Source organism: Amblyomma maculatum, chromosome 1 (genome assembly GCF_055883805.1).
Source record: "Amblyomma maculatum isolate TAMU_Amacu chromosome 1, ASM5588380v1, whole genome shotgun sequence".
NCBI lineage: Eukaryota > Metazoa > Arthropoda > Arachnida > Ixodida > Ixodidae > Amblyomma > Amblyomma maculatum.
The window spans coordinates 225,573,631-225,696,771 of NC_139344.1; the positions used below are offsets into that span (position 1 = coordinate 225,573,631).

General features: G+C 46.1%; 2 protein-coding genes across 2 annotated transcripts; one reads left to right on the forward strand and one right to left on the reverse strand.

Annotated features, from left to right (window-relative positions):
- The first annotated feature begins 49,902 nt into the window (after positions 1-49,902).
- Positions 49,903-104,877, forward strand: LOC146205760 (NPC intracellular cholesterol transporter 1-like). Its single transcript, XM_084586955.1, has 2 exons — positions 49,903-50,051; positions 103,951-104,877. Exon 2 carries the CDS (start codon positions 104,083-104,085, stop codon positions 104,776-104,778), a length of 696 nt encoding a protein of 231 aa, XP_084443081.1. The 5' UTR covers positions 49,903-50,051; positions 103,951-104,082; the 3' UTR covers positions 104,779-104,877.
- On the reverse strand, positions 88,061-88,843 carry LOC146205761 (NPC intracellular cholesterol transporter 1-like). The gene has a single exon (XM_084590431.1). It carries the CDS (start codon positions 88,794-88,796, stop codon positions 88,107-88,109), a length of 690 nt encoding a protein of 229 aa, XP_084446557.1. The 5' UTR covers positions 88,797-88,843; the 3' UTR covers positions 88,061-88,106.
- Positions 104,878-123,141: the final 18,264 nt, after the last annotated feature.

Below are 123,141 nucleotides of genomic sequence, written 5' to 3' on the forward strand. Positions count from 1 at the left end.
CTATCGTCGCACCACGAGTATTCGCCTTTGTGGGACGGGACCCCGAGCTATTTTTGAGCCTTCCTCCGCTCCCGCCTGCGTGGGGTTCGCTTGCTCCAGGCAAGGTGTAGCAGCGATCTCAGCCAACTTAAAAGAGTTCATGTAAACCCGGACGGGTCGGACTGACTCAGCCCGACGACCGGCTTCCCCCGACTCAAAGCTACAGATACACAATTCTACTGATCATCATGATCATCATCATCATCAGCCTGACTATACCCACTGCAGGGCGAAGGCCTCTCCCATATTTCTCCACTTAACCCGGTTATGTGCTAACTGCATCCACTTGACCCCTGCGAACTTCTTAATCTCATCCGCCCACCTAACTTTCTGCCGCCCCCTGCTACGCTTTCCTTCCCTTAGAGTCCAGTTTGTTACCCTAAGCGACCATCGGTTATCCTCTCTTCGCACTACATGTCCTGCCCATGTCCATTTCTTCTTCTTAATTTCCACTAGAATGTCGGTAACTTGAGTTATTTCTCTGACCCACTCTGCACCCTTCCTATCTCTTAATGTTACCCCTACCATATTTCTTTCCATAGCCCTCTGGGTTGTCCTCAACTTAAGTAGAACTCTCTTGGTTAGCCTCCACGTTCCAGCGCCATAGGTGAGTACTGGTAAGATGCAACTGTTATATACTTTCCTCTTTAGCGACACCGGTAAGCTACTAGTCATAATCTGCGAGTGCTTGCCAAATGCGCTCCATCCCAATCTTATTCTTCTTGTTATTACCCTTTTCATGGTCCGGATCTGCGGTTACTACCTGTCCTAAGTAGACATATTCGCCTACTACTTCCAGTACTTCGCTACGTAATGTAAACTGCTGTTCCTTCCCGAGGCTGTTGAACATTACCTTAGTCTTCTGCATATTCATTTTCAAGCCTACCTTTCTACTTTTCCTGTCTAGGTCATCAATCATTACTTGCAGTTCATCACCCGAGTTGCTTAACAAGGCAATGTCATCAGCAAATCGCAGATTACTGAGGTTTTCTCCATCTACCCTTATCCCTAACTGCTCCCATTCCAAGTCTCTGAATACTTCTTCTAAGCAAGCTGTGAATAGTACTGGGGAGATTGTGTCTCCTTGCCTAACACCTTTCTTTATGGTAATTTTGTTACTTTCTTTATGCCGAACTATGGTTGCTGTGCAGCCACTATATATATCTTCCAGCACATTCACGTACGGCTCGTCTACCCCCTGATTTCGCAATGCCTGCATCACCGCCGAGGTTTCAACTGAGTCAAATGCTTTTTCGTAATCAATGAATGCTATGTATAAGGGCTGGTTATATTCCGAGCATTTTTCTATCACCTGATTGATGGTATGGATATGGTCGATAGTAGAGTACCGTTTCCGAAACCCTGCTTGATCCTTTGCTTGATTGCAGTCTAAGGTTGTCCTGATTCTATTAGCGATTACCTTAGTTAATACCTTATACGTAACATAGAGTAAGCTGATTGGTCTGTAATTTCTAAGGTCCTTAGAGTCCCCTTTCTTATGAATGAGGATAATGTTTGCTTTCTTCCATGGTTCCGGTGCCGTCGATGACACCAGGCACTGCGTATACAGGGTGGTCAGTTTTTCTAGCACGATATCCCCCCCCCCCCCCCCCTCGTCCTTCAGCAAATCTGTAGTTATCTGATCCTCTCCAGCTGATTTCCCCCTTTTCATAGCTTCTAATGCTTTCTTGACCTCGTCCTTCGTCACTGGTGGAACGTCTGACTGTTTTTCCCTACCGCCAATCTCATTACGGTCGTGACTACTTTGGCTACTGTAGAGATTTGTATAGAACTCCTCGGCTACTTTGACTATCTTATCCATGTTCGTGATGACGTTGCCCGCCTTGTCCCTTATCGCATACATCTGGTTTTTGCATATGCCCAATTTCTTCTTTACCGCTTTAAGGCTTCCCCCGTTCTTTACAGCATGCTCAATTTTCTCCATGTTATACTTCCTTATATCGGCCACCTTGCGCTTATTGATTAGCTTTGATATCTCGGCCAATTCGATCCGGTCTGTTGGATTGGAAGCTTTCATGCTACTGATACTCACGCCTATTCTACGGCTCCTACCCCCCATAAATAGCAGTTTTGAGGAGCAAGTCACTAGCCGTGTTTACATGGCTTCGACAACTGGCAAATCGCATCTCATTTCGAAGCGAATCACTGTAATGCAATGCGTCAGCGCTTACAAGCAGCGCATTATCTCTGGCACGAAGGTGGCGACTGTGTTTACATGAATGCGACAACAAGCGCATCGCATCACACCCTGCTCCTGGCGCATCGTGTTTATGTAAACACGGGTAACGCGCTAGCAAATGGCATCGCATTAATGCGGCAAGCAAGGCTGGATTGAGATTAGTCATCTTTCTTCGCGTATGTAAACAGAGTTGCATCGCCTTAAAGGTCATTAGTTCGGATGGGGTGCCCTCGCCAAGTATCGAAAGATGGAACTGTCGGAGGGGGGAGGAGGGGGGTTACAGCTATATGGCGATAAAATTCTGCAAACCATCACAGCCACCCCTACCTACAACTGTACAACTGGGTGCTGCGACAGCGCTTCCCCACACTAGCGTTAGTGGCATAGACATCGCCTTGAAGTCATTCAAAGGTCCCTCTTCACAGAATGCTCAAACGGAATCTATTTTATAGATTTTTGCAACGATGTTTACAGAAGCATCAGACTGGGGCAAGTGATGCCTGGCCCGTATACTCTTCAACCCGAGGCCGCTGAGTGTGCACATGCGAGGTCTGTTCGATGGGGCTCTCCAGGAAATGACCAACACCGGAGCGGCAAGCCCTTCTTTGAGCCCTTGGGCTCTAAGTTGTTTTGCCGGAAAAAAAAAAAAATGCTGCACCGCTCGCTATCTGTCGGCTACTGAACGTTGAACGCCATAACCCTACGGCGCTCCTGTTGCCGCAAGGTAGGGGGTGCACCCGTGAGAGAACTCAGGGGATTCTCTGTGAGCCTATTACTGTCTACCTGTCTACTCACTGCCTCTTTGTTTCCGCCACTGCAGCTCAGGTCCATTTTACGTTTTTTAAAAAATAAAACCCCTTGTTGGCGTAACCACGAGTCTCGTATCCTTCCCCGTCCATTGATGCAGTAATGTACTCAGTAGGCTCGGCACATGTGTTCACGAACTGGACTGGGGTAGAGGCTTCCTACAGATGCCAATTGCCGGTCGGACATTGGGCAGATCAGTTTTCATGCTGTTTTTGGAGTTCGCGCGTATACATTTTTACCTTGTCGGATCCTCCAGTCACATTCTAAAGAGGGATGGGCATTGTCTTCGGAAAAGCTCACTTTAACTACACCTGACGTACATGGATGATGAAGTTGTATTTTTTCAGAATATGGAAGAGCACCTAACATATTTGCACGACATATTGCAGCGGATGCAGAACGCAAGGCTAGCCGTGAACCCAAGGAAAGTTCAGCTGGCATGCAGTAGGATCGAGCTTGCGGGCTTCATCGTCGAGCAATGAACCGTAAAGCCAAACGGGGAGAAGCTACTAGCCGTCCAGTAGTACACTCCGACGGCAAACGTGAGTTTTGCTGTGCGTTTTGGGTATGATGGCCTTCTACAGTCATTTAATCCGTAATTGTGCAGACCTCGTGCGTCCCCTGTAGCAGTTGATGCGACAGAGAGCTACCTGGACCTGGACTACAAAGGGGGAATTCTTATTTCGTACTGTGTCTAAAGTCATTGCTCACACAGCGATCTTCCAGATTCCAGATCTCAACAGGCCATTTAAGCACAGACAGCTCAAGTTGGTATTGCATCAGTGTTATGCTCTAGAAGCACGATGGTGACCTCTGCCCCTAGGCATTCGCGCAAGCCACACTCTTTCGGAAACCGAAATTACTTACTCATTAACAGGGAATTATTCGCGATTGTTACCTCAAGTGTTATCTCTACTTAGATGAAGCAGAGTTCATCATTCAAACCGACCACCTGGATTTATCATGGCTTTCATGGTTGCAGAATCCAGTAGTCCGTCTCGTTCGCTGGACGCTAGTACTTCAGTATTATCCCTACAGGGTCTAGCACTAATAAGCTACGAGCAACAAATTAGAAGGTGCCCTGTCGCGTACACCTCTGCCAGACCACGACCAACGAATGCCCCAAGTTCCGGTCGTGACTAAGCTTGACCAGCCCTATAGGGTGCACTTGTCAGCCGACAGCAGCTCCCGGACGTTCAACTGTCAGATGCACAATGCCGCCGGATCCTAGAGCACATCAGTACACAGGCTGAGAACGAAACGAGAATAGAGCCGATGTACGACTGCTATCTGCAGAATACAGACGGCTCCCTTGTGCGCTACATCGCTGCAGCAGACATAGCAAGCAGCGAGTAACGTCTCTCCGGGTTGTACCTGCGGGCCTGCAGACATCTTTTACTGACCATTTTCATGAGAGCACGCAGGTTGGCCATAGTGATAGCAAAAAGACTTACGAGAAGTTGCGCTGCATTTTTACGTGGTCTCATACGAGGAATGATGCAATGTATTATGTAAGCATCTGCCCACCATGCCAGCTTGTTAAGCCCCAACGTTAGAAACGCCCGTGACTGACGCACCCCGCAGAAAGTCGCTGCCCTTTCTAAATTGCTACGTGTGACATGATGAGCCTCTATCCCGGAACAATACAATGTAATTTGTTGCCTTCTGGTTATCGGTGACCAAGTGGGTGGACCTCGGGCTCCTGCTTAAAATAGATTCAAAGCTGTTTTCGGACAAATTTCTCGAAACCTTCGTGTGCTATGGTTTTGAGGTGCAGTTGGTAACCGATAATTCCCTGTATTTTAAGAGTCTCATCTTCTTTGATGCTGCTCGTAACTAAGCCTACGACATAAGACCGCCCTTACCAACCTTTACCACTCACAGGCGAAGATAACGAAGCATGTGAACAGTAACCTCAATACGATGGTAGTTACGTTCAGACTCCTACAAAGATTGGGACATCCTCTTGTATTAGTCTTTCGCCGCAACTTTCACAGTCAAGCTATCTACACGTTCCACTCCCGCACGCAATTTCGTTGGACGGGAACTCCGGTTTCCCGTTAAACACGCCCTCGCCTTGTCGTCAATACTGCTCCGTTATAAGAACCCAGCTACTGAGTATAGAACATGTACACGATGGATGGATGGATGGATGGATGGATGGATGGATGGATGGATGGATGGATGGATGGATGGATGGATGGATGGATGGATGGATGGATGGATGGATGGATGGATGGATGGATGGATGGATGGATGGATGGATGGATGGATGGATGGATGGATGGATGGATGGATGGATGGATGGATGGATGGATGGATGGATGGATGGATGGATGGATGGATGGATGGATGGATGGATGGATGGATGGATGGATGGATGGATGGATGGATGGATGGATGGATGGATGGAATATAGGAGCGTCCCCTTTGAAACGGGGTGGTAGCAGTTGCTATCATGCTCATTTTTCTCCCTATATCTTAATTATTGTTTTAGATTGGCTAACTATACCATCATTATATTTATTAAATTTTTGTTTCTACATTACTAACATTATGTCACTTATCTGCTTTTAAGCCACCAATCTTACCAATACACGCAGGAGTGTAGCAGCGCCCTCTCTGGACGATGAGAGTGGCGGAAAAAGAAGGAACAAGGGCCGCGTGCCGGGAACGCTCGGGATCCGGATCTGGCCCAACCACTGGATTGCTCTGGGTTGCTTTGCGACCGTGTCGCCAGGATCGAGCATCGCCGCCCTTACAACAAAATACGCCAGTAACTTCAGCTTGCTGCGGGCGACCTAGCTGGTACTACGCCAGACTCATTCTCTGGGAGATGCGGCAAAAGTGTTTGCGGCGCAATTGTCCAACCGATGTAAGGGTCTTGCAAGGTGACCAAACGTCTTTCCCCCTTGTCTTCTGGTCTTCGTCCACTGCAGGAAAGGCGCGAGATTGGGCCAATAAAGGTAAACGATCTCAAAGCGTGCCAATGAGCTCGGTTATAACTCCAGCGAACCTGTATCTCATCACGAAGTCTTTACCCGGGTCCCCCTACCGATAGCTACCTCCATGCAATAGCCGACGCCCGATCTTTTGAAGAGGAAAGGGGGGGGGGGGGGGAGTTGAAGAGGAAAGGGGGGGGGGGAGTTGTAGGCCTATCTCCTACTGACGTGCCAGCTCACAAGCCTGGCCAACACGCGCGCTTCTTCACGAGCGCGTCCTTTCTTCGACTAAGTGCAAGCGACGGCACGCAGGTAATAAGGGGACACTAAAGACACCCAAATATGCTATCAAAATCTATTAAACGGCATTTCGTGACATTGTCGCCGCATATCCGACAGCAAAAAATCGAAATATTGCTGAATATTGCAATAAGAGGTTGAGTTTTTTTTTTTTTTTTTTTTTTTTTTTTTTTTTTTTTTTTTTGTTCACGCCGGGCGAATTCAAACCAGTTTTCTCCTACTACGTAGTAGGGTAGAATGACGCACACTATGACGCAAGAGGCGACTCCGTGACTGCTGGTGCGCGGGGAGCGGAAAATACTTCGCAAGTGCGTGCCGAGCATTGAAGAAGAAAAAGCTAGGAGGGAGCGCGCCCAGCCTCCGCAAGCCAACCTGCTTTGACGCCGCTCCCTTGTTATACCCTTCTCTCCTGCGCGCAATGATTCGTAGGAATTTAGCCAACATAGTTGCCAGACTCAAAAGCAGCTGGATACATGGTATTCTGTAGTGACTTATACGCGTACTACTAATATTGGCTAGGGTGTTGATGCCTGATTAGATGTCTCAAGTGCAATCGTAGTGGCTCCTGCGGGAAATAAATGTGTCTAGACGCATACTACTAATATTGGCCAGGGGTTGGTGTTGATGCCTGGTTAGATGTCTCAAGTGCACTCACAGGGGCTTCTGCTGAAAATAAATGCCGACAGGGCAGGCACGGGCCTCACAAAATATGCCCCACGTCGAAGCTTTGCATGTATAAACCCAAGCACACCGTTAAAGCACGGGCCTTGGAGCTTTCAAGCGTTCGCAAGGCATTTGGTCTCATTCTCGAAAGAACTGGTGCACTGTATGTTAGAAAACCAACCACCAGCGCTTAGTACAAGCGAAGTAAAGATCGCTCAGACGGACCGCGCGATTTAACAGCTATATATTTTATTATGCTTGTAAAACTGACAAGTTTTTGTCTGAGCAAACAGACGTGCTTCGTTCAGGGCAAGTCTAAGTGATACCTAAGAACTTAAGGTGTGTCACGTATGGAATGGTTTGACCGTCAATTGCGATCGGGTGCCACACCATCAACTTGCGCGTAAAAGCTAAGACGACGCTTATAGTTGGTGATAGATCAAGCCCTTGATGACATAAATACGATGACACAATGGACACTGAACGTTGTTATCTCGCTTGCACTTAAGGACGCGTGACACGAGGCCCATATTCAGATGTCGTCGACGTATGCAGATATCGAAACTGGGCTTGGTAGTTATTTGAATGAGCCGAATAGCGCAAGATTAAGTAATGTTGTACTTAATACTCCTCCCTGGTGGACACCCCGTGTGACGAGACCGCCCGGTTCCCCAAATAGCTTGCAAGCCACCGATGTAGGCGTCCCCCAATTCCGCATTTTTGAAGGGCGGCTATTTTTCCATCATGGTGAACATTATCGAATGCACCCTTGGTGTCTAAAACGAGAGCAGCGGTCATCATGTAGCGGTGTTTTTCGTGCTCAACAGTCAATACTAGATCAACTATGCTGTTGATAGCAGAACGCCCTTTGCGAAATTCGGTCATTTCTTGAGGATACAGGCTACATTTTTCAAGGAACCACTCAAGGCGCGTTAATATCATGCACTCCATTTTTTTACCGATGCAACTTGCGAGAGTTACAGGTCTGTAGGATGTCTTGTCATGGGGTGATTTACCTGGTTTGAGCAAAGCCACAATGCGACTTCCTTTCAATTGAGGTGGGTCAACGGACGTGAACCAAGAACGGTTAAACCAGCTTAAAAGGGTTTCTTCTGCTTTTGGCTCCATGTAGCGAAGTGCACTGTAGGTGATGCTATCAGTATCAGGTCCTGGCTAGGAGTATTGTTTACAAGCAGAAAGTGCTTCTTTGAGCTCATGCAGTGTGAATGGAACATTTAGACGATCATCCATGGTTGGAGGAGCTCATCGACGCTGCGGGACCACAAGTATGTACCCAGAAATTCGCAAGCAGTAATTGTCCGCAATTTCAAGATCTTTTCGGCACTGAAAATGTGCCAATGAGTGGAACGGGTGTTTTGCTGGGGCGAAGATGGTAGTGCTCTGGTGACGTGCCAGATTCGTGAGGGTGGTCTCCAGGGATCGAGCCTGCTGTAAAATGACCTCCACCGCTGTCTCCAAAGTTATTCCATATAGCACTCAACTTGCTTTTGTGCACGCCGAGCAGGCCAAAGATCGGAGACATCTTTAGTCATGCGGTATTTCATTTCTGTACGTCACCGAATCGCACGAAAATGCTCATGAAGCACATCTACTGGAGCTGCGGAATTCAGAGCAGTGATGCTGAGCGATGTCTCTTGTAATGCCGTAATCATGTGCTCCTCCGCATCCACTGGTGTAAAAAGGCACTCACAGCTCGAGTCTAAAACATTACGAAAGCCTATTTCAGCTATTCCGGCGTATCTTGGCATGTGGAAGACGATCAAACCAGTGAAGCTGCACATACATTGGTACGTAGTCACTGCCATATGTTCGAACCCCAGAACACCAGGTTATGGATGATAAGAGACGCCTGGATGCAAATGCCAAATCCAGGCAACCGCTGTGGGCAGTGTCACGCAGAAAGGTCAGTGTCCCGTCATTGAGAATGGTAAGGACTGAATTATTCAAGAACGTTGAAATATCCCAGCAACGAGCGTTTGTTGCAGCGCTTCCCCAGCAGTGGTGGTGTGCACATTAAGATCCCCGACTGCAATGTGGGGTTGTAAAGTGGAATCCAGAAGCGATTGTATTCATGCTGCATCAAATCTTCCCCTAGGTTGAATGTAACCACCGATAATAGAGATTGTGTGTCTATTCAGGTTCACAGTAATAGTGGTAATAGCAATATGCTCATTGCAGTTGGACTTGGTGTTGAACGTAAGTCAAGCCACGGCGAATACATACTAAAAATGTTTGCATGTCCAACCGCTTCGCAGAGAAATAACTCGTATCCAGACAGGATAAAAAGAAAGGTGTTATTGGGCTCGCATAATACAAGTACTGGAAACCGGTATTTAAGTATCTTGAACCGGGTATGTTGCTGGGCGAGTTGGTTATTCATTGTCAGTAATACCTGTAATACCCCCTCTAATATCGCTGTAATACCCTACATTCACCAGGTTTCCCACAACCTGAAATGAATCGAAAAAAAGGCAGGGGTTGACGTATTTTTCTCCGCTCCTCACCGTCTTTCTAGCCTTTGCAGGTGTGTCAATGAATCGGGGGGAAAAGTCCCAGAATGCACAACCAGGCGTCGAGATCCTTTTCTCACTTGCTCATCAGGCGTCGTGTATTCGATCCCGTTACCCTGCGGTAAGAAGTATATCAGTCAGACGGCCCGTTGCTTAAATAAATGGCTATTAGAGCATCAAAATAATGCCGAAGGGAAAAAAGTCTGGCAAATTGGCGATCCACTGTCGAGACTGCAGTCCCTGCCGGCGTCTTTCCCCGATGTTCAAGGAAACAAATTTTGACTAAGAGCAACAATAAACTTACCCGCGAAATCATTGAAGCCGCCGCTATCAACGAGCAAAAACATGAGCGCGTTAGCACTCCTTCATTTGCGTTGTTAGAAAAAGAATTTTCCTTTCTTTCCGCCTAGATCTGTTTTGTGCATTCTCAGTTTAGTCTTCGCCTGTGTTGGTTAGTTCCGCGTTCGCCTGTCGTAATTGTTATTCGAGCAATTATCTCTTTGCCTCATCATTTTATTGTCATAAGGTTTCATGCATCTGTGGTTTGTTTCTTTAGCCCATCCTGTTTTTCAGTGTGCTAGGCGTATGGATTTTTTTCAGTGTCCTTTTACTTGCTTTTTTGGTTTTGTCTGATTAGTTTTCATTTAGCGAATTTTTAGTTGTTCATGTTTTCCATCTTTTTTCCTATTTTAGCGCCTTTAAGCTTAGCTGACTTTCACAGCCTTGCCTTTTAGACTGAGCTTATGCCCGCACTGTTTTGTTGTTTTTGTTATTGGTTTCATGCTTTCATTTTCGCTTTTAGCCTTGTTATTTGTTGGCTCCCTTCAATTATCGTTTTATCTGGGCTTCATGTGCGCCCCAGTTCTGTTCTTTGCATCTGCCCTGCCCCACACTTTCCATGTCACAGCGTTAATTTCTGTTCAATATCAGATGTCGTTCCTTGGATGCTTGAGCTCTGATAACCGTGCTAATGCGCACTTTTAGTCTTTGTGTGTATATAAGACGCGGATCGGCTGTTTTCCAAAATAAAGTTGTTAGTGAGCGCATATGTGTGTGTGTCCTCTTCCTGGTTCGTCGTGTGCTATAGCGTTCTTTCTCTGACGATTTAAGTATCATCTGCCTAAAGTACGACAGGCGGCTTCACAGACCTCGAGCATTGCATTGAAATACTGCGGATCGAAAAATTCTCTCTTGTAATGATGGTGTTGACGACAGTAAAGCCATATTTGCTGTCCTCTATTAATAATAGTTGCTAGGCCCGGCTCAACAGCGTCAAATTTGCTCAGCTGCCCTAGCAACAGGCGTATCCACACCAGCAATGATCAGTGGCAGAGTACCTGTCAATGGCTTAAGCCCGGCTCAACAGCGTCCAAAATTTGCTCAGCTGCCCTAGCAACAGGCGTATCCACACCAGGAATGATCAGTCGCAGAGTACCTGTCAATGGCCCAAGTATAACCTTAATTTGGTCGTCTGTGGTAGACCACAGCTTGTAGGCGAGGTAGTGGATGAGCGGTTGCAGTTCGCGTAGGTAGAGGTGGCCAAGCTGCAGAATCGTCCAGGGGTTGGAATATTTCGCTCTTGCGCTGGTAGAAGAGAGGTGATGACATCTATACAGAAGAATAATCTTCTTGCTGATGGGTTGTCGCGTCAGTTGCTGTATTCGAGATATTCTGTCGGTTGCGTGTGCGTATTTTCCAGCTGTGATCTGCATTAGAAGACTCTCAGTGAGAAAAGTAATCTTTCACTATTTTTCTCAAACTTTTCATCTCTGTCATTACTTTCGGACACTCTCATCAAGCCCTTTGAAGTTTGCACATTTCGGTACTTCAACTGCACATGTAGACCCGTCATGGTCTCCACCGCAACGCAGGAAGGTTTTCTTGCTCGTACATGCTGCGCTCACATTTCTTAGTTTCTGACATTTTCTCGAACTGTAGAAGGCGGGGTACATAAGGATGCGTTAAATACCTCACAAATCCCACCTTCACATGTGATGGTAAACTGGTGCCTTCAAATACTAGTTTCACATTTCGATCTGCCAAACCGGTGAATGTCAGTGATTCGAGTAGAGCAGCATAAGTTCACCAATTCCATATTATTTATCTCAATGTCTACGTCAGAAATCAATCCCGTTGCAGTATTGAGGCCATGAGCCAAAAACGAGCTAACTCGCACGTTGCCATGTCCTGACACAGCCTTCAGCTTATCAAGGTGGCCCAGTTGGAGGCGTCAGGTGACAGGATATTCCTTCTGGCACTTCTTTGACTTGACCCGGAACGAGCCCTTCAAATGCAAGAGTTAGAGTTTGTCTATTGATGGTTCAAGTTCAAAGTTTATTCAAAAATAAATAAATAATTTGACTATACAGATGGTTACAGAAAGACGTCCCAAAGTTTGACACTGTACTGGGACCTCTATGTACAAACGAAAAAAAGAACAAATAACAACATGAAGCAGCATTGCATGATTTAAAGCTTGTTAGCGAAATTTCAAAAATACAGCATTATAAAAAGCAAGCAACAAATACACTAAAACGGGATTCAAGGAAGCAAACCGGATAAATATGCGATGAAAAAAATTGCATCAAGAATAAACAATAAATGAGCGGAGCTCACGTTTAAATGAAGATACACATGAGATGGTTTTCATACAATGAGGTAAAGAATTCCATAACTTTATTGGCGAAAAACTGACGGGCTGAATGCCCTAGTTAGTTCAAACTTTTGGATGGTATTGATCTGATCTTTATCATTCATAGGCATGTACGAAATTGCGTGAGAGAGTGGTTGCGCACTTACAATGGCCTCGTTAACTGGCTTCGTGTGTGAACTGGGCTTGTTAGGCCGCTTCGTACTCACACTGTGCCCAACCTCTTTTGTTGTTTTAGAGAGCTTCCTTTTTAGGCACCAGCTCGCTTTCGCTGAGTAGCCGCCGTCGTACTCCATGTCATTTGAGACGGAAAAGCTAGATGGCCCCGGCAGCTCCAAAGAGACACTCATGCTGGAAGCGCGTTGATTTGATGTGTCCATACTGCTGCCAGCAATGGCCAGCAGAGACGGCGGACAATTCGCCAACGTCGTTGACAGCGAGGTCGCCACGAAAACGACGAAAACAGAAAATATATAGAAACTGGCAGCTCTGTAGAGAAGCTGCTGTTCACAGCGCCCTTCCTTTTCTCCCCAGCATGTTCGGCTTCAGTCCGTAAAAGATGACCTGCTGCAACCAAAAGATGTTTAAAATCCGGAAACAATTTCTGTATCTGAGACGCCCACTGGAGGAAAAAAAAATCTTGCAAGTATTGTAACGACAAGCATGGATTTCCAATTCGACGTGTTTCACAAAGCATCTGTTGTCGTGTGACAAATTTGGGCAGAGCATCAAGAACATTAACGTAAATGAAAGAAATGCCAAAAATTAGAGGTGGAGGGCGTGTTAAGCATGGCTTGGACCTATTGATATAGCGAAAGCTGTGAGCGTTGCAGTGATAGCCTCTGTAATATCTCATTTTCCACCCGCTTTTTTTTTTCACAAATTTTCTTTAAGTTACGTTTTGCGGAAAGGAAGGCGCCTTATACTTTTGGGTGGACACGACGGATTGATGGACACCGACTACTAACCAGGTCAAGGTCATGTTTTCATATTTTTGTAGCGAGAGCTACATTGGCCACAGTCTTGCCATTTCGCCGTGCCTGTCCGGTGCCTGTCCATGCCTGCAAGGAGAAGAAGAAGGAAAAGAAGAAAACGAAGAGAAAGAATAAGAAAAAAGAAGAAAAAGAAGACGACGACGTGGGAGGAGGTAGCTGGCAGCTGACATGGTTGAGCACTAACCGGACGTAGGGCTTCCTGACATTACGTTTGACAGGAGCTGTTAACTCGGGCTTCTCCTTTAATATGGGAGGGTGATACCACAATCACCCTGCCAAAACCCTTGCATTCACGTTATCCCTAAGCCACGCAGGCACGTTCATACGGCTCGATTAAAGCGTGTGGGGAATCGCCCACAAGCGAGGCTTCATATGTTGGCTGGTAGCTTACGCTATCGCGTCATCACGAAGGTGGGAGTCAAAACAGAAAGAAAGAGGCGCCGTAGTGGAGGGCGTCGTACCACCGCGCGGTAGAGGCTTTCGCCTCATCGCACTTTAGGGGTCAAAAGCGCCCTCATTTTCAAGCCAAACCTAAGCGTAGCCACGCAAATAGCTCTCGCGTAACTCCAGGTTTAACCACACGCTAAACCACAGCTAATTGTTTTTTGTAAATCGTAAACTGGTGTATCAGAAACGAAGAGCGCAGTATCTGTCACACTTGAGGGAAGGGAAAAATGTGGGAGTGAAAGCAGAAAGAGAGAAACCGGTCCTGGGGGGGGTGGTTGAGAGCTGCAGAGTAATTTCGGCTACCTGGGGGCCTTCAACGTGCGCTGTCATCGCACAACAAAGTACTACCTCTCCTTTGAATTAAGTTTCAAGGAAATGAAGGCGCAGTATACTTTTATGTGGACAACACGAAATCGTTGATACTCACACTTAATTAGGTCAAGGCCATTTAGTGCCATGCGAAGGGCTCTACCTAGGGTAGGGAAGAATTGCTGATTCGTTTATAAGAACGGAAAAGAGCAATATATCAAGGTCACTTTAATATCTAATTACCAGACACGCGAAGCGTGCCTCTACCTGACGTAGTGAAGTTTTCGCTTCTAAAGCCAGGGTTGTTTATCAGCGAAATTATGTCATATAAGCTAGTCGGTGATTTGCAAAGGCGATGAACAGCGCCTATTACTGAAAAAAGTCCAGGGGGCTGCGTCTTTTCTGCAGCATCCAGAGCTGCAAACCCGAACTAACGCCGCCCAAACTCTCCTCGATACCTTCTGAGTACAGCTTTGCTCGACAATTAAGGTGGCAATTTGGGCTTTTTGGTAACACATGTCAAACAAAAATAGCTCAGGGACTGTGCAGGGACGAGAGAGGACACACACGAACGCTTGTGTGTGTCCTTTCTCGTGCCTGTCGTGTCCCTGCACTATTTTTGTTTGACATTTGCTCGACTCGAAGTGCACGCGAGGCAGCATATGATGTAGAGGAGACCTCGAGAAATGAGTCGTGTTGTACACTTTTGACTTCCCAGATGGACTAATATTGGTGTCGAGGCAATTAAGATCTGGTCGTTTTCTTGCCGAAATCACTGGTCTACTGATAAATTGAAAGAGACAAGAATCATCACACTGCAGTGTAGGTTGCTGACGAGATGAGCAAAGTGACTGAAACGTTCTCAAGAGATAAGGCGTTAGATCGTACAAAACCCACAGCATGCAAGCAGCCTGTGGTTTAGTTGCTACTAATTTGCTTGCGTATGATCTGATACATTTAAAGTCATTATTGCTATTAATGCTTTTTAGTGAATTAATCCACCCTCGTCTAAACATGCCTTTCATTTTTTCTTGAAATTTTCAATTTACAAATAAAATTGAAGAAGACATCTCGAGCAAGTTGGTTCATCACAGAGCAAAAACAGCGCAAACTTCACAATGGACAGAGAAGGGCAGACGAGACACAGGCGCTGACTAACAACTGAAGGTTTATTGTTCTGACACCTCGGTATATATACAGCAAGCATCAGAAACAAGAACAACAAGGCCTGATAGACACTCATCTCAGCCAGACATCAAGCAGGAGCACCATGATCATCCAACACCCGATAGGAAAAGCAACTCCTTATCTAGAAGGGCTATGGAGGGAATGATTACACAGCTGTCTTTTAGGTTTGCAATTTTTTCGGCCTCGATTATTTCTCGCGTGGTCTTGTCACCGCACCTGCGCAGCACGCTCGTGTTACGCAAATCAGGTGTGCATTTACAATCTCGGCAGTGCACACCCAGATGGCCCGAGATCCGCTCTGTCACATTGTAGTTGTGCTCCAATAATCTTTTATTAAGACATCTGCCGGTTTGGCCTATGTACGCATGGCCACAATTCAAAGGGATCGAATAAACGACGCCTTCCGCACACAAGGCGAATCGGTCGCGATGGTTTGTGGTGCAGCCGATGTGTTTTCGACCCATCCCATTCACTCGCTTGCAAAGACTTGACAAGCGGTCCGGAGCCGAAAAAACAACATCTACTCCAACCCTTCTTCCTATCTTTCGCAAGTTGTGTGAAATCCCGTGCGCGTAGGGAATGACTGCGATCTTCTTATCCCTGTCTCTACTGACAGTTTCTTTAGTTTTTAACATAGCCTCCGCTACTGAGGATAATAGCGCCGGTGGATAACCAGCCTGAACTAGTCGGCGCGTCTGGTTTAAAAAGCTATCTTCCAGCTTGTGGTTGCACGATTTCATGACTGAATTGTAGAAGCAAGAATTGATGATGCTGGGCTTAACCAACTTCGAGTGCGCTGAAGTAAATGGCAGAAGGGGTTTGTTGGCGCGAGGCTCAAAGGCCCACCACACATGATTGGGGTTGAAATATAGTCCTAGTTGTAAAAACCGTATGAATCCATTAGTAGGCAGTTCGTGCGTGAGAATTAAAACCTGAAATGTTTTCTTAAAGCCACCTAATATTTCTGGAAATTGTACGTCTTTCCGCTACAGGTAACATTTTAGAACCACTTTTTAACCCATACGCTGTACACCTCGCATATCAAAATGTCACTTAAATATGCGAATGAAAAATGATTTATAAAAGCAATAAAAAGCTGAGATTCAAGTTTAGCATTTCGCAACAATCAATTTCTCTTTCCTTATATATTGAAGTTATGGTCGCTAACTGTAGAAAATGGTGACATTACATTAAAAAACAGCTGTGGAAAGCATCAATCGCAAACGTGCCCATTTCGCAGAACGTTTTATTTGCTGCTGGACATTGATTATGGTGGCATACTCCAAGGGCATAGTTTTAAAAGAAAGTATACGTTAAGAAAATTCCCACAGCCAGCGCTCCATTTTGAGTTTTGTAAATATCGTAAGGTTAAATATGTATAATATAGTTTTCATAGGAAGGGAAAGGCGCAGTATCTGTGACACTTTTTTTCTGTAGACACCTGGCCCGCGCCGTAAGGGAAGGGAGTAAGGTAGCAAGAAATAACCTGGCAAAAATTAACCAAGGCAAGAAATAACCTGCTTCAGTGTATTCAAACGGTGAACACAGCTGCACGCAGCCAGATGCTGGTTTCGCCGCTCGTTTCTGCCACTGACGAATTGAAAGTGACAAACGTTCAGTCACACTTCTGTTCTTTTCTTTTTTGCGGCTGGCTTGTGTTTGTAATGGCCTGTGTTGGAGAAAAGAAAACGGATGAGGAATAGTTTGTTGGGGACGGAATATTCCATATTCCGTGTTTTCCATATTTTCAATATTCCATATTTTGGAAAGGTACCCAAATATTTGTGCACTCATCAAGAGAGAAATCGGTGTTCCTTCCAGTCGTTTTCTTTGGCTCTTTATAGTATAAAAACTAAGAAGTAATCTAAGAGTATGTGCACTGGAAATAAATCTAACGAGATGTTATTATTTTTGCAACCAGTGGTTCTTAATGTTGTGTAACGCATTTACGCGATTTTTAAGGACGTAAATATTAATGACATATAATAATTTTAAATGTAATGCTTTATTCTGTACGTAGTCTTGTACAACGACGGCTACATCTGGCTAAACATGGTTTAATTATACCGCAATAAACTATTCTGCCATGTTCACAAATTTCGACATGGTGTGAGGAGGAGCGATGCAGGTGCCCAAGCGACTCCGCCCCTGCCTTAGCGTAAGCGAAAAAAAAAAAGAATACTTTAAACACTAAGCCTGCAATGAATGCTCTTATGCTATAATGCCTGGATAGCGCTTTATGTGTGGGTGCACCAAAAGTAAAACGTAGCACGCGAGCAGTGCCAAAACTGCTTTGCAGCGCCACAGGAAACACGCAGCCAGCGAGGCTGCGGGGTACCCATCTTGCAGTTTTGATGCTTGCAACCACGCTGCTTCCTCCAGTGTTCGCAAGGGGCGTCTTCAATGCTTCATGCAAGGATGTATCGCTGGCACGCCGTGGTTAAGTGGTTGAGAATAACCGCGAAGTTAAGCGCGAACCACGGCAGGCACGCGAACACGTTGCATCGGTGACGAAACAGTGCGCCCGGACCGCCAAAGACCAGCCCCTTCGGCACGATGTGTGCCAACTATAAATCTCGGTATGAACGATTAAGAGCACCTCTGAAGAAATCCACTGATGGAAGAGCGCGGCTTCGCACATGCTGGCGACAAGGCCAGCATCAAAACGATGAGGTGGGTTAGCCGGACCCTCGCTGTCTGCATGTTCTTCCACTGATAGAGTGCGCTGGGAAGCTGTGTGTTCACCGCTCGCGTGTTCCGTTTTACGTTTACGGCACCTGTGAAACGATGCATTCATGCTTAGTTTTTTCTTCACTAAATGAAAGGGCAATCAGGGTGTGAGTTGGTTCCGCGCTGTGTTGATAAGTCGAAATTCCAGACTGTTTTAAGTGGGAGTGAGAATTTGAAAATGGTTTTTGAAAATCGCGCGTAGCAAAGTCGTATCAAAAGCGATGGCTATGAAATTTGCTGCAAGTCTCTAACTCAAAACAGCTTCATTCAAGCGCATGCAGTTGGTAGAGGTTTCGCCTATTATTGTTTACTTCTTTTTTTCATTTATATGCCATTTTCTCACAATAAAAAGGATGCAGAGTCTTGAATTTTTGTATTCTTGCAGGAACAGTTACGTTAACAAGAATAGGACTTACGCATTAAGCAAAATAAAGAGATATTTTTCTCCTGAGCGCATTAGAATTGCCATCCACAAATGGTTCCTTCTTAGTATAAAAAAAAATTAAAAGAAGCTAGCTTAGGCTGTTTATTTTGGCCCTGCTTATGTAAAATGTATGGACTGACATCTGTGGAAAGCTTCGCTTGCCACCATTTTACAGTTTTTGAGAAAATGGTATACCATATTTTCCAAAAGTGACTAGGCAATGGAGTATATAAGTCCTTACGGCGCCCCTCAAAGCCAAAAGGTGTCTAAAATTTAAGACAAGGGTTCTCTTACACCACACACAGATGTACAGTACAAGAGGGCTTACTATAGTGCTTCGCTACATCGCATAGAAGCAAACTGCATTGGTGAAGGAGGGAAGCCAACAGTCGGCGAGGCCAAGGAAATCGTTGGATGAGAAAGATAATTTAATACGAAGTAGATGTAAAACCACGCGCCGATGGTGGAAACCGAACCCACGACTTCCGAATATCGCATCCGGTGCTCTTACCAACTGAGCTACATCGACGGCTGTCCAACCTTCTACTTTCTTGTGTAGTAATATTGCCTGTAACCTTCCTTCCTGTTTTTAATTTGTATTTATTTTCTTTTCATGTAAATATTATTCTCCCTAATTCATTTACATCACTAATTCAGGTCAATAGCAATAATAGATAAAAAAAAATCCCTACGCTTTCCTTGGCCTCGCTGACTGTTGGATTTTTTCTTTCGTGTATCATAACGAGCCCATTATTTCCCTTCCGATTTTCGGCTTAAACTTCATTGGTGATTACTTTTGGCACAGACAGCACATGAACCCCCCAAAATGTTGTCTTGAGAAAAATGCGGATACAGCCTCGGAATATTTCCACCTTTCCGCTCCGAGTGACCACAAAATATTAATATTAAAAATCATTTTTGAAACTAGTCAACTACAAAGTGTAATATTATTTCTGAAATGAAAGTTGAAGAAATGCTCTATCAGAAGATTGTCGAACTTACAATTGTATTATTTAAAAAACATGAAAAGTGCTGATGAAGCATTGGAATACTCTCATTTTTACGCGCAATGTCACGACGAAACACGATCACAAAGATTTAATATTCTAAGTTTTAAAACGTAAATGTAATATATATATATATATATATATATATATATATATATATATATATATATTTCTTCTTCTTCTTGTGTGTGTGTGTGTGTGTGTGTGCGTGTGCGTGTGCGTGTGCGTGTGCGTGTGCGTGCGTGTGTGTGTGTGTGTGTGTGTGTGTGTGTGTGTGTGTGTGTGTGTGTGTGTGTGTGTGTGTGTGTGTGTGTGTGTGTGTGTGTGTGTGTGTGTGTGTGTGTGTGTGTGTGTGTGTGTGTGTGCGTGCGTGCGTGTGTGTGTGTGTGTGTGTGTGTGTGTGTGTGTGTGTGTGTGTGTGTGTGTGTGTGTGTGTGTGTGTGTGTGTGTGTGTGTGTGTGTGTGTGTGTGTGTGTGTGTGTGTGTGTGTGTGTGTTTCTTTTAATTATAATGTCTTTCTTTGAAGCTGAAGAAATACTCTATCGGAAGGTTGCATCTCATCTTTAACGGGGGAACATTAATACCTCTATGTAGGAAAACAAAATTGTCCGTTGGCGTCGGTGTCGACTGTTACAAGCATCATAGCATTGAAAAATTGCGAGCATGCCTCTGTCAGGTGGCAGCTAGCAAGTGATGGCCGAGCATTCATTGGTCAGAGGTGCAATGGCACATGGGCACTAATTTCTTTTTCGTTTATGGAAATCGCCGGACGTGTGATTGATGGGCGGGATGTGAGATGTCGCGGGAGCATACGGAATTGTACAGAGTTGTAAGGAGCCGCCAGCTCTCTCGGACACCTTAGTTCATATGGAAGGGTGAGATAGGAATCGAATCCGTCGAGACCCTTGTGCTCCCCCCCCCCCTTTTTTTTTGTTTGAAACCTCGCAGCCTCGAAAAATAACGAGGATGTTTCCGGAAGGTGACATGACAGTATCTTTTTTTTTTTTTGACCGCAAAGCCATGACGATCCCATCGAGCTCGAAAACTTAACCTGAAAGATATGTCGACGGCTACATGACACCCCATGCGGCCTAGGTCAACTAAAATGAAATTGCCACCGCACAAGGAATGATTCAGAAGCGAGCATTATTGAGTGTGTTGTATCATTTCTTTACACAGGCGATAACACAATCCCTCTGAAGAACTAGCGCCCCCTGTGTCCGAGACCCTCAGCAAAGCGAAGAGGAAAATGAAGGGCGCGACGTTCCGGCTCGATTTCATAATATACATAAGTTCGGGTATTTGTAACTGCACAGAACTCTGGCCAATCCGAACTGTGCGTGTGCGTATATGTCATATATACAGAGAAGAAGAAGAAGAAGAAGAAGAAGAAGGAGAAGAAGAGGAACGAGAAGAAGAAGAAGTAGAAGAAGAAGAAGGCTGAAGAGACTGCGGCTTCCTTTTTCGAGATTAAGTCCCTCGAGGTGACAGCCCTCTTGGCGTTCCTGACTGCTGCACTATCTACAAGCGACTTGGTTCCGAGAATCAGCTTCAAACTATGCAGCAGCATTGGGCTCCTCGTGGGGTTGGCGTGCTTGACCTACGTGCTCACCACCTTCATGCACATAAGTGTCGTGGATACGCTTTTGGTTCCCGTTGTTGACAAGGTCCTCAGCTGCGTGCACGAGACCGAGCTGGACAAGACGTTCACCGAACACCTCGAAAAGCGCGTCATCCTGGAGTGGCTTTCGCTGCCGAATCCCCTCGTGGCGTATCGCAAGTCGTCCTTGGAGGCTGTTGATGCGGACAAGCTCTTTGATATGCTGTCCAAGGCCGTAGTCAACATCAACGACTCAGTCGCCGAGTCTGGGAGAGGGAGTTTGCGAGAAAGTATTCAGGAAGGGCGCACAGAGGAGTGGGAAATCGAGCCTACCGGCGTTCCTGGCGGCCGCAAGCGTATTACTAGGGCGAGGAACGTCACTCGACCGCCCAGCTGCCGCTCGCCCAGACCGATCAACAGGCCCAGGAACATCGCTGCTTCGACTCGTACCGTCTTTGGCCATCGTGGCGCGGCGCTCCTCGGCGAGTCCCAAGCTCAGCAGCGGCGAGAAAAACCCCATCATGGGTTTCGATCACCGCCCAATAAGCTTCAAGACAGAGGCGCACTAAACCCACTGTCCATCCCAAGTGGTCGCCTTTCACCACCTCCCAAGTCTGCGCTAGGTACGGACAAGCACAAGATCGGAAGTCCAGATGTCAGCCCAAAGGACATTCCAAAAGGTGAGCCCAAGAACCCGCGCGCCCCCCGCTGCTTCCAAAGCGGCCAAGGCTGCAACGTCAAAAGCCGATGTGCGTGTCCTCAAGTAGGGCTTAAAAAGTCCTGGAACGACAAGCCCAAAACAGAATGCGACAAACCAACGCGCCCGCAGCTCCGGCCACCGGGTGCCACCTCGGCCAAGATGGCTGCTTCAACGGCGCCACAGGCGCCGCCGGCCGACCCTGCCGCCATGGAGGAGAAGAAGCGAACGACGGCCAAGGTGGTGACCACACTGTTCCCGCGCATACCCAAGGTCACCACCGTGCTGCTCGAGTTCTTCATCCGCCGTGAGAGCAAAGTAGAGCTGACAAGAGAGCCCCTCTCTCACTTTTGCCAAGAAGCGGTGCTGGCCGCTCAGGACATACTGGAGAAGCTGAATCGGCAGGTCGTCACCTTACAGAATATGCGGGACACGGCCGAGAACGTCATTGGTCTACGCAACATGGCTTATAAGAAGGCGCAGGACGTTGCCAAGGATCTGGGTGTCCGTATCCGCAAGCTGACTGTCATCACCGGAGAGCTGGCCACCTGAAAGAAGAAGAAGAGGAAGAAGACCTGTTGTAGGGTAGCGGCTAAGAACTTGGTAGTGTTGTGCTCATTTGTGCCTGCTCCTGTTATACGCCCCGCACGTCGCAGAGGTTGCGCTGCCTGTCGGCGGCGTCACAAAACGCAGGCGGGGCTCCCGGCGGTCTTTCTTCTCGAGTTTCTCTGCAGTCTAAGGTTTTAGCGCGAAAAATATGATCGTTCGGTTCATGCAGTTCACCTGGGACCTAGGTCATGCCTAGATGTTCTGTTGCGTAATGAGGTGCTCTAACAGCTATAAAAGCTCCCTGGGAAAGCGTTTCCTTCAAGTTTCCTGCCGGCCTGACGAACAGGAGCGAAGACAACAGTGGATTGTCTCTGGTAGGAGAAAGAAGTTCTAGTCACGTCTCATTACTGTTGCAATTATACCTATACAACATCGTTTTTATGGTGCTGCTATGAATTATGTGTACCCCGTGAGGAACATCAGTTCGTTTTAACTCTTTTTTAGTGCCATGTCAGCTGCAGCTACCACCTCCCAGTGTCGTGCTCGGGATTTTTGTCTTACAACGCTTGCGGCCAACGCCGACAACGACGCCCACGTCGGATTTTCTGGTGAACGAGGCCTTAAACGGTATCGCGGTATGAAAACAGGCATTGGCTAAGCTAACTTCGGATAGATGTTAGCTGCCTTCACTAGCGAGATGCCGGACAACCCGAGTTCTCTTTCATTCCCAGGTATGTGTTGAGGATAAGGGACTGTAATATGAACCGTTCTAGTATTTCAGTAGCTCTCTGCGATCCGTCCTGAAGTGGTGGTATAGTAATACATATACGCCGTTTTTTTTTTTGTTCTTTTTTTTTCCACGAAGAATAGAAGGGTGTGGTTTGGGAACGAGCCGTTTTGGTTCGTTTTTTTTTTATTTATTTAATTTATATTTCCTTTTTAATAAGTATGTATTGTCTATATTGATTTATTTGTTTATTTATTCTACTGCTTTTTTTTTTTCTTATTTTCCCGCTCTGGCACACGATATTTTCTCTGTGTGGGCCGCATAGCAATATGAGCTCGAGACCCCCGGTTTATATAGAATATTTTATTCTGTTGGTAACTGTAGGTGCAGACAGTTAAGCGATCGATCGTGAAGCTGTGCATGCGGCGAAGAAGTGCGCACAGGTTCTTGTATTCATTAACAAAACCAGCAGTGATTAAACGTAGTTCACATGGACGCCATCGACGCGATGGGCAGCACGACTTTATAGAATGACGCTGCCCGCTCACACTCACCGGGCACTCTATAGATTTCAATGAAGTGGTGTTCAACCATTACATTAGGTGTTTCGTCCAAACTGCTGTCAGGGACAAAGAAGCCATACAACATTTAGGGCAGCGAACTAAGTTGATTGCAGCAGAATAAATATCAAATTGAATGCGACATGCATTACGCCCAAAAAATGTATTTCTTCCTTTGCGGAGGCGGCTCTAGAACGCAGCACTGTGTGTTGAACAGAGGGAAGAGGTGCTCTTGCTTGCGACCAACGACACGCGTGTGTTCACTGCGCTCGACAGAGCTGGCGCGGCGTCGACAGGGCTGAGGATTGTATGCTTCGTGGACCCGACAGAAATTATTCTGGGTCCCCATTCTGTACGACTGTTTTAAAGCTCGGTCTAAAAACCACTCAGTTATCGTATGCCGCATTCAATAAAACCAAGTCCATTTCTGCGTTATCTATGAATTTATGGCAATGCTAATTTTTAACAAACTTTCAATCTTTTATACGAACCCGTAGTTTCCGTTGAAAACCGAAAGTTTCGGTACAAAAGGATCAAGAATGCCGTTTAACGATTTCAATGTCCAGAAGACGGCCGCCCCATATTTATTTATTCTACCCTGCATGTCGCACATTGTAAGTGCCCGAAGCCAAGTCGGAGGAAATCCAAAGCTGAACTAATCCCATCCGGTCTCGTATTAATCCCAGGACCCTTTGATTGCTTGCGTGCCTTCCGCGAACGGTTGTCAAGAACAGACGCGCGCGGCAGGAGAAATTTTTCTTCTTGTTCGGACAATGCCCTGCTTGTTCTGTTCTTCCCGAGTATTCGTTACCGAGTCGCCGGGCTGCTACCCAGCGCCACATCGTCAATCACAGACTCCGGGGCGCATTCTTTCCGCCTGTTATGCTCGGTTCCCAGGCACCGCGTGCCCGTGCACGTTCCGCCGGCGACCTATCCTTCCCGCGCGTTGCCGTGAAGCGATGACGGCAGCGACTCCCTCCCCTCCATGCACGGCGCGCATCTGCGACCGGCCCAAGGCGTCGCTGAATACGGGTTCGGAGGGAGACTCATATTTACACGCGTTACGAGCACCTAATTGAAGCTGTCGGCCAAGGCTAGGGATGACGAGATTGGCCCCTAACCGAAAAACAACAACGCAAAGTGCGCGTTCATGGTAGGGTGTGTGTGTGTGTGATGGGGGGGGGGGGGGGGGGTCGACGTGCGAGCGAGTGTCAACGCTCGGAGTGGCTCTTTCTCCTCCTTCTCATCTTCACTGTCTCGCATATTCCGTGCTACTTCGACCTCACCACCAAACTTTGTATCTGCGCACCGCTTAATTCCGCATCTTTGTTGCACTGCACGCGAATTGCACAGAGGTTTGCTCTGTCCCTCGCCCTGCGAGCGGCGTTGCCGTGCCCCTCGTGACGGGCATATGCATCATTTCGCAACGAGCTTCTACTCCATTTTCGCGTGACTGCTTCTTTTTTACGCGGACAGCACAGCCGCATCTCCGCGATGGTGAAGAAGGGCCGAGATGCTGGATGGACGAACTTGGATGAGCTCGGCGACGCGTTGACTTTATCGTCTTTTCTTTTATAGGGTGCTCCGAACTCGAGCTAATTGATTGCAGCTGGTTGATCAACTTTAGAGTAATCGGAAACGAAACGCACGCTTCCCTACGAAGCGAATAAATTAAAGAGCACTGCAGAATCGGCATTGGAGTAATGTGAAAGCATGGATATGCTGCTGTTGGTTGCTTCTGGTTGCTTCTAGTTGCTTAATTCACTTCTGGTTTACCCATTTTAGTCTTTGGTACTTTCAAATTGCGCGCCACTCCTTTCCTATTCCCTTTTTCAGCTCTACTTCCGGTTGCATGACGTCACAGCCTTGACGTCACCCTAATTGACTGCCTTAATTAACTACTTTAGTATTTTGTACTTTAAAATTGCGCGCCAATCCCTTCCTATGCCCTTGTTTGGCTCGACTTCAGGTTACGTGACGTCACATCCTTGACGTCACCTTAATTGACTGGTTTAATGAACTATTTTAGTATTTGATACATTCAAATGTGGCGCCAAGCCATTGGCTAATGAGGCCATTTTCGCCTTTACTTTTACATTGTCTGCCTCTAATTAATTACTTAATTACCATATTGGCCTAATTATCTTGTTTGGACGCATTACGTCACCCTCTATCGATTGACGCCACTCATTAACCTCTACCACTTATCAATTACAACTGCTGAGGACACAATTTTGCGTGTTCTGCCTCTAATTAATTACCTAATTAACTTATTGGCCTAAAAATTTTTTCGGACACAACATTACGTCACCCCCTATCGATTGACACTACTCATTAACCTCTGCCACTTCCCAATTGCAACTGCTGCAGACACGATCTTGTTGACGCGGTCTGCGGAGAGAAATCTGTGAACATAGCGAAGTAATGCTTTCGCATTAATAACCCAGTGTTTATTCCTCGTCCGAATAACCTATATAGCTGCTTTTCAAGCAATGGATGACTTCGGTGCGGTAGGTTTTAGGCCACTACGGAACTAATTTCTGGAGTCCTCCACTACGGCGTCTCTCATAGCCTGAGTCGCTTTGGGACGTTAAACCACACAAACCAAAGACCATTCTGAAAAACAAAAATCTCTCGTTCGTAGTTTTAATTTGCTTTAATTTTGTGGCTGCTGAGCACGCTGATAGATCTGCACTGTTACTTCACGATAGATGCATCATAGCTACTGTCAGCAAGCGGACCACAGCCAGTTTTGAAGGGACAATCAGAATAACTCTACTCAGCTATGGTTCCCAGAAAACATTATTTGTTTTCAGGCTCTCAGTGTGGTTCCGCTCTTCCGTCGGCAGAAGACGCATTCACGAAATAGAAAATTTAGTTTAAAATCTTCCGAGCAACTCGAATCCTACCCGTGGCGCCCACGCTGTAAAGGAATGGTCGCCACCACGTTGAAGTGAATGGCGATGCAGCCTATATAGCCCTCGAAATCCACGGCCACAAATTGGTGTCTGTGCAGTCTACTCGTGTGGGAACTGCCCCTGTGTCTCATGTTTTTTGGCCTTTTTAGCTCATCAAATGCTCCGCTTCCGGTGAGCGCAATCCCTTCGATATATATAACGGGTGATTTTTTTTTAACCGTTTCCAAGCTTGTATTTTAAAAACTAAAATAATTTGCTCGGGCTGTACAGGTAGGTTTTGCTAAATGGGGGATATCATGTACGTGATAGAGCTTAGTCAGTGGAGGATTAATGAATTAAGATTAAGTAATCAACGTTTGTATTTTAAATTCTAAGGGTCGATATTATGCTGCGAAATTGAAGGCCGCCAACAACAAAGGTGAGCCAAGTTTTTAAATGTTGTGATTCGACAGTGTGCTTGGATATATCGAATGTCAAAAATGCGCACCGAACGCTCGTAAAGTTGGTTTTCACCCATTGTATTACATAATAATGTCGTTACGCTTGGTAATATTACGAAAACATTGTTCACTCCTTCAATATTATCTAACGCATAAATTGCGTCTGCATTTGTTGCGCATGAGTTGTAATAGACGCCAATTTATGAATATGCAATGCCGAAAAGCCAACTCAACAACATTTTAGACGCGTATTTATGACATACGTTCGTACATTACACTGTTTTCATAATGCTGCCCACCCCTTATGTAACATCCCTTCTTGGGAGCCTTTAAAGCAATAAAATGAAACGAAATGAAAAGTTCCGCTAGCCACAACGTCGTTGCGTAACTCACGAGCTCGGCTGTGTAATTTAATGCTGGTGGCAGGTTGCTTCTAAGCGTTTTAAAATATTGCAGATCGAAAAAGGTATTCAAATATCGACGAAGATCGAAACTCGAGCTGAATAATAATAATAATAATAATAATAATAATAATAATAATAATAATAATAATAATAATAATAATAATAATAATAATAATAATAATAATAATAATAATAATAATAATAATAATAATAATAATAATAATAATAATCAATCAATCAATCAATTAATCTTTATTTAATGTGCGCAGGAACAACCATGTGGTCTTTGTGCTGCAGCACAAATAAAAAAAAAAGAAACAAAAATGAAAAAGCACAAACATGTTTACACACACAAAGAGAACACAAAAAAAGAAATAAATAATACATGAAATGAAACAGACGAAAAGTATCACGGAAAGTAAGCAAACAATGAGTAGCATCACTTATATACACAGTGAGAGAATTTTTTAGCACACCAGGAAATAAAGAAAAAAAAAACGAACGGTAGATAGAAGACAAAAAAACAACAACAAATAACTGACATTGATTATAGTAATACAGAAATATACATAAAATAAACAACCCTTCCAGGCGCAACAAGTGCATGGTACTTAAAACACAGGCTAGAAATACAGAATAATACAATAAAGAAGTAAAATTGAACAAGGGGCAGTAAGATTCGAATATAAAGTTTAAAGTTGAAATATAAGTAAGAAACGGATAAAAAGTAGTTCACGATACAGACAGCATTGAACAGGAGAAAAAGCAAGAAGTGAAGTAAATACAATTTAAGGCTAGAAAGTGGGAGTTTTAAGTGATAAAGTACTATTTAGAATACAACGCTACGAACATCCAATGTAAATGAACAGAGCGAGTTTTGGAAGATGTCAAGGTGAGGACAAAAAGAGTTAAATAACCACTGCATCCTGTCCAGAGGGGAGTGGGAATGAAGAGGAGAAACCTGAAATGGTCTGAATTCCCTCATGCTCTTTCGCGGAACGCGCAGTAGGATGTACTCTAAGAGCTGAGGGCACATAATGTGGCCATGAAGGAGTTTGTACAGAAATATGATATCAAGTCTGATACGACGGCAGTGAAGGGTAGGAAGATTCAGTTGGGCGCTCCTGGTGGAGCGAGAGGGGGAAGTTGCGCAAGGAAAGCGATAATGAAATATCCGTAAAAATTTTTTTTGTACTCTGTCAACCTTGTCCAAGTTCGATTTGCAAGTGCCATTCCAAACAACCGACGCATACTCCAAGACCGGCAGGCATATGGACAGGTACAGTTTTAGGAACGGAAGTGGAGTATGGAACTCTCTCGAAAGTCTGCAAACGAATCCGAGTGTGCGCATAGCCCGCTGAGCAATGCGGTTAATGTGAGAGGAGAAGCTGAGGGTGCGGTCAAAAAGTACACCAAGGTCATTAATTTCATCAACCCTATCCAACAGCACGGAATTCACAGAATAATGGTAGAGAAAGCTATGTGTTTTACGAGTAAAGGACACAACCCTAGTTTTGGAAGAATTGAGGGTAAGTCGATTCATCGCACACCAATCAGAAAAAGCAGATATGTCCGATTGCAACAACACGCAATCTTGAAAAGAATGTATTACCTTGAATATTTTTATATCATCAGCATAAAGAAGAAACGAGGAGTTCTTTATCGCCGCGGAAACATCATTAATAAAAACGGAGAAGAGAAGCGGGCCTAGTACTGAACCTTGAGGAACTCCACTCGTTGCAGTGTAAACGAAAGAAGTCTGTCCATTGACACTGACAAAGCAGAAGCGATCAAGGAGATAGTTGCGTAGGAGGGCTACGAGTGAGACTTCAACGCCAGAGAGTAGAAGTTTTTCAAGAAGTAGTGAGTGAGTAACAACGTCGAAAGCTTTGCTCATATCACAGTACACAGTATCAACCTGACCCCTCTGAAGGACAGCTGCAGAGGCATACGTCATAAACGTGACAAGGTTGGTAGAAGTAGAGCGGCCCGACATGAAGCCATGTTGATTCGGTACTATGATATGTTTGAGATGGAAGGAAAGTACGCTGTGCAAAGCTAATTCGAACAGCTTAGAGGTTGCACATAGAAGAGAAATCGGACGATAATTGGAAACATCAGATTTGTTTCCAGACTTGAAGACAGGAAACACGCGTGCCATTTTCCACACGCGAGGAAAGGCAGCATTTTTTAAACAGTTATTAAATATGGCAGTCAGTACTGGTACGAAGATATAACTGAAGGCTTTTATTAATAATAATAATAATAATAATAATAATAATAATAATAATAATAATAATAATAATAATAATAATAATAATAATAATAATAATAATAATAATAATAATAATAATAATAATAATAATAATAACTGGCTCACAGGAAATTAAGGTGCAGTATCTGTTACACTTGTCCTGTGGACACCTGAACCGCACCGTAAGAGAAGGGAAGTAGGTGGAAGTGAAAGTGGAGAGAGAAAAGGCGGTGCCGTAGTGGAGGGCTCCAAAGTAATTTCGAACACCTGGGGACCTTTAAGGTGCACTGACACCGCACAGTGCACTGACGCCACCTCGTTTCGCCTCCATCGAAACGCAGCCGTCTGAGGTTGGGGTCGAGCCCGGGTACTCCAGCGCAGTAGTCGGGCGTCTTACCACTGCACCACCACGGTGTCATATCTACTCCCTCTTTTGAATAAATGTGTTGAACGAACGAACGAACGCGGGGAAACTCGAGCTTAATGTTAGGAAATTTTGTTCAATGTCGAACGCATCGCGGGGAGAACTAGTACGCCATTCGTATTTACCTGTCTTGTTCTAATTCTCAACGAGGAGAGTTGATGGGAAGCTTAAAGGAAAGTCGTCCCTGCGCAACACGAGTCGCATAATGAGGCACGAGCTTAAACATACCGCCCTTCGGAGCTCGCAGTATTCAGCGCAAGGAGTTTGACCGTAGGTTGCTTCGTAGCTCCATGTGTCAGCAGGAGGCAATAATAATTCCACTGCAGCTTGTCATTTCGATTACAAATCCCCACATCCCTCGCTTGCAACGCCTTGCTGCAATGTGCGGTCTCTGTAAGGGGCGCATTGGGAAATTGACTAAAAGGCGCGGTTTTATTCGACGACACCTTAAGGAATTCAGTTGAATACGAAACTGATTAAATGAACATTAATCACCCCGTCTTGCTCTTTCTTAAGCGTCCCCTGAGCTATACCTAGGAGGTACGCTGTCGAAGATCTGCCTTCAGTGGAGACAAAATGCCGACGTACCTTTTTCAAATTTGCAACCGTTGAAGCAGTTCCGGTTGCAAAAGCTGCGTCGCTGCAGGTGCTTTAGGCCACTGCACGCACAACAAGTTCTTTAGGAGACTGCACAAGTCGCTCGAAAATTGCTGGACCTGCGCCGCATTCAGTGTTTTGGTGCTCATCTCAGGACAACGCGTTACCTTGGGCTCACATCGGAGACATTGACCGAAGCCTTTATTTCGTTTTGTTGGCCACTGGTGCTGCGCGGGTTGCGCACTCTTACAGCCCGAGTGGCGTCTTATCGCGGCGACCTCCCGTGCACAGGAGCCGAGAAAGTTTGTCCCGGACAAAAGGAGCGGCCGGCGAGGGTGGCGCGCCTCCGGCCCGCGGGGAGAGGCGGCAGGGAGGCAGCGGCCTGGAAACCGCCGCGGGCGCCGATCGAAAACTCCGTCGGAGATTGTACCGCTTCTCCTCTGCTTTTTCTAACACGTGCGGCGTGCCTCTCTGCGAGTGGCTCGGGGCGAGTCGGCGGCGCGAAAAATCCCCTCCGGATCTTCTACCCGACGCGCGCGCTCGCACATCGCTTCGCCTCGAGCGCCGTCTTCGCTGCCGCCCCGGCGAATATTTATCCGTCTCTCTATACACACACACGCACAGCCTCTCTCGCGCCTCAGAACTTCATATAATCCGCTACGTCCAATAATTGTCCTGCCCCGAGGCCAATTTTACGTTGCCATAACAACCAGGGACGTTAGTAAAAGTGTGTCTGTTCGCGTTTACTTCTCTACCCCCGTTCTCCCCTAGCTCTCTTACCACGTTGCACCCCAGTCGTGAACTCTTCCCTCCATTTTTGCTTGCCCCCTCTCGAAACAGACCCCCCCCCCCCCCCCTTTTTTTATTTTTTTCCCCCTTCGCTTTCTTTATGTGTCTCTTTCCATCGTGCTTCCTCAGTGCCCGGGGCATTCGGTTCGTCGGACCGCTGCTTTGTCGGTTGGCGTTCTTGCTGGAATATGGGGAAGTGGGAAATCCGGCCCCGCAGGCGAGCAGCCAGTGCGCATGCGTGGCTCGGGGCGGTGGGCCAGCAGCCGGGCCGCGTTCCGGCACCTGGGGCCATGTTGCCCGCCAGAGAAAGTGTCTGCGCGAAGGGACGCGATGGAGAAAGGCTGCCGCGCCGGGACTGGCCGAGGTAAAATAACGCATCCAACTAAGCAGGAGTCGCCCGGAAACAAAAAAAAAAAGAAAAATGGAAGGTTGAGGAGGGTGGGGGCGGCTGGCAGGTCTCGTCGTGGGAAGCCTTTACATGTCGTGCAACTTATGCCTCGATGATTCTGCCCTCTAGCTGTCCGGCCTTAATATGCAAAAGCGACGTCAATGCGCCTTATCTTCGATTGGAGAACTTTATTGTTTTGCCTGTCAAGACTTTGCTGATTATTGGACTACATGCTACGCGCGCGTTTTACTTTAAAACGCATATAGACTCACTTCATGCCATAAAGGACAAGTGAGGGCTGTTCATTAACAGTGGGATGACAGGAGGAACGCGATAAAGTGGAGATAACAGGTAAAATAAGGCTTGAGTTTCCAGGAAACCATTCCTATGGTTTAAATTGTAGACTATTGTGTTGCTTGTCACACCCTGTAGCAGGATTTAGTCTACGGCGGAAAAGCTACAGTTGCCATACCCAGCCAAAGAAGGCTGACCAAAAGTTGAGGCGTAGTCTCAGCGCGCATGTCATCGTTTCAATGAGAAGACTTGCCTTCTTACCCAAAAAGTTCAGACAAAAGTATGCTAACGCTACAGCGTTAAGGGCTCCGCGTTGCAGAAAAGCCAGTGTCGGCGTTGTGGTTGTAACGCGAAAATCTGAAGTAAAGGAACAATAAATGTGTGGAAACCCGCGGAATCGATCACGTACGGTTCCTTCGCAGTGCGAGGCGAGCACGCAACCACTCCGCAACAAAACCGCGTGTGCTGAAGGAACGAATAAGCAAACGCATTGCTTCTCTGCGAATAAAGATGGACCTAATGTATTCATCGCCTTATGACTGTCGGCTAATGTTTAGATGCTTCATTGGTAAGAAACTAATTAGGGAAGTAATAGTTAAGCGAGTAGCAAAGAACATTTCCACTTTGCTTACCTGCGATGCGGCGCTCACTGGAGAATACCTTCGATCGTACGGCGCTGCCGCAACAGATGGTGCGAGCCGCCGGCAAAAAAGTCATACTGTAGACAAACAGACAAAAAAAAAAAAAAAAGGAGTGATGTGTCATGAGAAGTATGTGGTTCCCAGGCTGAAAAGCACGAGAAGGCGATGCGAACGGGGCCCGTTAACGCTATCGCATTGGACTCTTAAAGGCGAAGTTTAAGCGTCCTCCAATTTCTTTTAACAGGCAGTTGTTTAGGAATTGAATTTTTTTTTTTTATATCTTAAAGTGAGGTCAAGAAGCAGACCTCTCCTGCAATTCTAATGTATAACGAACGCAGCACAACAATCAATACATCAGTATATGTGACCTTTTGGCATGCACATTTTTTTTACGCTATGCATTGTCGGAAATATACCAGTTGATTTTCGATGGCAGTGTTATGAAGCCGGAAACGATATCTATGGCAGTCCTTTAAGGCAACATATTCATAGAAGCGGTCTTCGTGAGTATTCTAGTCGAATTTTAAAGCTCTGCTCGGCCCTATAACTTATAAATAAATTTTAGAAAGTGCTCCCGGCGTCCACACGCAACCTATTCGGACGGCACCTAACCGCGCGTTGTTAACCGCGCACAACTCATTCTCATTCACTTCGGCTGGGCGTTGTGGGTGCGCACTCTCATTGGTCGCTCACAAGTTGCGCGTTGCAATCTGCTTTCTTCATTATCCCTTGCGAACCAGCAAGCTCTCAGTCGAAAAAAGAGCAGAAGAATATTATTTTGGGCCCCTCATATCGATGTTTAGGAGGCTAGCTTCCAAATATGTACTTTCAGCGGTGAGGACTAATGGACCACGATTCTCCATGTACGCATGGCTTCTAGTTTTAGTAAACAGCTTTTCCCTGCCCCTTTCACTACTCTGTGAGGGCGTAAGACAAACTTTAATAAACAGCAAACTTTCGCCACGCATTGACACACTAGACATCTCTCATCATTCTATTCATAACATCTTGTGCCCTTCCGCACCAGCAGTGCTGAGCCGTTGACACCAACGCTGCAGAAACGAGAGACGTAAAAGAATCCTCAAACACCCTTGCACCCAATATAGCTGCAATACTGTTGCTATAAGTAGAGCACCATATGCACTTTTGTCCATGGGCCCTTCGGAGAGGCATGGGTGGATTGAGGGTGTTCATTTGCTGCTCCGATTTTTTTTTTTTTTTATCTGCGAATACGGGACAGAGGGGAGAGATCGGCCGAAGTAATGGAACCCTATTCTTGTTTGGATATTTAAAGGAATGACAGAAAACGGGAAAAGGTGAAGATGGAAGGTTACGATTAATTAATAAAATCAAGCACGTGATCTGTCAAAAACAGTTCGTACGTACCGATGCGAACAAAAGTAAACAGAGCCCGTAATTTCCTTCTAAAGTTTATACTCATTGCATAATTGAAATTGGCAGTCATGGTATGTGTGAACCGGTAGCAGATGCCAAATATTGTACAAATATTGGACAAATATTGTTTTCCTATCTCCAGTGCAGAAGGCGGAATTTTAATTTGAATGGAAAAGCGTGCTCCGCTTACTTATGTCCACACCTGTAAGTAAGCCAGCCCTTAACAAAACCCTAGAGACATCATGTCCACTTGCTTCGGAGGCGGGCGTGCTAGCCTTTCTCGAACAAAAATCTGGAGCAGAGGCATCCTTTTCGCTTAACGTCCGTTTTGACGCAGTCTCATCCGAGAGGGGGTGGGGGCTCATATGTAGTCACTTTTCCGCCTTCTCATCCCCGCATTACGAGCACTCGCAAAAGATGTCGAAAAATATACTCATGGCGCGTTATGAGATTATATCAGAAGTAATGGTTAGGACAGTTCTGCCGTCCACACTTGTGACCGAAGCGCTCCGTTTGTATTCGTCAACTCTTAATCAGTCGAATATGGTTCTCTAAAATATGATACCCTCGCATAGAAATTGAAAACGCAAACCTGCGTCGAGTATGGGAATGCGATTCTAGACTATCATAATCCCAGTAATATTGAGTGGTAGGGCAATCATCATCAAGCAAGCATTTTAATTTGTTCAAAAAGGAACCATAAAAACTTATCATTGACATTAAACAGTCTTGCTTCGGATCGAGCTTGTTCAGTGCCAGCCCTTTCGCACTGGGCGATATCCTGTGAAGTTCTACTTTGTGACCACGGTAATAGAGAATGTGTCAGGTTGTTGAAACGATGTTTCCACCGTTATTATGCAGTTTAAGGGTCATTTATTATTATTATTTTCTTTGATGTTAACGAAGGTGATCAAGATTCTGTACTGCTCCCGGTGAATACCGTTTCATTCGCGTGCGCTTAGTCGAAGGGCGTTAATTTATTGAATACCTAGAAGTTCCCCAGAATATAAAGCCATCATAAATCATAAACGCTGCCTAAAATACTCTGCCCCACAGGGTACCCATAGTTTCATTCTGCAGCCGTTCGCATGGATTTGCATGCAGTTCGGGAGTGCTGTTTCCGTCCCATTCTGACCTGTCTCATGCGCTACTACACTGTCTCTCTCTCGAGGCTCGAGTACGGGTGGGCATTGTGCAGCGTTATATTTCCAGTAGCACGGCGCATTCCCCCCCCCCCCCCCCCTTCCTCCTTTCCCCATTCGTGTGATGTCTGGCGAAGGTCCGTTATTTCCTGGCACTTCGCCCTCGCAGGAAGCGCGTGGCGACGCTCCTCGCGTTGACACGCGTTGTTGGAAGGGGGCCGGCGGCGGGCTGGCCTGTACTCGGACGTCCCACGCTCACTCGGTGCAGCGGGCCGCCAGTGCGTGCAGCGGCACAAGTGTTCGTAGCGGCGGGGCAGCACGTGCTCCGCATACGCGCGCTCACCCACGCCAGGTGGCCCGCTGGCCGGAGCGCACGTTGACGGCAGCCCGCGAACCCTGCTCACCCTGCTCACGTATTCGCGAGGGCCGCCTCTGGCGCCGCGCGAGACAGCGAGTGCCTGCTCACGTTGGCGGGCGGCGATTCTTGGGGAGGGGGGAGGCGCCCCTCCACGCCTCCGCTGTGCAGTCCCTGCGCGGATTGCAGCCGAGTCCCGCCGCTCTGATTTTGCACGGGTCCAATTAGAAGCAGCGCACTATTTGCACCGCTAATTAAACGCAGCTGGGAGCTGAGGCACGCACGTCTTGTGTCGCTGTTTCCCTCAGGAAAAGGGAACCGCCGAGCACGTCTTTAGCTTTACCTTTATTTTTGGTCCTGTGCACGCGGAGGCTCGGAATTCACACACGTTGACCCCAGTCCGCACCGCCTACGCGCGCTCTGCTTTTGCTTGTCAGCGGACGGCAGACGTGCATGGCGTCGCAACGACGACGGGTCGCTGCCGAGGGAACCATGCCGCTGCTGTGATGGCTAACTTCTGGCCCATGTAATGAACGGTAGCCTGTACGCAAGCAGTTAGCCCACTTCATATAGGAGCACTCGCCTCGAATGCACTAAGCATATCGGCTTCACCTTCGTAAGCCATAATAAAACTTTAAATAACCAAGCAGCGCTGGAGTCGACATAACGCGCATTTTCGCCTGCATAGCTCTGCTATTCTCCAGGTTATTTTTATCTTAAAAAGTGACTCTCCTAAGTACATTTATACACCAATATTTCTCAAAAGTATTAGAGATCATGCATCAAGGAGAAGGTTTTAATCACAGTCCTTGAAAAGATGGCAAAGACGATCATCAATTTCGAGGGGATTTCATGCGTACACTATAGTCAGTCGCAGCTCTCTTATGCTCCAGGCATTCACTACATCCAGAAACGGTGAACAACACGTCCTCTCAGCTATCGATTTGTGTATTTTAATTTCTTCGTGTAACTCACGATTTTTTTTTTTTTCGCACGTATTTCCTTCTCTATTCTTTCCTCACTTTGTCACAGCACACATGAATGCTCCATCTGACTTGAAATACATTTTGGGATCCCACATATATGTCAGTGATCACTGTTCTGTGACTTAATGTAAACCTGAGAGCGCAGTAAGAAATTTCCAAATATTCCCGCTGCTTATTTGTGCGTTAAACATCCGGACATATCTCTAAATATCTGCTATTTTCGACCGGCACCCCTCGCCTCCCCGCAGGGCCGGCCCCGTCTTTATTTATTCATACTGTTAACCCTCTATATTAGGGTCATTACAGGGAGGGAAACATAATACAAGCGCAATTCTCATTGCTTAGGATGCGCGCTACCCCAACGTAAAAAGTACGAAAGCAAAAGAGCGTGAGAAAAGCTTGAAAATTATGAGTTGTCGTTATGCATGCTTTGCTTGCTACTCTATCTTCAATCACGAAAGAAATGGCTGGTAGATGCGCCAATATATAGAAGTTCAAAGTAGCCAGAAGGTAGACAGGGAACGAACCTGAAATTTTCATCGCCAGAGAGGACCGTAAAGCTAGTAGCTAGTTTGGCGCAAAGTATAGTTACCATCGGCATTCATGAGCTGCACCCATGTATGTTTTAGTTCTGCTTTATTGGTCAGCGTGTCCCACCGGATTACTTCGATGACCGTATGCGCAGGACGTATAAGGCATAATGCGGCGTTTAAGAGGGTCAGTCTTGTTCAATTTTCAATGGATGGATGTTACTTCTCACTAAAAAGCTATATGGTTTTCCTTTAGAGCAAACCTCACGCAACTTCAAGGCTTTGTAGAGGCGCATATCTACTCTATCGTAATACGTTCGCGCATTTCATCATTCTTTATTCTTAGTTTCTGTATTGCCGTGGGTTACTAACGAGATTTGCAAAACCCTCATGAAGAGGGCGTGATAGCGCTTTCGAGACTTCTGGAAATCACTCGAGAAGTTTCTAGTTTCTACTGTGTGTGGTATTTCGATACACTTCTAGAGATTTCTTTCTTACAGACTTTTTTTCAATTTATGACTAACTCATGGAGAAAGGCAGAGTCCGTTCATTGCAAATAATTGCTTCAATAGTGTTCAATAGCGGTCGGCAGTATGGCATCAACTTATTTCACAAATTAAGCACGGTATACATGTCCGTAAGTATTGCTTTAATTCAAAATATAGCCCGAACAATAATAATAATAATAACAATAATTAGTTCACAGGAAGGGAAAGGTGCAGTATCTGTCACACTTGCTCTGTGAACACCTGAGCCGCGCCGTAAGGAAAGGGTGGAAGGTGGGAGTGAAAGTGGAAAGAGAGAAAGGGAAGCCGTAGTGGAGGGCTACAGAGTAATTTCGACCACCTGGGGATCTGTAACGTGCACTGACATCGCACAGCACACTGACGCCACTTCGTTTTCGCCTCCATCGAAATGCAGCCGCCGTGGTCGGGTTCGAACCCGCGAACTCCAGCACAGAAGTCGGACGTCTTACCACTGCACCACCCTGGCGGGGCCCCGAACAACGAAACTGGTTACCAAATGTATCCCATGCGGGTAAAACGTGAAAGATTTTTTAAAAGTTTCCCATACAATGAAACTTTCACGTTTTACCCGCATGGGATGCATTCGGTAACCTATTCGCGGATAGGGAGAACAGCACCAAACTTTCGAAATGTTCACTCAAGTTCCCGCGCAATGCTTTGAAGGATAAGTGAATACTCCAATCCACTTCGTTCTCATAGCGCTTTGCACTCTTTTTGAGACTAAACATCGCCTGCCTTCTTCGTTTGCTATGTGAACTGCTGGCGTCAGTGCTTCACGCGCAGCTCCGTTTTGTTATTCCTGCGGTTATGCTGCGATTACCCAGGGCCACTTTCCTTTCTTCACAGCAGACGGCGCCAAGTGGCGAGCAATTCAGGCTGAGAAAATCAAAATTAATTATTATTTTGCGGGAAGCAGCGCATACGACGAACGTGCCTGCCGAAAAGCTCCGTCCTAATCACTGCTTTTACATCTCTTCACACTATATATACGCCTGTTCGAAAAGAAAATTTCGCGCTCCAATAGAATGAGCAGGTGGTGGCGCGCGCTCGGCAACTTGGAGATGAAAGTGCCTAAAAGATCAAAAGAGTGCGCTTCGTGGTTTGCATAAACCATGCTTATCGAGGAACAAGGGAGTAAAATTTTCACCACTGGAATAAAGTTCTCATCGGCGCTCAGGGAGACACGGCTCAGCGGAAGACGGAGCCGCTGAGCCAACTCGTCGGGGGCGAATAACGAAAAAGAGCGGGGTGAGAGAAAAAAAAAATCTAGGATGTAAATCCGTTCTCGAGGTGCCGTAGAGCAGCCGGAAAGAAGAAATAGAAGCGCATGACTCCTGGCTGCGTTCATTATGCAGCTGCGGTTCGAAAATTTTCGTCTTTGAAAATTGAGTTGGGCCAGCAGTGTGTCGGTCGGCTTAGAAAGGCACGTGTTCGACGCCAGCGCGCATCGGAGGCTTTCTTCTTTCCTCGCCCAGCCGGCTCGATATACCTCAAAAACTTCATTAGGCGCCTCGCGGATGGAGCCCGAAAGAGCAGTGAGTCGGGCCACTGCGGCGGCCTAAGCAGGGAGTCGTCTCAGGCCGGCATACCAAAGCGAGCGGCTTGCGCGCCAGCGGATATAAAAGAGGAAAGAAGGAATAAATGTGAGACGGGCCAGAAAAAAAAATCTGCGGGGACTTGAAAGCCGCCGTCGGCTCGGCTACTCAAATTTTGAGCCTTTTCCTGCGCGCCTTTGTTTTTGTTCTCGCCCCCATTATACGGCACGGCCCGATACGTCACGCTACACACACCCTCCTATAGTCAGGGTCTCCTCGGAACGGAAAGTTCTCGCCGTAACGCAATAAGGGCGAAACTTCTCTCGACTCTCAAAAATTTCGCGCGGCGCTCTTCGTCAGCGCTTGTTCGCAGTGCCAGCACGGCTGCGTCGTGTGTGCGGCGAATACGTATTTTCGCCACGTTTCGGCGCGCATCGAAACGTCGCGCTCACTCAGCGGCGCCGGCGATGCGCGCGGCGCGCCCAAGAGGATTGTTTCGTATTCTGCGCGCCGGGAGCGGGTCGCGCGGCGTGGCGCGCGCATCAACTGCTGGCACGTCCCCGCGCGACCTGCGCCTTTGCGCTAAGCGAAACGGCACCATCGGCAAAAGAACTCGCAGTCGCAGACACGGCTCCTTCTAGAATGGGAATGAAACTCGGGCGGGCGTGTCCTTCGGCCCTCTGTGTTCCGGTGCAGTTGTTTCTCTCTTTTTTTACTCAATTGCAGTGAGCGCACGGACAACTGTTTTGCGTGTTTACGGAGGCGCTCCCGCGTTGTAACCTGCAGTCCTGATTACGACCTCTACGAGAACGAACGCAGTTTTATTCTTAACTCCAGCTTGTGTTCACCACGCGCACACGGAAAGGTTTTCCAGGTACCGAAAGGAGCAATCCGTTCCTTCTATGGTTCAGTGCGCAAGGTTCAGTTTCAATTATGATGTGTAATTGCGTAATGCAAGCACGGAAGATAGATACAGGCGAAAATAACAGAGCTGGTAGATACCGGCTGAAATTAGTTGGGGCAAAAGCAAACAAAATAGCAGTAAATGAATAGACTCAAGTGCATATAGGGAAGGAAAACGTTAGGGAAAGGGAGGTTACAACGCTTCGAAGATGAAAGATGGAAAGGTACATAAATATAATATGAAGAAATAAGGATACCTTATAATAAAGAGTACCCATTGTGGACTGCAAATGAAATAACCATAACACAGAGCCATTAAAAGGTAAATGTGACCTTCATAACAAACAAAAAACAATGATAGGCCAATATTACTCAACCACCTTGGCGGGTTAGGCTGTTGTTAATTCAATCTCTGAAGCCTTGCACTTCGGTAAGTAAAACTTATTTTGAATGTTTCGCAGACTCACTACCTCGTGAGCAGCATACTGCCGCAGGTGCAGGGGTTAAGAACCTGCAAAGAGCAGAGCCTGAAATGAGCAGAGCGCGAATCGCGGTGCACGAAACCTGAGGCGACCCACCCTGTAGTCCTTGCGTGTACTAATCTGCCGGACCGAATGCTCGCGTACTTCTCGAAATGGGGTATGGAATTATCGATCCGTCTGCAATGTTTAAGCATCATCATTACCAGCCAGACTACACTAGCTTCAGGGCAAAGGCACTTCCCTTATCCTTTCAAATTAGCCCGGTTCTCTGCAATCGTATACATATACTCCTTTGATCCCCGCAAACTGCCTAATCTCATTCGTTCATCTACCTTTCTACCATCTTCTGCCTCGAAATCAGGTCTGTCACCCTTAAGGTAGAGTTTGCGTAATTGATTACTGGCAATTAATTTAATTTTTGTGTAATTTTGTAATAAGCTGACTACTTTTTTTTTTTTTTTTTTCAAACAATAACGTTTTTATCGGTCTGTAATTTTTCAAGTGTTTGACGTCTTTATTCTTATGTATTAAGATAATTTTCGCTTACTTCCAAGATTCCGGTACAGACGAGGTCGTGAGATATTGCATGTACAGGTGGTCGTTCTTCTAGCGCGATATCAGCGCTGTTCTTCGACAAATCTTTTCTTACCTGGGCCTCCCCGGCAGCTTTCCTCCTTTTCATAGCTTCTAAAGCTTTCTTTGGTTCGTTTTTCTTTGCTAATTACTTATTCTAATTCACTTATGCGATTCTAATTATCATTCTGATTAGTTCGGCTTTTGTTTAGATCAGTACAGAACTCCTCGGCCACTTGGACTAATATCGGTGTTGGCATTGCTCGCCTTGTCTCTTACAGCTGTGTCCTCAAACGGGAGCCCGTGAAGCGATTTTCGGTGCCCGCAAAACCCATGCCTACATACAAAAAAAATTTCACGCGCTAGCTCTGGCCTGGCTAGACACAGGTTTGCAGGATTAAAAGCGCGGAGATTCAAAGCCAAATTTATTTTCTCAAAGCGAAAGAAATTCAGGAGGAGTGCGGAAACAGCACGCGCGCTCTATAAAGAGAACGATTGTCTACGGCGTTTGTTGATGCCGGCATAGACAAATCTTGAGTACTGGCAACACTGCTGGATGGAGCTTCACTGCAAGGCGGTTCGGGTGTCCGACGAGCGAGCATCGTGGTGTTCGGAAGAGTCGAATCCCTACTGGCGCCGACGCGTCGCCTCTTACCACTGCATGCAAGCCGCGACGCGTTCTTTTTGTTTTTTTTTTTTCTTCTTTTTTTTTTTTGGGGGGGGGGGGGGGGGGAGGGGGTACTAAAGGCCAGTTTAGCAAAGCAGCAATAGGGGCGAGTTGGTTTACCATTTCAAGCCAGTTTAGCCTTGGCTAGATTCCATAAATTTCCGCGACCTGTGCCCGGAACTGCGGCAGTAGTGGTCCACAAGGTGTCCCCGACACATCCATAGCTGAAAACCACTGTCTTAGCACATACATCTGATTTTTGCCTATATGCTTAGTTTCTTCCTGCATAGACCGTTTTTAGGCTACCGCCATTCTTTACAGTACGCTCAATTCTCCCCATATTATGCTTCCTTATGTCGTTTACCTTACACTTATCCACTAACTTTGATAGCTGTGTCTGTTTCGACCTGTCTGTTAGATTGTAGGCTTTCTTGCTTTGGCGTTTCTTAATCAGATCGTTCGACTGCATGCTCATAGTTTGCCAACACCGCTGATCAGTGTAAACGCACTAGGTGAGACCTGCATGGTTCCTAGTTCCCGTCAACACCGCAGCGGCGTCACTGCTTCGGGACGGTTACGGACGGAAAGCTGCACTTTTGATTCAGGCGTCGGTACGGTCGGCGCTGGTTAACTTCAAGATTATCATCATCATCATCATCATCATCATCATCATCATCATCATCATCAGCCTGACTATACCCACTGCAGGGCGAAGGCCTCTCCCATATTTCTCCACTTAACCCGGTTCTGTGCTAGCTGCATCCACTTGACCCCTGCGAACTTGCTAACCTCATCAAGATTATAGACCTGCGTTTCACAAAATATGAATAATGATAAATCGTGCAGGTTTGAAATGGACAGCGGCACGCCACCATCGCTGCGCCTCTCCTATGCACTTGCGTTTCGCCTAAAAGAATCATGCGCTGCAGTGCGCGTCACTTCCAAGCGCGCTTCGCCGAGTGACCGCCCATTCCATTACCAGCGTTTTAAACACATAAAACTTATCACATATATTGACATACCGCTGTCCATCTTCTGGCGCCACCAAGTGGCCGAATGTCTTGGCGCGTGGCTGAGCGTCGTCCTCATCTCTCTCTCCAGCTTCACTCACAATACTGCGTTCTAAATTTACCCATTGCCGTTTCTACGTATGCATAAAATTTTTCTACTACCTGGTTATTATGATTACATGTGAGGGCGTAGACCTTTACAACCTTTAATTTATACCACCTAATAAAATTATTACAGCACTAGCCACCCTCTCATCTAGGCTATACGGGTGTTTTTTTTTTTTTTTCTTTAGAAGGTACAAAATTTTAAGTCACAGGTAACTTACTTTACATTTTAGCCCAAGAGAGAACACCGGGTCGCTTCCGTTTTTATTTTTTTTTTAATTTAAGACCCTCTAAAAGGAAACACACAGTATAACTCCTTTATGTTACCAGCTATATGCTTATTGATAAGTAAATCTGCACCTGATTCTCGTCTGTCCACTAAATATACAATACATGACCTCACTTTAACAAAATATGCTTCATGTCATCTCCCCCCCCCCCCCCCCCCCCCCCCCCCGCTAACATGGTCTCCCAAGTACACATAATAAATACGTTTTCAATATGCATGCGCTATTCTGTTTTCAGCCACAGAATGTACTGATTTTCTTCTGTCCTTCCCGGACTCGCCTTTTTTTTTTTTTTTTTTTTTCACTGTGTGAGCATTTCGTGGTGTTGACTGAGAACAAAGAGATGTTTACAACTAGACACATTGCACCCTTGCAAGACTATATCACTGGGGCTACATGAGGAATGGGAACTTCTTAAAAGGAGTGTGGACGGCTGCTTGTGCTGTGACTTTTGTTCGTGCATGTCTTAACACCTCGACAACAAAGGCTTGACTATCAAGCTTGAGTGAAAAACAACTTCTTCAGGCCATAGATATCATATAACTCTTGCACCGGACGTAAGTAACGTTAAGGACGAGCCAGGAAACCCCTAGGTGCAATGTGAGCAGGAGAAATCATAAACCTTTTTACCCGTAAATCTAGAAAGGTTATAGAAGCGACAACGGAAGCCACTCGTAGCTGAAATATTTTATAATACGTGTAATGCATTTCCTCTGTTGTTCGTTAGTGCGCGGCTCGCTCAGCCGAACACGTGGGTACGTGGTGGTAATTGTGACAGATTTTGGTATTTTCCAGGAAAAAAAAAGAAGACTGCTTGGTCGCTTCCTGCCAGTATGAGCAGTCGTTCAAGAGCATGGCCTTAACGCACGAAAGCGTTGAGTTTTCAGTTCGTCGTAAACTGCGCCCGAAACACATTCATCCAGTCCGGTTGTGTAGGTATGTATAGCCGTCGAGATAAAAACTGCTATAAATTTTTAGTTTGACGGAAACGCCATAGGTACGTCTGACTTTTTCGGCAGAAATAGTACTACTGACGCCATACTCATGCTTAATTAACAGTTCCCAAGATGAGGACTATACCTCTCTGAATATATTAATTATACCAACAGTAATCAATCAACAATAACTAATTTATCAATTGTTTTTTTCTTTCAACGAGATGCCCTCAACAACCGCGTTGCAAGCGAGGAATTATCCATTCAGAGCTTTCCCCGATAGTGATAGCGTTGCCAGCTGATGCAGTAAACGTCGAATATTATAAATATCTTATTTAAGGAGTCTCTTAGTTCTTTATTAAAGCTAGTAAATTCTTTCATTAAGCATGTTTGGATACCTCCTGAATGGACATTATCCAAAGTGATCTCTTAACTTAAACACAATTATGGCGGCTATATTCTGGAGAATATACATGTTAGCATCCAATGGGGTAAAATTAATTTAATAGGAGTGATGCTCCTGCGTGTTTCAAAGTTTGTGGATCGCGAAGGTATCCTTAGCCCCTGACAAATTGGTTTCCGTTCAAAAGATTTCATATGGAGTGAGCATGTACCGACCTTGAGATCCAAATCCTCTTGCGCGACGCGAAGAAAATGCATGCTGCTTTGGTAACATTAGATATACCCAAAGCTTATTCATTTCAATTCAATTTTTTATTTTTCAGAAACCTTCTGAAGGGTCACCTGGGCTAAAAGCTGTCATGTCAGCTTGACAAGGCCTAGGTGCCCGATGTACAAGGCAGGGCATGATGGCCTACCATGCACAGGAAAGTACAATGGAAAATAATAAAATACACAAAAATTCATGGCACAGATTTGTACACGTGAAAAATCAACTATGATAGGACAATACGGATACACGTTTGCGACAAAACAGCAATGACATCATTCAAAGAATAGATGCAAGAGAAAAAGAAATCTAGAGATGCAATACAATAGTACTTTTAAAAGGAATCATACAGGAAACGCGTACCTTTTCATATTAAAGGCTTCTGAGAATCAGGATAACAGGAAATAACAACCACTAAAATCTAATGGCATAAAAAATAATGCCGTAATCGGTTGAGGTTGGGGCTGTTGAATTCATCATACTTATTGAGAATTTGTGGAAGATTATGTTTCAGAGACTGTAGTTTGTAATTGGTGCGGAAACGTGGAATCAGCCAGATATCAATGCTGCGAGTAGAGGCATTACTTTATGTTATAATAATGCCATAAACGCAATGAACTGCCTGAAAGCGGGTGAGGATAAATAAAATGAGCGCAACATACGAAATTCATAAATGTTTTGTATCGGGACTATATTGTATTGAGGAAAATAATGTTCAGTTGAAGAGAAGTAGTCAATGTTAGCTATGATGCGCCCAATCTTCTTTTGTAACATGTAAACCTTCTTAATGTTGCCTTTAGTTGTCAACCACACCAAATTGCAATAGTTAATGTATGAGAAGAACATTGCCTGATATATTTGAAGTTTAGTATGCACTGAAAGTAATGAGCGGCAGCGAGATAAGGCCCCGGTTGTTTTACTGAGTTTTGTGCAGATATTGGTGATGTGCGAGTCCCATGTTAATGAATCGGAAAACGTCGCTTAGAAACTTAAGTTCTTTTACAACTGAAATTTCTCATACATCACAGTGAAGAGTGGTCGCCAAGCTTACAATTTTATTTCTCGGCCAAAAAATAATTACTTTTGTTCTTGCCGGATTAATTTTCAATCGGTTAGTCTTTGACCAGAAAACCAGTCTTTCGAGCATGTCACTACATTGTGTTACAAGAATGTTTTCTTCTGGGCCAGACAAAAGAATGCTACTATCATCAGCATAAATAATAAATTTGCCCTGCAACCCAGTCGTCACAATGTCATTATTATACACATTAAAAGGAACGGCCCTAAAATACTACCCTGTGGAACTCCAGTTACAATGGATAGAAAAGAGGACTGTCTGTTACCTAAGTGTACGTTCTGACTTCTGTTTCGAAGGCAAGATCTGATAAGGTTTAAAAGTGTTCCTCGAATTCCATACAAAAATAATTTATCTAAAAGGTTATCATGACTGAATGAATCAAAAGCCTTGGAAAAGTCGATAAATAGACCAAGAGTAAGCAACTTATTTTCAATATTCTCTAAGATCTCTTTGAGAATCAGCAGAGCATGTTCTGTCGAGCGCCGCCCCTTTCTAAAACCAAACTGGGCATCAGAAAAAAAAACTCATCTCGTCAAAACATTTTGTCAACCTTAATGATAATATTTTTTCGAACCCTTTTGAGAATATTGGTATAAAAGAATTGATAATATTAGCCTGTAATTTTTAGTGTCATTTTTGTCGCAGCCTTTGTGTATGACAGTTACTCTAGACTTTTTCATTTCGTAAGGGAACTCGCCATCCACGATGCTCAAATTGAAAATGTGCGTGAGAACAGGAGCAATGGACGGTAATACATGCTTTACAGGCTTGATTTGCAAATTATTTATGTCAAGAGCTTTGCTATTGTTAAGTTGCATGAAGGGTCTTGAGACTTCTGCCTCTGTGACAGGGAGACAAACAAAACTGTTTATAGGGCAATCTACAACAATCTGCAACGTACATAGCATATTATATAAAAATTACAGAATCTTTAGTTTATACATTATTTAGTTCCGTGGATACCTGCACTCCTCCAAACAGACACTTTTTTGTGCATTAAATGGTGTCCACTCAGGCGATATCAACAAACCAAATGTGTTCCTCAAGAGGCACTGCTTTCGCCTCTGCTCTTCAACCTTCCACTGAGCTTCTTTACCAGTCATCATCAACTTTGCAGGTATGTCTATGAGGATGACATTGCATTTTTTTATGGTTGTACCTGACATTCAATGCACCTATGTGCGTCTGCCGTCGCACCTGAGCTCCCTTGAGAATTGATTGTGTAGCTTCAGAATCTCGTTAAATGTGAACAAGTGCGCGCTCCTTGTTTTTCAAATAAAAGATTCTGTAAACCTTTCTAACATTTCAGTGCCAAATTATTCCTTAGGTTAAGTCTTAAAATCATTTTGCGGCCATAGACTATAGATTCTCAAATCTTAACACCTCCCTATCATTTCTCCCTTCACGTTTAAACCTTGTACATATGGAATGGGTACCAGGTCAGAGCAGTGTTACAGTCGGTGAATTGCTGATAGCCTGGCAAATGCGTACCTCAAAGGCCTTGTGTCACCTCCCGGCTACAGCGTACGTCACAGCAGCGCGGTTTCGTAGACACCCTTTATTAAGCAAGCAAATTGCTTCTCTTTTAAGATCTCATGAATACATGCATATTAGGTATTCGTGGAGCAGGAAATCATGTCCGTAACGGCAGATGGTGTTGCCTCTAACAAGGCTGCGCTGGCATACTCTGCCTCCAAATTTCTATCTGCATATGTCTGGTTTGGCGCTTACACTCGTCTGCGCATTTTTCTGTGAATAGGAATTAATAGAACACTTCTTGGTGCTTTGCTACCGCTTCACCAGGATAAAAAGAGTTTTTTTTTTGTTTTTTTGTTTTTTTAGAAGCCATCGCAACAGCTTGGCCTTAGTTTGAGCAACCCGATCTTATTGTCTTTCGAGCCACCATACTTGAGTACAGCCGTAGGTCTGTTTTTACCGTGATTCAATTTTTTTTTTAAATGAAATCTAAACGTCTGCTCCGCTAAAATATACAATTTATTTAAAATCACTTGGCTGTAAATTTCACAGTGTTCCTCTCCTACGTACGTTATAATTTCTCTTTATATTTCGGTGATTTATCTTTTTGTTTACTTCTTTCTGCCCCCCTAAATCATCTTATTTTTGTCATGTAAATAATGCATATAATTAATCTCTCGACACCCCAATGCTTGGCTGTTCCCCCTGTGTGGGTATGTGCCATCCTTTATGAGGATAGCGACACCAACGACTGCGTGCTTCTGGCGCCAGAGCCTCTCCACTCAGATGATGGCCTCCTTTAGCCGCGTCAACATTGTCGGCAATGATACACCTACGTGGCGGGGGATGAGCGCCGGTCGCAACGGGGATGCGAGAAAATGGAGGCAAGCGGCACGCCTTTGTTCGCGCGTCTGCGCTTTAACCCTTTCGCAGCAGCCGTCGGCGCGAGTTAACACACTCCTGCCCAAGTGCGAAATACGGGCGGGGCGACGCTTCCTATTTCCCTCGAACGACGCGCGTCAGCCGACATCCCCCGGAGAGAGCGCTTTCCCGTCCGTCACGGGAGGAGCGGCGGCGCATACCTGGGCGCCCCCCTCTTGTGCACGCGCGGAGGACGGCGAAGCTGCCTTGGCCGTGAGAAGACCGGTGCAGGCGCTGTTGAAAGCGCAGCGCCACCAGGCTTCAGCTTGTCAAAATTAGCGGCGCGTGACATACACGCGTCAAATCACCAGAGAGAGACATTTCAAACATCAAGCGCACTTTATTGGGATAAGAAAGAAGAAAATGAAGCAACTCACTCTGGCAGAACGGTTATCGTTCACCTTGGACTGACCAAAAGTTCCAGTTAAAGTGAAATAAATATGAAATGCTGGGTCTTTATTCTTTGCAGCTTAACTTTGTTTTCGAGTATGTATGCTTTTCGCGAAGTATATGGTCGTTTGTCAGTTGCGCTATTATTTATTCTACACCAAATATATAGAAATGTCTGGCAGAGGTGTCATTATGTTAAGTTCAATGTAAAGCACAATACATATTCTTGTGTTATATCTCTATATAGGTTTATTGCTTTACTAGTGGCTATGCATCCTTGGTGTTTCTCGATCCAGCAGTTTACCCAGTTTTAAGCTAACATAGCCGAAGTTACGTGGTCTGTTTTCTCTCTCTCTCTCTCTCTCTCTCTCTCTCTATCTATCTATCTATCTATCTATCTATCTATCTATCTATCTATCTATCTATCTATCTATCTATCTATCTATCTATCTATCTATCTATCTATCTATCTATCTATCTATCTATCTATCTATCTATCTATCTATCTATCTGTCTATCTGTCTGTCTGTCTGTCTGTCTGTCTGTCTGTCTGTCTGTCTGTCTGTCTGTCTGTCTGTCTGTCTGTCTGTCTGTCTCTCTATCTATCTATCTATCTATCTATCTATCTATCTATCTATCTATCTATCTATCTATCTATCTATCTATCTATCTATCTATCTATCTATCTATCTATCTATCTATCTATCTATCTATCTATCTATCTATCTATCTATCTATCTATCTATCTATCTATCTATCTATCTATCTATCTATCTATCTATCTATCTATCTATCTATCTATCTATCTATCTATCTATCTATCTATCTATCTATCTATCTATCTATCTATCTATCTATCTATCTATCTATCTATCTATCTATCTATCTATCTATCTATCTATCTATCTATCTATCTATCTATCTATCTATCTATCTATCTATCTATCTATCTATCTATCTATCTATCTATCTATCTATCTATCTATCTATCTATCTATCTATCTATCTATCTATCTATCTATCTATCTATCTATCTATCTATCTATCTATCTATCTATCTATCTATCTATCTATCTATCTATCTATCTATCTATCTATCTATCTATCTATCTATCTATCTATCTATCTATCTATCTATCTATCTATCTATCTATCTATCTATCTATCTATCTATCTATCTATCTATCTATCTATCTATCTATCTAGACCGCTTGCTGCGAATCAAAGGTTACCGGCTTTATGCGCAGCAGTCGATGCGTCAACATCAAGCGTCCGCACATACCTCGGACGGAGCGCAGTAGGAGGTGTGTGGGAAAGTGGAACGGGGGGCTCTCTGCGTGCGCCCACGGCGAGTCAACAGTACATGGAGGACGCCAAGCGGGCAGCGCTTAATCGGCTTCAACCAGAGGCAGTCATGGAGTTTCAATGTACGAGTGAAGCTCGCGTCAGTCGCACGGAGAAATCGCGCCATTCAGAAGCTCGGAAGAAGGACGCGGCGCGTAACTGAGAAGAGGGCTCGCAAGCGGAAAGCGAATGGAAAACGCGCAGTAACAATGGGCAGAGGCAAAAGGTAAGGCGAACCGGGGATGCGGGCGCGCGAGTCCGAAGCCGCCCGCGTAGGATGGCAGCATCCTCAAGTGCGGGCTCGACGAGTAGAAGCCACCCGTAAAAGGCTCCAGGATCCTCAAATTCAAGCTCGTGAGGCAGGAGCCGCCCATGAAAAAGGTTGTCTCGAATTGTAGTGGAGCACTGGAACAAGCGACCAGCGTGGCAGGCTTGTATCGTAACTGCTCGTGCCGTATCTTGCGCAGTTGTTGTTGTTTACCAAATAACATGTGGCAGATACCCACACAGGGGATCGGCCAAGAATTAAGCAGCAGAGAAAGTTTTTAGTGTATACTTACATGTCTTAAAAGAAAATGATTGGAGGGAGGAAAAGAAACGAAAAGGTGAAATAAATATGGAAAGTCATACCGCGCACGGGATATTGACGCTGATATTTGTAGAACAAGTGATGTTAGAAACATTTAGCAAGGCAAACGATTTGATTCCAGTAAAAAAAATTTCATGGTGGTAAAAACAACCTGTGGCTGCGGCCAAGGATGGTGGCGCCAACTGAGAATAATATCGCTCTACTTAAACTGAAGCCAAGCTATTGCAATGGCTTTTACCTCAACCATCTTCTCAACGTAGTGAAGTGGTAGCAAAATAATAAAAAATGATATTATGATTCCTGCTCACCGCAAAATGCTTAGGCTGGAGAATGTGCCAAAGCAGACCTATAAAGATAGAAATTTAGAGGCGGGGTGCTGCCGCGCAGCCTTGTTAGAGAAATCGCAAGTTACCGTCATAAATGACACCTAGATATTTTAAAGACCTAATCTGAAAAATTACTGTTGTGTACATAGCACGCGAGGCCCAACCTTATTCTTCTTTTCTTTCAGCCGGCACCACAGCGCCGCCTTGTAGCGCCGAGCTTAAGACATCCGTGTACAGCGTAGGAGGGCGCTACAATGTATTATTCACATGTGTGAATAATGAAAAAGGCATAAATCACAAAATAATTATCGTCAAAACACAACAGCGAGACATCTAGCGTTGATCTTCAGCGTTATACCATGAATGTTTTTCCTCTCTGTTTTGCAATATTTTCTTTGCGTGTGTAAATTTGCAGTCATTTGTTTGGTAAATTTATTATTGAGATGGGTTAGTCGATAGTTCCGATAAAAACAATATTCAGAAATTACATGCTCACACTGCTGCTCCCATATCATATCAAGACCTGCTAGAATTGCCAACTCCTGCTTGTATCCACCTATTTAAAAAAGATGCATTGTGCAAGATTAAAATCCGAATCATATTCCCATGTTTTCAGGTCTAACTTGTAATCATGTGCCAAAGGCACTACCACGAGCACTTCAAACAAAATGGGCCAGGTAGTTTCTGTGAAGAAATGAGCATTGACTAAACGAATGTTTGCATACGCAATGTACCGATGCCGCTTATCAGGTCTTCCTATAAGTCTCTTTTTCTTCAAGGTATCATAAGACTTTAGTTATTTGCACCATAAGAAAACAGTAATCAGGCATTCGCAAACCTTGGCTTCCAAAACAGTTATTTGCTACAATATATGCTAAAAACCAGATATATGCAATAAGGCGATTTGAAACGGGTAAGATTAATGTTTTGCGTAATTGCGGGCCTAATTCTGAACCGCCTGAGCTAATTATCCATCATGGTGGCCGAATAAGGGATGAATCACTGTCTACCACACTTAGTGATATTTTAGCTAGCAGTAATGATATATAATCATTATTGTTAGTGCAATAAATTACATTACATTATGTGACAACCACTAGTCCAAACACTATCTTTCCGTATCCAACCAATGAATCTAAATATCTGCTTTCTTCACTGTGCATTATCCGCAGCATGCTTTTGCAATGCTCCTCAACAAAATATAAAGTCCGGCGATAAATAACAGCGTTCACAGCACCGCATCTATATACGCAGCCCGCCTCCTCGAATGCATCCATATACCTATAAAGCAAACGTGACCCACTAAGGCATGCTGTTGAAATAAGCGTCCAGCTGGAGCTGAGAAAGTGCGCTTATTGGTCAGCTTGACGGGAGATTTCTTTTGGCACAGTCGATAGCAGCCCCCCCCCCCCCCCCCACACACACACACACGCACTAAACAGCTGTTGGTCCACACAAAACACTGTAACGAGCACATACTTCCCGATAAAGGCACAGCAGAGATATGATGAAAAGAGTAGGCAAAGTGCGCTTGCACTTCAAAGATTGTTAGAAGCTGTAATCCTATCTACCTCTTTACAAACTGTGGGCGCACTAATTGCCACAACCTTGACGAAGTAGCTTAAAGGAGCAAGATGTGAATATATTTAAGAATTCCCATTCTCTTTGTTAATTTTCGTTTTCACACAGCCAAACGAATATCACTGCTATAAGTGGCGAAAAGGTAATACAATCCCTGACATAGGAGGCTCCCATCTGTCCCCTATTTAGTAGAATAGGTAGTGGATGCAAACTAGAAAGAGAATAGCATTATTAGTACGGAAATCCAAGTAAAGAAGCTTATTCGTCTGCTGGTATGACGGTTAAAGCAGATGCGCCGGATCAGAGCACTGGGGTGTGATTCTCGTCTCAATTGCGTAGTCAGAATCTGAAAGCAACCTGCAGTGTGCAGTCACTATATTAATTCTATGATAGAAACTTGTGCAGGCTACCTAGCGAACATTTAATCCATGTTTTCCTCAGCTGACACCGCGGGTTACCAAAAATACACAAAGCCTGAATATTCGAATATTTCGAAACAGAGAGTAGGCGGTTTCCTTTGCATTACGCCTGACGCGCGACTAAGCACTAATGAGTAGAAAAAATTGACTGAAAAACAAGAAGCGTTTTACCTCTCCAATTAGTGTGCAAACAAGTTTCTCGAGCACTCTCGTCTAAAGCGTACTTCTCAGAATTTGCATTTTTGATTACGATCGTTATTCCTCAAACTTTCATGCGGAAATTATTTTAGCAGCTTTTGCCCAATTCACATTATCATAAGGCATTCTCTGAATTCAGCATGGGTCTGCCACGAGGCGACACCAAGAAACTGTAGTGCTTCTAGAGTTCCGGGAGTGCAATTCGTTTGCAGCGCGTGACAGCAGCTTCCAAAGAAGACAGCGCTTCTTTTATGTCGAGGTGAGGCAGTTTTTAAGATCAAATGAACTTACATCAAACTGATTTTGGTTTGATTTAGTTTATGTAGTTTAACATCCCAAAGCTACTCAAGCTATGACACCGGACACCGTAGGGGAGTGATCCGGAAATTTCGACCACCTGGGGTTCTTTAACGTACGTTAACTGACACCACACAGCACAAGGGCGCCTCTCTTTTCGCCTCCATCAAAAAGTGGCCGCCGCGGCCGGGATTCGATCCCGCATTCTTGAGCACAGCTGTCGAGTGCCCTTAATCACTGCATTTCGGCGTGGTATGTAGAATGCGGGGTTTAAATGTCCCGAAGCAGCGCGTCGACTACAACAGGCGCCGTCTCACTGTATATACGACAAAGTCCGTGGAGGGTTTTAGATCAAATTCGGCTCAGTTTCTTGGACGTGCGGTAGCATTGCACTCACATGGGCCACTTCGCATTTCGCCTTTTGTCTATTAATGCGGCCGCCGCATCAGGGATTCCATCCGCGAACTTGTGTTCAGCTGAACGCCATAAGCACAGCGCCATCATGGCGGCTCAACGAGCGGCTTCTCCTTTATTTAAAAACACCGCATTATCGGCGAAAAATCATTGCGTTGAAAGATGGTCCCAGTTTAACACGAATTCAGCTTCATGTTTTACGAGTATGCTACGAATCGTATGAAATACGGGCGAAACACCACACGGAGCCGGGCGACAGAGTCCTTATATGAAAACGGTGAAGACCTTTCGTTTTCATGAGGGCGGAGGAAAGTGAGAAGGTTACCAAGAAACGGAGAGAACAAGTGGAGCCCATCCTATGGTATACTCAACTGTTGGGCAAAGGAAATGAGACGGACCGCATTAGAACCGGTCTGAAGATGCACCCTTCCTTATACTTGTAGGTCCTATTTCCATCTGTGCTCATTTCTGAAGAGTCCTTGAACGAGAAGAGGGCCGACGGGAATCGAAAGGACGTAGCTGGTTTCGCACCGCCGAGAAAACCACAAAATCACCGCATCAGCCACCTTTGTTTTAGGAGCCCCCCCCCCCCCCCCCCCCTTTTCCTTCCTCTCTTCGGAAAAGGGGCAGGCGAACTTTCCATCTGAGCCTTCTTTTTTTTTTTTTCTTGCTATGCCGAGATTAAACATAGGGACAAAGTTGCTCTTAGCAGTTTCCTTTCCGGTTATAAGGCCGGAAAGTCTTCATAAATATTTCGGTGCATCTGACGTAAACAGGCAATAAAAAATCGCGCATCAAGATACGCGCGTGTTGCTGCTTCTACAGAGTACAATTAATAAGTGGCGCTGCAGTGCAATAAACTGTGTGCGACACCCAGAAATCCTGCAGTCTCATATCCTTTCTTTGATACCCATTTCAAAGAGAAATGCCGACTAACGACAAGATAGTTACATTGACTCGGCATGGCTCCAGCGTCTCTTCAACTCCTCAACGAAACAGGTGGCGTTAGCGCTGTTTGAAACGGTCGTTTTTTGAAACGTGGTAATAATTAGGCGCAGACGCCATTCGTGCTGGTTGTTTATGGACACTTCTCCTATGACGCAAAGCGATTACCTCCCTTCTGTCAGAAGGACCGCATTTAAAAGAGAACTATGTTCCCATTAGCCAATAAGCTATAGATAGTCGCGTGACGCACAGGCCAACGAACATAGATATCTATGAAATGACACACCAGTGATAAGGCTAATGCTATCAGGCTGGAAACGCAAACATACCGCTGTCGGGGCTGACTAATCTCAGGGCCACTCTTCATGACTTCCGTCATGAATTTGAATACCGAACGAGCAAAACATTTAGCGCGTCATCTGCAGACACAGACGAGTCCCGAAGGGGCTCACAAGCTCCCGTATAAATGCGCACTAAACGCTGCACATGAACAAACCCCCGCAAGACCGCATACATAGGCATTATATAGAGATGGGGGCAAGCGGCACCGCGCAGCAATGAGCTGGGCTGATTGATGACACTGACTGATGACAGAGTAACATACGGAGGAGAGGCGCCTGTTCTCGCGCGTGCAGCAGAGAGAGGGCGCCAGTGTATACTTTAATAAAGCGATGGCTTCGCGTGCGCTTTTATCCTAGTCGCACCATCGAGCAATGTTGAGCATGAAGCGGGCAGCTGAGTGGCGCAGGGCGGCGGCCCGGGGGCTCCCGCAGTCCCCCCCGCGGGCAGAGAGGGGGGCGGACCGGCCTCCCGGAACGCGGCCGCACAATGGCGGCGCAAACAAGAGCGGTCGCTCACCCGGCTGGCCAGCGTCCGGGACCGGTGGCCGATCAGCCGATACAGTTCGCCCGGCGACCCGAGGGGTCGGTCCGCCCCCACCCCGTTTATCACGCCCGGGGCCTCCAGACCCGGGGGGCTATTCCTGTATCGGGGGCCGCCATCGCACGCGCGGAGGTGCCCAATCGAGATGGGTCCCAGCGATATCGGCCGCTCCTCGGCCTCCCGAGCGCCTTTTATCGTTCGACCGCGGCGCGCGCGACGTCCGCTCACCGGGCGAACACTCTGCATAACGGCGTTCTCCTGCACGTGGCACACGCGCACCCCGCGGCGCCACGAAGACGCCTCGCCCCGCTGCGGTGCTCGTGCTCGCCAATGCAGGCGGACATCACGCGCCGCCAGCTCGCGTGCGAACACGCCTCGTCCGCGGGGGGGTCATCCGCATTTGTCCTCCGAGCTATCTTTATCTCCTATTCTTTTATGTGGGATCAATTCGAGCAACTCTTTCCTCCTTCTCCTCCGTGGACTGCTTGCTCCTGTTTCGCGTAGAGCCATTGTCATCACTGTGCGCAAAAGGGTGAACGCGTACAAAGTACCGAGAGGCGCGGAGATCTTTTTCAACTATACTTTTCAACAGGTGTCCTGGAGTTCGACGCTCATCATCACAAAACTGTCCATGTTTAGCCAGTACTTCCAAAATTATATTCTGAAATTGTAGCAGAACAACAAGCACTAAAGGCAGTGCCTGAGTAATGTGGCACCAGGCCGACTGAGCATATCCAAGAAATAAAAGCTTTACCGCGCTTACGTATTGGGGCAGTGCTAGAAAGTCTGACTCCGTCCATGAAGGACTTCCGAGTGGGAGTGGTCAGGGTCGGACAGGACTTTAAAATAGAGAGCGGATGAACTCTGCATTGCAGTTAAGAGATGGATCTAGTGGATGAGCAAATAGCACCACCCTGATTAGCTTGATGTTACGATAGTGAAATGCGGTAAAAAAAAATATGTTTATTGTCACTTTTTATAATCTACAGTATTGCGACCTAAAGCCAAGAGGAGGCTTGAGGGACAGCGCCTGGCAGCGGTAAAACGACAAAATGAAAAGTACAGATCAGTGGCTGGGACTAATGGCTGATATACAGAATAACTAGTCAATTAATTAGAAAAACAAAGGCTCACAAGATGAAAACCGAATACATTGATGCTTCATATCAGGTGATATATAACACAAACGAATAGCGTTAAGCTTCCAAGTATACCTTCACATTAAAGACAAACAGAACACAAAGATCAATGCAGTGTTTTCAGTAGAAAAAAAAGTTGCCCACGATTACGTTACTTCCTAATGCTAAATTTGAACGTAGCTTATCAGCTGTTTCACCTTTTCGATAGATTGAGGCAAAGATTTCGAGCTGGACACGTCTGCACAATTACAGACCTTTTTAATTTTTCACATGTATTCCACCAAGAAACACTCCACTCTCCCATGAAAGAGGCTTTGTGGTTGGAGAAAAGACGAGAACAATTGAGTTATCGGAAGGTTGCGGGAAGCAGCGCGTGGGCCCATAGGAACGTTGCGCGACGAACAGATAGCAGCGACTAACTGATGCCACTTACGCCGCTAGCGAGTGAAGCGAGTGAGAACGGGATGCACGCACTGTGATCCGCTGACAGCGAGCCCGCGTTTCGGCAACCGGATAGCACCCTCGCCGCCACGCAGGAAGAGGGGGACCCCCTCCTCCTCTTTCTGCATGGCGGCGACGGTGTTCTACGCAGTTACGCAGTGACGTTGTCTTGATTCGCTAGCGGCGGCAGCGGCATCAGTCAGTCGCTGTTAGCGCGGCCTCTGGCGTTACCCCCCCCCCCCCCCCCCTTCCTTTCTTCGTGTTCTCCGGTTGCTGCGCGCGCTCCTGCCCCCAACGTTCGGCGCTGAGAGCACCCCCCTCCCCACACCCTGCGAGGCCCCGGTTGCCGAAGCGCCGGCTCGAACTGGGGCGATGAAAGGGGGGCGGAGCTGGTTACGAGGCCGACGCGGTCGACGCCGACGACGACGCGAAACCCAGGAACGGGCGTCAGAGAGATGCGCTCTAAAATGTTCCCTGAAGTTCAGCTGCGCCAGCAACGCAACCAAGACTACTTCTCAAGCTTATACGAACGCTTGGCGCCGGCGGAATGCATCCGTATATGCTTGTGAAGTAGTCTTGGTTACTTCGCCTCACGATGCTTCTGTGCCCAAATTTTGTATTTCTGTGACAAGTTAATTCACATGAGGGGCTGAAGTCATGTGTTCCGACAGCTTCACGAAGCACAAGGTTCCGGTTTTTTTTTTTTTTATCGACAAGAAGAAAAGATTCCCGAAAAGATCGTAGAAACTGTTAATGGGAGGCAGCTAAAAAATTCTATTCAGCACATTTAGCTGTCTTGTCCACTTGGCTGGTTTAGTTGGCTCATGAGGTTTAAAGCCCCAAGTGACTCAGGCTATTGGAGATGCCGTCCGGAAATTTCGACCACCTGAGGTTCATTAACGTGTACTGACTTCGCACAGAATACTGGTGCCTACCTTTTCGCATCCATCCGCCGCGGCCGAGATTCGATCCTGCATTCTTGGGCACAGTAGTCGAGCACTGAAACCACTGCACCATCGCCGCGGGGCTCTTGTTTACTTGGATCAGTGCACATGGACAACTGCTAAATTTCCAAGGCCTCAGGCTGTGAAATGCCTTTTCCGTTCCGTTAGTAATTGAAGCAAGAGTTCCATTGGTCAACAAGAAGGCGGCCGTTTAAACTTCGTGCTACTTGAAGTAGTGTTTTCGGCGATTTCTGTCCAATGTAAAGTTACGTGCGAAGGAATGTGCGAAGTTTTATAGATGCGTTCAAGTGTCCATACAGGGTGTGCATGCCTGATGCTCGTATTCGCAACTCATACTTCATTCCTCCATAGTATATCGACAGTGATTTCTATAATTTGCGCAATGAGGAAGTGGGTCTCTAAAACCATAGAAATGTGTAATAATTCCTGTTATTTTGTTCTACATCGTTCCTGGACAATATGTGATATTGCTATTTGAGCATTATGATTTTTATGACGGAATGTAAAACCCGTCCTAATATTTCCTGCAGTGAAAAAATAGTGACTAACTATATAGAGATTAGTTATCAGTCAACCGCATTCAGGTCCGTACTAAGGAAAGGGCGAGAGGCGGTCGCACGGGACTCAGATTAGGTAAGATTAGATAGAGTTTATCAGCTTCAGATAGTTTAGAAACATGGCAGGTTTTTTCGCAGAGTTCTTAGCTATACATTATCTAGTTAAATGGTACATAGTAAAATGTTTCCCGCAGCTTTAGATTAGATTGTATCATTTTTATGGCAAATTAGACAGCGTTTATCAACTTTACATAGACTAAATTAGCATAAGACTTTTAGTAAAAATCTGAATTCAAGAAATGGCGATGAACGACTGCTTGTACGTAGAAAGAATGGAATGAAGGAACAGCAGTGAACTGAAAACTTTAGCACCAGTTGGCATAGGACAATTTAAGCAATCGCACATTTTGATGCTTTTTAAGGTATTCACAAGACGACAATAACTTACAATTTTTCTTGCTTGGTATATGACGGCTGGATATACATCTTTAAAAGGGCGTTCTAAGCTGCCGGAAGTACAGGTGTCGTGCAAATCGGATGAACGCTATATACGCAACCCTTCTCTGACTGTTTTATATTATGGACGAAGGTCTGCGTTTTGGGGACCATGTTTAGAACGCTTTAAGAGCAGCCAATCTCTACGACTGGCCGCATGATTCCATGATTTGGCCATGTCTGATTCTGCCTTTTTTAGTGTAATATTTCGTGTGCGAGTTTTTTCTTTTCTCTCTCTCTCTCTCTCTCTTTCAGCTCGTCAAGCTAGTCATGCAACTGTGTCCAATGGTTCGTGTTCATTAGCATGCCCATTTAAGAGGTATAACCAACGTATCTAATTTTATTTCGTCTGTAATTGACATTGGAATACTTAGCAACACTGTAACTTGTGGACGTAGTCCCAAAGAGACTAAATTGAAGAGACAACCGACAGTTATGTAATTATGGTCTCTCAGCCGCTGCGACATAGCACGCGAGGTCAAGATCTGAATCAGCACACAACGATGTGGTCGAGTCATGATTGCCAGTCGGCCGTTCAGAAATTAAGTATTCACGTGTATGAGCATTATTCGTACTTTCCATTCGGTGTGTCGACCTCTAGAGAGGACATGTAAAATGAACCAAGCAGAAACTTTTCTGGGAAACAAAATACCGATGTTCAGGCCACTTGTCAAAAGCAGCTCACCTGATTTGTGCCTAAATACTTATTCAAGTTCAATTACAAAATGTACGTGTTGTGCTACTGGACGAAGGTCTATATAAAGCCAGTAATGTTAAAGATGTGCGCGACAGATTCAGTTTCAAAGCGAGAAATTCGTCATGGTCAAACCTGACGACAACAGCAAAAACGTCGTACTTTTCGTTAACAAAGACAGCAATCCCCCAACGGGCCGGACGTGTGATAAAACTGGTACGATACCACTCACGGTGAACAAATTGAAACAGGATTGTGGGAAATTTATTTCGACGATAAAGAAGGTACCTACAAAACAAAATAAGCCTTCTGCTATAATCTTGAATTATTACCAATATTTTCAAAACGTTACGAACATTCAAATTTCGTACCATTTTCCGTTGTGAACTTTTGCCAACGTTCACCTTAAGCACGGAAACAAGTGGAAATTCCTCCAGTGGACTGTTTAAGGATTGTTCACAGGTGATTCGGATATGAGCCTTCATGAATCCATATCTTCGTTCTTTTGTGCGGTCCTTGTTAGCCAAAACAGCTTCTTGTTGACCTCCATCAGACTTTCATTGAACAGATATCGACGTTAATGGTTCCAATTCGCAAAGTCGGCCCCCCGCGGTGGCTCAGCGGTTAGGGCGCTCGACTACTAGACCCGATTAAGTACACGGGGTCAAATCTCGAAAGCGGCGGCCACGTTTCGATGGAGGCGAAAAGCAAGGCTTCCATGTGCTGTGCGATGTCAGGGCACATTAAAGAACCCCAGGCGGATGAAATTTCCGCGTGAACTCTTTTGAAGATGCGCGCGCTCCCCTCGAGACCGGTCGTGAGTCGTGACTGCCCCAGAGCGACTGGTTTCCGTCGGCGCCACTGCCACTGTAGTTGATGATGTAGAGCTACGTGTCGCACCACGTAATTAATCGCCCTCATCACTGTCATATAGCATCCGGCACATGCTATTATTTCTAGTTGATTTCACGCGTTTCCACCAACTTCACTTTTCTATAACTCTCCTCGTTTCCCCTTTCCACGTGCGATCCACGGCGTGACATCCGTCCACCGCTGTGCCCCCTATATTAAGCGCGAAAGCTCTCATACTGACAGCAAAACCTTACTCGTACCTTGTCAAGTGCCATTGTGCCCTACTCCTGATTGAGCCAGCAGATGCAAACGTCATGCTCCACCTGTCCCTGCATCATAAGCCACTGCAGGGTGAAGGCCTCTCCCATACTCCTCCAATTAACCCGGTCCTGTGCTAGCTGCATCCACTTGACTCCTGCGAACATCTTGACCTCATCCTCCCACCTAATTTTCTGCCACCCCCTGCTACGCTTTTCTTCCCTTGGAATGCAATTTGTTACCCTAAGCGACCATCGGCTGTCCTCTCAACATCCCTGTCCATGTGCGCGTAGCAAAAACATGAATTCTGCTGTGTGTCATCCGACCAACCTGATTAAGCCCTGGATAGCTTTTGTGTGAAAGCACTACCTCACACTTCAACCCCACCAAGAAGGCTGTGGCTTGCATATCCCGAGTTCGGACAAAGAAAATAAATAGGTGCACTTAGGTCTGCTAGCGTGCAGGAATGCGAAAGAATTGCTAGTTCCATGCCTAGTTGCGTTATGGGCTCTGCGTCTCGTTGATTAGAGTACCGTGGCCTAGTTGTCGTCTCTGTTGGTCAAATTCGGACGAGGCCAAATTTTGGGGATCCAGGGGACTAAATTTTGGGGATTGTCCACCCCATTTCGGAGGTCGATCACAGCTGAAGTCGCCATACTCAGATTAGATTCAACATCAGTTTTGGTAAAATTTTGACGAGGTCAAATTTTGGGCATCCATTGTCTAAATTTTGGAGGCTGTCCGCACAAATTTAGAGGCCTCCAGTGAATTCGCCATACTCGATTTAGGTTAGACATCGATTTTGGTCAACTTCTAACAATATAAAAGTTTTTGGGGTGGCCCACCCAAACTTGGGGGTAACCATCAAGTTGCCATACTTCTATGCAATATATTTTTGATTGTTCGTGCGGGTATGCTCTGATTACAGACTCTGTCGTAACAGTCTGCTGAGGCGCTCTTGCGAAACCGCTCATGAGTCAAGAAATGCTTTCGTACGCGGAGGGAATTCAAACCCAGGAATTCCTCGTGGGGAGCTACTGCGGAACGTCGTAGCTCTCGCTACAGCCGATCACTCCATGTGCAGACTGCAACACTCTCGCGCTGTGCATCGCACGCCGTTGTTTCCGTCAACTTTCATCTTTTAACTGCTTTAAAACGCTACCATGCATTTATTGGGTCTCTCACTTCATAATTTAATTTGAACCAAATTCGCGTCTAACTCAACAAAGAGGCAGGCCCTTCAAAGCAAACATGACTCATGTTGGACTTGATTCAAAGTGAAACAATTAATTAATAATAATTTAAAAAGTTTATTAGCGCTTATTGAATACATATGACAAGCGCCGGGGCTACCGAAGTCTCTATATGGCTTGTATGGCAAAGCACAGCAGCTGGACAGAACCTGAACTCAAAATAAAAGGTTTGAACTTACACTGAATGCAACAGCAATTTATGCACTTACAAGAAACTGAAAGTTCAAACATTTCATGAAGCATATTTAACAAATAAAGGTTCATCAATGTTCGAACACTTCCAAAGCAATTAAAGTAAACAGAAAGATAAAAAGAACAACAATGATCCTATTAAACAATATATGCCGTTGCATCATAGGCAGTGGGGAAAACAACTGTGTCGGATCCTCGTCGACATCATAAAGCTCTTGATCATATCAAAGCAACATGCACCAATTATTAGAGTTCGTTTGACTCCGTACAGTATTGCTTGCTCTAATACTCTTTTAGGAAGGCTCCAAACATCTGAATGGTGCAGTACAATCATATTAGACTTTTTCATTTACACGCTCCTAAATTAGCTGTTACGAAGCTCGTACTCATGCGCAGTGCAACGCTCGGTCTGTGCTGCGTCGCCGATGGAAGTCAGTTTTTAAAAGGTACAATTTGCGGACGATAAAGAAAAAAAAAGAAGTATCAAATTTCAGAAGTTTCAGATATGTATTCCCAAGTGTAGGTAGATTGGTATTGTAGGCAATAATTTGAATATTGTTATTTAGGAATCCATTTATTTAGCCTTCCAAAGTAAAAGTTGCAAAACAGACAGAACTATGGCAGAGTAAGCTAAAAAATACAGGTTCACTTTTTACTCGCACTAGAACAAGCGATTGTACGAGAGGGCATTTTCCAAGCGACTTGGCGAAGTCACTTTGTTGGTAAAAACGTTTTCGTTCCACGCCACGTCAAAGAGAAGCAGACTTTCAGGTATTTCACAGAATCAGTGTACTCACGACGAATTTGGCAGAATGAAAAACGGGTGTTTACGCACTTATAAGTTATGATTGTCAACGAATTATGATAATTTTATCATGTGTCTTCCAAAATAAGAATAATAGCAATGTTCATATCATCTGCAAAATAGACGTACACAATGTTGCGGGCCAGTCAGAGCTTTGAAATGCTTGCCCAACTATGCCCGGCAAAGCCATTAACATGCTGGTACGTTGGCTAAGCATCTCGAAGCATTACACAAGCAGTTGGTGCAAAATTGTCTGCGAAGTCATAACAACGTATTACACACTTTCCGACTTAATGATCACAAGATGTCATTCTCTTACATCTTGTCGGGAAAATAGAAACTGGAAATCGTAAACTCTTACCCAGGCGTCGCTTCAATACACTCAGTGAAGTAACCACGGACAAGTATATTTTTAAAAAATCATGAGCGCATGCACTCTATCTTGCACGACGAATCCGCAATTAAATTTGAGTATTTCAAACCTTCGCTAGCTGCGCCAAACGCGGAGAGCAACATATAGGTGATCTTAGAACACGAGGCTAATACCAATAATTTTGGCAGTACTAATAATCAAAGTAATAGTTTTATTGTCGTTTCTGTCAAGTACAACTTCGGTCCTGCCGAAGCCATGAGGTTCGCCTGACTGTTAGCACCCGACATATAGAAGCACAACAAAAGAAACGACAAGCTACGCTGTCATGGATACACAGAAACTAGTACTGCCAAGAACGACAGGAACAAAAAACGAAATTATAGAAAGAATCACTGTATACAAACAAAATTATAGGTGCATAGTAAAGCTGTTTACGGTCATGTCCAGTAAATATCGCTCGAAGGTTGCATCAGGTATGGCGTACAGAATACAGTATCCTTTCGATCAATTGTATCTTAATACAGAGGTTTTAGTGGATATAGTTCAAAGGTGGCCAATATACGCGGCGCATACAACTTAACATTGCTATCAGGAGACAAACAATAGTCCAAAGAATGTTTCAAGCCAAATGATTTTCTTAGAAAAGCTGCTACACAAATAAAAAAAAAACAAATGCTGCAGAAAATTAATATTATCATACATCACGAAATCAATAATCAGCTCGCGTTTAAGATATGCAAATCTATTTAATAATGTACACAAATTAATACAGGCAATTTTGCATACTTTAGTGCAGACGTACTCTAAATGGCTTTTCAAGACAACCACGAAAAGAAATCAAAGGGGTGGCAGTGGTGGAAGGGAGGCTTTGAGCAAGCGGAGGCACTTATCTAGGGCACTTGTCATGATAATCAATGGCACTTGTTGCGGCGCCACTGATTTTTTTTTTTTTATTTTATTTCAGATCTCCTGCAGAACTTCAGCCCTGTAGGCCAAATTGAAACCTTATCCCTTTGTCATATCACTGTAAATAAACACCCCTTTGCTATTTCACCGTAACAATACCTATATTTTATAGAAGCACGCGAATTCACCCTCGGCAGTAGCAGAACCAATTCGCCTAACTCTTGTGAACTGTTCATTGAGGATGTCTGGTACCGTAAACGGAGAACGAGGCAGGGACAGGCGCAAAACTTGGTTACAACATCCAGTGCGGTGATTTTCCTGCGCAGAATTACCAGGTATTTGCTGTTATCTAATTTTAATTTGATTTGGTTCGAGCAGACACTCACGGCTGCACACTCAGACTGCTACCAGAGCTATGCTCTTCATGACGCCGTAATGCGCTCCAGGCCAGGAACAAAAAGAGAAACCCGCATGCGAGATACTGCTCTCCTTTTTATGTCCTCGTTCATGGCGCAGATCAATATTTGCCATCCAACTCGGCACAAGCTCTGACGTTCGGAACGGAGCCTGTACCCTGAAGGAATTCAGGGAGTGGAGCCGGTTTAATGAGGTTCGTCTGTAGGCAAGGCCAAAATACATTTCAGGATAGTACGGGACATCTACCGCCTACTAGATTAATGTATCACCGGTATGCAAGATTCGAGGTGGACAAAAGAGTGGTGCTTGTTCAAACAATGCGTCACCCAAAATGACTTGGTACTCAAATATCCAAGACCAGAGCGCTTTTTCACACGCCTGATGCTGCCTAAAAGTCCTGCTCGGAAAGGAACGCTAAATACCGCAAAAACATGGCTAAAGTTTGAATTGGAGTATAAATTACATCACAAGAACAGCATGAATGCAAAGTGATCGTGGGTTCGGATGTACATGCCTGTAAATAAAAAGTAGAAATAAGCGCTTCATTTGAAGGCAACTGACATCCGGCTTGAGCAGTTCCTGTTTGTTTCTGTCTTTTTGCCTAATCATCTTTCCGAACAAGCTTTCAGCAATCGACGCTACCCTTTAGCTCGTGCCGAGCGAGCATCGATACAGAGCATGCTGTGCTGCGTTCTGTCCCTCAACTTAAAAACGGTGAGAGTTAATTCCTAGTGTCAGCATGTATAGTATACAAATGTCACCTGACCCATTCCTCGCATCATAAAATTGCTTACAACTCAGGTAGCCTTCTCCTTGACGGAATTCTTTCCGGCGTGCGGAGCGATTACAAGCTCCAGCGCCTACAGCAGGCATGCCATTTTTACTATAGCTTTTACCCTCGTGTCAACTTCTACATTGCGACTTTCCCTTGCACAAAAACACTGCCTCACGGTGGCCCTCTCGTTGAATGACAAATCTGACGGTAAATTAAGCTACTCGACTCGTCAACGATTACGAGTTAGAGGAACAAAAAAAAAAAAGCTAATGTTCATTCACTATCGACGCCAGTGGCGCCAGCTTTGAGTGTTCCCCTGCTTTTGTCAGTGAACGTCGCTGCAGTTCTGCAGTTTGCTGGTTTAGCTCGCGCGACGTTCACGAGGTGGCGCCCATCCTGTGTGGACCAAAACACGTTTTGTGTACCGTTTGACCAGCTCTTCCTGGTCCTGACGGCGCCTGTGCCAGAGATATAGTTACAAATCTAGGTACTGTTTAGCTCGCAGTGAACTTGAAAGCGCAATGCTTGTGTGTAATTGGTTCAGATATCGAGAATACCAGGCATTCTTCACTCTAGTCTCTTGCAATAGGTTCGACAAGAAGTCACCTCCTGAAAATAATACTCCTCTTTTCGGCGCTTCATCTGTCACTCGTGCTAGTATTTTCTCCTCCGCGCTGTACACCTTTGGCTCTGTTATGTCGGGACGTTACGCTAAGGAATAATCACGATCTTCCCTGAGGCACAACTCTGTTTTTTACTCAGCCTTGATACGACACACTCGCTTAAGTTCACTGTATCTGCATCTAAAGATATCAAATATGCTTCAGTGACTGCGATAAGTAAGAACGTGTATTTCCCCCTTCAAAGAGAAATTGTACACTTCGAGAAAGTTGACATCCTTAATACATTTCCACTTGCTGTTAAGATATCTGGATTGACATCCTGCGTATCACCTTTGAACTGTGAGGAGATGTGGATAGTCAGCATAGAAGGGGTATTCACGCAATAATGCCGGCAAATAATTCGTAGAGGTGACGAGAGGGGCATGAATGACGAGCACGAAGAAGTGGCTCATCTCGACATAATTTCACGATTTCCGACCGCAAACCGGATAGTCAGTGGCCAATATCTCGTCCCATCATCAGTCAACGCAACAAAAATAGCCCACGACCCCACCACTGTTTTAGAATGAAGGCCTTGTTTCAGTGTTGGTACGTTCTTTACAAAGCTATCATTTCTCCAGTCTTCGCTGTACTTCGTGGCAACGATTGACTGAGCAGACCGGCTAACAACGCCCTGCTGGTCGTGAATTCATCCAAGGGATAATTGCACACTGATCGTAAATGCAAAGGACATCTGCTTTTGCCGTACTCAATGATCTCTTGTGCATGGTTCAAGACGGCTCAGTGAATAAAGAGAAATCAGACCAATAAACCAGCTGGCGCCATGGCTTCGCCAGCGGTAGTTAGTGGCATCCAAGAGCTGTGCGTCTGACTCTCTGAGTGTTTGCGGTGGCACTCCACAGCTACGACTACTGATACGGAGCCGAAGCGATTAGGCTTGTCTCTTGTTTTTGCCATTCAAGCTAACCCAGGCCTTGCCCGAATTCCCTCCTGATGATACTGCGCGTACGTGTATCTCAGCAAGGTCAATACTAGCTTTAGCGATGAGGCGGATGCCATCGTACCATGTTCGACACCGCCAGGCCGATGAGTGCCCCTGTGTCCCTCCACCGTTATCAGACGTCGTTCCAGTGAACTTTTCTACGGGCATGGGCGTTGAGAGACAATGCAGCTGTTAGGCGCACTTGCACAAGCGACCATTGTTTGCGGCATGAATGTGGCGGTAGGTTCTAATAGATGTCCTTATCAGCGTTCAGCTCACCGTGGTAGACATCCGTACGATTCGAGGCTGCTTCGTCGCTTCAAACCCGTTTCCGGTCCAAATGTGTGCTCAGTAATCGCGTCATATGAAACCTATTCTATCCGAAAATTCTGTGATCCGCTTATGTTTTCACGAGAAGTATTTATCAGATTTCCTCAAATCATAATTAACGCGGGCCAAGTTGACACGGCCGGAAGCAATGTTATTTTTCGTTTATAGGGCGGTGCAAAAAAAAAGTAAAGAAGCTGTCGTTTAAGTCGCTGAAGACTGTACTTTGAAAAAGACCTATGGCAAAAAAAAAAATATCAATGTGGCCAGTTTAAAAAGTGAGTAAAGCATGCGTTACTTGCTACAAGTGTGGATGTAACACATCGGTGCCTTCGTTTTAGGCGCGCGCACGCCGCTGAGGAACAGCCCCAATTGTTGACACAAGACAAGATGTATGTGCACCGTGATGGTTGTAGGACGCTCGACGACTGTGACCTTGGGGACGAGGGGCCGATCACGGCCGCGGCGGCCGCGTTTCGATGGAGGCGAAATGCAAGGCTACCTTGCATTCCGAGATGTCAGTGCACGGTGAAGAAACACAGACGGTCGAAATATCCGGAGTCGTCCACTACGGCGTTCGTCATAGCCGTTGTCGCTTTGGGAAGTAACTGTATAAATCAAACCAAACCAAACCAAAAGTATGAATGTTTCATTAGGCTATTGATTGGTATTTTATTGGACTGGTATATCATTCAGGCATTTGGTACTGAACGGTATTCGTCGGTCGTGAGAGCGCTGGTGTTACGCACTGTGTGCAATGTCCATGCTTTCAGCCATGGTTTTGTGTCAGCCGTGTACAGAGGACGAACACTGATGTGCTGAATAGATTCAAGAACTACGCAGTCCAAAAACGGTCTGCTTGCACCTAATATGCAATGTCATTAAAATGTTCCTTCAAAATAAAATATCCACTCATAGTTTTTTTTTCTTCCAATTAGAGCTGATTTAGCTTAGTTGGCCTAATGCAGCTGGACATCGCGCACCAATTCGCTTTCGCTTCGAGGCTAGGGTACCAAATTAGGCTTGAGGCAAAGATCTTGAAAATCAATTATTGGGCACCTTAGTGGCAGCGCAGTACAAAATTTGGGAATCGCTTAACGCTCATTTTAGGGACAATGCGATAGCGATGTGTTCTAGATCCATTGTGCATGTTTGGAAGTTGATGAAGGCCCTGATATGCATTGCACTGCTCGAAAGAGTAGCATTTAAACACAGAAGCTGATCGGGAGCAGGGATGCTTACGCGCGTCATGCAGGTGTTGCATTGTGCAAGAAAAATATTACAAGCAATGTATAAAATTTTTGATACTTTTATGTGGGGTTCTCGGTGGGAGCCCATGCGTAGAAACAATTTGTTTCTCCCTCTGGAGTCTGATGGAGCTGGTCTTCAAGATCCGCTAGTTCATCAATTAGTTTCAAAGATTTCCTTTCTTAAAGCGGCAAACCATCCCTTCCACGTAGCTGTGCTTAACATGCGATTAATTATCCATTTGCCTACCAGTTTACGACCAAGAATCATAAAAGTGAGAAGCCATTGTGAGGTTTTGTTAGAGGAGATGCTGACACATTCCGTTTCCTCACTGTAATTTTTCCCTAGAATACTTATACAATCCAGCCCCGCCGGGGTAGCGCAGTGGTTACGGCGCTCGACTACTGTTCCCAAGGAAGCGGGATCGAATCCCGACCGTCGGCGGCTGCGTTTCGATGGAGGCGAAACGGAGTGGCGTCCGTGTGCTGTGCGATGTCAGTGCACGTTAAAGAACCCCAGGTGGTCGAAATTTCCGGAGTCCTCCACTACGGCGTCTCTCATAGCCTGAGACGCTTTGGGACGTTAAACCCCACAAACCAACCAACTTATACAATCTATCCAAAACTCCGATGATAAAAGTTCTGATTGAGACATTGCTCCTGTACCGATGCACTGGCAGCCTTACGTCTCCTTTCCAGACAACAGTGTATTCAAGCGGGTGCATGTTCAGTCGGCCGCAATGTCAATGTTAACTTCACATGTCAACATTACGTGTAAAATGTGGCTTCGCGCTACGGTGTGGTTTGTGCCTTGAACTTCCGCGTGTGTCCGTGTGTCAGCAGCCGCCATCGATCATTGATATGAGTTTTTTTGTGATGCCGCGTTTTATTTAATTGTGTGTGTGTGCGTGGGGGGGGGGACAATCTTCAACTATCAAAGAGGACAAACAGATTACGTCGTATATACTATAAGGCCTCTACTTCCACTGTTCCCTTTGATCGTTATGTGCTCATTGGACTGTTGATCCTGTGGAGGAGCCGCATGATAGATGGCCACGCAAAGCCGCCATCTTCGACAAAGTATTTATACAGAGCCGTGTGCTTTTACCTGCGGGGTTGTATGCTGCGCAGGGTCGAACTCCTGTCTGGCTGCCTTCCCTCGATGCATTGCGTGTGTCTCCTTGAATTCTGATGTGCGGGCAAAGTGAGAGCAGTATGATGGTGTGACCATTTGTGGCGGTTTGGATGCGGCCCGGTTAAGTGCGGCTTGAATCCTGTCAGTGCAATAAGAAATTGCGGCGACAGCCTAGTGGTCTCGAGCCGTAGCCAGTAAAGCGGATCTGTTCGTGCCTTCGTGGGTTGAAAACCCAGTCGCGGCGCAGTCACTACAATATGCGTTCTATTACTTTCGGGGTCAGAGAGGCCCAACAGACAAACAATAGCTTTTCGGCTGACTGGAAACCTGAAAGCTACCGTACTAATAATCACTATAATCGCATTTTAATTGGGATCAACGCATGCCTTCTCAGAAACGCTTTCTAGCCGACACCTATCTGTGAAGGTTGCGAACAATAAAATATGACAGAGAGAGGGAGAGAGAGAGAGAAAGAGAGAGAGTCTGAACCATGAGAACAAGTATGAACCATCCACCTGATGAATGTGAATTGCCAATGTTTTTACCTTCCGTGTCCTGTCCCCGACGATGTTCAGTTCAAAGCGAGTATCTTTTGTCTATTTTCTTGCATAAAATTATTATTACCGCTGCCGTACGAGAGCCTGAAAAAAAAAGTTAATTAATGTGAAGCAGAGCAGCCTGGCTGAATAGCTAGACCCATTCCAAGCTCTCCCTTAGTTCGAGGTCAGGATACTCAAACAGCAGCGTTGGCCTAGTAGTTGTATCCGAGAGATGCGAGGTTCAGCCACGTGGCGCCGGGCAGCAGCCGATTTCTAGGCGGAGCTCAATTGCCCCCTCAATTTTTCTCCTTTAATGTATATATGGCGCGGGATGGTTATCCGGAAGAACTCAATGAGAAGTGGAGCAAATAATAAAGCGGGGCAAGTACACGAAATAAAACAAGACGAAAATATGCATGCAACGAAATATGCATGCAAATATGCATGAAAATAATGCAACTTCCGGTATACATTCAGCAGGATGTATATGTTTGAAAGATGAAATTTCGCTCTTTGCAGACTCTCTGCGGCTGCGGTTAATGCGGAGTTTTTTTTTTTTTTTTTTGTTTTTGTTTTTTTTTTTTTTGTTCTCTATCCTCAAATATTGCCCTCAGTGCCCAACACGATTTTGGTTTGGTTTGTAGGATTTAACGTCCCAAAGCGACCCAGGCTATTGGAGACGCCACACGATTTTATAACGAAATTCTCTGAACTCAGCGCTGAGCTTCGGTTGCCGCAGCGTGGTAGTCTGATTGCATGCTTCCTTATGGGCTTATATATTTGTTGCCGCAATTTCTCTGCATGAATCCGAGCACAGTTAGAGTGCAAGTAGGTCGTAGAATACTGGAAAGCGAACTGTTGGCAAGTAGTCAGTGACTTCACTAAGGCCTGTTTGTGGACGTCCGCGCCCGATGGCGTAAAAGTGGAGACCATAAAATAGAATCGAGCCTTCTTTCAACGTGGAAGCGACAGGCTTTATTTTTATTTACTTATTTGCTTTTTTTTTTTTTTTTTGCTCCTACTGCCCTAATCACACTTGTCAGCGCGTGGACATAAATTTTCTTTCTAGATTGCACACCAGTCTACCCGTCTTTTGCGGACTGTCTGGAAGGTGCGGACAGTCTAAATAAAAGCATTTTCTTTCAGCCAACATTAAAATATACAACGATGAGGAACTGTATGCCGGAAATAACGGCACTTATCCCACACAACCCGCGTAAAGATATAGTCCGCACTCTGTTGCATAGCGCATTGTTTCAGAAATAAAAGTATACATTAATGAATAATGCAGGAGAACGATTTTGAAGCAAACACAAAGTCCATAATGTGACAATTATTTGCGCGCTTTCGTGAAACAGACACTAGCGAGACTATTAGACTCATAAATTGATCATTTTGACGCCAGTTCTAAACGCAGTCGCACAAAATATCCTTCATCCAAGCCGGTATTTCTTGAAGAGTTAGAGTTGGCTGTATGCAGTGAGTGCTGCAGACTCTAGTAATCTATTTGTGAGATAGAATAGCCGCCCTAAAAAGAAATTGACGGAATTTAAGACATTCCAATTTTCAAGCTTGGCTGGTGATATTCGAATCGCTGTTTTGAAGGCTCTTATAGGGCGATGGACCACCGTTCCAAGGGAACTGAATGATATGCAAGAGAAATTGGATGATGTGTAAGATAAACTGGATTATAAAGGCTGTTCAATGCAATCTCGATGGGCCTAAGAATGTCGCTGGTTTTCCAGTTTGAGGACTGCGATTTGTTTCCTTTTTTTTTTCTTTAATTTAAAAATTATTGCATGCCTGCTCTTCTTGGCCTTAAGTGATTCTGGATGCGCATCTTTTTCCAAATTTTTTGCAACTTCCCGAGTACGCTAACCCATTTAATAGCTATTCAAGAGGTAAAGATAGTGGCTGGCCAAGCTTCGTTTGTTTCAAATGAAAGGGCATGTATAGTAACTGTTCGTTACTTACAAATCGTTCATAATTATTTTTAGAAGTTTCATTCGCAAGTACAGACTCGAGATCTATGAAAAAGCGTCCGCTGCTTCTTTTATATGATCACGTTGGCACCACGCGGTGTGCTCCATCGGTATGTTTCTCATTGTATCAGACTGGTCGCAAGTATCAGCCGCGCGCCCCGCCGTGCTCTCCGCATGTGCGACAGTGTGGTCAGATCACTTGGGGGCATCGACAGGATTTTTCTTCACCTGCTCAGCACGAACGCTAGAGCCGGTGGCAGGCAGACGAGCTAGGTGAGCGCCCGACAAACCCGCAAACGGTCAACGCGCGCTCGCAAAGCCCACACCTCCCGTTTTCGGAGCCTTTTCTGGCGGAAAATGACGTTGATGGAGAAGGGCGCTTTCTTCGGGACGCGGTTTCGTTTTCACTTTGTATTTCCGGGAGAACCCTTGCCTCGGCGGCGCCTGTCGCAGCCGCATCCATCAGGCGCGCAAGCAGCGGCGCTCCTCGCCACCATTGGTCACGACCGAATGACCGAGCGGGCCGCACTAGAGGGACGCCGCCAATTTCGCCCAAATGGAGAGATCCGCGCCGATCTCCAGCGCCCTCCACCTTCCTTTTTTTTTTCCTTTTATTTCTTGCCCCCACCACCGCGGTGTTGCTCCACGCTCACTTACAAGATGCAAATGGGGGCGTGTACAACCTGGCACGCTCAGCAAGACGGAGCAACGCTTGACTCCCCAGAATGCGCGGCGGCGGCGGCTCCACAGTGCCCGTTAAGACAACTTGTTTCCTTCGAGCAATAGGAGCAGTTTTACAGGAAAGAAATAAAGATCAAACAAAACGGCGCAGATAATCATGCAGTGGAATGGGGAGGGGGGCAGATGGCAAGAGGGCGGACAGGACGGCTTAAAACGAGAATAGATCACAAGAAACAAAAATATTTGCTCAGCTCCACTTGTTCAAGGAAACCGAAAGATACCAAAACACGCTCATTATGCCATTGCTGAAGTGAGTCACTACTGCTGACTGATCCAAGTGGCGTGCACAAGCGTGAACTGCAGCACGGATTGTATACATAGGAAGTAGCAGATAATGAAAGAGAGAGAGAGAGCGAGAAAGAAAGAAAGAAAGAAAGAAAGAAAGAAAGAAAGAAAGAAAGAAAGAAAGAAAGAAAGAAAGAAAGAAAGAAAGAAGGAAAAAAAGAAAGAAACAAATGATGCGTTGCGATGCTTTAAGCAACATTCTTATGGCTCGGCCTCTTCTCAAATGAGAATATTTGATGTTGAATCGTCCTTTTGTACGATCTCAAAGACGAATATATCACAGCGGGGGTAATCGGTCCAATGGTAAAAGTACAATGGTGGGCATCGTCACCCATTGCCCGCAGCGCAGGCTCAGGGCCTGTGACACACTGATGCAAAGCAGGATCTAGTGATTCTCAGGATCGAATATTGCTTTTTGATGTAAGTCATATGAAAACATTCTAAAGTACTTAGACCTCAATGCAACCTGAAAAAAAAAAAAAAAAGTTAGGTTGGTAGCCAGTTGATCTATCCTTTATTACTATATGTCCCTTCACGCTAGGTACAGTTTTGGCGCGTAAAGATGGGTAATAGAACCCCATTACTATGAGTAGGAATCGTGATCACTGCTAGACGTGATATATTCGAAATTAAATGCTTCCTCCGCCCTTCTAAAGTTGTACCCATTAAAATAGAAGTAGAATGCAGCTCTGATGAGGAGGTGAGCGCTGAATATCTCTCTTGTGGTTCTCCATGAGTATAGTGCACTTCCTCTATAGTGTCGGTGTGCGCAGTCGCACACCACTATGCAGCCCAAGAGACAACGAAGGAAGGCTGAGAGATTTGTCACTGGCACGAGGAGTCAAACTGTCAACCGCGAGAATAAAGGCCCCAGCAACGCGCTCATCTGGCCCACGAGGAGTGCATCGTCGAGCCCTGCGCACCGCGAATGTGTCACACCTGCAGCGGCGCTCCTCTTTCTTCCCTCGTCTGCCGACCGGCGCCGGTGGACCATAGCGAGTAGAGACAATGCGCGATAGGCAGGGGGGTGATGCGCGCTGTGCGAAGCTGAGAGGCGAACCCATAAAGATCGTTTTGGCTCGCAGCGGTTACGACACCCTGGCGTGCCCTCCCCGGTCACGATCCCCTCCTCTCGTTTTGACATTATAGGAGCGCCATGGCTGCCCCTGCGGACTCCATACGGGCCCGTAAACGCGTGTTTATTTCTTATTGCGGTCCGTGGAGCAAGATGCTCGATAAGCGGCTCGGCCGGCCCGATAAATCATGTCCCCCGCGGAGTGACCTCAAGGCGGCCAGCGGCCGCCTGTCGCGGCCAAACCCCGCGGCGCGCGCGTTCACGATCGGCGCAGCTTCGGACGACGGCCCTTTATTCGCTTCGCGCCTATTTTTGCATGCGTCCGGCCAGCGTGCCACGCATTTTTCGACTTGGTATCTTCTCGCCCGAACACGGCCAGAGTCGACAGTTTCACGTCTGCTGCGGGCACGAATCATGAGGTGCTTGCCCCCGGGAGACGATGGGCGCATGCCGGCTTTCGAAGCGAACATTTAGATGCGAAGGGGGGGAGCAAAGTATAACAAGCTGACTGCCAAAGCGCCTCGGAGTGTACAATCACGCCTGGTGAAAACTGCTTCCCGCGTCGACTTGGAAGCCGTTGTTTCCCATCTTCGAGGGAGTCGGCCAGAGTGCATGTCCGTCCGGCCGCTGCAAATGATGCGGCACACCCTATTGTTAGGAGCCCCTCGAAATGGATCGCAACCTGCGGGAGCCCCACCGCGAAGACGCGATTTCCGGGATACTCCCATTCTGTCGCTCAAGAGCCCGGAAAACGAGTGTCGGTAGGCGGACTGCCGAAGTCTGCCGCGTGCGCGGTGGCAACCCGCGTGTTTTCTATTTGCGAGGCCGCGAATCACGAGACAGCGGCGGGAGAGACGCGTCACTCCCGCTGCCGCCGCCGCGCGTAAACGCTCATTAGCGAATCGCCAAGCGTGGTCGCGAGCGAAGAAACTGCACCCGTATCGGGCCGTCCGAAAGGGCAACCACCAGCAGTATGCGGCAGCCGCTAGGACGCCGTTTTATGGAGAGATCGTGATATCCGTGTGCCTGTCGCGTGCGAGCCCGTAATCGGCTTTGGGACGGCTGCCAGATGGTGGAGCCAGCGGCACCTCGGTGGCATCCCGACGGGGGCCCGCCGCTGCTCGCAGCGCGGATTACGGAGCGGTGACAAATGTGTCTGCAAGGTGTCCGCGCGCCCACTGACAAATGCGCGGAGACCCGGCCACTAAATGGCTTCCCTCCGTGACTCATCTGATGCGAACGGGCGACTGAGGCGTAGCGCGACACGAGCCAATAAAACTCTCAACGTCCCGCACCGTCCGACTGGTGCGGCTCGAGAAGCAAGAGTCGCCGTTTGTTTTGACGCGTAGGCGTTGCTCGACAAGGTCGAGACCTGCAAGGGAATAGCGGAGGTGCGTTGCTGGCCACCACGCGTGTCAATAATATATCGGTGCGCGTGACCGTGTGTTTGGTGGCAAACGATGGGGGTCCGTCGCTACGCCCTTCTTCGCGGCCGCGCGCAACACTGCTTCTATGCAATGTGAAGGCACACTTTATGCCTGAAAAAAGCTCGAGTACATTTTGTGAAAGCGTACTACGACTTTGATAAAACACGCAAATTGAGAGACTTATTCCCGAGGTTATTTGAGTGAACTTGAAGTTGGAATATGGGGAGTGGTGAAATTTAACATCGAACGTTCAAGTCGTCGTATAGGGTGGGAAATAACAGAACGGGCTTAGCAAAAAAAAAAAAAAAAAAAAAAAAAGAAAGAAAAGAAAAGAAAAAAAAATATGCACGGCGCTTGAACAGTGAGCCGCGACGACTTTAGGAGGCACAGATGGAGTAGCCCAGCGCGTCTGGAATGTTATTACGTAGTTGCGGCTGAGCCATTGCAAGTTTTTTTTTTTTTTCTGCAGACGCTGCGGTCACTTACATTGCAACAAACATGACGATGCTTGATACAGTAATTCTTCGGCCAGCTCAGCTCACCTAATCATAGCAGCCTTCTCGTGGAAAAATTTGAGGAACACATGTACTCCGCCTTCAATGGTATAACGCGACAGCAGTAATTGCTCCCGTTTGCGCCTCTCCTTTCGGATCTTCGTTCGCGTACATGCACTTTGCTACTCGCTTAATCATTGCTCTTTTAATGTGTGCCTGTATTAACTCACTCATACTCATCAGTATACGATCATAAACTATCATGCAGTGCGCAAAACCACCCGACATAGATATCAAGGCCCGCTTCAACCCATCCGTGTCAACGTCCAAAAGTGTCTGACTTGGGATCCAAGTGTCCCGCAGGGTTTGGTTCTTATCTCAACACCTTACCAACTCAGAGGAGCTGCTTCGGGTTCGTAGCTGCTGTCAACTTGGTTATGTCATGCGGCCTCGTGACGTCGCATAACACACCGACCAATAAGTTCCCGGCCATGTCACCAGAGAGCAAACATGCACCTGCAAAGGCACTGTCGCGATGTTTCGCTCATTACGCCGACAACACCTTCGTTGGCAACGCCTGGTATTCTGGAAAACGGGGCCTTCAACGCAATCGCGTTGATTAGCCGTGTTAAAAAGCCGTATATCGAAATATGCTAGTACTGAAATGATCACCTTCAAATCGCGCTTAACTCTGGCGTACAGCGGCAGTATTTGATAGTCTGAAAGCACGATAGCTACGTAAAGCGGAGAAGGTTTTCAACGCGCGTGGTTTATATACGCGCTGTTTATAGCTTCTTTTTTTACATTCCGTCTATAGTTTCGAATATCAAAACCTGCCGTACTCGTGGTATATAATTCGACTTATATGCAGCATAAGGTTGCACATACACCGAGAACTGACGATTCCTGTCTTGCAGTATTTCGAACCAATCGAAATTTTAATCTCGAGCTCGCGCACTGGGAACCTCGCCAGGCTCACTGAGACGCCCAACCGGGCCGGGTGCATGACCAGCGCCGAAATTGCTTTTTCTCACTTTAGGCTGTGGCCAAGCGCGCTTTGGCATCTGCCTCAACCATTGCGCCGGGTGGCATCGCGGCAGAACCGCGTGCACATTTCTCCCAAAGTATAGTATTTATTTTCTTATTTATGCATAATCCCACAGCGCCGTCACTTATATCGCTGTGTACCACGACTTGCACGTGTGTTTACTTCTTCATCTGATCAAAAGTTAATAGTCGAAACGCTGCTGTCTTTGCATTCACAAAACAGCTCTTCATTTGTCAATAAAAGGTTTTCCCCTTCCCCCTCTTGAAGATGTGGACGTCTCTACCTTGAATCCGCGGCCTTACTTGCTTTCATACTGAATCGCGGCCATACTGAACCAACGTGCCCAAATGTCTATTATTCTATACAATATTACATGTCCGGATTATGCAGCTTTCTAAGGCGCACCCAGCAACCGGCACTGACGTTGTATCAAGTGAAGCTCAACCGGTCTTATTTACTTCGAGCTTATGCACGCCTTCGAGATTTTATATATATATATATATATATATATATATATATATATATATATATATATATATATATATATATATATATATATATATATCAGCCTGCAGGAGGAAAGTTTTGGCAACAATGCTGTGAACAGCACAGACCACGCATTTGCGCGTCTAGAAGTCGAAGCATGTGGAGTTGCGTTTCTTCTTCCTGATCCGTTTACTGAGCTGAGGAGTGTGAGCAAGTTTACCGCGAGCGCGTCGAGCAGTCCTTCACTGTGTTGCTTTCTCATCACCCACTCATAGGGACGTAATTCTTCCACTCCAGCTCTCTGTGCGTTCGCTCAAGGTACACGATTTATTCGCACTTTTTTTTTTTTATTTAACCAAAGCATCCACCCTGTGTTTCCCACTGTCTAATTTCTTTCTCGAACCTCAGAGTAAAGGTTCTTTTTTTCTTTCGCTACAAGAAAGAACATCAATACGCAAGCAAACAAGTGAGCATAAAACTTATGAGTGGCCTCAGGCTCTAACAGCCTCACTCTCTGACGGTTTGGTTTAGTTTACGGGATTTAAAGTCCCAAAGCGACTCAGGCTGTGAGAGACGTCCGGAAATTTCGACCACCTGGGGTTCTTTAACAGTCACTATAAAGGCTTTGCCAGAGTTCCGCGTTCATTTTCTTTCGCCGCCAAGGAACCTTGTAGCACCGTGAAAGCAACCCAACGGGCACCCCGGCTGCATTACATCATCCGTCGTGAGTACAGCGTGCCGTGCTGAGGGCGAGCTGTAGCGACGATGACTTGTTTCGATAAGGACAGCCGAAGTAATGCCTTCACGGCTGCTTTCCAGTCTGGCGGATCGGCCCCTGCAATGATAACGTATGGCTTTGCTGCACAACTTGGTTGTTCATGCGGCACCTTCGCGCAACTCTGGCAAAACCTATGTAGTAACACGTGCACTGACACACACGGGCGCCTTGCTTTTCGCCTCCATCGAAAAGCGGCCGCCAAGGCCGGGATTCCACCCTGCATCCTTGGGCACAGTAGTCGAGCACCCTAACTACTGCGCCACCCCGGCGGGGCCCTCACTGTCTTAGAAAAAGATATTAACCCGAGTAGCTCGTCTTTTTTTTTTTTTTTTTTTTTTTTTTTTCATATTGTGAGCCATCTTATCACCTAAATGTGGCGCCACTCTCGGCTGTGCGGACACGGCCTTTGTTTTCAAGCCGTCAACCACCGCTATCTCAAAGCTGGCAGGTTGCCACTGTGTGGCGAAGGAACTGTTGCAGAAAACTGGACGCTATCATTTTCATTCGCACTATATCACTGCATGTATGCCGACTCTTCAGACGGATAACTGTCGCCCGTGCACAGCACGCTTCAAACCGGCGTCATTCCTCGAAATAAAACTTTTTTTTTTATGTACAAAAAAGCAGACTTAACCCCCCCCCCCTCTCCCCTTCCCCACTTAGCTCAAATGTCCGAACCCGCAACGGTAGAGCAGTAGTTTTGGCATTAGGTGGCTGTCCCCAAGGTCGCGAGTTCGATAATGGCCGCTGCAGCCGTGTTTTAACGAAGGCGAAACGAAAAAGGCTCCCGGGTGCTGTACGATGTCGCTTTTTCAAAGAATACCCTGTAGGTGGTCTGAATTAATCTGGAGCCCCTTCACTGCAGCATTCCTCATAGCTTAGGTGTCGCCTCAGTAAGTTAATCCACAGTTCAGAACTTCGAGCGTGTGGCCTGCATAATGGAGCGTTAGCAGCTGTATCCGAAACCGTGCTGTACGGCGTACGTGTTTGCGGCGGCTGACGTTATCGGTTGCCTTGAGCATACCCTCGGGACCAATGACCAACGTTGCGAAGCGCTAATGTCAGGAACTCTCCGAATATAAATTAATAGATATAAACTCTACAAAAACGAAAGTCGTGCTCTTCGGACATCGAAATGAGTTGACTTCCCTACTGCAACTCTTGATCACGTCAAAATAGTGGTGGACAAACTTTCAAAGGTTGTCGGTACTTTGTTTCAACTGAGATATATGTTTACTTCATGCGAAAGCGTATGAAGCAAATATTGTATAATGCATTGCTTTCTTCGTTTATTAATGACTGATTTTTGGTTTGGGGTACAACATCTTTTAGTGTTTGAGGTATCACAATGAGACACATGTGTTAGATGTAGAAAAAGAAAGGGCATATGTGGTAGGAGTAGAGGATGTTGAAGTATTATTGGACCAGATTATTGCTATCAATGAGTAATTACTTTAAAACGTGCCGCGATTACCAACGGCGCAAGTCTCCTCCTCTGAAACCAACCGGCTTACTGCAGCCCATAGCCTCACCAAAGACCCCTTTTCATCCAGTTAGCATGCGCTTCCTTGGCCCTTTCCCGCAGTCGTCCAGTGCCAAACGGCACTGCTGATGACATCGCCGAATTCTTAGTGCACGACATCATCCTGCGTCATGGCGCTCCTGCAGCTATCATTACCGACCGTGAAGCTGATTTCGCGGACGGTTCCCTCAGGCTGTGCTGAAGCTCACGCACACCAGTAATAGACGTACCGTTAACGTTGCACGTCTATGACTGGTGTGCGTGAGCTTCAGCACAGCCTGAGGGAACCGTCCGCGAAATCAGCTTCACGGTCGGTAATGATAGCTGCAGGAGCGCCATGACGCAGGATGATGTCGTGCACTAAGAATTCAGAGCTAGTACGGCCTGCCACTCTCAGACAAATGACCTGTTGGAACACCTCAACAGCACTGTGGCCGACATGCTTTCAATGTATGTTGATCTCGAACATAAAACAAGGAATCACATTCTTCCATAGCAACATTCGCTTATAATACAGCCCTGGAGGAGGCGACGCGGCTTCCTTTCCCTTCCATCTAGTCTTCGGTCGCCAGTTAGTGCTCCGCTGGACGCGTTAATCCTGAGAGTGAGAGTGAACTCGACCTCAACGTCGCCACGTTTGTTCAACGCGCGGAAGAATCGCGGCAACCAGCCAGACAACGAATCCACCGTCAGTAGCAGGTCGACGCTGACCACTACAGCCTGGGACTATGTTTGGGTGTGGACGCCCGTTCCTCGCCGTGGGCTGTCTGAAAAGTTACTGCGCCGCTAATTCGGTCATTGCCATGTTGTCCGCCGCCTCTGCGACGTAACATACGAAGTTATACACCAGCCTCACCAGCCCGCTCATCGCACAGGACCAGGCGCCACGACGTTGTGCACGTTGTGCGAATGGAACCCTATGCTACGAGCGACCTATCGATTGATCTTCAGGCAGGCTACAGCTCATTGCGTGATGTCAGACTCGTGTTCCAGCCTTTGTGCGCTCTTTCTCTCTGCCGTTCAATCTGGCGAAAACTCCGCATCGGGTCGATGCTGCAGAGGAGGCGACAGTCACACATGTGTTAGGTGTAGAAAAACATATGCAGTAGGAGTAAAGGACATTGAAGTGTAGGCCCGTTCTTGGTGAGCTCGTTTAGTCCCTTCAGTAGCTCTTTGCACTCCTGCGCATCTACATTTTGTGCTTCTGTATAATAACTGTGACAAAATCAACCGGTAGCATCTCCTCCAGAAGCAAGTTGTTCGAAATACGGCGGATGCTTCAAAATACAATCGCACTGAGCCGATATTCAAAGCACTTAGATCATTTCTTTTCCTCGATTGTACGAGACTTTAATCTTAAAACGCTCTGATGCAAAATTTATAGAAATAATTATAATGTTGCATCTGTCGGGATTACATTGCACAGAGCTCAATTACTCTGCACGAACGAGATTCGAATGGCTTGTGCCAAAGACTGGCACAGAATTTGGCTGTCAAATGCTTGGCGACACTCTCCCAAGCGTATTAGTGTGAAAGCACTCATGCCATCTTCCGATCCGAGCAAAAATTTTGCTACTGCTTCGCTCGTTACCATAGTAGCTGTAACGCCAGCCGTTATCTTTCCACCGAAGCGTCAAGTAAGACGACGCCATGCACAACAGATTCCGCTATGGCAGGGCTTCTTCCATCTTTGCTTCTCGCGCGCCATTTGCTTGTAGGCGCACATCTAATGGACCTTCATGCGGCACCAGATTTCCCTTAATTCGTATGAAAATTGTGACGCAACTATTCTTGTTTAGCGTTCACGATGGCTTCACTCCATTTCGCTCCCATACATCTATTAGTAAGGCTGGTGGCTAGTTTGTGATACAGATTAGGATTGACGATATGTGTACCACGAATTGTATAGGCGCACAACAAAGACGACTAACACTTTGCCAACCTTTGGCAAATGCTAAACTCTCAAGCAAAGCCGAGCCACATTATGCCAAACAGAGTTTTTTTTTTTTTTTTTTAATTTCTAAATAAGAATTTCTGCTCCGAAAGTTGTGATATTGTTGGATACCCATGCACAATAGTTCTTTTTTTTCTGATTTTGTTTTTGCTGTTTTATTCTGTTGACGTTTTCGCTGTTTATTTTGTTGGCTTTGTTTTTTGTAATGCTTTCTGGCGCTGCCTTAGCAAAGATAGCGTGTACTAGAAGTAGGCAACGGGAACTGTTTGAACTATTGTTACATAAGCATGCAGCAGCCATTGTAAATCTGTGTTTCCACGGCGAAAGGTTGTGATAGCGATTGTGAAAGGGGTATGTGACTGAGTGCCCTGTATGTATTTGAGTCCCGAACTCGCGAGTAAGCAGTTCCAGTCTCTTTCCTGTCTGCTTCTGTGTTTTTTCCTGTCTGCCTCTTTTTGGCTGGTTCATTATATCTTCATGCAATGCACCAATTAGCCCAAAGTATTCTACTGAATAAATTGGAATCGATGTTTCGCTAAACAATGTCAACTCTATTCTGTTGTGATTTTTGTTTAATGTTTTATTGCTTTGAAAGCGCTCTCGTATTTTTTCTTTCACTGACTTATTCATGAGTACCACGGCCAAGCCTCTGTATAGGGTGCGTCAGCCTCGTCAAGCCATCCCACTAGCACCGTGTTGGAGCTCCCAAGACATGATGTTAAACAAACACGAGTCTGATAGAGAGGACATGGAAAAAGTGAGTCAGCGCAATGTCGTTATCTTCCGGCATGCTTTTTGTGACGGAGCCTCTCACTGTTGAAGAGGCGCCTTCTAGATTGAGCACATCCTTGATTGTGACATTTAAGATTTCGTGTTTAGTTTGAGACACCAATCGAGCAGCCATGTAGGTAATGTATTGGGACTTTCTGGTCATCATTTTTACTGCTGTCGTATGAATTTCATGGCTTCAGGTACGCCTCAACTTACAATTTAGTAGAAGTAGTAGTAGTAGTAATAATAATAATAATAATAATAATAACAATAATAATAATAATAATAATAATAATAATAATAATAATAATAATAATAATAATAATAATAATAATAATAATAATAATAATAATAATAATAATAATAATAATAATAATAATAATAATAATAATAATGGTACAAACTTCAATGAACTATGTCTCAATTTTAGGTATTTCTCAATTGAAAATAAGCTAACTGAGTGAGGGTCTGAGTGTTTAACACTTTCAAAGATCTTTTACAAGGGTACGCAGCCGATGTAACTTTCCGACTGTAAGGCGTGATGACTCCGATCTCTGTGAGGTAGCTTTTATCATACTATTACAAAGTGCCATATTGATTGTTTAGAAGAGTCCAAGTGACGCATGTCATGATTAGAAAAATTTCCACATCCTGTTATGAGCTTTGACCCCTTAACTCACCGATCCCGATCCGGGCTGTCAGACATGATTACGCCAATCTCGGCGAGGTATCGTTTATCATACGACTACCAACTGCTCTATCAGACACTTATTGTTCAGAATTGGAATGACGGGCGATATGATTACGAAATATTTTTCCATCTTCATAAGCGCTTCGGCCTCTTAACTCACTGATTCAGATGAACTGGAAACATAATTTTTTGTCCATAAGTAGCGGCGCTTGTCTGATTAACGATAGTGATTGATACACATGTGATGGACGCGAATGTGGTCCTCCTTCAAAAACGGCCCATTTAGCTATTTCGCGCGCACGAGAGGGAAAGAAAGGTTTCTGCTCTTCATCTTCGAACTTAAGAAGGGATCACTGCGTCACTGTGCGCGCTTACTTTGGCCACAGACGCAGCGGCTTCGAAATTTTTGCGAATGATATAGTACGCACATAACGAGATCTACGCAGCCTCGGTTACCGACTGCGTGCACCTACATGTATATAGGCACTCGTACTCACGCAGCGAAAGTTGATACAAAGTTTTCTTCCTCATCGGAAAAATGTTTTCACTCGTTGAGAAGAAAATAGGAGGCAAGGAGGGGCCGCTTCCTCGAGACGGAGCCCCGCAGGCAGCGACTCCGGCGTCGCCTCCGGAGCCGCTCCCCGGTCCGGCCTGTGGAGCAGCCCGCCCAAGCATCCGTTATCCACGCGCCCGTCCCGTGCGCGCCTCTCGGCGGCGCCCCCATCGTTCACCTGGCCGGCCGCAGGAGCCTGCCCGAAGCGCGGCTGATTCATCGCCGGCCCGCCGCCTAAATTCGCACCGCTTCATGAGTTCCCCTCCCCTCCACTTTGGCCGGCAGTGTTTGCGTTAGGGACAACCTGGCGCGATAGCATCGGCCGCTGTTTGATCAGTTCGGAGGAGCAAGACCAGCGCGTTGCCCGGAGCCCAAAATAACCCGCACCTCTTGTGTCCGCTGGCCGCGGCAAGAACGAACCCGCCAGCAACGAGCATCTCGGCGCGTGCTCTGTCATTACGCCACGCTACGCGTCCGGGAGGAAGCAGCGTTTTTTTTTTTTTTTTTTTTTTCGCCTCTGAGCTTCCAAAGAGCGCGCCACTGGAGCCCCGAGTACTCGACGTGACTGCACACGTGCACGCACGGCCGCAGTCGCGAACTTCCCTCGGCGTAGTGTGTACGTGCAGCCACCGTACTCGAATTCCGCCGCACATTTCGAAAATTGCATTTCGGAATCGACTCTGTGCAAAGGCGACGACTTGCAAATGAAGAAATTCTTCTAATGGGCATGTCACTGAAGTTGCAAACAACACGTTAATACCCCCCTCCCCCGCTGGATATAATACAAAGTTGCGTGGCTCCTGCGCGAAGTGCACATCTGCAGTCAAAGTTAAAAAAAAAAAAAGAAAGAGGGTTGTGAAGAGCGAGAGAAACAAGAAAGAAAGAAGTTTAATCGGATTAGCCAACCCTACACGACGGGGGAGTCAGGGAATAAAGGGAGCGGAAGAAAAGAAACTAAACTCGGTTCATCTTGCGTAGGTCAGAAGGTCCATGTTGTAGTAAAAACGCCCATAGCCAGTTTTCAGCATGATATTCAAGCCTACGGCTCCTAAGTGTTTAAGGAGCACATTGATGGATTTCTTAAGAGACAAAGCTGTAGGTCATTTGCCAGAGCATTGGCTTGTGCTAGCCTCGTAAGCGTAAGTATTGTCAAAAAAAAAAAAAAAAAGCGCTGAAGTCCACAGTAAGGTGCCCATTGCAAGCCTTACATAAGGCGGCTGTCATCGCCGTCATATTGAGGCAAGCATATCTTTATCAATGAGCTGGTTCTCTTTCAGTAAGATTGAAAGAGGTCTGGCGGTGCTGGGTACATTGTTGGGTGCGAGGAGTTGAGTGCGAGACAATGCGTTAACATTAGGTCTTCTTAGTTTAAATTTCTCTTCTTGAATTGTGTTGAGTCATCCGCGGTCATTCTATGTTTCGGTTCTTCCCGTGGTAGCCATCCTTCCGGCCTCACCCTACTCTCCCCTGCAAATTAAGAGCTGTCATCCTCTCTGCCACCTGCCAACTGTGGGAGGTAGGGCAGCACTACACCGGACGCCGGCTTTTCTTCACGATTAGACTTATAATGGTAAAACATTAAAAAATCCTTTACCATCCCGTACTGGATTCAACCTCACACCGGCGAAATTTCAGTAGACCTTTCGACTCACCACAGAAAACTTTTTTTTTTTTTTTAATGCGAAGCGCCATGATGGCCAAAACAGTCGGGCTTGCACATCGGTGTCCGTGTGAAGCCTCCACCTGCAAACCATGGTTGGTGGATAGAGGTAAATCTACCTTTTTATTTGTAGGGTAGAGAGGGTGAGGCCAGACTAAAAATTACTCATAGATTTAAAGGAAGTAAGGATGGGTCAGCGAAAGTAGATAAAAAAGACGATTACGATATATGAATGAAATAAGGATAGAATCAGGATTGGAATATAGTGTTGAAGTTGAAATATAATCAAATAAGGAAGAAGTTTGACGAATGAAAGAAAAATGCTCTGACATTTCCTCCGCTGCACTATTATTGAACGGTCCAACTTGTTTTCTTCGCTTTACAGACCACCCAGGGATAGAGAGCGCGTTTCTGATAGGTACTTCAGTGCATGAGCCTCACTTGCTAGAGATCAGGTGGACAGAGAATCGCAGACCGTGCCACTCGGAAGAGTGTGTATATGTTGCCGTATTAAGATTAAGTAGGATACCTTGAAGGGCATTCGTATTGAATGCGCGGAAGCACATATGTCGACGCGTTTTGTTCGCCAATCAATATCATATCCAACCCGAAGCGAAGCGTGGGAGGACCGCCGGTCAGTGTTACCTGAAGCGGATCATGGCATGGTCAGCTTCACGGTTGAAAAGAAAACTAATTTAGCGAGTGCTTAAGTATACATTGCGTGTTGAGAATGTCTATTCGTCCTGCTTCTGTTCCCCTGTCACTGCTGCTCGGCTCATGCGCTGAGCCTTTGCGGCCACCGATACTCCATTTTCGCATATACGTCCATCATTGGTCCCACTGCTTGCGTGAATTTTCCGCTATATCGGAGCCATCACGCTCTGACACCGCGTGACATGGCCGATTATACAGGTGACGCGACATGACCGAGCGTGGTGGTGGGCTCGGCGTCGTGTGGCAGCGGCGCTTGGTTGTGCGCAGGCACATGGTAGGCACACACGGAGTTGACTCTGACTCCATTCTAACCTGATACGTAGAGCTGTCTAGACACGCCTGCACACAGCCAAGCGCAGCTGCAACCCCGGCGCCGAGCCCACCACCACGCTAGGTGATGTCACGCCATCTGTCTAACCGGCCATGTCACGGTGGACTCCGGATTCTTGCCCCAACGAGGCTTTATATAGTGCTCGCATAAAAAGGATTGTAGACAGGTTCTTTTTATTAGGTATACAAAGGTGCGCTTTCAAACTAGACACGAGGACAAAAGGTTCCATGTTCTTCGTTTCATGTTCGATTAGCTACTGCACGTTCTTGAAAAACCTTCCCTGGGGAGCGGCCCTGGCAGCACGTGAGACCATCTCTGTCGCTGGAATACATGATATGCTGTTTGATCAAGAAGCGCCAGCCGACATTATTTTTTATTTTATTATTATATTTTATTATACTACCGATATTAACACCAAATAGCAATAATAATGTCCCTTCAAAGCTCATTTATTTTTTTCTTTCAACGCGTAGTCTTTATGCTAGGGGTCAAAATAATGATGGGGCACTAATAAACTCCGTTTACAATGAGAACACTTATACATGAACCTGCGCAGGGATTTGAGATTCCCTTCGCTTGTTCTCAACACTAAAGCGTGTGACATATGTCTCAAAGAGAACGACGCAGGTTTCTGCCTGAATGTATCGAACGTTATCGGAAACAACGCGTAACGTTATCGCAAGCAGCGTGGAACGGAGGTTACATCTTCCTCGGTCAGATTCTGCCACAAATGAAGGCCCGTAATCAGCGTTTGAGTCGTTTTCAGAAGTGTCGTTTCCGGCCTCACATCGAGTCATATGATTAATGGGAACATCGGAAGCTGATGACAGCTCGGTTGCCCCATTTCTGGTTCCGGCGTTTCCAGAAATCAGATGAAGCGAAAACGGCGAAAACCACACATCGGGAAACGACGGAAACTCAGAATGCGGGCTCATCATTACAGATCGAGACTCATGCCCAACGGTAGCTTCTGACAGGTGTTCAATGTGTCGAAGGCCGAATTTTGCGCTCGGTGTGTCGACGAAAGTCCACGCCGAGCGCAAAATTCCGCTCATGATAAAGGGGGAATACAAAATAAAAACAGACCTTACAGAGTGTTCTGCACGAAGTCTTGCCAATTTATTGTACCATCTCCGACCGTAGTTAGTGGATCTTCTTTGGTTTGAACGGCTCCAGCTTCTTGCCGGCCACAGTGATCGGGCTCTCGGTGAGGACGTGTCGGATCTTGAGTGGCGAGTAGCCGCCTTCCGACCAAGTGGAGCCGACGAATTCCAGGAGCCGCTCAGCGTTGCAGTTACTGTTGCCGTGCTTGCCGCACATGTACCTCATCAACTTGATTCCGAAGACCCAGGTGCGGACATCCTTGCAGGTGGCGTACACCCGTTCTGCGAACGCCTTGTCCACGGCATAGACCGACTCCCTAGCGGAGGGGTGCTCGAACCCTTCCTTCTGGACGGTGCCGTTGATGGCGAGGAATTCCGACTGACGGGGCGAGCAGAAGGCCTGGCAGACGAGATTCTGGAAGTTGCGGAAGCAGGCGCTGTTCTTGCCCACACCCAGGCTTGTCAGGGACTTGTACTCGGACTTGAACACCTCCGCTTGCTTCACGTCGCAGCAGGCAGGCACCGAACTACCGCTGGAGTCGAGCAGTGCGGGGCAAGCGCCTTCAATGACGCTCTTGTCGATCGAGACAGGCTCGCGCTTCACCACGCATGGCAGTGGCTTGCCGGAGTCGTCGTCCTTGCCGCAGTACCCGTACGAGACGCAGTCGGCCCATGCCGACGACACGAACGCGATACCCACTGCGAGGGCGAATAGCCACTGGCCGTACATATTGACAAGTGCTTGTCGCAGGATACCTGTCTGCTGAATACGGTGCTCCGCGACTTCACCATTTATACTCCCCGGAGGTTCCTCCGCGCTTTCGCAACAGCTATGTTGTGGCCGTTACCTGTGGCGATAACGCGGATCGACCTGACCGCGATAGCGCGCGTAATCAGCAGAGAAGGCTGCAACAGTGGCCTTTATATCGAGGATATGAGCTGCCCCTGATCTGTCAGCTGTTTAATTAACGGCGTCCATAAGTGTGGACTCAAAATCCTCTCTTAAATATCACACGACTAAGGAGAAGCATTATAATATGAGCTACAATTTTCCGTCTGAAACTTCTGTCGAACAAAGCTTCGAAGAAAAAAATTACCACGGAGGCGCTGTAAACTCATGACAAGGCTATAGCGCAAAGATTGCAATTCTCGCACACAAATGCGGATCTTTATTATTGTATTGTAACAATTAAAAAATAATGATGCATGTGCTCAACCGGGTAGAACGGCTTCAGCTTCTCGACATCCACCGTGACCAAGCTATCGTGGTTAAGTTATTAACAGATCATAATAGCTTGCAAAGACAAACATTCGCAATACTGGGCAAGCGTCTTCATATCTTAGTTTTAATATTAAGTAGGAGTGGATCTCAAATAAAGTCTCGGTGTAAAAACAAATCCTGGACATAGTTCCTTGGGGGCGTATTCTGGCACACCCAAACGCATTGCTTTTATTCAAGCGACGACGTCAACATTCAGTGATGGACTTATCCGCTCACGCCAGATTGTAACTGAGCTCGCGTTAATTTTATCACAAGCCTGAATGCGTCATTCTATTGTTTCTGAACACAAGCCTTGAAGCTCTTATCCCCTGTTTGTCACAGGAAATAGCGCACGGCACACATTTTTTTTTTTTTAATATAATTCGCTAATCGTCCACATTGTCGATGATCCCATGCTGGTGACGATGGCCATCATCTACTCCATAACTCTGCGGGTGAAAATAAGCATTTAGCCGTTGATCGGAGCGTGATCTGAATAGGAGCGCTTTCCAGCATCTAAACGCATGCACCCAGTATTTGTTGCAGTAAATCCAGAACACACGGAGAACACGCAGCATCATCACTTTCCGCCACCGCGGATTATCCTACTTCTCGTACGCAGTTACTGGGCTACGTATAGTCTTTTTACACGCTGTGTTTCATGTCTTAAGCATATCGTATGTGTTGTGCGATTTATTTTCGATTGTCTATTCGTAACGCAGGCAACGACTCTGCACTAAATAAGAAAAAAAAAAATATGGAGCGCGAGAAACGCAGGTTATAGCGGCACTGCAATAATCGATTCCCATCGATTGCCCAGGCATTGATGACGAATTACCACGCCTTTTCTCTGCTCGTTTTCAGCTCACATGGATCCCAATATATGTACAGTATATCAAAGTTAGTTCTTCTTTCACCCGCTACTTCCTCATCTTCCAATAGTGAATTCTTATAAAGACGTAGGTGGCTTTTCGTTATTATCTAGGTGTGCTGCAGCGCAACCTAAAAATTGATACCACAAGAAACCTGGCGTACAAGCCTCAGAAGAGTTCCGAATCATGCAGACTGATGTTTTCGTTTAGCATATAACTGCCTATTCAGTAATGACTAAGAAAAAAAAAAGTGCCGAGCGCTAACGATCGTTCAGTCTTTTCCCGCCTAACATACAAGTTTCAGAGCTCCTTTGGCCCGCAAGAGCCAACCTGTGCCACTGTCAGGCCCTAGCCTCTTCTCCTATGAACATTTGAGTGGCAGCAACCAAATAAAAACTAGCGGACATCGCTTGGCGACAGCAACGCGACAGCGCTTTGAAGGTGGCAGCGGTGTTGCTACTGAGGACGGAGGAATATGAAGACGTGAGAAATAAAAACGCGGCCCACTGTTGTATAAGGGCGCTGTCAGAAGAGATGGAACACACCGTTCTCTCGTGATTGCTTCAAAGAAGAAAGGCTCCGAAACGAGCGGTTTTCACTGGTATAAGACGAGGTGATGCACAAACGGGGAAGTAAACCGCAGAGCGAGCATAGCCCGCGGCGGCGTCTTCCGATTTATCTATTTCGGAACAAGCTAATTGCCGGCCCATAATGAAACGACACATCGTGATGCCCCTCCCCCCCTTCCCCCCCTATCCATCAGGCGCGGCCGCCGCGGGTCGTGCCGGCGGCCCGGATTGCCACTGTCACGATTCCAACAAAATTCGGCTGCCATCCATCACGGCCCTCAGATGGCGTTCGTGATGCGCGGTGACTGAGGGAAAATGCTTCTTACCCGTGACGAGCAATTAAAAGGCAGGCAGCAGTTGGAGTGAAAACTGAATTAGAGAGAGCGCGCCGTTTCCAGTCGGAGTTGAGCGACTGCATGCGGAGCTTTGTGTAGGCAGACGCCGTCGCCTCTCACAGGCGCCTATGATGGACGGGCCGCTAGCCACCGAATCGTAACTCGAGCCCGGCTAATAATTGATGGGATCTGTAGCTGCAGATGCGAGACAAAGGCCTGCTGCGATGGCCAACACTGCAGGGCGAACGAGACGTGCCGCAGGCTGTGGCTAAAAGACGACGCACGGGGCGAGAAAACATCCATCAAATTTGAAGCATCCCTTTTGCAGGCTTTCTATACCACCAATTTATGGGCCTCATCCTACCACTGACTATCTCCAGTGCTTAACTTGTAACACTTCGCGCCTTCGAAACACTTTCGTTGCAGTAATAGACCCATGAGACGTGGCACTCCTCTTTTATTCTTCCATTTCTCTTCTTTCTTCTCTTCTTTTACATTCACCGTTTATAGTTGTGAACTTTACGTGCGTCAATGCGAATTAGTGGAAGGTAATTATCGCCACGTAAGCACTTACCTCGCATTACGAGCTGCTCCTGAATAGTCCCTACGGCGGTTCGCGTTTCAGATAAATCCGGATTCGTGTACAGTTGTAATTAAACACCTCTGATGTTTCCTTGTCAGCCTAGATATATGTACACCAGTTCATGCAGGCCCTATAGAATCGCTTCCACATATATATACAGAACAGCACTTAAATAGAACTTAAAAAGCACTTATATACAAAAGCACTATGGATAATACAGAAAAGCACTTACAGTATGTCACCGCTTACGTTCGACACTATATATATATATATATATATATATATATATATATATATATATATATATATATATATATATATATATATATATATATATATATATATAGTGTCGAACGTACTCTGTCTGAGAAAAGCGGTGACATACTGTAAGTGCTTTTCTGTATTATCTTCATTTCTATATAGACATCAAGACTGAGAGATAATCTAATTGTTCGATGTAAAACATAAGACGTTGAGCAGACCCGGAGCTGATCAGACCACGGCTGAGCTGATTGTGCAATTAAGCCCACGTCATTTTAGTCTAGAAGTATCAGGCTCTCTACATGCTGTAGGCATCATAAAAGTCTATTTGCTAAGAGATTTTTGCAAGCTCGTTGTTGGCAAGAAACCTTAGAAAAGCCTTGTATCATCTTGCAAGGCTCAAGAGGATGTCACCTGTTACATTCAAGCAGAGCTGTGTGCAGCCACGCCAAAAGCGCATGAATAGCTCCATATCGTGGATTTTGTAAATAGGAATTCAGTTTATGGCGTTGAGGGTACACTGAGATTTCTGCAACATGCGTTGCTACGCGATATTGCTCGAGACGCAGTGACAAGACTAGCACGGAACGATGAATGTCATTGTGTGAATATACGACTAATTGACATGATGAGAACTCGGCAAAGTCTCTGATAACGAGGCATTTTCCGCTTGCCGTGCGTATCTACCTGTTCCGCCTGTTCAGCAGGCAGGCTGGTAGGCAGGCGAACGGGCAGTTGTGTGTTCCATCTTCGCTCATTATCGCTTATCAGTCAGTGCCGTCCAAGTCGCTTCTGCTTTCCTGCGTCATCCAAATTATTTTGCCCTTATATATTGCCCTATAGTGTCGCTAATTCGCATCGTATCGTTCACACACCGTGCACTCATTACTTAATGGAGCTCGCATGAAAAGTTGAATGCCAAAATGTTCTCGGCAGAAATTCTGTATAACTCTGAAGAAGCAGTGCTATTAGCACTGCTAGGAAAAGGGAGCACGAATGTGCGACTTCTAACCAGCGCTCAAGAATTATTCGTAACTCATTCTCTGACAAAAAGCTCCCACGTGAAAATTGAAAGATTTTTTTTTTTTTTTTTTTTTTTTGTCTCACGCCCCTGGGGCTTCTGTTGGCTCGACGCCTTGGTGCTGTTGTTTCACGAAACTTGCCAGCTACGCAAAAGAGACAAAAAAGGTGATCGTTGCTAACTGCCTATATACGATATTCCACTGATTTTAGCGCCGCTAACAAGCTCTTGCTATTCGCTTAGTAACTTGGCGTATAAACGGAATATCGGACCATAAGTTAATATACTTCTCCTCCATATTTACCCTCTAAACAAGCTAAACCGCCAAAATCAGTTGTTCTTAGAAAAGATTTCTTTTGGGCAGATGACACCTCAATTATTGACCATCTGGACTTGGTTCTTAATGCAGCTGAAGATGATGTCGAAGCTTTGTGGGCTAAATTTTGTAGTGCAGTTAGGTTTTGTATCGATAGGTTTGTCCCATCGAAACAAGTCCGCAAGCGTAGCCGTAACCCTTGGATAACCAGGGAAATTATTCACATTAAGCGTAAAATTAGGAGGCTAAGGAAGCAAAACAAGAAGTCAACGCCTGTTTTTGCGAACCTAAAACATGAAATGTTACGTCAAATAAACCAATCAAGGAGAAGTTACTTCCCCGATGGTCTAAACAAGTTCATTCGCAACGATGTCCAAAGTTTTGGCGCTATTTAAAAAAGAGCCATCTTGACATCGAGAAAATAAATATTGGCGAAACTTCCAACTGCTGACGCTTGGGAGATAGCGGAACGCTTTAACACGTTTTTCCAGAGCATTTTTTCACAGCCTGAACAATACGAACTTCAGTGTTGAATCTGTACAGAATCGCAAAGTATTAAAGTTAATCCTGAAGGAGTCGTAGCCATGCTTTTAGAAATTGACGACAGCAAATCAGCAGGCAACGGATGAATTACCAAATGCTTTTCTAAAGCGTTACGCAGAACAGATATCGGCATTTCTGACTAAACTTTTCCAGTTATCGCTACATTCGGGTGAAATACCAGCACTATGACGCATGGCACGTATTGTCCCAGTTTTGAAAAAAGGTGAACCGTTATCTGTCGCGAATTATCGTCCAATCTCAATAACAAGTACGTGCTGTAAAATGCTGGAACACGTTGTAGCATCATATATTTGGCAACACTTGGAAGCCAACAAGGTATTATCTGAACTACAACATGGCTTTCGAAAAGGGCTATCAACTGTCACACAACTGCTATCGACTGTGCATGAACTGGGATGTGTGTTGGACGGGAACGGTCAGCTTGATGTGTTGTTCCTAGACTTCTTTAGAGCTTTTGACCGGGTTTCACATGCAAAACAGTTGTTGAAACTGGAATGTATTGGTATTCCTCAAAGTATTGTCCACTGGATCTAAGCCTACCTTAGTGATAAGAAACAATACGTCACCATCAGGAACTGTTCTCTTCGGATGTTAGATGTTACTTCTGGTGTCCCTCAGGGAAGTGTCTTGGGCCCGCTCCTTTTTTTAATTTTCATCAATGACCTGTTAGATGTTATTCCTGCGCAGGTTTCTGCCCTATTATCTGCCGACGACTGTGTTGTTTTTAAAGAAATTACGTGCACAAAGGATCAAGAAATATTGCAGGATACTTTAGAAGCTATTTCTCACTGGTATACAAATTGGGGTATGCAGTTAAACACTGATAAAACGGTACTCTTAAGAGTAACAAGGAAAATATACCCGTGTTCCTTTACACATCAGCTTAACAACAATGATATCTTAGAGGTGGAGTCATATACATACTTAGGGGTTATGCTTACAAATAAATTAACTTGTTGAAACACATACCAGAAACTTCAGCTGTTGCACTTCGCAAACTGTGATTTCTTAAGCAAAAACTTAGGAATGCTCCTGCCAGTACTAAGCGTCTTGCCTACAACAACTGCGTAAGAGCTAAACTTGAGTATGCGGCAATTGTATGGGACGCCCCATAATAAAAAAGATATCATACAACTCGAGCGCGTGCAAAGAAAAGCTGTGCGATTTATATTTGGCAAATATAGGAGACATGATTCACCATCGAAGCTTATGAAACAACACACCATACACACCCTAGAATCCCGAAGGAAGGTTAGTCGCCTCATCTTGATTCATCACTGCCTACAAGGAAAAATAAAAATGAAGTTGCCGAAATGCGTCAAAGCTCATTGTTCGAGGAGAACCAGACATACGAAGGAACACTCACTGGCACCAATTTTCGCCTGCACAAACACATTTAAAAATAGTTACTTCCCCAGAACTGTATCCGAATGGAATGCTTTACCTTCTCATATTTTTCTGTCCAGCAATTTTGCAACGTCATCTCCTTATTTCATGAGTTTTGGCTGTGTTGCGATGCCTGTCTATATCTTCAATTCTGATTGATTGATTGTCTGACTTATTATTTTTTTTCTCTATGCATATGCTTGTCATTTCTTGTATTGCAAAATGTTTGAATGTGCCCCTCCTGCTAGGACCATGCAGGTCCGCAGTATTTCAAATAAAAATAATTTTGACTTAAATTTCCCAATATATTTACGAAGCCTTCTGCAGTTCCGCTATGCAATCTATTGTATATTTTGCGGACATTTATAACCATGATGTATGTACACTTCTCTGAATGTGTCAGTTGTGCAAGGGTGTTTATAGTCGAATACAACTCAAGTCGGCAGTCAGTGCGTAGTCCGCAGTTAAAGGCTTCCTGATTACCTAAATGCTAACCATCAGACCAACTTAAAAGCTCAAGAAATTTGATGCGTCTGATTTGCGTTGCGTAGCAAAATATTAAAAACTGTTCTGTTTACTGTTACGAAGAGCAATGCATACGCCGTGTGCCACTGCCCGTGGTTAGCAACTGCTGTTTTCTAACTTTTATCCTATACTACAGAACCACTTTTCGTTTTCTTATGCTAGCGGCAGACTTACATTTCGGAACCATAGACTTTGCTGTCATACTTCCTGCGATACATCTCTGTTTATCCGAGCTTTCCCAGCGTCCTTCAACTGCACTCGCTTTCTTGTGGCGTACCTGTGCGATTTGTTCGACCAGTATTGAAATTTCCTTGTCTTATAGCATCTTGCTCTCGTGTACAAGCCTCTAGTTCCGGATTCTTCTCATCGCTACTCTAGAGCTTGGATCTATCTTCATAGCATCATGTCCCTTTCTGAGCTTCCTCGCACTTTTTCGTACACCATTTAGACTAACTCAATGGCGGCTATTCCTTCTGACCTAGAAGCTCAGCTAGACGACGCCCTACACTCCTTGGTTTCATCGTCAGTCACTGTCTCTGGCCATGCAGGGATCATGGAAGATGAGCTGGCGTATCAGCTAGCCCGCGATATTCACATTCGGGCGCCTGTGATCCCGTGGTCAAGCCTGCCGATGTGGGACGAGATACCGGCCTATAAAGTCACAATTAAGGAACACTACAGCGAATTAAAAAAGTATGTACAGACACGCTCCCCGCCCCCATCAAAATCTCAACGTTGCTCAAGCCCATATTTGTTTTATTTATTTGAAAATACTGCAGGCCAATATATTGGCCCATGCAGGAGGGGCAATACAAGACATTGAAGGATTCACAGGTAAAAAAAAACAATAAATAGGCAGTTCATGCAGTTGCAATCGCTAACCAAAAACAACAAATGCAGCACTTAATTATTTACTCAAGACAATGCTCCTCTAGAGCTTTACTAAAATTGGGAGACTGTAAAATGGCCTCAGGAAGACAGTTTCAATCGGAAACGGTCCGCGGAAAAAAAAGCTACTTGATAAGTGTCAGTCCTTGCAAAAAATGGGTTCGAGCAGTTTACTTCGAGAATTATGTGTTCGGCGCGACAACTATTAGAGAATTATGGGTCGAGGCATGTTTAATTTATGTGTCAAATGGTTATGCATAAACAATAAACGGGGCATTTTTCTGCGTACTTCAAGTAATGGGATATGGTTGACTTCCATTAGAGTCGAGGGTGAGTCTGATCTCCAGTATTTGTTATAAATAAACCTGACAGCTTTCCTTTGCACCATCTCCTATCCGGTATACATCTTTCTTTATAAATGGATCCCATGAAACCGACGCGAACCCTAATTTAGACCTAATAAATGTTACGTATGCAGGAAATTTTAGCTTACTTGGTGCATATTTAAGCTTCCGCCTTAATTAGCGCAGCTTGGAATGTGGAGGAACATATGTCATTTATAGGGGCAGTCCATGTTAAATTATGTGTTAGTGTACGTCCTAAGCATTTATAATGAGTAACTTTCTGAAATAAATAGTTTAGCGGGCTGTAAGAAAAGTAACTAAAACGTTTTTTACGTGAAATGCACAACAGGATAGTTTTCTTCTTTTTTTTTTTCTAGTTTCAATTGCATATCCCATTTAACACACCATTCATGAACTGCTAAGGGTGAATTTTGTCAAATGAAGTGATCATTCTGTTCATTTACGCTCTTGAAAAGTAGGCAATCGCCAGCAAAAAGCTTTAAGGAGGCATTCTCGGAAATAGGAACCGGCAGATCATTGATATAAGCTAAGAAAAGCAGCGGGCCGTAGACCATATGCAAGCCGTCCCAGCCTGCGAAATCGGTAGAGAACGGCTGCCCCGATGGGGTGGCGATTCCGGGTTCGAATAATGTGTCAGAACGAACTTTTCTGCCCCTATGAAGTTTCCGAGAAAGTTGCATCGCTTTACTTTGTAGCCGCATGCCTGCGCTTGGATGGGTGTTAATGAGTAATTACTGCCTTATTAAATAACTCCTAAACATCGATGGGGTATTTACTGACTCGGCTAGCAAACTACTGCGCAAAAGTGCAATGATTTACACCCATCTTCGAGACAACCTTCCGGTGCCTACGTGCACCGTTGTCTATTTTTCGTCGTTTCCACCCGGAGAGAATTCAGACTCATGTCCAAATAATGTTCTTCTTTTTATTTTCAGCGACACAGTTCAACATTTCTCTCATGTCAGGTTTGGATGCATAAGCATTATCGTTGCCCCGCTTGTATGCCATGAGACTCTCACTATCGTTATCGCCTAGGCACTTATTCTTTAAACGCGATTCCTATCGCTACCGCTTAGCTTATTCAACGCCCCGTCGCGTGCACACCAACGTCTATTATGACGAGAAGCTGCATGCAAGTCACAGTTTTTATCTCTTTTTCAGTGTCCTCGTTGTTCGAGGGTTCAGTGGTTTGTCCACGCACAATGCTGGGAAAGTTGGTTTGCCATGCTTTTCGCACAACAGCGCCGAAGCGATGAGGGAAAGCAGCTAACGCGAGGACTCGCACACACACATGAACACCGTGTGTAGCACGTCTACTCTATTTGTACTATTTGTGCAAGCAATGAAAATAAAACGCGCGCGTGTGTGTGTGTGTGTGTGTGTGTGTGTGTGTGTGTGTGTGTGTGTGTGTGTGTGTGTGTGTGTGTGTGTGTGTGTGTGTGTGTGTGTGTGTGTGTGTGTGTGTGTGTGTGTGTGTGTGTGTGTGTGTGTGTGTGTGTGTGTGTGTGTGTGTGTGTGTGTGTGTGTGTGTGTGTGTGTGTGTGTGTGTGTGTGTGTGTGTGTGTGTGTGTGTGTGTGTGTGTGTGTGTGTGTGTGTGTGTGTGTGTGTGTGTGTGTGTGTGTGTGTGTGTGTGTGTGTGTGTGTGTGTGTGTGTGTGTGTGTGTGTGTGTGTGTGTGCGTACGTGCGTGCGTGCGTGCATGCGTGCGTGCGTGCATGCGTTTGCCTGCGTTCGTGTGTGTGCTTGCGCGTGCGCTTCCTTACGTAGTCTCGTTAATCATTTGGTACTATTGCATATGTTGTTAAGCACGCATATACTTCACTTCATTCTTGTGGTCCAGCAGATGACATTTATGCCATTTTGTGTGCATTAAGAAGAAACGCACCATCACATTTGGTATTGGTATTTGCAGCGAAATAATGTCACTTACGACATCATCCATGACTCAGTACAGAAACCCTAATAGGCGAGTTTTAACTGAAACCACGTGCTTGGCTTGCCGTGGTCATGCTGCCAGAGAAAACAGTGTCGGTCCCTGGTTTCCCCTGCTTAACTAGAGGAGCCCAAGCCAATATCATCACAGTAAAAAGAAGGCCAGTTGAAATTGTATCACTCGCTGATGCTGGCGGGTGAGGAGATGAAAGTGTATGCGCCAGAGAGTAAGCTTCTCTATTTCAGCGCATTATAAAGAGTTGAAATCTCAAGAGCCCGGACTAAATCTCTTAGAATCTTTAATAGAACTTTATCGGCAACATATCTACAACATGCCGGCCCGCTACGAAACAACTTCAGATTCTCTTTTGTCTCCTATTGAGCAGGAGGCACTGAGGACACAGTCTGTGTCTGGATATAGGGCAGTTAACCCAAACGTACCCTTTAGTAGTGCTAACGATGTCATACGGAAAATTGCGCCTGTGCTTTGAATGATCATCCTTGTAGGACTAGCTTCGTTACTGTAAGGGAGATCGAAAGCATCCATTTACCAAGGGGCCGCCCGCGTAAAAGAGGGACGTCAAAGCCAATCGGGCGCCAGAAAGGTTCAAGGGCAGCTGCAAGAGGGAGCGGTTAAGAGAGAATCCTCGAAACAATCGGCCGGCCATGCCTTGGGCGTCAACCCGTCTCGCCAGTTCTGCATAGGAAGTGCAGCGTACGTCCTGTTTCTTTTCTTTGGCGGTCTAGTCGCCTCCGTGTTTGATGACCCCTGGAACGCGCGTGCACGACTTGGCCGGCCAGGGAAGCGCCCAGAGCCGCTTCACTTGGTGCGCATCAACCGCAGGCGGTCGGCAGCAGCGCAGGCTACGCCCGCCGCCACAGATCGGCTCTGCGGTTGTGCCCCGGGTGAGTTGATTGCCCGGCGTGTCTCAGCTGGCTGGGTGCCGTTGGGCCGCCGGCGGGGAGATGGACGATGCCCGCGGAGCTGGCCGGCCGATTCGGAATGCTCTCGTGGCCGAGCCGTGAGCGCGCGTCAACTCTGCGTCGGCGGGCTGCAGTCACGCTCACCCTACTGTGCGTATGTGCAGCCGTCTGTGCTGCGTGGCTCTAATTTTGCGCCCCGTGGGTGCGCAGTCGGAAGGTGGCATTCTGGTAGAGGTGAGTTTCACGAGCGCTGAAAATGTGCCTCAGTGAGGACTCTCAAGGCTTGTGTAGCGTAACTTCGGTGTATGTAACGGCGTCGTTAATCATGCATCGCATTTATAAATCCTCAAGAAACCAAGGGGTATGCTTCTTGGAGCTTACGTGAAAGTCAACTTTCCGAGAGGTGAGGTAAAGACGACAGCTGTTCTCAACCTCAAGATATCTGAAATGCTGCCGATGCATATGGTCGCAAAGCAAACAACTGGACATGTATACGATAGACAAAAGCTGTGCGCATATTTTTCATCACATCGTACCTCCATTCATAGCACTGCGTTCTTTCAGGCCGATTCCAGCAATACGGTGGACATGGTAATTCTTGAATCAGTGACGAAAGGAACGGAATTAGAATTGAATATTGATGCTACCTCCGCCCATGCGACAAAGCTGAAAAACCGTTCTTAGCACACGAAGTTTTAACGCGTTCGTAATGCCTTGCTATTGGCAAAATGACCGTGGGGCCATAAGGTTATCCGTGTGCCTCAGGATGGAGCGATTGTAAGCTAAATGTAAGCGATTCAGTCCGAATCGTCACGATTATGTGTGTTTTCTATTTGAATTTTTACACCGTTTCTTACTCCCTTCATCATCGCCACCTTTTTCTATACGCATGGGCTTACTAGCTATTTAAACACATATGAAAATCTCCTCTTGCAAGTATTAATTTAAGCCGTATGTAGGCAATCTATACACTATCTACCGTCTGTTGAAATTTTTGCAAAGAAGAGCATGAACGTGTGTGCTGCGTTCAGCAGACTCCGCCTGTGTTTTTTCGTTGCCTGTGCGATACTGCCTCGATAATCGTTTCTTACCAGTTGGGCTAGACTGACTTTTCCATATTTGTGTTTGAGTTCACAGCGCAGCTGTAAAATTCCCTCCTATCCCCCCCCCCCCCCCCCATCTTCCCGATCGAATAACGCTAAGCCTCACCTTTTTCACAAGATGCGTCGTCCTCTATAGTGGCTGTTAAAAATTTGCCCCATGCACAATAACCTTGCAAACTTCCATTGAAAACCTCGCCCACACACAGCGTCAGCGATTTTCACACGCCAGCCACAATCTCACTTCACTGAAGAGTTTTCCGTGTGGGCCCCTTCTTGTTTCACGAGGCGCCGAATGCGGGTGCAAAGTGCCATGCGTTTGCCTTGCAGCCACCGTCTTTGGTCGCTTGCAGCTCTCACCAACGCAGCTGTATATGCGTGGCAGTTATTCTTTTCAACCATCTCAAGGGAGGGCAAAGAGCGGACGCGCTCATGCGCAGAGCGACGACGTGAAGGCTGTAAAACGGTTGCGAACGACCTCCGACTGTAATACATCCCTGGCCGCTGCACAACGGTAGTCGTCTTCGAGTGATATTTTAGTGAATAAGACTGCAGCGGCCACATGATTCTGAGAAGAAGAAAGATAATCACTTTCATTCAGCGCAGCACCCTTCAGTAGTCATCATCATCATCATCAGCCTGATTATACCCACTGGAGGGCGAAGGCCTCTCCCATATTTCTCCAATTAACCCGGTTCTGTGCTAGCTGCATCCACTTGACCCCTGCGAACTTCTTAATCTCATCCGCCCACCGAACTTTCTGCCGCCCCCTGCTACGCTTTCCTTCCCTTGGAATCCAGTTTGTTACCCTCAGCGACCATCGGTTATCCTCTCTTCGCACTACATGTCCTGCCCATGTCCATTTCTTCTTCTTAATTTCCACTAGAATGTCGGTAACTTGAGTTATTTCTCTGACCCACTCTGCACGCTTTCTATCTCTTAATGTTACCCCTACCATTTTTCGTTCCATAGCCCTCTGGGTTGTCCTTTCAGTAGTAATTAGCTTCAAACCTGAGAAGACTTCATTCGAATCGACCGCATATTATTTGACCCTTGTCATCCGCTGGTGAACGGGATGGTATAGAAGCGCACATAGGAGGTCACACATCTCAAACCGGGTGGAAACCGCCTTGTACAGCCCGGTCACTGCGTGCTGGCGCGATAATCTTCTTCATATACATGTGACGGAAAAATCGATCCCTCAAAGCTATTACTTGTCTTGGACGCTGTCGAGTCGTGCCCCACCATACAAGTCACCGTGATTACTGCAACCATTCTGTCATATTCGCAAAGTTGCAAAGGCTTGTGTCCAAATGCCATGTAATGAAAAGCTACTGACGCAGGCTAATCAACGAGTAAAAAATTGGCGGGGACCTTCGGCATGGCGCTGAAATGCTTCAACTTGTGCTCTCAAGGACGACCTATAGTGAAATCTGTTCTCTGGTTTATCTCACCGGTTCACTCTATTGAGAACCGTAAAGAACGGCAGGCCGCTTGACAGTTGGCAACGAAATGCCTTATCGCCGGCTAAGACGTAAAAATCGCTACTATCAAAATATTATGCGCTAAATAAAGAGGCAAGCTGGTCGGGAACGCAGAGAAAGAATCCCTATGGCTGGGTGGGCAACAGTGGGTAAGCATTATGTGAAAAGCACATGTGTTTTAGAGACCGCTCCACACGAAACGCGTGATGACCTTCTCTAATTTTTCCCTTAAATTTTTTTTTAAGAAGTGTTCAGGCTAGCGGAGTCTCCCTAAAACACAGCGCTACCCGTATTTCTGATAAATAAGCAACATAATAAACAATAAATGAAACTATTCAGACTTTTCTCCATCTATCGATATGTGGTGGAAGTAAAATTGTGTGCTCCAATATACAGACTGAAACGTTTGTCCACCAAGGATACAACACATATCTGTCAAAAAACTACGTTTAGCAGTCCAAGCGCCGAGCCTTTAAAAGAAATTCCAAAGACAATCCGCTTCTACGGCAGTTTTCTTCTCCGTAGCAATATTCTTTTTTGGGAGACATGAAAGCAACTTTGCGCGCGACGTAAGTCGCCGTTAGGTCTCGGCTCGAAAAGCAGTCGGCCGACATTAATGATCCGCCTCCGCAGAAACAACGCTGCCGAAGTGTCCGCGCGTCAAAGGGCGCGTGTTCGTAGGAGAGCGGGGCGCGGCGGGGGGTAGCGAGTGTCGGGGGCGCAAGAAGCCGCCCGGCAAACAAGGCCTCGGGAGCCAGGTGCGCGTCTCGTCAGCGGGCTCTCGCAGGTAGGCAGCACCGTGTTTGTCTAGAGAACGTTCCGCCCGGAGATCATTCTGATTAACAAAAGCAGCCCGAGGCGAGGAGCGTCGCTGGCAGGGCGTTTCGACAGGCAACAAAACGCGAGAGAAAACAAGAAAGTGCGCCACGGGCCTCTTTTGCATTCCGCGGGGGAGGAGAGCCCCGCTCACGTCCTGGGCTCCAATCCCGCCTCGAGGTGGCAGCAAGAGCGGCATCAGCCGCCCCGGACGACTCTCTGTTTGGTTAGCGAACGGCACCGAAACTTTCCCGTGGCACAGCGGAGATATTTTTTTGTTTGGACTCCAGCGAGAAATCGGGGCGACAGCGCAGCGGCCCGTATTTATCCGTCGTCCCCAAGGACAACAACAACAAAGCAAGCGCGTCCAACTTTTTGCGCCGCTGGATGCGCGCATCCATTGTTTTTCCTCTCGCCACTGCGTGCGGTGCAGTCGCGTTGTTATTCAAGCGGTGATACCCCGCGCCCTGCAGGGAAAACGGCGTCAGCAAGACGATGAGCCACCGCTGCGGGGGTCATTGTCAGAACGCGATAATCTTTATCGGAAGTCGCCATCATTCGGAGCTCCGTTTTTCGGCGCTCGTGGGCGGTGCGAGCCTGCGTTTCCTCCTTGGTGCTCTCCTTGTTCCCCTGCCCTCGCTCTCGAGTGTCGCCTCGGCTTATATGCCTTTTCTATTAATAGGTCCAGCGGAGCCAGTCAGCCTGCCGCCAGCCCTGTAGCCTCGATAAAGCCGCCCCTCGGGACACCCACGGGACCAGTGCGCGGAACCCGTCCCAGACGTGAAGACGTGAGCGAACCTGCCAGACGAGCGCCATGAACGCTGCAGCAGGGAGCACGCTACTCTTGCTGTGCGTAATCCAGAGCGCGGCGGCCGACTGCGTCTTCCGAGGCCACTGCGCGGACGATGAGGACACGGACAAGGCCATTCCCTGCGCGGTCCACCAGCAGCCCTCGCGCCTGGCCGGAGATTCCTCGTGGCGGCTCTTCTCCGACGTCTGCCCGCAGCTGGCTGCCGAGGTCAAGGGAAGCCGCGCCGTGTGTTGCGACGTGTCCCAGGTGCAGGACCTCGCCCGCGAACTGGAGCAGCCAGCCCGCCTCGGAATGGCAAAGTGCCCCGGCTGCATGCTTAACTTCAAGGACTTGCTGTGCCGCATGACCTGCTCGCCCGACCAGTCACAGTTCCTGGCCGTCAATGCCACGGCCAAGGTGGGCTCTGGCCCGCACGTCTCAGAAATGGTGTTCGCACTACGGCCTGACTACGCCCACGGCGTCTACGACTCGTGTAAAGACGTCCGCAGTGTGGTACTCGGAATTAAGCTCATGACGCTCATGTGCGGAGGCCGCGTGCTAGGCTGCTCACCCCAAAAGTGGCTGGACTTTCTAGGCTCGACTCCGGCTGAAGGCGGCTACTCGCCCTTCAAGATCCATCACGTCATCACCGACCAGCCCGTTGCACCACTCGGCCGCCCGCTGACGCCCCTAAGGGCGCCCGTCCTGCCACCCTGCTAGCCCTGAAGACCCTGCCTGCGCATTGAAATCATTGGCGTCTGCACATTCATCTGCTTTCTAGTAACGTTAAAACAGAGAAATAAACTTCTTTCAATATTTTATCGTACATATCTTATTGTCATTATCCTTGGAGTTAATGAGCTTACTTTAGGGCCTCCATTTGAGAATGGCACTGACGGCATCTGCATTAACTCTATTCCCTGCCATTATTCACACCTTATGAACAAAAGTGTACAGAAGCCATGGGGCATAAGCGTTCACTTCGAAGTTTACTTTGAAGCAGAAAGCCATGATCATTTTATTCTTGAAACAATGCTTTCTCGGAAGGCGTAAAGCGGTTAGCTGAAAAGTGTGACCTTGTAGCAACTCTGATACACGCGCGGATTTATGTGCAGGGTGTGCCATTCGCATAAGTGCGCCTTACAAATCTACAATTTCTCCTTTATATTCCCATTCGAAACCTAAGTTGACATACTGCAAGCCGCTTGACACATGCGCGATAGGACAAAAATGTTGAGGGAAGTTCAAGCCGCATTTCTAAACACTGTTACTCTCCATGCATTTGTTGCAGGCACCCTAAATATGTTTGAAGCGCGCTTTTTATATTCACATCGCCAATTACACGCAGGAAGGGGGCAAAACTGGTTCGATAACAATATGCGCTTTCAACTAATTTCAATTCGTGTTTGTTTTTGTATTTCCTGACTGTACGAAACGCTCTAACCTCGGAAACTTTCTGGTCTCAGAGCGCCGAAATTCAGCCAAAATGGCGTCATGAGCAGTACAAACTAGTCTAAATCATGTTACAGCTTATAGAACTGACGCCTAGGTTTCCCAGCGGCGATGTGCTAATTAATTTGCCTTAATTGGATTTCATATGTGATATGTTTCCCATAACATTATACACGGCTAATATGATTTATTTTGCCCGTATCTTGCTTTCGATTGCTGCGGTTTCATCCCGGCTGGAATGAAAGTCGTTAATTAAAACTGTCATACTCGTTTTCAACCGCAAAAACTAGGCTTTGTTAAATGAGCCAATGGTTTGGTTTTGGGGGTTTACCGTCTCAAAGCGACTCAGGCTATGAGAGACGCCGTAGTGGAAGACTCCGGAAATTTCGACCACCTGGGGTTCTTTAAGGTGCACTGGCATCGCACTCAGGCACTTTTGCTTTTTGCATCCATCGAAAAATGGCCGCCGCGGCCGAGGATTCCATCCGCATCGTTGGGCACAGCAGTCGAGAGCCCTACCACTGCGGTGGGCTTAAATGAACTAATGGTCCCATATTATTACTGTCAGGTCATTCGTGCTATATATTCCGGTTACCACGCGCAATAAAAGTGCGCGTTTCTATTTAAGTAGTTTTATTCCGCCTGAATGCGCACCTTTCCCGCTAAAACGCAGCATCAAAGTGCAAGATAAAAGCGCGACAAAGCTCACAGCTGCCCCATTCCTCAGCATTCCTTAGCAGTTGCCGGTCGGTGGGGGGGGGGGGGGGGGGGGGGGCAGGATTCGCTTGTTTTGACAGCATATAGCAGGCGTGCAAAGCGATGCCCATGGCAGATTCGCTGAGTACACCAAGGACTGTAGCCGGACGCTCCGGCTTCTCGCTCCGGCATTCCCTTTTTGAGGACTTTTGCCTCGCGATATAATGAGCAGCATCCGCTGAAAGTGTACTGCGGCAAAAGCTTCGGGCTGTCTCCAGGAGTAATTTATCTTTGACTAAATTATCAAACGCAAGAAAAAAAAAAAAAAAAGAAACGCCGTAAAGAGGGTTTACATCCCCCCAGCTCAGGCAGGCAACACTATCGATAGTGCACCATTTGACCTCAATTCGCGTTAATAGGTCGCTTCATTGTTGCTATCTTATTTTGATACGAACGTTTTTGAAGCGAATCGCGCTTCGTCATGAATTGTTAGACGGTTGCTATCATTCGCGTTTAGGTATAGGTAACAAAAGGGGCTGGTTTCTGCACAATGCTGTTAATAGTCTCTCGGTCAGCTATCCATGGCGGCGCCCGTATGCGCAGTGCGGAAACAACTCTTCGTCTCCTGTCAGCGCGACGCGCGCATCTGCTGGGGATGGCGTTACCCTGCTCCTCCTCTCTGTAGCGAGCCCAGCGGAGGAGTACCTGTGGAACGGCGCAGTTGTTTGCCATGGTTGCGGCGCATCCGCAGTAGAGGCTTGTGCCATACACGGCGACCTTGTCTTTACATGGAGTGGTGAATCTTTTGCTTCAAAAGCCGCCGCAAAATTGCAAAAATACTAGCAGCTAACCATCCCAGCAATCCGCTGCTTGCTGCAATTTGCAAGGAAACACCAACAACACGCACGAGAAGGAAGACGCACAACGACAGAAAGCGAGAACAGTAGGTTGGGCCTGTTGGTGATTCATTGCAAGTTAATAGCGCAAACAACGTAACGGGAACTCGGGAGAAGAGGACGACATTCGTTGTGTCGTCTTCTTCTATGTTACGTTGTGTACGCTGTTAACCTATAATGACAGAAAGCAGCGGCGCAGCAAACCAACACGTTTACCGGCAGCCGACGCTGGAGGTTGTCGCTTCTTTCCCCAATCATGCTTTGCGCGGATCCTCCAGGGGATGGAGAGGCGCTGCAATGTGTGGAAAGGTCGATTAATCCGGCCCTGTGTTAGCTGCATTCCACTTTACCCCTGAAAACCCACCTAACCCACCTCTGCTACGCTTGACTACTCTCGGAATACAATTGAAGCGAAAGCTTCTCTATGCCATGTAAAGAAAAAGTCGGCGTGCGTGGCATAATTTTACACTACGCATGCGCGAATCCACAGGTGTTCAATAAGAAAAAAAATTTCTTTCACGTGTTCACACCAGGACTATAACCCCGATCTTCCGTTCCGCAGCCGAGCGCGCAAACCGTATACTTGAGGCTGACTTACTGAGAACGAGTCCATTATTCTCTTTGACAAGCGTAAGGACGCCGGAGGGCGCTGAACGAAAAAAGTATTGAAAAGAAATACAAAAAGAAAGTAAATTTGTAGGCGTCGGAAACGCAACGAAACGCTGAATGAGCTCATAACGGAACTAGGCAGCGAATTTTCAATCCTTTCGCATTTCCGCACGTAAAGGGACTTACGTGCACAATTGTAAATTTTTCATTTGAGTCATCACCTCCGATACAGAAATGCCTGTGATGCAGGTATAAACAGAATAGCACAATTTGTGCCTTCTTATTTTGGCTATTTTGTGGGCAGTGCCGCAGACTGATTTTCCACCATTTCACCCCCAAACGCTGAAAATCGCGTCACTTGGCAGCTCAGCTATAATTTTTTTTTTTCCCGTCCAAGGGAATATGAGTGGCCTCTACTAAGTTACTAAAAAGATTTGCAGCGCTAAAAGACGACACAGAGAAAAGAGATGCACAGATGCACAAGATGACAGTAGTCTTGCCTCTACTAAGACCGTTTTGGGTTAGCCGACTTTCCCCTAATGTCGTGGATGAAAGACTTTTATTTGAATGTTGACTCGGAGTGGAAAATATGTGCAGCGTAGGGTGCATGGGCAGACAGGGCGGTATGCGTATTTTGAAATAAAATCAAGTGCACAGATCTGCAGGTAGTTCAGTAGATTTTGGTAAGATTTCACAGCTATTCGTGTGTATTGTGTGGGCATTGTGTACAACTGAAGCGAGTGCGCGAGCCAAAACCTGTAGTTTTTAGTACATTCAGGTTAATATTTACAGGTAAATCATCTAAATACTTCACTTACTTTTTTCACTGGCACACGTAGCGCTTATCGCTGACAGTCAGTACAAGAACATTCACGCTCACTTCCCTTCTGGAGAGCACTAACCTTACATTAGGTTTCAAAGCGGCGTCAATACTGGTGACATAAGGGAACTCATAGCACCACGTCACCCACTTCATCATTCACTGCGGTACTAATGCCTTGAAACACAGCACCGGAGAATAGACGATTCAGGCTATGCAAACGCTCATACGCGATGTTCATGCCAACCATAGAGTTTCTTACTCTTACCTAGAGGGAAAGCTGTGCTGCCGTCTATGGGAGTTTACATGGAGTTTCCAGATGGCCAGTTCAGCCACCATGGGCGCTCAAAGCATCACGGGCCGGAGAGCTACCGAGTGCAGAACTACAACTTTTGTCCAAACCTAATGCAAAGATAAACGTTGTTCTACCGTAAATAATGTCATAAGATTGAATATTGTGACTATAAATTGCAAAAAAAGAGAGAAACAGAATGCCAGTGTGAGATTTATCCAATATAAGCGATGGCCCTTTCTCCTATTGGCTTAGTTTTGAGCAGCACAAATACCAATATTTCGCAGTTAATAGGCACACTTTGAAACAAAAAAAAAATGTTATGAAAATATTTATTGTTGTGCAATCACTTAAGGAAGTTTTTAGTGGCATTTCGGGAAACAAAAACCATTTATTGGCGACGTCTGCTTTTGCGCCTTCGCTACTATGGCTTTCGCGGTCTATGTACGCACCTTCAGATGATGATGATAACAAAAAAGAAACACTGCAGTAACGCCACTCCACGTACTGGAGAAAAACCGACTGTCCCGCAACAAGTAGCACACCGGCCCATGATTCTTAGCGCGCCCATGGTGGCTGAAGTGCAGCGCCCTCAGCTTTCCCTCTAGTTAGTGTAAGGAACTCTATGATGCCAACAGACCAGGTGCTAAATTCGCACTGACCACCATCCTACCTAGGCGCAAAAAAAAAAAAAAAAAAAAACACCAAATGCACATGCACCAGTCACGTACCCTAGCAGCGCACGCAGAGAACGCATTTAAAGTTAACTAGTTCTTGCTTGACATGGAACTCAGTCACAAACACGTTGAAGTCATCCACTGCGCAGAAATCCAACATGACCCTGAGGCACACCTGGCCAGAAATGGACTACACCTCAACTTTCGATCATCCGACTAATGGCAAACACGATTAAGTATAGAATGAGGAACTTATTTAAGTGGACACAACCATGTGAACCTATCACACGCACCTCTCTGGCCAGCACGGAATAACTGACCCCACACGAAACTGACAACGAACTGAAACGCCCACGACCTCCCATTGTCAGGACCCGCGACATGTGCATGCAAACGGAATCCGTGGTACCAACACCAGCGCAACAGTGGAACAACAGGCACGCACAGACCCGAAGACACACCGCAGTACCTTCACACAGACACCCACACATTTTAGGAAAGACCGGCTGCCAGGCGGACACCGAAGTGGACTTCACCATGAACAACAGTCACTCCTAAACACTTAACGCCTATAAGGAAGTCCACTCGGAACAAAAAAAGAAATGACTGAGAGCTAGAACCTGAATCTGTCAGCAAAAACGTCACCCCTTTCTTTTTTTCTAGAAAATTAGCCGCAAAATACAATAACTACACGTCGCATTTACATGCTTACAAACCTTATATAACGAAATCAATGATACCGAAAGGACTTACAATTAATATAAAGTGCGCTTTAGGTACGCTTTACCTATATATTGTTACGTGGTTTATTTACACAGGATGGTACGATGCGCTTAATGTTAGCACACCCAGAGGGGACGGGGGCTCAGCTTCCTCTTCTTCTTCTGCCTCTTCCGCCACGCTCCAATACAGGACACGTGAAGCGCGTGACACTGCCCCTTCGCAGACGATGCCCGCCGGGCGAGTCACGGTTCGTTACGTTGATAGCAGTGCTTCATGCGGGCCACGTGAACAACTTGAGTCTTCCGAGAACGGCGACTTTGGGTGGTCAGGCGAGAAATTACAAAGCTAAGTGCGCTGAGACGTTCCAGTATAACGAAAGGGCCAGTATAGTGATGCAACAGTTTCTGGGACAAGTCGCGTTTACTCAACGGCGTACCAAGCCGCACCAAGTCACCAGGAGCATAATTAAAATCTTGGTGACGATCGTCGTAACGTTGCTTGTAGCGGTCTTGGGAAACTAGAGTACGAAATCTAGCGAGTCGACGAGCTTCTTCAGCCAAAGAGAAAGTATGCGCTGGTGAAGTTTCAGCAGGCAGTGAGAAAGGTAAAATCGTGTCCAGAGTACTTCGTTGAAGTCAGGCGTAAAGAAGAAAAAACGGACTGTTGCCTGTCGTTTCCTGCCTAGCAGTGTTAAATGCGTATGCTATAAACCGGAGGACGTCATCCCAGCTTTTGTGGCGGAGTCGACATACATTGCCAGCATATTGCTAAGCGTACGATTGGTGCGTTCTGTAAGACCATTTGTTTGTAGGTGGTAAGGAGCTGAATAACGAAAATGGCATGAACAGAGGCGAAGACGTTCTTCTACAACTTCTGCCATCAACTGTCGCCCACGGTCACTTATTAGCACACGAGGAGGCGCATGTCGAAGAATGATGGACCGTAGGAGAAAGGCCGAGACATCGGGAGAAGTGGCTGACGGTACAGCAGCAGTTTCACAGTACCGCGCAAGGTAGTCTACGCACACGATGATCGAGCGGTTTTAGTTGGTGGAATGGGGAAACAGTCCTAAAAGGTCAATACCCGCCTGTTCGGATTGCGTTCATGGCGGCGTTGTAGGCTGAAAATATCCCGGAGAGCGGGTTGGGTGCTTGAAACGCTGGCACTGGAGACAGCTGGCTACATAACGTTGAGTAGTTTGGCTCATCTTCGGCCAATAAAAACGTTCCTTAGTTCTGTGTAGTGTCCTGGCGAAACCCAAATGTCCAGCCATGGCATCGTCGTGCATTACCCGAAGAACCTGACACCGAAGACTTTTAGGAACTACCAGAAGAAACCGCGCACCTACTGACGAGTAGTTCTTCCAGTATAGTAGACCGTCACGAATGCAGAATAAGGCCGCAGAGTTTGGTCTCAAATGAAATTATTTATAAAACAAAGCTAGCTCGAAAGCCCAAAACCCTCTCTAGAACTAAAAGAGCCACTCTTGACAACCTGGCTTCTAGAAATGATTTAGTTAGCAAGCCTGCAGACTAAGGTAGCAGAATAGTTATTCTCCCGGTGAAAATTGCGAAAAAGAGGCCTATAGACAGCTGAAGAACTCTTGCCACTATAAAAAGTTAAAATCCGATCCAACAGAACGGTTCAGTGAAGTCATCCTGAATATAATAGGAGATCTATTCTCTAGGGAGCTAATTATCGACATTGACTACAAATTTCTCAAGTCATCAAACAAACAAACAAACAGATCGATTTTAACTACTGCTCAAGATTCACAAGGTTTCCGCAGAAGCATTGCTTATCACAGACATACCAAGAAGGCCAATTATTTCTAACAATATACGTCCACAGAAAACCTCTCAATATTCCTAAATCACCACCTAGCAGACCTCCCGATCTAGCTGCTTTCGTTTGTGCAGGACCTCACTTTCTCCGAGTAATTGAGCTTATTATTAATAAAACGACCAACCTTTCAGATGACTGTATACTTTTCACACTTGTTGTCAAGGCACTCTACACTAATATTCCTACCGATAAAAGTACTAACGCCCTCTCTCAAATATTAATCAGCAACCCCCACCCGCATGTCTCTGAAGTTTATCTATCACTCCTTAAACTAGTCCTAACTTTAAATTATTTCGAGTTTCATTCATCCTATTCTCTGCATATATTCGAAACCAGCATGGGCACTCATTTCGGGCCGAGTTACGCGAATATATTCTTGGGAGAAATTCAAGATGCTACATCCATTTCCTGAAAAACCACTCATATACCTTCGCTATATTGACGATATTTTCCTGATATAGCAGCATGGATCAAAGTTACTCCAATCGTCCGTCTCGTATCTTAATAATAGTCATAGTAGCATTAAATTTACTTGTGAGCCGTCGCAATTGACAGTCGACTTTCTCGACACCACGGTGTCGATGGAAAATTAAAAAGTGAAAACTTCCTTGTACAGAAAGCGAACGGATAAGCAAGAATACCTAGATTTTACCAGTCATTATTCCAAGACATTGTGAACAAGGAATATTTGTAGGATAGGCGACACGGCTCAGAAGAATATGTAGCGGTGATAATGACTACTTAAACGAACTATATTCATTGAAAGCAAAATTAATTCACAGGAACTATTCCGGTAAATCCCTTAATACGGCCCTCAAAAAAGCAAGCACTTTAAACCGCAACAGTGTGCTTACGAAACGACCAAAGACCAATACTGAAGGCCAGGGTTCTTTTGTAACGAAATACTCCACTGCCCTTCCAAACATAAACAATATTCTTGCGGAAATACAACTCCATGCTAACGTGTAATGAACGCCCAAAGAAAATATTTCTGGTGGCACCAAGGGTAACATAGAAACGTAACACAAACCTCAGAGATATTCTAGTGTATTCTAAACTTGACAACAAGTATCCAAAACAACCACATCCTTGCTCTCGACATAGATGTAAGACGTGCAATCATATAACGGTTAAAAATAGTGCAGGTGATTTCACTTTTCACATAAAATCAGGCTTTAATTGCACAGCTTCAAACGTTGTCTACCTTCTAGAATGATCCTTCTGTCATAAACAGTACATCGGAGAGACAGGGCAATCAGTGAACATAAGGTGTAATGGTCATCGAGCAGACACAGGCAAAAACCTCCCGAAGGCAGTTTCCCAGCATTTCAATCAGAAAGACCATAAGTTCGAAGAAATTAAATTATATATTCTCCAGTCAGGCTGTAAATCTTCAAGGGACAGAAAATATGGAGAGGCATATCTAATCCATAAGTTATTACACTGGAACCAGCAGGAATAAATATCTCGGAAGGAACTTTAGAATCGCTTAAATATATTCCCTCTGTACCATAACTTATCGGGAAAACAATTCCATATAGCGTTAATTGTACAGTTTATTAGCACCTGCACACTCTATCTCCCTCCGCAATAGCATAAGTTGAGCGTGTTTTTCCAAACATGCTTCCTTCTTATCACTTCCTACTTTGGTTGGCCCTTGAACCCCCCCCCCCCCCCCCCCCCCCCCTCTTCTTTTAATTTTTTGTTCACGACGTGGCAGGCATGGTTCACTGACTTGTTATTATTCTCTTTCTTTGTCCTTCTAGCCTCATTCGGAAAGCTTTTAAGAACACTTCCCATGCAGATGTATTCTTTATCGCTGTCCCCATTCAAAAAATTTATATGAGCATCGAAATTGCTTTTTGTGCCGACTCATCATCCAACCCGCATTGTAGTTTTTCCTGCTGCTGCGGCTTTTTATTTTCTTTTTCGGGCCACAGGATCATCGGTTCCAGGCTGAGAAATACATACTGAAGAAACATTTTTTTACTCGACCTACTTTCGTCTTCTTCCCACTCCTCCCTCCTTAGCTTTTCTTCTTCGGAAGCAAAAGCGTGTTTAAACCCCGGCCAGCGATGATCGCGCTGCCCAGACGAAGACAACTCCACTTGTCGGAACGTTGGCTCGACTTGCGAACTGAGGCAGTTCAGTGCTCTTTCATACTAAATACTTATGGGTATATGACAAATTAGAAAACTAAAGGAAGAACCTACATGGTAGGATGGAGGCACAGGGGCGTGTTCAGCCCCGCTATATACATCTAGAAAACAGTGCGGCATTGCATCGGAAGCCCCATTGTGACTTGCCGCGCTTTTTCCAGCATAGAACCCACATTTACTTTACAATAACCCTCAAGTCATTGTCGGGAGACCCATCTGGGTAACATGCGGGCACTCCCGTTTTCGACTCCTTTCACAGTGCACGTGGTACCTACAGCGGTTTTGTGTGGATAGTCCTATTTTGGCTAGCCATGGGTTTAGGGCGAATGGCTTATATGGCTCATCGGCCGCGAAACTCGCCCTTCCTGTATGCCAGTGGTTATCCGAAAACCTCACATCGGTCAAGCAGGATTTGCGTCATCACCCCGGGGACGAATCAAGAACCGGCGCCAAATACAAGAGGACCATTTGGAACACGTGATGTCATAAACCATAAAAAAAAGGGTTATGGCGCATTTCGGTGTATGAAGGGTGCATTCTTGTGGGCTACGGTGAATGAAGAGTGCATTACGTCGGGTTAGATCGAATTACATTGAATTAAGTTGCGTTAGGGCGGATTACAGTAGATTAGGATAGATTTGTTGGACTGCTGTGCATTAAGAGGTTTCTAGTTTCTAGAATGCGGTGGATAACGCTGATTCAAGCTAGCACAGAGTCAAATTGAATTGGAGCATGGTAGATTAAGGGTGAATTCCGATTACGTGCGGCGTATTAAAATTATATTACGTATTGTTCAGGCGGAATTGGGTCAGTACGGTAAAATGTGATGGATTTCAGTGGACTGTGGTGGATGAAATTTTGATTATTTTGTATTAGGCTGGATTAAGTTGGACTATAGTGATTTTCATATAGTATAGTGAGGCCACCAAAAATGTTAAAAAAAATAACTGGCCTCTTCCTGTGCCATTAAGTTTAACGGGCTTGAATAGGTAGATTACAATGACTTAGTGCGGGATAAAAGTAGTATATATGCTTTCACCTACAGCCTTAAGTGCCTTCCATAACTAACTTTATTCCTGCATAAAGTCCCCACTTACGTTTCATCTGCCGTCAAGCTGGTATCGTTAAAAAATTTCCCGGAAAAAAGGTACCGGAAGGAAATTTCCCCCGGAAAAAAATGTCCCCGGAACAAACGTCCCCGGAAAAAAAATGTCCCCTTTTTCGAAGTATAGAAAAAATGTCCCCAAACAGGTGAAGTCAAATGTATCGTGACGTCAATCTTTCGCCTGGCCTGGGGCTCGGCTTCTCAGGGATGAATTGCTTCAAAAAAAGGTGCTTGGCCTAACATAGTGGGAAAAACGGCCGCAAGTGAGCTTTCACCCGATGAATTAGCAAGAGGACGCTAATGACGTCGCGCCTGTTTGCTTATTTGACCTTGCATCTCCTTTTATGATTTTAACTTGAACCTGATTTGTCTTTGTTTATTTGTTTGTATTTCTCGACGTGTTTTCGCGTTCCACGTGCTGTAGCTCCGCATTGTACTAAAAAGACGTAGACTGAGATTCTATATGGCGAGCTGCAATGATGTATGCCATGCGAGGAAAGATGATGGCAGAGGAAAAGAGCGACCAAGGGCAAGTGCGTATCTGGATCACTCTGCGCTTCAACGACGTTCACTTATCGAAGTGTCGATATTTAGGAGAGTGCTCTTTCATGACTTGACCTGCACTGCATGATCGTGGCATGATCTGGTACTCCGACCGCGGCCTCGTATTTGTATTGTTTGCGCGTTGACCACCGACTTCGGTGGCGGACGCTGGGTATGGTGCTTCAGGGTGGCCATCCTAATTTCCCTATCACCACCTGTGATGAAGACGTGGCCACCAGAACGGTTGACCCTAGTCACTGAAAGGTCTGCGAGGGTGTTTCAGTAGCGGTTTCTCTTGTTAGCGGCTACTCAAGCCTACTAACCACGCATCCAGAAGACCCACACCCTATAGAATGGTTACACCTATTTTCAAAGTCGGCACAAAATGCAATAAACTGTTCATTTTTTTGCCAAGTGAGTTTTGGAAGGCGATATTTTCTTGACAAAATTTCGCCTTGGGGACCTTTTTTTCCTAGCAGCCGCTTCCTCAGTGGCCTTTTCTTCCGGGGAGCCTTTTTTCCGGGGCCGAATCTTCCGAGGACGTTTTTACCTACACTCGCCCTCAAGCACGCTACAGGAACCGATGTGGCCAGCATGCGGATTCGTCCGCTTTCCACCACAGCCATGGCCCGTGAGGGACCTATAGCAGCTTTGAGCAAATAGTCCCATAAGAACTAGCCCAGAGTTGTCTTGCATCATGTATGTATCCTGCATGGGCCCTATGTGGGATGGATATTGGAATGTGGGATCAAAGGGACACTAAAGGGGTTTCAAAGACGGGAATGAAAGTCGACGATACTTAAACTTTTTGAACCGCCTGTTATTCTACAGTAAACGTTTTCCATCTAGCTCATGCAGCACTAGATTAACTTGCGAATAAAATACGGTCTCTATGTTTTTCCTCGTTTCATACCCCGTCCGAGCGAGAAAAACAAATACAGACCTGCAACGGCACTCCACCCGAGAGGGCTTAAGCAGCCAACCCTGCTCGACTGTTTACTTTTATTTTTCGCTTGCTCCTCTACCACTAGACCGTACTGGACAGGGTAGAAAATTAGACGTGCCGTGGTCTTCAAGAGCGCTGGCGAACCAGTAACCGCACTCGACTGCTGACGTCACGCGTGTTGAATGATGCAGTGTGCGGAAACTCGAGCGAACGCCCTGCACCACGCGGTGCAAAAGAGTGCGTCTTTAAAAATGGCTTGTAAATTATCTGCTCGCTTTTGAGGACTTGTTCACGGGATGCACGCTCAATGGACACTTTATATAATGCCCGCTTTTGATAGCAACTTTCTCAGCCGCCTTTCTGGTACCCTTTAACAGACGCAAGCCCAATTTGGTCTCGCCTATTTATTCCCCCAGCGGCTGATGTAGAAATAAGACGGGTTCCCATATGGCCATGTGGGAACTACAAGAGCCCTGCGGAGTGCTCTTTAGGTGTTTTCAAAATGTGTCATACAGGAGAACCCTATGTTTTTCTAGCAAATTTTCAAGGCTCATTTTCTAGTTCTCTAACGCTACCTTCATTGCGAGGATACAGTCGGTGCGCACATCCCGTCAGCCACCGCATTTCATCATGGCAATGATTCCAGTATAGTACTTGTTGCTAAACGTTACCGCCATTTTAAGGGCTCGATCCCGGCAGCGGCAACTGCAATGCCAAAACGCCAGTGTACTGAGATTTCAACTGACGCAGAAGACAAAAATGTAGAGCTCAGAGGGTCTGCTTCTGAAATGTGCAGTGGCGCTTATTTTGCATTAGTGGAACTTCTTCCCATTAGGGAGGGTAGGATAAAAAATCTGTTTACCATCAATGGATTGAGAATGCTGGAAAGGAATTACAAGCAGCCCGAAGTGGCTCGGAAGCAGACACACATGGGCTCTACACTTTTGACAAAGACTGTACCATTAAGAAATAATTCTCTTTGGGGGGGGGGGGGGGGGGGGGGCATTTTAGATCTTAAATTAGGCGAAAAGTGAATCTTTACTGGTTTTCAGCGACATTTAACACCTGAAATTTTCAACATTATTTCAAACTGCTGGATTTTCCAAACTCCTGCGGAAGAAGAGAAGCAAAAATCGGGAACTTGGGGTCAAATGAGAATTTTCGGCTACGGTATGAAACATCACCGGCAAGAAGGCTCTGTGAAGTGAAACTTTATTCCAAATATTTCACAGTGGCTTGTCTAATGGCGCGGCTGCATTTGCTACATTAACTATTTTTTTAATGGTCATCGCTAGTGTGAATGACGTGTCGCCACAGTTATTGCAATGAAAAGGCTTCAGTGGTGCGTCGACCGTCGATGCGTCAGCACGTCGATCAGAAAATGACGAAGTGCAGCCCATGAGATAAGGCACCGAGTGTTTTGTGGCGCTAGATTTTCTTCCCGCGCCAAGAGTGACCTAAATTCATGCGCCCAGCGCAGTCTCTGTGTGGCAGTTCTTCATACGACGCTTGCTTTCGCAGAAGCCTAAGGCTCCAACGCAAGACGGATGGCAGTTAATTCAATTTCCTTTCTTTTTCGGCACGCACACTGGCAGTCACGCTTGAATGTTATATTACATGACTCACACCAAAGCTTCATCAAAGGCGCGTTCCTGCCTGACAGTCGGTAACATGGTTGCCCGGATGGAAACGCATTAAAAAGTGCTTACATTGAGCGTAGACGCTCACACTACGCTCTTACGGTAAACGTTGATAGATGACACCCTCAAGGCGCTCTGTACAACTTTCAACACTGCAATTTCGTAACAAACTTTGCCTGCAATTGTGCACCATAGCCAGAATTATTCACTACTTTGTCGTAGATTAATTTATCCATCCTTCATATCCCAACAATCGTTCCTTTTATATCAACAAGAGAACACAGGAAAAAAAAAAAAAAATATGTGAAAACAGTGAGCGAACTATGCAGCAGGATTTCCCTTTTTCATGCAGGCTGATTGTGTACTCCGTAAAAAATTCTTTTTCAGTATTCGTAACTGCCAGTTGGCTTTCTTAAAGACTATACATAAACTATTTTGGTGGAGGAACGTAAAATACGGATGGCATTTAAGACTGCCTAAGTGCTGTGCAAGCGAAAGAATGAATGCTGCACAATCGCGGTGACTAAGTGGTTACAACCCTCGGCTGCTGAGCCTAAGTAGGCGTGCTCCATCCGACCGCGGCAGCCGCATTTCAATACAGGCGAAATGCAAAAAGCGTCCGTTTGCGTTGCGATGTCAGTGCACGTTAAATATCTCGTGAGGATAATTCCTCCTTTCCTCACGAAGCATTCCAGGTGTCCACCAAGAAGTGAGATATTAATCCGAAAGCATTTCTTGGTTCACGAGTGGCGTGGACAGGAGCTGCGGAAAGAGCACGGCCCAGTATAAACAGCAGAAAGAAAAAAAATAAAACGAGGAAGAGAGTAGTAGTTTACCGAGTGATGGGCCCTCATGAGAGGAAAAAACAACATACTGCGCTTGTAATGCATAATATTTTGCGTGTTTCTCAAGCTTTTGCGCTTCTTCTTACTCTGCGTATAAAGCAGCCGAGCCCTCGGTCATTGTAACGCTTCTCGAAATGTTTAGATACAAATAAGGTTTAGTTACACGAAAAATAGTGTCGTCGCTGCTGCGCTTGCCGATATTGAAGCTTGGTCGCACTTTTTTCCTTGAAGGTTTGTGCTACAGCTCCATCTCCAGCAAAAATTTCATTTCTTGGACCCATAACTAGCCTATGGCTACGGGTTCAAACAGTGTTGGACACATCTTTATTGTATTTTCAAGAAAAGGAAAGAAAGAAAGAAAGAAAGAAAGAAAGAAAGAAAGAAAGAAAGAAAGAAAGAAAGAAAGAAAGAAAGAAAGAAAGAAAGAAAGAAAGAAAGAAAGAAAGAAAGAAAGAAAGAAAGAAAGAAAGAAAGAAAGAAAGAAAGAAAGAAATTACGCCCACGGTAGAAGAGCACCACCGAAGAGCCGGCGTTGGTAAATTCGCCAGCGATGTCAAACTCCACATGTTAAAATGTTTTCAGTGCGCAAAATAGCGCGCATAGGCACCCAGAACATTAGTTGCAAGTCGCGAGAGCAGGCAGAAAGCTCGAATTATCAACAAATTGTAATTGTTAAAGCAGCAGCAATGGCCTGTGGACTGCAAAACATGAAGTCCCAACCTTATAAATACGGTCACGACATAAAACGCAGAAATGTTTCGAAACGTTCCAGTTCTCGGCGTGGCCGAGTGGTTAACGTGGCGGGCTAGTAATTGAATAGGTGCCAGGGTACCCAGTTCGGAGCGCGTTAAGTGCCACTCTATTTTTACTTTTTTTTAAGGTTTTTTTTAATGTACCTAACTCGGTTCGTTACTTTCTACCTTTCAATTTTTATCCCAGGCCTTTTTTTTTTTTTTCTCCGGGCGAACAGTGTCGCCAGTGCGGAGTGTGCCAGTATTCCGCGTCCCAGTGCGCCGTTTCCAGCGTCATGCTGGGACCATAATCAGGTATGGCGCTGGGGCGCTGGGAGGACAGGGCGTGTCCGCAGGAACTATCAATCATCCGTTGCATGGGTAAATAATATAATTGTTGATTATGGAATTAGTTAATTTGGTCAAATTGTGTATCTAATCCAATTCGAGTATAGCCAACTCGATGGGGACCGGCACCCCAAAATTTGTCTCCTCGGACCGCCAACGTTTTACCTCGTCAGAATTTGACCAAAATCGATGTCTAACCTAGTACGGCCAATTCAGTGGTTTCCTCTAAATTGGGATGAGGAAAATCCAAAATGTAAACCCCGGATCCCAAAATATGACTTCGCCAAAATTTGACCAGAATTGAGGTCCAACCTAATTCGAGCAGGGCCAGTTCAGTGGTGACAAAATTTGTCCCCCTAGATTCCCAAAATTCGACTAAAACCAATGTCGAACCTAATTCGAGTATGGAGTGGTGAGCTCCACACTAAAGGAGGGGACACATGTCCGAAAAGCGAGTGCGATCCGCTCCGGCGCGACGCGTCCGGACGAGTCCGATCTGGCAAACCGGCGCTCGCCGCTCGCGTCCAACCGGGCAGATGTCTCCGGCAGTCCGCATGCGAATCGTGGCGAAGCGACGCTCGTCGAGTGGCTGCAGCCAATGCGAGCGCGAACAGCGGCGACGTCATGGTGACGTAGGGGGCTGTGCGGTGGAGCGCCTCTCGGCTCCACCGTCGAGGTACTGCCGAGCAGACGACACGGACGCGCCGGCATCTCAAAAACCCTTCAGTATTATTTCTTCGTGTACATAAAAAGTCACTAAATACAGGACTGTCAACTACAAGTAAATTGTGAAGATCGCCAGCCAATACTGAAGTGCTGCTACGAGTGATAACTGCGACACAAGCGAGTTTGTTCGCCCAACCACTGCTGCTGCCCGGTCGATCGCCAAAAGTCTGCTCGCTCCGCTACCGAATGCTCTGCTCAAATCGAGCTTATGTTCATTCTATTATAAGATGGCCTTCTCAGTACCCTGGTGATGAAATTCGAACCTTTATTACAGCGTTGGCCCGTTCCGAAGCACTATCCGCTGCCTCTTCGGTACGACACCGGCTAGGCCTAGCGACGACTAGGGCAAGCACGAATCGGTGAAGTTCGTCGCCCATCGCGTCCGCGGGTGGCATCGTTGCCGAAAGCTTCGTACGTGTGTAGGCATGCTGTTGTTGCACGAGTACAGCAGACAATCCTTCTGATAACATCGCTGTTTTGTCATTTCGTCTACGAGCGTGAATTCATGTGAAATTTATCAAGCCAAGCAGCCTTCCGTCTCCGCTGCGCGGTGGCACCGGCTGTGGGCGGAGCTTGGGGCTACTTCCGCCATGCTTGGGGGAGCTCGCTCGCGGCTCGCCGGACGCGCGGTTTTCCATGTGTCCCGGCTGGCACTGCGGCGGCAGTTCGCATGCGGCGTTCGCTGCGGCACGCCGGTCAAGCTTTCGCACATGTGTCTCCTGCTTAAGGTCCCCACTGTACCCCCGAAATTTGATCTCGTCTGAATTTGACCAAAACTGGCATATAACCTAAATTGATCATGACCAACTCAGTTCAGTGGTTACTTGCAAATTTACGTTCTCCACTCCCAAAACTTGGCCTTTCTGGAACTCCCAAATTTGACTTTGTCCGAATTTGAGACAAATTGGAGAAATACCCTAACTTGAGTAGGGTCAAATCAATGCCGACATGAATTTGGGTGCGCCACACCTAGAATTTGGTCCATTGACCCCCAAATTTGGCTTCGTCCAAATTTCACGAATAGAAACGGCAACTAGGCAACCTTTTTGAGCAAAGAAACACAAAACTCATAACGAAACTAGGCACGGAATTTGAATTATTTCAAAGTTCTGTACGCAAGCAAATTATGTGCGCCCCTGTAATGTTTGCTCGTCTTCTTCCCCAAAAAGAACAGTTTTATTTTCATTTTTTCATCGTTTGAGATTATATGCCGTTGGTTGTTGTAGCCCCTGTCGCATGCCAGCCTTGAAATTGACTAGAAAGCATATGTTATATGCAAAAATAACACGTGTTACATCACCGGGACATCACCAGGAACAGTTGCTTCACAATTTTAATAGGAAAGACATGGGAACTCCGACACATGGATGCTCGCTACTTGAGCCGTGCGGGCAAATGACGGGTCAGAGGCAATGTTAGAGAATAGCTCCTCCTTGCTCTTACACAGGCCTTCGTTGTTGCTAAGGGCCCCTTACCACACTCGCCTCTTCGGTGGCTAAGAACGGCTGTTGCGACGCCATCTTTTTGATACCATCTCTCAGCCGCGACAGCAGTAGTAGGTGACAGAATTTCGTATACTGGGGCTGTACGGCTTCCCGGAATGAACGGTGGTCAACAAAATTATCATTTTGCGTGTGCTCGAGCTCAGTGGCTTCCGTTGCTGCTTTTTCGCAAGTAGGAGCACTAGGCGGCGTAGTGATATCCTGGTTTTTCAGGCTTCTGGCTTTATGACAGACTAATTTGGAGCAACGTTTATGAAACAATTGAAATAAACAAGATAACGAAAAATTAGTGTGAAGTTGTGCAGCTTGCCATTTCAGAAAATGATAAATTCGTTGGTGATGTCAGTAATATTAGCTATTGTCTGATTGCGATTAACAAACTCATAGGGTTTCTGCTATTCTATATCTATAAAATGTCAAGTTTTCACGATTTTTACTTCGAGCTTTTAATTATTTAAGTTTGCTTCGTAGTTTGGCTGACACCGCCTTCTTAGCTTTACCGAGCAGTCTGCGATGTATTGGGAGCCT

Excerpts from the sequence above, each read along its gene's own strand:
- LOC146205760 (XM_084586955.1), top strand. The coding sequence starts at position 104,083 with ATGAACGCTGCAGCAGGGAGCACGCTACTCTTGCTGTGCGTAATCCAG.
- LOC146205761 (XM_084590431.1), bottom strand. The coding sequence starts at position 88,796 with ATGTACGGCCAGTGGCTATTCGCCCTCGCAGTGGGTATCGCGTTCGTG.